The following is a 121,896-nucleotide window of genomic DNA, read 5'->3' as shown; positions in this document are numbered from 1 at the left end:
TAAAATTTGCATGGCTTAACTAAAGTTTTACCTCAAGTTTGGTTTGATTAAATTTTCTTTGTGTTGAAAGCAGCTGGAAAACTCTGTTTTGCATTTAAAATCTATTGCATTTGTTCATGCCCGATGCCAGATTTCTGTCAATCCGTTGTCAAGTCTGGACGACCGACCAACTTACAATATAAAGAAACAATTTTCTTTTGCCACTCTGTGGCAAAGTGCAATGAAAATAAAATTAAATCTGCAATTTTGAGGTAACCATAAAAAGTGTCTGTGTCTGAGACGTTTGTGCTTACCTTTTTCGTTTCGTTTTTCGTCGTCGTCGTCGTCAGCCATGCAAAAAACTTCATCATCAACTTGAACTTGATTAAAAATGAAACAACTTTTCGTGCATGTCCTGGCTAAGGACAAGGCATTGTCATTGTCATTTTCATTGCTATTGACTATGGCCATTGTCTGGAGACAGCGTCAATAGACGCATAATAATCTTACTTTCACTTCCTATTCAAGTTGTTGTCCATAAAATTATGTTTAATGTGCAACAAAAAAGCATAAAAGATAAGCGCGCAAAAGTAAATTACTTGGTAATTGAAAGTGTGGCCAAAATGTGGCGAATCAATGGCATAAAGCGCCATGGCAGGGGGATGGTAACTCTGAGCTAAGCCTTTTGGCTACGCATACTCGCATAATTTGGCATGGAAATTTTTCGAAATTTCAAATTTGTTTACGCCGATAAGGCAAAGAAGAAGAAGCTAACCCGCACCCCATGTTGGCTGACTTTGGCATCACCTTCTTATCTCAGCTGAAGAAGACAAAGGCTTAGGCCATGATGAGTGATGGTTGCTCTAGCGCCCCCAGCGCCAGCTATGAAATTTCTACGCCAAACCCGAAAAGAAAGAGATAAGATTACCTGGGCCATTCTCCAGAAACCTAACCATTACCTGGCTGGCTGGCTGGCTGGCAGTTTCAATGAAAAATGAGTTAATTAAAGCCACGTTCTTTGAATGCCAAGGCGATCAAATTCATTTGGCAAAGTTTTTCCCCACCGTTCTCTTTGTGTGTGTGAGATAAAACTGTAAAATGCTAAACATTTGAAATTACCTCTCCCTCTGCCTCTCTCCACCTCCCGTACCCGTCTGATGTCGATGTTGCTGTCCAAGTCGCTTATTAAATCAAGTTAATAACTTTTAGAGCCGCAATAAAAGTGTCAAAGATTATAGCATAGTTATAAGGGCATGAGCCTATGGATGGTTGGCCTGAAAGCAATTAAATTCGGTTTAATTACGACGCATTTTTGTTTTTGGCCCGGATCTGCCAGGATATGCCAGGATGCCAGAATGTTTGTTAATTTCAACGCCTCATGCGGCTGAGATAAAATTGCCAGCCAGAAATGCGAAGAGATGGGAAAAAAATTTTATTTTTTTTTTCGTTTTGTGACCAACGTCTGTCTATCTCTCTCTCTCTCTCTCGCTGCTCTCTTCTACACTACCCTTTTCACTATTCTGATCCCCCTATTCCACTCCACCATCACCATTCTCATACTCGTTTTCTGTTCTCCTTCTCATTCTCGGTCTCGTTCTTTTGCCATCGTTTTGCATGTACAGCAAATTGCTAGAAGAGATTGGGTGTGGAGAGCAGCTTTGGCCCTGCCCGCCCCTGGCATGTTTATCTGCACGCAGACAGATACCGCCGCATGTCGAGGAGCCCGGGTAGTGTGTGCAAATGTTGTGCGAGCCATTAATCACACGATTTCATGAATACATCAGCCAGTGAGGCACAGACGACAACGACGACGGCAACGATGGCCAGGACGACTCACACAGGATGGCCCCCTTCCCCCACCCCCCCCTTTCAAAACAACATAAACGCAACAAAACGAAATGACTCAAAAATCTTATTTTCAGCTCATGTTGTGCTCGTTTGTTATTTTAGGGTTAGCCTTTGGTTTCATCTACGTACGTACGTATCACATGCGGTTCGGTTTGGTCCACAGGTCTAGAGGCGAGAATGGGAGCAGGGAGGCAAAACCAAACGGAAAATGCAAAGCATTTTGGTTTGTCAAGGCGGAGGCCAAGCTTCGAGTTGCATTAATGACATCAGCCAGGACCCGGAGACCAAGTCGAAGTCAGAGCCAGTCAGTCAAACTGCTGCTGCTCCTGTGGCTATGCCTGTGCCTGTCACTGGATATGTCCTATATGTATGTCTGTTTGTTGGTTTCTCTTTTTGGGGGGCATGGAGTTTTTCAGTTTAGTTTAGCTATTTCTATTCTTCTTTTTTTTTTGATCTGTGCACTCATTCCTTTTTCTCTCTCTCTCTCTCTCTCTCTCTTGCTCTATCTTTTTATCTTACTTTCTCATTCTAGCTAGTTGGGTGTTCTGGCTCTAGTTTTTCCTTTTTTCTTTCCTTTTTTTTTTGGTTGTCAGAAGCAAACCATTAAGCTCTTGACTTGTCGCTGGCGGCTGTTTTGTTTTGCCCTGCTTTAGCTTCTATACCATCTAACCATCTATGTGTTTGTTTATGTATGTGTGTGTGTGTGTGTGTGTGATGGAGGCGTGTCTAAGTGGGCAGCTGCCCTGGGCATGTGTGCGTTTATAATGAGGGTTAGTTAAGGAAATGCATTACATTGAAATCCAAGTTTTCAGGCACTTAAATAGTTCTTTAAATCACAAACTTGTATAATAAATCCAAAAATTATAGCAAGATAATGAATCTTATAGGAAGATTGCTAATTGTAAGGATAGTTTTAGCTCGCTCTCCATCTCTTGATATCTCTCTTGGTCCTGCAGGCTCTCTCTTTTGCTCATTGCAGAGAATTATGAACCGAATTCTTAGTTAGGATCTTTAGCATTCAGTTTTTGTACCTTTCTAAAGAAGATGTGAATAGAGAAATGTTGTCAAATGTTGTCAGTTTTTCTACCTTTCTAAAGAAGATTTGAATAGAGAAATGTTAGTATACTACGATTTCCATTAAGCCTCAGACCAATATACATTTAGAATGCTTATCCAGAGAAAAAAAACTTTGCTTGTGAAACTAATTAAATATACAAAGTTACCCTTATTACATCCTTCTGATCCAACACTTTACCCTCTTGCTGTCTCCCTCTTTTTCTCTATCTCTTTTCCCAACTTACTTTTACTCTTGCAACTGCCTCTTGCTTTTTGTACAACAGTCTCGCATAAAAGTTATGCCAATTTGGCAGCTCATTTGCAAAAATCCCCTTTTTACACATTCTCATAGCTGATAAACATGCCAGGGAACTTTTATAAATGTATTCCAACAGCATGCAGAGAGAGAGCAACAATCCTTTCGCTTTATTGCCTTGCAACATAAACAAACACAAAACTCACACACACACACACACACTCACACTCGCATACATAGGAGTCATTTCCGCAGGAGACAAAGTTTTCTTTGGCGGCTTTAAAATAAAGTTTTTTATATTTTTAATTAGATGCACATGAGGTTTTACTTAACAGAAAGTTTTTGACAACTCACACAAACTCATTCACACTGGGCTGGGGGTTATGGCATCTTTAAGGCCCTAGTTTGAGTGTGTATGTGTGTGTGTGTGTGTGTGTGAAACCCTCCTACAGCCACCTACTTTGCATTGCTGCAACTTCCGTAGCCGTTGCGCCAAAAACTTTTACCAACATACACACACACACAACATTTTTCCATACAGCACACATCCTGGCACATTTTGTTGTAAGTTTGGTTTTTATTTTTTCATAATTTTTCGTTGCATACTCTAAGGCGCTGCTCTGATTGGCCAAATCATCATCAAAAGTTGGCCAGCAAAGCGGCTTAATGGCAAACTTTCTCTCAGCCCACACTGCAGGTAAATGTCAAAATTGATGCCGCTCATAACAAAAAACAACAAACAAACAACAAACTAACAAAAAAAAATACAACAACAAAAAAAGAAAACAACATCGCAAAACTTTTCACTGGCCGCAATTTTCTGTATGTCCAAAACAAGAACCGAGAGCAGCTAGCAGGAGCCAAAAGTTTTGCATTGTTTCCAACCTGACCTGACCTGACCTGACCTGACCAGACCCTGCCAGAGCAGAGGAGACACACCATTTTGCCCACAATTAGCCGATCCAGCCATAGTTGGCCAACTCTTGGCTTTGGGCCTGGGCTTAGCCTAATTAAAAAACACGTCAGCGTCACATTTTGTGGCCAACTGAGAAATGCCAAATTGATTCAAGTTGAGGACTCATAAATTTTTCAACATCATTTTCCACTTTTTTCCCCTTTACTTTGGCTTTTTTTCTTTTTATTCAAGCTGACGTCACTTACAGAAGAAGAAGAGTTTTTGGCTGCTGTCAGTACCAAGATACGAGAAAGTTTTATGTAAACTCAATCAACAGGAGAAACAACACAGCACTTTCTGGCTGCAACATTTGGTCTAGAATCTATGCTCCTCTTTAACTATGTACCTATGTATGTATGGGTATGACCCCCCCCCCCAAAAAAAAGTGTTGGCGCTTGTTAATTGCACAGTTTTCTTGCTAAAGGTTTCCAAGAAAAGCCAATTAAGTTGTCAGTCAATCAGCTAGTGATGCTACTGCTGCTGCTGCTACTGCTGCTTAGACTACTGCTTTTTGTATCAAATTAATTACATTTACATACCTCTTCGGCCAAAAGATAATTTTCCAAAGATGCTTCTCTCTCTCTCTCTCTCTAACAGTGCAACAAATTTAAGGTAATAAAAACCAAAAACACCAAAATAAAAACTCTGAAAAGGCAACAGGAAGAAAACAAAGCAAATGTTGACAAGGAATACACCAACACAATATACACAAACGCTTATATATGTATGTATATGTATGTGTGTACGTACATAGCAGCGTGTCGCTGGGTAATTTAAATTTTAATTTTGATCTTAATCTCTTAATGCGAAATAAAATGCCGCACACTGGTGCCCCACCAAGACCAACAAGAACGATGAAACCGAAACCGAGACTGGCACTCGCAATCAGAGCCAGCCAGCCCACCACGCCCCCAACTCCCACAGCAAGTGACACAATCCAGTATTCTACATTTTCTTATACCAGAATATCAAATATTCTTATCTATATAGTCACAGTTGGGCTCCTAATTTACTGCCTGTATTACATAGCTTTATCAAATTAGTATAAATATATTAGGAATTCCCTAAAATCGAGTAGCAAATTTCTGTTGTATTGCTCTTCAAATCATCTATCAACTTATTTGTATGTCAAATTGTTTGCCCAGGAACCCAAGTTCAAAATTTTTAACACACTTTTTTCAACTACATAAATGATACATACATATATGTTCTTGAAAGATTTTGTGTATAGCCTTCAAAACGCAACGTTAAAAGGGATAAAGACTTCTGCCTGATCTTTCCTCTACCCTCCTTGCAAGGTAATATATTACAGATTTAACTCGTTCAAGTAAAAAAACAAGATCCAGATGATCAGGGCCAGATTTAGGGGCATATTTTGTGGGGAATCTTTGAACAGATTTCATTGCACCAGATCTTATAGACAAAATTTGGTTATGGGGAAAAGTCTTCCTTAGTTCTTCCCCTCTGGACTGGCTACAGCAAATGCCTTATAGTACTTATTAGGATACCGGCTTTAACTATAAACTGAATTATAGACTATCAAAACCACGACTTATTAATACTAAAGTCAAGTTTATTAATTGGCTATCCTCATAGTTTCACTTGAAAAGGTCTCTCAATTATCATATATACAAACTTAAAAGTACAAAAGAAAAAGCTTGGAAATTTTAAAACCTACCAACTAATTTTTCAAACAATTTTCGTTATATCGTTCATTATACCATACACCCATAGGGTAAAATGGTATATTAAAGTCGTTTTATATACCGAATCTATTGTCTAACATACAGAAGCTGAAATTGGTAATCATAGAAGCATATATTTTCCAAGTTACCAGCTGCCATTTTTCTTCAATGATTGCACAGGAAACCAAGTTAAGCCGAAGGACTTACTAAAACTGAAAATTAAACAGAAAATGTCATGGATTTTGCATTCGAATTGCGTTCAGCATTTTGGGCATGGCCAATGCCAATAACAACAACAACAACAACAACAATAACAACTGACCACTCACTTGGGCAATGGGAGTTTGGAATCGAAATTGAAGTTCGAGTCGGGTCTTGGCTATTATACAAATGGTCATATTTAATTCGTTCTGCTAGCAATCGAAAAAAATGAAAACCTCCACAACAAGAAGATGTGTTATCTATGTGTGTGTGTGTGTGTGTGCTCATGTGTGTGAGTGTTCATTCTACTAAATCCCGTGTCTAATCTGTGGCAATAATGCTGCATATAAAAAGATAAAGTTTCACAGTGGACAATGTAGGTAAGGTGACCATAAACTTGTATGATTTGTTTTATGGCCAACAAAGGACGTTATTATTGCTAAAAGGCACGCCCACATGCCCTCCATTCTCATTCCACAATTCCATCAAGGCACTTTTCCCCCTCACCCACATTCATTTCTAGCCAACATACAGGTACAGAGTCCTTGGGGTATTGGTTAAGGTTATATCTTGCCTCGACTCGACTCGACTCCACTCCGGTCGAGCATCGAGGGAGAAGTCAATAAAGCATAATGTGAGCACGTTTTTAATTGGCGCCTGGTGAAAGCTGGCAGCATACCCTAAGTCTGCTGACCAGAAACCAATTAGCGCCAGCGCCAGCGACAGAATGTGGCAACCAGAAGGTAGCCAATTTTCGTTGATATGTTGAGTGTGTGTGTGCCGATGTGTGTGAGTGTGGCAAAGGCAAAAGTCTAATTACGCTTCAATTGCGCCACTTGCATATATATAGCTAAATTATGGAAATTCTTTTCTGTTTTTTTTTTTCTTTGCAAGGCGCATTTCTTCCGTGGTGTGTGCTTATGTGTGGGTGTATATGGCTCTGTATATGTGTGTGTGTGTTTGAGCAATTTTAATTTCAAATTGACAAAGCGCAATTAGGCAATTCTGGAAATCCTTCTTTGTCCTTTTGCCTCTAACCATGGGCGTAACAAGGGGTGGTGAGCATGTCATTTTCCATTTCAGGTCCTTGTTTCGAAAATTAACTATTTTGGAATGTTATCAGAAATACATATGTATATCTTTAATATCTTTTACATAAATATCTACAAAAGGTGCCCTTGATTAATTCCAATTTCTTGTAATTTCTTTAAGAACTCCTTTAAGAATACTCAGATTTTTTCCTATCTCATAATACTCTACAACATAATATTTAAACCGCTTTTAGACTCTATGATTCTGTTCCATCTGTTTTCCCTATCATTTTCTTATTCTTTAACAGAGTAAGATATAACATTTTGGCTGTTTCAACTTTAAAGCTATTTTTTTAAAAGTTTTTTAAGCAATGAAAATTGTTCACACTTCAAAAAAAGATAGGCCTCAGAAGAAATTTTCAATATCTTATATAGGTCTTCAATTTTGATAGACATAAGTCAATAAAATTTCATTATACCCTTGCAGAGGGTATTATAAAATTGGTCAGATGTTTGTAACGCACAGAAGGAGACGTTTCCGACCCCATAAAGTATATATATTCTTGATCAGCATGAGAAGCTGAGTCGATATAGCCATGTCCGTCTGTTTGTCTGTCCGTCCGTCTGTGCTGTTTTTTATTACCCGGGAAAAATAAAGTATGAAAACCATAAGGATCGGGCCACTATATCATATAGCTCTAGAAGAACTAGAAGAAACATTTTCATAAAAATCGGAGTATGCTATGAAATTTACATATGTGATAATATTGCATATAAAACCCCTGATCCCAAAATATGAATGTGATCGGATAAATATAACACACACAGACGCAACGCTACATGAACTGTATGTGTATGCGTGCGTTGCTTTGCTTTGGGAATAAGGGAAGAAGAAGAACAAATTGTAAAATAGAGAGTAAAATTGTTTTGTTTGTATATTGATGAATTGAGTTGCAGAAAACCAATTTTGAACATGTAAAATTATTATTACCAAGGACTGCAAGGGTATATAAACTTCGGCATAGCCGATGTTAGCTTCTTTGATATTTTTTACTTATTCTTAAGACGACGATGACAGAGTTAAGTAAGTTTTTATAAAATCGCTTTACTTAATCTTAGTCCTAGAGAATGATTTGCTAGTTTTTATAATTAAAAGAACATTTTTGAGTATGTAAACAATTCAGTTACATTTCTTTAAATAAATTAAATTATCATGTTGAACATCCTTTTGTTGATAAGATGTTTGACTTGGCTACGCCCTTGATCTCTTCAGTCCATTCGCAATCTGACACTGCTCTGGCCCTAATGTATTTTATTGACACTGTCGAGGTTATTGCATTGGGCATAAATTAATTTCACGACGCGTAAATTGAGCAGTTTTTGACACTGCACCATTCCACACCATCCCCCACCAGTTACCCCCCACCCACCCACACCTCACAGAACTCGCCCTTCTTGTTGGCATTCACACACACAGAAAGCCAATTACATGGCTCTATGTTTTACTCTCTGAGCCGCCTGGTGACAATTTTTGCTGCTTACCTAAGATTTTCGTTTTCGTAATTGTGTGCCACACTGCAAACCATTAATTCTCGTTAGCGTCCAAAAAAAAAAAAAGAAGCAGAAAGTATATAGAAGTAGAAGAACAACAACAAAATATAGCAACAGCAATAACATCGAGGGTTGACCTGAAAAGACGTTTGTATGGGGGGTTTGTGGGAGGGAGGAGAGGGAGGGCTACTGAAGGCTGGTCAGCAAGTTGGCAGCTTCTTTGACTTGCTTTTTTCATATTAATTTAGTTGATTTTTGTGTGAATTAATTAGGCAAAAGGTGAAAATGAAGATGAATGTTTTAATTAGGCTTGGCAGGCAGTCAGGCAAGTAGAGAACTGAGTGGGCGACACAGGGTGACAGAGGTGAGTGAAACAGCGCGGATTTCATTGTGACACAGGGTCCCCCAAAAGACAAGGCAGAGACCTTAAAGCCTTTTAAAGAAAAAAAAAAAAAAGGAAAAGGCAGTCTTCATATTCTCTACTCAGTCAGTTTTCGTTCTCTCACTCTCTCTCTCTCTCTCTCTGTCTAACTGAAATTCCCGGCCAAAGGCTTAACCCAATGTCTGACAAAACACCTGAGACATTCAATTATAAGACCAAACGCAGCAAGAAGCCAAAGACTCGCACCGCAATGGCTTATAACATTGTCAACTGAACTGCAGGAGGACAAAAAAAAAAAGAAAAATATGAAAAAAGAATTTAAAAAGTATAAAAATTATACAAGCAAATATGCACAGAGAGAAATTATAATAATCATTCTAAATTGTTTTAAATTCTGATGAGGATAGAAACTTAAATTGTTAACTGTTTATTAAATTTTATCCTACTTGCCTTTAAACATCCTTATATGTATTATTGCAAACAATTAAATAAATTTTCATCATCTTACTAAATCCTTTGTTCAGCCTTTTGCAATTTTATGAAAATGAGTGTAAGAGAAAAAAAAAAGAGAGAATAGCAATTTTGCCTTCATCTTTATATAGTTCTTACGTTTCGAGGCAAACATTTTGAGGCTGTGGGATTTCAATTTAATAAGCAGCAGAAGCACACAAACAGATGCGACTACTTCTTTCTTCTTCTTTGTCTAAGGAACTCGTTCTTGGGGTTTGTTGTCCTTGCTTGCTTCTTGTTGTTGCTTGCTCATGGTTTCAATTTGAAGTATTAGTCTATACCAGGATGTTGGCAAAACATTCACTTTTTAAATATATTTTTTGCTAATTACAAAAGCCTTAGCTAAACAATTATCAAATATAATGTTAAATAGTAGTCAAACATTTAAATTCCTTTAAAGCTTAGGAGGGTTTGGTAAACTTTTGTAGAGTATTTTTGTTTAGAATTCGTGAAATCTGACAAGCCAGCATATTTGATTAATTTAAACTCATTATACCCTTGCAGAAGGTATTATAAAATTGGTCAGATGTTTGTAACGCACAGAAGGAGACGTTTCCGACCCCATAAAGTATATATATTTTTGATCAGCATGAGAAGCTGAGTTGATATACCCATGTCCGTCTGTCCGTCCGTCCGTCCGTCTGTGCGAATGCGTTTTACTCAGCCGTCTTAAGAGCTATCGGGCTGAAATTTTTTGTCGGGGTTTTTATTTCCCGGGTAAAATAAAGTATAAAAACCATCAGGATCGGACCACTATATCACATAGCTCACGAAGAACTAGAAGAAACATTTTCATAAAAATCGGAGTATGCTATGAAATTTACATATGTGATTGTAAAATAATTGTAAAATAGGGAGTAAAATTGTTTTGTTTGTATATTGATGAATTGAGTTGCAGAAAACAAATTTTGAACATGTAAAATTATTATTACCAAGGACTGCAAGGGTATATAAACTTCGGCATAGCCGATGTTAGCTTCTTTGATATTTTTCTGATATATTTCTCTTACTAAACATGAGTAAAACCCATTAAAATCACATTTTTATTTCACTCTTTAATGTGTAATGCTTTTCATTCGTTGAGTAATGTAAATTATAAATTAATCAATAATAAAATGCATCTAATCTTATTAACTGAACTTAATGTTATATCTAATGCTTTTTTTTACTCTTTTTACAACGACAACTAAAATTATTTTCTTCTTTCTACACTTGCCAGGAAATCTAATGAATTTAGATCAAAAGTATCCTCTGCTTAGAGAAAAAACTAGCTGCTACACATCTATATACAAAATATATTCTTGTTAAGCAGGGCAAGATCATTTGTACATATGTAGGTCTGTCTCGATGAAAGCAATCTTCTCGTATAATAGTTACAAAATTCACCTGGAACATAAGAAATAAACACATCATAAAACTTTTATTATCATTATTAAAGTGTAGGATATAGTTGTAAACTATCAACCTAACTATTTTTTACAAGCACTGGCAACTAAGGCCTTCGGCTTGGACGACAACCACATCCATACACTAGCCTGGGATTCGAACCCGGATCCTCGTTGTTCAGTTGACTAAATGACTGGGCCACTTAGACAACTCATCTACCGAGGACTGCAAAGCTTTTATAGATATAAGGAGTGAACACATCATAAAACTTCTAGAGATATCATCGACGATTATTAAACTTCATTGATGTTCTCCCTAAGTAATTGTTATACTTAATATTTAGAAGTTTTTCATGGATAAGAAGCGCTTAAACCTAAATACTTCTTACTATAATAACCCCCATCATTATTGGCTGTGTGTATTGACACCTTCCAAATGAATTGATTATTTTGTCAGTCAACATTCCAACAAATTATTAAGTTTATAGTCCTTTAAAATTTAATCGTCCTCAACACAGTTTGAGTGTCCTCGTTTTTTTTTGGAGGGTAAATTAATAGAGCAACTTTGCGGTATAACTAAACCAAGTTTATGTTTAACACTTGAAAAACAAGCAACTTAAAGCACTTCAGAACAAACATGAAAGAACCCGCCCCGGCATAACTCTAATTTACCCCACCCCCCGCTTACACACACACACACACACATAGAACATCCCACCAGCAGTTTGTTTAAAAACAAAAGTGTCCCCAAAAAGCTCATTCATACAACATTTAAACTGTAACGGTAGCCGCACACACACACACATACACCCATACAGACGCATGTCAACCTTTGGCAGTCAGCGTAATCGCTTTCAACCACTTCAACGGCCATTTTGGGTAACTATACATGTGTGTGTGTTGTGTGTGTGTGAGTGTGTGTGTGTGTGTATGCTTGTGTGGCCCAATATAAAGCTCATGTTGTCATGGCTGAGTGGGATGAATGGTTGGAGGTTGGGGAGGGAGGAGGGACGAGGGATTGAGGTGGAGGCATCCCAAAGATCCCATCACACACACACACTGACACACACATACAAACACCCAGACACACATACCTTTATCGCTTCAAAGCACAGAAGCCGTGCTGAAGAGTGGAAGATTTATGGCGGATGTTGGAATTTAATGAAATTGCAAAACGAAAATGTAACAAACACACAGACACAAACACACACACACACAGAGAGAGAGAGAGAGTGGGAGTGGGTGAGTGGAGAGAGGCTTGAGGGGGCAGCACGCACAAAATGGCGGCAAAGGACAAACAACAGCTGCTGCCAGAAAGAGCTCCCCTTCGCCCTTCGTTACCCCACTCTCTCTGTCCCATCAAGCAACCTCATCTGCCTGAAGGCATCAAGAGCAACCCTTTTACTTTGCATTCTTTTTTGCTTTTTTTTTGTTGTTTCTTTTTTTTTTTGCTCCACTCTCTTTCTCTGTTTGTTTCTCTAATTTGAATTGCTTCTGCTGATGCCAAAGTGCATTGTTGGCATGGATGTGGGTTGCCTCAGCTTAAAGTCCATTGTGTCCCCGTCTCTCTCTCTCTCTCACACTCACACAAACACACGCAGTGCATTAACACGCACTTGAAAAGTGCAATCTGGCCGCAATTGGTATGAATGCCCGGCCGCGAAATGGCGGCGCGTGATAAAACACGTTTTAATATCCAGCCAGGCCTCACAACCAGAGTTGCCACACCACACACACACACACACACACACACCGATTGACAATAGCAGGGACCAGCAGCACACACTCTCGCTTCCTTTGGCAAAAATGTTGCACATAACGTTTTACAAAACTTTCGGTTAGCATGTAGGCGCCGTTAAAATTCAATGAATTGAAATTGTAAAGCGCGACAGGATATGGGCTCACACAAACACAGGCACACACAAGAGTCCTAGCCCGAGGCTGCATCTGCTGGAAGAGCGCGTGTATGTGTGCGTCTGGCAACACCGGTAATTACCACCACGTGACAATGAAAATTACCAGCAAAAACACCACAGGCAGTCCCAACCCGTACACCTTTAAAGCCAGTTCAGTTCGGTTCAGTTGAGTTCTGTTCTCCTTTGAGGTTGAGGTCCTTGATTTGGCCTGCATAAATATTTAAACATTTTGGGGGGGGGGGGGAAATGGCATCAGCATCAGCATCGCCATCATTCCCCATATTGAGTGTCAAAAGCCATTGCTCTAAAAAGATCTATCGCCGTGCGCCTAAAATGACTCCACGAGCAAAAGTCGAGGACACTTTATGTGTAAGTCACAGTCCATAACAGGCAGAAAGCCAAGAAGGATGAGCATTCGAGAATGCCAAGCAACAACAACAACAAAAAAAGGAGGCGAAAACAAAGACAAGCAAAACATGGAAAAGGGGCCATGTCCAGTGCAATGGACATCTGAGAAAAGCGAAATTGTTGGCTGCAAATTTTGTCTAAGCGGCCCAAGAACCAGGGATGCAATCTAATGCCAAATTCTCGGACACTTTTGACATGGATATCATAGAAGAATAGTTCTAACCCATCTAAAATTTGTACACTTAAACTATATTCTTTTGAATTCATTTGATTTGTCAGAAAAATAATTTAAAAGACTCTTTCGAAAACAAACTTAATTCTACAAAAATGTAGCAACAAGCTGTATTAATGCACTAATTAGGTCATGCATTCAATTTGGGGACAGATCTAGGGAGGTACCCAAGGAATTCAGGATGCAAAGGTTAGTATCAGTTCCTAGAAGAACTTCCTACATAATCCCTGACAATCGATTATACTTACATAGCTCTTCTTTCTGATTTTATTAGAAGCTATAATCATCATCAGAAAAACAAAAGTGAAGATACATATCTTCTACGTAGATTCATAGAGAAAAGAACAAAAGAAACCTTATTAATACACCTAGACCTCGCTTTGCGTTGGGGATACGTTCCAAAAAAACACGACGCAAACTGAAATGACGCAAAGTGAATTAAGATTTTCTATAGGCAACCATGGAAAGATCAAAGATAGGTTCCCGGGCCATGAAAATACTAATTTTTAGAAAGAAAAATTGAACAAAGTAAACATTTAAAAACAAAAATGTTATTGCATTCATTCATTAAAAAAAAAAACTGCTTCCATTAAATCAAAATAACCTATTCAATTATTTATCTTTATGAGTTTTTAGTGGCTTCGTTCACCAAAAATTTGTCCACAGTTTAGGGAATAGCTTTTTTTTGTAAATTTAAATAAATTTCTTGGTGGCAGTTGACGTTTGCAGCTACCGCCTGGGATACCTTAAAACTTCTGTCATTGTCAGGATCGTTTTTTATATAAATTCTCCATTGCTTCGTCAATCAAGCCCACCGCTTTTGAAATTTGTTTGGAGGATAAACACTGTTCTACGAACATTTCTACTAAACCTTCTCCGAGTTTTGATAGCATATATATTAATGCCACATAGTTTGATTCGTTTCAATGATTAAAACAAATCAACAAAATCTCCAGAACTCTTTTCCTTCCAGTCATTATAAGTGCACCCCTGGCATGGGATATTGGAGTTCCATTTCTGGTCTGCCCATTTCTGTAGCAAATACTCGAAAAAAGAGGTTTGAGACAAGAATTCACATCACTTTGCCTCGTAAATAAATCAATGAGCAGTTTTGTATTATATCCTGCGCCTCAGGAACAGTCGAGCAGCTACAATATGGAGAGAATGACAGTATTTTTTTTTTGTTTTGCTTTTAGCCTCCATGGCCAGGACATAAATTTATGCAACTTGCTTTAGAACTTGGACCCGTTTGGACTCTCGGACTGAAAGTCGAACTGGCATCAAGTTGAGGTTCTTCTACATCTCGTCACTGCTGATGTATGCTTGAGCTTGAGTGGATTTTATTGTGACAGCATCAGGATTTACTCGAGACAGCATCTGGAACTGGCAGCCTGTAATGAGAACCATTGCCTCTATGTCGGCCCCTTCTCCAGCACCTTGAATTACACCATGTTCCATGCAATACTTTTTGCATAGTTTCTTTTTTTCGATGTTTGGTATTTAGGCTTTTGTTTTCTGTTTTATGCATTCCGCCTGTAAATTAATTTGAGCAAGTTTCGTGCGAGTTTAGCTAAATTTATTGACTGCATTGCCCAAACATTGCGTATACGACGCATATCCCAAAGGAACTGACATCTAGTTGATGGGAGACAGCCGAATGGAATGAGAGAGAGAGAGAGAGAAAGAGAGATCGACTTGGGGGGCGAAATCAATGCTAAAATATGCAAATTTTTATTTCCGCGACAATTTCAATTTAACGACAATGACAACAACAACAACAAGAACGACGACGACGAGGACAACAACAGTGAACCATTTTCTATTAACGTTGCTTTACTTGTTTGCTTTTTTTCACTTTTTTTTTTTGTTTCTTCGCAGCGAATTACTCTCAGTAGTGCCGTTAACACCGCCTCAACGCCACGCCCCCAACTCCTCCTCCGCCTGGGCAACGATGCGCGAGAATGTGAAGAAAAGCAGGGGAGGAGAAAGAAGGCGAATGGTTTTTCGAAAAATGGAAATCTGTAAGCAAAAAGTTTAGCCAGAACAAGGTTATGGGATGGCGGGAGGGTGAGGGAATAGACTGGTGGGGGCCACAAAAAGGACCACTTTTAGTGGGGCTACGAAAACGTCACGCATTGAGCCATTCAAAGCTCATTATGGTGCCTAAAAGTGTCGTTGGGTGGTTTTTGGCTCCGGGGGATTTCACTTTCCCTGCCTACCACCCCCCTCCCCCGCGACTGATGGCGTAAAAGTTTTGCCGCGCGTATATGCAAAGGGAATTAGTCCAGCCGAAATGGCTAAGCGAAAATAAAAGTTCTGTTCTGAAATCTTTGATTCGCAACGGTGGGAATAATATTAATAATAAATATGTGTATTCAACTAAGTGAAATTCTTTCATAATCCTGGCCCTCTAAAGCTTTCTATACATAGTCGAAGAGTTTACTCTTTGAAAATGATTGAAAAGTTTTGAAATGTTAAGTAGTTCAAAAATTATTTGTAGATTAAGTGGAAAATTTATTCGATTTCATATCTGAAGGGCAACCTCTTTGTTGTGTCTCAAAATAAAACAAATCTGAGCAGATTTAAGTAAAATAAAGTATTCAGAAAGCTTTCAGTCTAATTTGTATATACAATAAAAAAATATTTAAATGTCTTGAAGGTTAAAGCAAATTACTATTCATATAAATCTATTCTATATATCTATATCTATTCTATTCATATAAATCTATTCTATATACTTTAAAACCAAGCCAACACCATAAGATTATTGAAACAATATGAATTCCTTAAAGTTTTCGAAAAGTTACTTTCCTTTTTTCAAAAGAAATATCATTAGGAAGCACTTCCAATCATAAACTTTTCTGACAGGATCTCTGTTTCTCCAATGCGTGCTCTAGAACAAAAATGTCGGATTAATTACTTCAACTAAGTTAATAACGCATTCGCATTGATACAATCGTATTGTGTATTATTTATTGATAAGATTTTTAAAATTTATATCCAAGCATTGGCATTGGCGTATAGAAACTTAAGCTCCTTGGCATATGCGCCAAGTCAAGCCAAACAGAGAGCTCCAACTGGGGAACTCGACATCCACGAGAATGCCTTCTTACTCCATCCTCACGCCTCCCACCCACTTGACCAAAACGCAAAGATTTATAGCAGCTGCTGACTACTGGTAGAAGGAGAACTCATGCGAAAAATAACTTTAGCGGAAAAGTGCCGACAAAATACAAGAAAATGCTTAACCAACGAGAGAGCACAAGAAGAGGATACAACTTGGTTTGGGCCAGGGGAGGAGGCAGGGGACAGGGGGCATGAGAGTGGGTCTTGTTCCTTGTTTCTGGCACCGAAAATGGGAGAAAGCTTCGCTGAGCCGTGCCAAAAACTTCATGAATTTAATTACCGAATTTTTTCGCTGTAATTACGAAATTCTTTTGGCCGAAAGTGGAATTTTCATTTCATTTTCATTAAAATATTTTTCGCTTGTAAGTGTTTACAAATACATACATATGTATGCTAGGCCACGCCCCCACGACCACACATCCTTACAGACTTACACACATGCATATACATATGTATATATAATCATATAAGGATCTAGAAACTCGACTGTATTTATTACTTCCATTTCGGTCGACGCAATTATTCAGTTATTGACCCACAAAACCACAAAATGTCAGCAAAGGATTCCATGCAGGAGCAGCAGCAAGTTAACCAGTCGACCAGTCAGCCAGTCAGCGGGCCATACATTTGCCCAGTCCTCGACAATCTTCACCTGTGCATTATTAACTTGACCACGATAAGCTCATAATGAGGCCGAGCTAATTTCTTACTCCTGAGTCGAGTTCGTCCTCAAATGTGCGGTCGGCCGTGCATTTGGTCCTGTTTATCTATAAAGGAACCAGACAATTGCATTTGCCCCGAAATCATAATAAATTTTGTTAAATGAATTGAAGGACCTTCTACATAGGCCCACTGAAGAGTTGTGCCACGCTCGAATGTACATTGAATTTGATTTTCGTTTGGTAAAGTGGTCTTTATTGCATCTTAATTAGTTAGTTAAATTATATCTTACACATTGTTCTCATGTATCTAACTAATAAAACTAACATTTATTTATTAACATCGGAAAAGAATTTTATTAAATCCACCTTTGTCTATCAAATCAATTTAGAACACAGTAAGGAGTATATCCTGCTAAAACAAAACAAAATAGTTCTAATAATAAAATATATATAAATATATAAAAAATAATGTAATAATAATAAAATATTCGAAGCAGAAATCTCGAATATGTAAACTACAGAATGATACCTAAAATTTTAAAGTTAACTTAACTAAAACAATAGTCCAACAGTCATAACTTCCAAAATGACTGTTATCATTTCCTGTGGCGCCCTTTTTTAAAACACTAGCGCCCTCTTTGAACTGATTTTCAAAATAACACCCAAAAAGATTCATGTCCTGGATAAATAAAACGAGACTCTGGTTTCAACCACATGTTCGCTCTCAATCGCAATCCACCCTATCGTAAAACTTACAAACGTAATTTCAAACTTTCCGCCGATAACGATAAATTGCTTTTACAGAGTTCGACTCATTTATAAGAGCGCAGCAGCTGAGCAATTTTTAGCTATTTTTGTTTGTTTTGGCTTGTATTGTTTATCTAGCTTTGTTCTCAAAAAGTGACATCTCTAATAACGACATGCTTGCATAATTTAAATTCGTTTAAAAAAACTAAAATGAAACGCCGTTGGCAGTTGGTCAGCTGTCTGAGACAACATTGGCGAAGTCAAAGCCATGCTGCCGGCTCATCAGCATCTCAGCCAACACCAGCAACTTCTTCAACTCCACGTGAGACCTTCTTGAAACGAGTTAACTCGGGGCCCGGCTTGCAGGATTTCTTCACAGCAAAACCAACTTCCAGGCTAAAGGAGAACGAGGAATTGGACGTGGACAATAGTGTGCCCTATCTAAATAGCATTGATTTCAATGGACAGGGCCGAAAAGTACACTTTGAGGTTTATGGCTGCCAAATGAACACCAACGATACGGAGGTGGTTTGGAGCATACTCCAGGAAAATGGCTATCAACGATGCCACGACCAAAACGAAGCAGATGTGATCATGTTGGTTACCTGTGCGGTGCGTGATGGAGCCGAACAAAAGATTTGGAATCGTCTGCGCCATTTGCGAGCACTCAAGGAAAAGCGCTCCAGTAGACGAGGACCATTGCAGCTAACTCTGTTGGGATGCATGGCAGAGCGGCTGAAAGAACGTTTGCTGGAACAGGAGAAAAGTGTCGACGTTATAGCTGGACCCGATAGCTACAAGGACCTACCCAGATTACTGGCCGTATCACGACATTATGGCAATTCGGCTATCAATGTGCTCCTCTCACTGGACGAGACCTATGCGGATGTGATGCCAGTGCGTTTAAATTCCGAATCCCCTACCGCTTTTGTGTCCATTATGCGAGGATGCGACAACATGTGTTCCTATTGCATAGTGCCTTTTACACGAGGTCGCGAACGATCCCGTCCTCTGGAGTCCATTGTGAGAGAAGTGCTCACCCTGCAGGAGCAGGGCGTTAAAGAGGTGACACTCCTTGGACAGAATGTCAACTCGTACAGAGATCGCAGTGGACAAGATGAGGATAATACTAAGGATGCACCGGTGCCTGGTTTTAAGACTGTCTACAAACCAAAAAGCGGTGGTTTACCCTTCTCAAAGCTGCTCGAAAGCGTAGCCGAGGCAGTACCAGAAATGCGAATACGTTTCACTTCGCCTCATCCGAAGGACTTCTCCGACGATGTGCTGAGGATTATACGCGACTATCCGAATGTGTGCAAGCAATTGCACCTGCCCGCCCAGTCGGGCAACTCACAAGTTTTGGCCAGAATGCGACGAGGCTACACTCGGGAAGCCTATTTGGAGCTGGTCGAGCACATACGCAAGATTCTGCCCCATGTGGGTTTGTCCAGTGACTTTATTTGCGGCTTTTGTGGCGAAACGGATGAGGAATTCGAGGATACTATCTCCCTAATCCAAAAGGTTCGTTACAATGTGGCCTATCTCTTTGCCTATAGCATGAGAGAGAAAACCACAGCACATCGACGCTTTGTGGATGATGTGCCGCTGGCGGTGAAGACACAACGACTACAGCGAATGGTTCAAGCCTTTCGCACTGGAGCCACTCAACTCCATCAAGAATTTGTGGGTCAACAACAACTAATTCTCATCGAAGGTAGAAGCAAGCGTTCCGCTTTGCATTGGTTTGGACGCAATGACGCAAACATTAAGGTTATTGTACCTTCTATGGAGGTGCCTGTAGCCGGACAAGATTCTAGCAAAATGAAATCCTTTGGAGTCGGTGATTTTGTGGTGGCTCGCATTGAGGAATCCAATTCTCAGGTGCTTAAGGGCACACCCCTGCAACTGAGCAGCATTTCCAGATTTCACAGCAAAGCGTAGCAATTTTAATAAACAAGATTTATGCTTTATTTCTTAACTCCTACGTTTCCGTTTCCATTTCTTTCACATCGCTCGTTGGGCTAGACTTTCTACCATGGTATTTGGCTATATTATCACGATAGAATTGAAAGATATTCGCACTAGCAGAGCGGCATAGGCACTCTATATCGTTGAATTGGGCAATTTTAAAAGATCCTTTTGTCTGCACCAGCAGCAAATCTCCCTCCAGGGAGTCGAAGGCAAATGTGAAACTGGCACGCTGATGCAGTGTTTCCCTCTGATCCGGATCCAGTATATATTCGCCATCTTCATTGATAATGCATTGCACTGCAGCGAAACTGTATTTCATGGGCAGGCCTCCGATAATCATGGCCAGGCAGGCGGCATTCACCGCACACGCGTCTATCTGCATGGTGGAATATATTAGCCTTTTCTCGTTTTTCTTCCATTGAATTACTTACACTTCCACGATCCTCCAGCTCCTGTATTTGAACTGACATCTTGGAACGTGGATAGGATTCGCCCAGCACAGCCAACTCCAGGACATCTTGTATTACCGATTCTCGTATGCGTTCCTTCACCTGCGGCAATCCCGCCTTTGGTCGATAATTGCACTCCAAGTAACTGCCATCTATGCTAAGGCTTTGGGTCTTGACCTCAACTGGTCCCAAAACGGCGGCAATGACAACTGTTGATCCTGTTAAGGGGTAAACAAGTTGCAAATTTCAACAATTGAACCGGCTTTGTTTAATTCGACCAACCTTGGCTATACATCACTGAACCATCGCATCGCGAGAGCGGATTGAACTCGCATCGCATCTCCCTCAGCTTATCATTGGGAACTTTTCCTTTGTCAGTGGCAATTTCATTCATTTTTATTTAAATTAAAGCGAAATGGTAAAATAAACAACGTGCGCTTTAGTAGAGATGGAAAGTTATCGACGGTGTTATCGATAGCCCTCATTCCCAGTATTTTTAAAGTTAAAACAAGTGCCGGCTTTTAGAATTTTAAATAAAGCCATTGTTAAAGCATAATAAATAATAGAGATAAATTATTATCTAATATTAATATAAATTTGTAAAAATTTTAACAATGATGGCAGTGGCGCTCGATGGCTCCAAAAGGAGCATTATTTATTGCAACATCGTACACACCATGGACGAATATGTAAGCGCCGAGACAATCATAGAGTTAATCAAAAAATTGTTAAAATTTATAAAAGATGCACACATATCAACTAATTTGGTTTGCTTTGTGTTGACGGCAATCCGATTAATGTGAGAGTGCGAAATTATTTCCTAACTACTAACGGAAAAGTCCCATTTGTTTGGGATTACTTTCATTTCAATGAAGTAATGCTCAAACATGACGGGCACATGGATGACACATTGTGTCAGGTATACTTCAGGCCGCTGGACATCGAAAACCTCGCAGCAATAGAGGTTTGCGATTTCGGTGTTCCAGCGGACCTGCAGCAGTACTACCGTGTGGAGAAAGGATTCATGAAGCAAACAGGAAATTTGGATCCTTGGGCGAGAGCAGACACATCTCTTTGTCGCATGTTTCCAATATAAGATTAGAAGGGTTTGGGAAAATAGTTTTAAGCGCTTTTAGGGAATATTTTAATTTAGGAATAATTAGAAATGTAAGTGATAATAATTTAGTGTTAGATGGGGTTTTAGAATTAGTATTTTTGTTAGCATTTAAGAGTACTTGTTGTTGTCCAAAAAAATGAAAAAAATAAAATGAAAATGAAATATACAAACAAATTGAATTTCAATTCAAATTCCAATATTCCAATTTCGTTGGAAAGTTGAAGTTGAAATTGCAACTTGCGGCGTTACCGAAAATTGTAACGGTTAACGGTTAATTTTTTGCGCACAAATTTAAAGGCAAGTTATTTTATAAATTCTTCTTGTATTTATATCTTTTTTTTTATTTCTACACTCCTATCTTTTTTTCCAGATGGCCGAGGAATCGAATCGTGTTATGACACTGGCACTGGAGGCTAACCGCAATGTAAGTATTTCGATAGTTCACATTGTAAGCTGTTTCATTTTTGGTGCTTTTTCCAGGCTGCAAATGTGATAGAATTGCTCCGTGGAGTTTCGGAGGGCGCCGTTGCGACTCTGAGGGAGCAGATTAGTTTCAACAGAGAAGCACTTCTTCAATTTTCGGAGGTACGTAAATTTCCAACCCCATAAAGTATATATTCTTGAGAAGCTGAGTCGATAATGTCCGTCTGTCCGTTCGTTGCAGTGAACGTAATTCCAAAATTACTGCAAGGGTATGAAAACTTCGGCATAGTCGAAGTTTCCATTTAAGTTTCCCATTCTAATTTTTCAAATTTTTCTTTCTCCCAACAGGAGCGGAAGGCAAAGGCAGAAACCGTGCAGTCGGTGCAGGTTCCAATGCCACAGGATCCAGTGTCAGGGGATCCAGCGATCATGGAATCCGTGATCCTGGAGCCTATTATACTGGGACCGGTGATATCGGAACCACGGAAAGTGGAACCTGTCCCAAAGGTTCCTGTGGTACAGGAACCACAGGCAGTGGAACCTCTGCAACAGGATCCGGTGGTACAGGAACCACTGCCTGTGGAACCTCTGCCACAGGACCCGGTGGTAGAGGAACCACTGCCTGTGGTTCCTGTACCACAGGAACCTTTGGGACAGTTTCCAGCACCACCGATATACAAGGTGCCTGCGGATACATATCGGATATTCATAAGCCAGAGGCACATCTGTGCCTTGTGCGGACGTAAATTCAGATGCGTGAGGGACTTCGTGGACCACGGCCCGAATTGCCTCGACCGGGGCAACAACACTTGCCACAAGTGTAATGTTGTCCGGCCGAAGGGAAGGAAGGGATTGCTGTTGCACACTAGGCAGTGCGGGAGGAATGACCAGTGCCTTGCTGAAATCCGGGAGATGCGGGCGAGGTTGGTCGGGTCACAGGAGGTGGCCGACGCAACCGATTGGGTGCTGTACGCGGAAAATGCGTACAGTGCCCAGTCTGCAGCTGGAAGTGTTCGACCCGCCAGGACGATGGCTGTCGAAAATGCGCAGAGGGCCCAGTCTGGAGCTGCAAGTGTTCGACCCGCCAGGACGATGGCTGTCGAAAATGGTAAAATAAACAACGTGCGCTTTAGTAGAGGTGGAAAGCTATCGACGGTGTTATCGATAACCCTCATTCCCAGTATTTTTAAAGTTAAAACAAGTGCCGGTTTTTAGAATTTTAAATAGATTCTCCATTGTTAAAGCATAATAAATAATAGAGATAAATTATTATCTGTACCTAATATTCATTATACAAATGAGTAAAAACAAATTAAAAGCAAATGTGGGAGGACAAAAAAAAGGAGAAAAACTGGTTGATAAGAGCGGCCAAGCAGTGATGTCGCTCACGCCTTTTTTTGCTGCCAAATTTGGCTTGCGCAAGAAACTCGATTAAACTGTGAATTTTCTTATTTTTGCTTTACTCTTTTGTGCTTAAATAGTGTTTGCCCATGAATTTTGTTAAATAACCTTCAGTTGCACATTTAATGTAATCCAAGTTCCATAATTGCTGCTGGAAATCGTTTATGAAAATAAACAAATGGAGAAATCAAAGCTAAACTGTCATCACTGGTCCAAGCACTGGGTTTGAAAAGTTTATAACTTAAACGGTATCATCAAGGGGGGAATCAGTTTTTAGCTTTCGCTCGTTCGCAGCAGGTTCAGTGAAATAAATTTTGCTCGTGTTAAACCTCTGAAAGATGTCAGGCAAGTATCCACCACCAACATACAATTGGAATCCTTAAGCTTATATAATTCACTATTTAATTACAGGTCCCAATCCGTTTGCCCAATTCGAGAAGTCTTTCACCCAGGCGGGTGAAGTGTACAAATACTTTGATTTGGCCTCCATTGATGGCAAATATGGTAAGTCGAGTACTGGGGGAGGGGGATAAATAGGAGCGGGGTATCTGGCTGGCTGGCTACGTGGTCAAAAACCCAATAGAACCCAATATCTGAAGCACTTGACGGTGTCCTAAAAAACCCAATTAAAAAAAAGAAAAACAAAAAAAACTACCTGTTGAAATGCGGCTCGGTGACTTGAAGTTTGACCTTTCCCTCTCTGTCACTCTATCTCTCTCTCTCTCTCCGTCTCACACTCGTATAATGTTGAGACTTGAGGAACGCATTCATTTGCAAGTCTAAGTAGTGTCAATTGGAGAGGTGGTGCCGCTTGGACTTAGCGGCAAGCGAAAGTTATCAATAGACAGATTTTGCTCATAATAATTTTAGGGCTCGTCATGTTTAGTTTCGCGTCGAACAATCCAGACACACACAAAACGAAAGATAAGCGAAGTCTAATCGTACTCACTTATCAAGTAGCACCACCCAAAACACAGAGGGAAACATTTGTCAATCTGATGATTGTGTGGTCCGATGGATGTAGGGGGAAATATGTATGTACATATGGAATATTTTATATTCTTTTGGCGCGTGTCCGGTTGCTCAAGTTAATTGCTCAATGAAATCTTTATCAATTTGTCAATCTCTAATGTCATAATATGCACATATTTCAGATCAATTGCCTTACTCAATACGTGTGCTGCTGGAATCGGCGGTGCGCAACTGTGATAACTTTCAAGTTTTGGAGAAGGATGTCCAGAGCATCTTGGGTTGGACACCGGCTTTAAAGCAGGGCTCAAATGATGTGGAGGTCTCCTTCAAGCCGGCTCGTGTCATTCTCCAGGTTAGTAGAACTCAATTCATAGTCATTAACTTTTCTAATTACATTCTTTGCCCTCTTAGGATTTCACTGGAGTGCCAGCTGTTGTGGATTTCGCTGCCATGCGTGATGCTGTCCTTGATTTGGGCGGTAATCCTGAAAAAATCAATCCCATCTGCCCCGCTGACTTGGTCATTGATCACTCTGTACAAGTGGATTATGCAAGAGCTCCAGATGCTTTAACCAAGAATCAGACACTTGAGTTTGAACGCAACAAGGAGCGATTCACTTTCTTGAAGGTAGATTATGCAACCCACTGGAGATTGATTACCTAATCATCATCATTATCTTTTAGTGGGGAGCCAAGGCCTTCAATAACATGCTGATTGTTCCTCCCGGCTCTGGTATTGTCCATCAAGTGAATTTGGAATACCTGGCTCGTGTTGTTTTCGAGAAAGAGAATGCTGATGGCTCAAAGATCCTTTATCCTGACAGTGTTGTCGGCACCGATTCGCATACCACTATGATCAATGGCTTGGGTGTTCTCGGTTGGGGTGTAGGTGGCATTGAGGCTGAGGCTGTTATGTTGGGACAATCAATTTCCATGTTGTTGCCCGAAGTAATTGGCTACAAATTGGTTGGTAAACTAAGCCCCTTGGTCACCTCCACGGATTTGGTATTGACCATTACCAAAAATTTGCGTCAATTGGGTGTAGTGGGCAAGTTTGTGGAGTTCTATGGTCCTGGAGTGGCTGAGTTAAGCATTGCCGATCGTGCTACCATTAGTAATATGGGCCCGGAATATGGAGCCACAGTTGGCTACTTCCCCATCGACGAGAACACCCTCAACTACATGAAACAGACAAGTGGGTAGACAGAGGGAAACTTGTTCTGGGGAATCTTATTTATAAACCATTTCATTGTAATTTTATAGATCGTTCAGAGAAGAAGATCGAAGTGATCCGTCAATATCTGAAGGCCACACAGCAATTGCGCAATTATTCCGATGAATCCCAAGATCCCAAGTTCACTCAGACACTTACTCTGGATCTGTCGACAGTAGTGAGTTCCGTTTCTGGACCAAAACGCCCACACGATCGTGTCTCTGTCTCTGACATGCACACCGATTTTAAATCCTGTCTTTCAAACCCGGTAAGTGCATCTGTTAATCCTCGGGAAGTTCTTTTGATAATATTTCATATTTCTACTAGGTTGGCTTCAAAGGATTCGCCATTAAGCCAGAGGCACAGGCTGACTTTGGTGAATTCCAATGGGATGATGGCAAGACTTACAAATTGCAACATGGCTCAGTTGTCTTGGCATCTATTACATCTTGCACAAACACTTCCAATCCCTCTGTGATGCTGGGTGCTGGTCTTCTGGCCAAGAAGGCTGTAGAAAAGGGTTTGAGTATTCTACCCTACATTAAGACTTCTCTATCGCCTGGTTCTGGTGTGGTAACCTATTATCTCAAGGAATCCGGCGTCATACCCTTCCTGGAGAAACTGGGTTTCGATATTGTTGGCTATGGCTGCATGACTTGCATTGGCAACTCGGGTCCCTTGGATGAGAATGTGGTGAACACCATTGAGAAAAACAATCTTGTCTGTGCTGGTGTCTTGTCTGGTAATCGTAACTTTGAAGGACGTATTCATCCCAATACCCGGGCCAATTACTTGGCCAGTCCACCGCTGGTGATTGCCTATGCCATAGCTGGACGTGTGGACATTGACTTTGAAAAGGAACCATTGGGAGTGGATGTTAAAGGCAAGCCTGTGTTCCTTCGTGATATCTGGCCCACTCGTTCAGAGATTCAGGAGGTGGAGAACAAACATGTCATTCCCGCCATGTTCCAAGAAGTTTACAGTGAGTAGTCGAGAAAATAGCAAAATTTGCTTATGCTCATTTGGTTTTTTCTAACGATTTTTAGGCAAAATCGAATTGGGTTCTCCGGACTGGCAGACTCTGCAGGTGTCCGATGGCAAACTCTTCTCATGGAGCGGCGATTCAACCTACATCAAACGTCCGCCTTTCTTCGAGGGAATGACCCGCGAACTGCCCAAACTGCAGAGCATTCAGAAGGCGCGTTGTTTGCTCTTCTTGGGTGACTCTGTGACCACAGATCACATCTCCCCTGCCGGCTCAATTGCCAGAAATTCACCAGCTGCACGTTTCCTGGCCGAACGTAATATTACAGCACGCGATTTCAACTCGTATGGATCCCGCAGAGGCAACGATGACATCATGTCTCGTGGTACCTTTGCCAATATTCGTTTGGTCAACAAGCTGGCCTCAAAGACGGGTCCACGCACCCTGCACATTCCCAGTCAGGAGGAACTTGACATCTTCGATGCAGCTCAACGCTATCGGGAAGACGGCACACCTTTGGTCCTGGTTGTGGGCAAGGAATATGGCAGTGGCAGCTCTCGCGATTGGGCGGCAAAGGGTCCCTTCCTGCTGGGCGTCAAGGCGGTCGTTGCTGAATCTTATGAGCGCATTCATCGCTCCAATTTGGTTGGCATGGGTATTATCCCATTGCAATTCTTGCCTGGCCAAAATGCTGAGACTCTCAAGCTAAATGGTCGTGAGGTCTATAATATTTCTCTACCCGAAAGTGGCTTGAAGCCTGGCCAAAAGATTCAAGTGGAGGTAAGTGGAAAGCAAATCTCCTATAAATTTTCTTGATTGGCATTACAACGATTACTTGCAGGCCGATGGAACTGTCTTCGAGACCATCTTGCGCTTCGACACCGAAGTGGACATCACATACTATAAGAATGGAGGCATTCTCAATTACATGATACGCAAAATGCTCAACTAAGCTAATAATTTGTTTATGTTTCTTTTTGTTTGTTATACTTTTATTCCACTTGCATTTTTTATACCGCTCATTTGCATAGTTTTAAAGAAAACCCTTTCGCGTGGTGGTGCTTTTATTCAAAGAATCAAATATAACCAATGGCCTACCCTTTAAAATATACAAAAATCAATTCTATAGCTGACTTTTGTTTGAATCTTTATCTGTAAATAATTTATTAAATGTCTCCAGTGAATGAATGTCCATGCTTACGCTATATCAGAATATCAGATACCATGTAGCTGATTGCTCGATTCGCATGGGGCCAGCGAGTGCCACTAAAGACAACTAAGACTATAACTAACTGAACGTTAGAATAAAACAATCAGTTTCTAGCTTTGTTCGTTCGCAGCAAGTTCACCAGAGCGGAAAAAAAACCAAAAAACCAAACAATGTCTGGTGTGTGTTGTAATTAAGAGTGATTTGTGTGTTTAAATTAAGCATTAGATTAATTTCAACTTTACACTTTGCAGGCAACAGCAATCCATTTAACAAATATCAAAAGTCTTTTACTCTTGATGGAATTGTCTACCATTATTTTGATGTATCATCCATTGATAGTAAATTTGGTAAGTTCATTTAAGTACATTAATCTAACTTAATCTAACATTCAAAAACAGAATTATACTATAAAATGCTAACATTATGTAATAAGTAAATATTTTTCTTATCAAACAAAACAGGTTTTTGTTCTTACACTACACAAACAATACAATTTTCCTCTGTTATCTAAAATTATGAACTATTAGTAATGCATCGATTAATTCTCTATGATTTATTTAATTAATTTGTATACTGTAAACACATGTTCATAAGTATTTGCATATATACGCAGCTTATTTCCTCCCCATTAAGGGGTATTAGATGTACTACATATACATATATAGTGTTTGTATTAAGAGGGGCACGATTTCGAAATCGGAAAACATTCGGCATATAGTCACTTTTGTATGCCCTACGAAAGCTTAGAAAAGCAAATTGTACAAAGTTTTATGGGCAATTAGAACCGATTTTAAGTGACAATTTCCTAAAGCATTTGAAAACTACAAGTATAAACAATTTTAATTGTTCTCTTCTGGAAACCAGTAAATTATATATATATTACAGATAAATTATCTGTGTTAAGGATATGTATGTCCAATCACTTCTTCTTTAAGTTTGAAATGTCCTATTTATCCTATGGCTAGTTAATGTGTTCTTGAGAGAATATTTGGAGAATATTTAGTTTAAAATCAACTAATTTGCGTTCTCAGTTCTAAAAATAATTGGAATTCAAGTAATTTAAATTCTTTTCTAAGAGCTTAAACTATTAATTTTTGATCAAGTTGTTACTTTTCATTGTCATTTAGTTGCAACTAATTTAATCCAAGTAGTTGCAATTCCATTGAAATCTTATTTTCATTCATTACATAAGAGACTTTCCAACTTTTCAAATATATAAAATTAAATACCAAATAATACTTTTCAACTGTTCAAATTTAAAATATACGGTTATTCTATTTAAAATAACATTATATTTTAAAATTCTACATTCTATTTAAAGTGTGCTTACTTTTTTAACAACTATTTGTGTTTTAATGCCAATTCCTGAATTTGATTTAACTCAAGTAATAAAATTGTAAACTTTTCCTTAAGACGCAAGTTTTAAAGTCTGCTTTATTTTTTTAACTTGATATAAAAGTTTTAAATTTTAATTGTTTAACAAATATTTCCTTTTAATTTTTCATTTCAATTTCACATTCTTTCTTTAATAAATTCATTAAAAACTTCAAATCTAAAGCTGTAAATATATTCTAAAATAGATAAAGTATTTTTAGACTTAAATTAAGATAAAAATTCGTATATATAAATCATAAAAACCCTTTAAAACATTCCACATGATGATGATGTTCCATATCGGGGCCTGTCTTTTCTGTCTGGTTTATTCAATTGCCAGTCTAAAAATATGTAAAAAGTAAAGTCAAAGTTTAAGTAGTTTGTTTGCTTGGGTATCGTAATCTGATGCAACCGGGGTAAATACAGTGAAACCTCGATATAACGAATCTGAGGGGGATCGCAAAATTATTCGTTATATCTATTGATTCGCTATAGGTACTGAAATGTAAAACCTTAGTCCTTTCAAGGGACTTAACAAAAAATTCGTTATATTGGGTTTTTCGTTATAACGAAGTTCGTTATATCGAGGTTTCACTGTATATTTATGTAGTTACTACAAGTATAAAGTAATGGAATATTTTTCGGTTTCAATGGGGCATGTGACGGCAAGGCGAACACAAGTCACAAGCCGAAACTAAGGGTATTCTGGAGTGATCTTTGCCGCACTTCAATCACAATCACTGATAACAACAAGACAAGCTAGTTGTAGCTATCTATCTGTGCCTCCCCAGGCAAGCGCCTCTAATCTCTATGACGACACGGGTGTCTATTTTTAATTACAGATCGTTTACCTTACTCCATTCGAGTATTGGTCGAGTCGGCGGTGCGTAATTGTGATAATTTCAACATCACAGAGAAGGATGTCAAAAGTCTTCTAGAGTGGACACCCGAGCTGAAGCAAGGAGTCAGCGATGTGGAAGTACCTTTCAAGCCGGCCCGTGTCATTCAACATGTGAGTTTAGCAAAAAGAAATTTCAATAAACTCAAAATTACTCCTTGTCTTAGGACTACAATGGAATACCGGCTATAGTGGATTTGGCATCTATGCGAAATGCTGTCCTTAAATTGGGTGGAGATCCATCCAAAGTGAATCCTGTGTCGCCAACAGTTTTATCCATTTGCCACTCGGTTGGCGTAGACTTTTGGCGTCAATCCGATGCCTTGGCCAAGAACCAAGCGGCTGAGTTTAGACGCAACAAGGAACGTTATGCCTTCCTTAAGGTGAGTGAATAATATTAGAAAATTAAATAATATGAATTAAAAAAGAAATGTCAACTTCCAGTGGGCAGCAAAGGCCTTTGACAATTTCTCCATTGTTCCGCCAGGCGGTGGAATTTTACATCAAGTGAATTTGGAATACTTTGCCACCGTTGTCTTTGACCAGGACAATGAGGATGGCTCAAAGACCCTGTATCCCGATAGTTTGGTAGGAACCGATTCGCATACCACGATGATCAATGGCTTGGGCGTTGTTGGTTGGGGTGTGGGTGGCATTGAGGCTGAGGCTGTTATGTTGGGCCAATCGATCTCCATGTTGTTGCCCGAAGTAATTGGCTATAAATTGGTGGGCAAGCCAGGACCTTTGGTCACCTCTACGGATTTGGTATTGACCATTACCAAAAACTTGCGTCAATTGGGTGTGGTGGGCAAGTTTGTGGAATTCTATGGCCCTGGAGTGGCCGAGCTGAGCATTACGGATCGGGCAACAATCGCTAATATGGGCCCGGAATATGGAGCCACAGTTGGCTATTTCCCCGCCGACGAGAAGACTCTCAATTATATGAAACTAACAAGTGGGTAGAGCAAAATTAGTGTCATTAAATGTTATCTCTAATATCATTTTATTTCAACAGATCGTTCAGAGAAGAAGATAGAAGTGGTGCGTCAATACTTGAAGGTAACTGGGCAAATGCGCAACTACAACGACGAGACTCAAGATCCAGAATATACACAGGTTAGAATACAGTTTGGATTAGTTGAAACTTTCGATAATTGTTGGCTAATATCTAACTCACCATTTTGCAGTCTCTGTACTTGGATCTGGCCACGGTTGTTAGCAGCATTTCGGGACCAAAGCGACCACATGATCACATGGCGGTGGTCGATTTACCCAAGGATTTCAAATCCTGCCTGTCCAGCCCAGTAAGTTGTATTCATTTCTCCTCTATGAGATAAACAAAGCCCAGTGATGCTCGTGGAATGCGACAAAACTGAACTTGGTGTATCCCATAAATTGAAACCGTCTGGCACAATTGATTCAAAATTCACTCAGGCACTCGGGCACTCAGTCACTTTAGGCTGCTTACAAAAGAGCTATCTAAAAGAAACAGCAACTGTGATATGTCAAAGATTTGAATAATTAAAATCACGGCTACTATTTCCTTAGATAACTCGATATAAATTCATGTCGGCGAAGATGATGATGTGGCTCAGTTGAATCACTCGCGTTGCATTCGTTCACTTAAGGTTTAGAACTGAAACCTGGCAATTGGATTGTCCAGCTCTTATAAGCTGGATCCAATCACTGACAACGTTCATTGGCCGCTGCCAGCGCATCAAATTTCCAGAATGCCGGCTGATCGTCGTATTGGTTATTTGGCTTTAAAATTCGCCGAGCAATGCATTTTCTTCTTTTCTGTTTTTTTGGCACGCTCAACATATTTATGCCGAATTACCAAAAAGTCTCTAGCAACGTTTTTGCCCAAAATCCAATGCAAGCATTGGGTTCAGTGTACTGGATCACAGTGGGGCCTCGAGTGGCTTCCGCCACACAAACTGACCTATAAAAATGCTGCCAAGGGTCATTGAACGCGACCCTCTACGTTGATTGACACTAAGTTTCCTGTTGTTGTTACAGATTGGCTTCAAGGGTTTCGGTCTCACAGCGGAGGCCCTGCAAACAGTTGGCGAATTCCAATGGGCCGATGGCAAGACTTATAAACTGCAACATGGCTCTGTAGTACTGGCGGCCATAACAGCCTGTACGAATACCTCGAATCCTTCTGTGATGCTGGGTGCCGGCCTCCTGGCCAAAAAGGCCGTGGAGAAAGGCCTCACGATTCTACCTTACATTAAGACTTCTATGTCACCCGGTTCGGGTGTGGTTGCCTACTATCTGAGGGAGTCCGGTGTGCTAACCTTTATGGAGCAACTGGGTTTCGATATTGTCGGATTTGGATGCATGACCTGCATTGGCAACTCGGGTCCGCTGGATGAGAATGTCGCAAATACCATTGAGGAAAACAATTTGGTCTGTGCTGGCGTTTTGTCCGGTAATCGTAACTTTGAAGGACGCATTCATCCCAATACCCGGGCCAATTACTTGGCCAGTCCACCGCTGGTGATTGTTTATGCCATAGCTGGACGTGTGGACATTGACTTTGAAAAGGAACCATTGGGAGTGGATGCCAGCGGCAAGCCTGTGTTCCTTCGTGATATCTGGCCCACTCGTTCAGAGATTCAGGAGGTGGAGGCTAAAAGTGTTTTACCCAGCATGTTCCACGATGTGTACAGTAAGTAACCCAAACCAAGAAGTTATATTTTTTAAAATTCAATGATTTTTCCGACTTTTAGGCAAGTTTAGACTTGGCTCTATGGAGTGGCAAGGCTTGGAAGTGCAGCATGATCTTTCTATTTACAACTGGGACTCGGCTTCCACTTATATTAAACGTCCTCCCTATTTTGATGGCATGACCCGGGAAGTACCAAAGTTAAAGAGCATAGAGAAGGCACGTTGTTTGCTCTTCTTGGGTGACTCTGTGACCACAGACCACATGTCTCCGGCAGGAGCAATTGCTAGAAACTCGCCAGCCGCTCGTTTTCTAGCGGATCGGAATGTTACACCTCGAGATTTCAATACCTATGGCACTCGACGGGGCAATGATGCTGTCATGGCACGCGGATGTTATGCAAATATACGTCTCGTCAACAAGTTGTCATCGAAGATTGGTCCCTATACCGAGCATATACCCAGTGGAGAGGAACTGGAGGTTTTTGGATCTGCAGAACGCTATCGCATGGATGCTACTCCATTGATTGTGATAGCTGGCAAAGAATACGGTACGGGCAGCTCCCTGGATTGGGCTGCGAAGGGACCTTATATGTTGGGCATTAAGGCTATTATTGCCGAATCTTATGAGCGCATCCATCGCTCCAATTTGGTGGGAATGGGTATTATGCCTTTGGAATTCCTGCCTGGCCAAAATGCTGACACTCTGCAGTTAAATGGTCGTGAAGTGTTTAATATATATCTTCCAGAGAGTGGTTTAAAACCGGGTCAAAAGATCCAGGTGGAGGTGAGTTGTCAAAAATTCTCAACTCAGATGATTCTTTAATAATATGAACTTTGATTTCAGGCCAATGGAACTATATTTGAGACAATACTACGCTGCGATACGGAAGTGGACATCACATACTATCAGAATGGAGGTATCCTGCAGTATATGGCCCGCAAAATCTTATCCGCAAAATAATCCCGCCAAGCATTTAAAAAAGAACTTAGTTTATAATAGAACTAATTAAACTATTCAAAGATTTTGTAAATAATTCAATTTGAAAGCAGTAAATTATTTCTTTAAATATTACAATTCAAAGGGAAAACCGTTATTTTTTTAAATTAACAGAGCCTGTGAATGGGTCTTAAATAAATAATTTGCCGTATACGAATACCCCTAATCTGTTATTTAACAGACTCACAGTCAGACAACAGAGCATTAACAGTTGTTATCGATAAAAATTGAACAAAAACAACTTTCGATAACAAGTTAAACGGTAACAGGCTGTCAACATTTTTCTGTTAGTGTTTGTTTTTGTTTTTCGCAATTGTCGAAAATTTGGGTTTTTCTGAATACAAAACTTTGAACCTAAGAAAATTGCTATAGTTATTGAGACAAAGGATAATAAAGTGTGCATCAGAGCCTGTCTATGTATAATAGAGGCGAAGCGGTAGCTTCCCGGTCCGGGTGAAGAAGACCAGGCCGAGTAAGCAAAGGATAACGTCGAAAAGAAGAAGGAGGAGGGTAGCGAGAAGGCGTGAAGGAGAGAAGAGAAAGAAGAAGCAGGGGAAAATTTTTAAGTCTGATTTAGTTAAGACAGTGGAATAGATGCAATGGAGACTGACTACCAAAATTACGTCGAGTCATTGTCCGGAGTTTCGTCCGATGATGACGATATCTCAACGGTGGACAGTTCCGATGAGGCAGCCACAGAGGATGCAATGCCGGCGGCGCCCACACACCAGCCCACACAACAACACACTCGAAACCTTGTGCAAATGCTCTACGACAGAGAGGTGAATTGGTTTATGGCTCTAATTGGGTTATGGCCATCGTGACCTTGTATCATTCTATATTTACAGCGCACTGGATACTTTACGGGTCTATCTCGTGCGGGCCAAAAACCAAAGCTTCCATATGAAAGGGTGCCAAATAGATTAAAGTTACATCTCAAGGACGTGCTGGCCAACAATGCCATGGACGGGTATGGCTGTAATCAACAATTGATCTATATCTACTAACTGCTTTCCTTTCAGACACATTTTCATGGGATTGACATCCTGTGGTCAATATATGCTTAGTCACCGTGTTGTTTGCAATGATAACTCCTCCCTTAATCATTATTCCTTCAACATGGGCTACAAATACACGTAAGTCGTGTCAAATGATTCCTACTTTTCTCTCAGATACTTAATTATCCCATCTGCCGGGAATAGTCTTTATTTCTGGTTCTTCCAGCCGTATAAGAAATTGAAACAATTCTTTACGCGTCGTTTATTTGATGATCATGTAGTGGATAACATTAAAACGGTCAGCATGACGCAATGGAAGAATGCCAGCCATCAAATTCTGGTGGTACACGGTGCTGCCCAAGAGGAGGGCGAGGAGAGCTATATAACATATGTAAAAGTTCCTAAACTTGGTTGTTTGGAGTGCAAGAAGCTTATCGATGACGGTCCATGTAAGTCCTTTGAATAAAATACTCTCAAAAATGAATAGAGACAGGTCAAGCCATTTCCTTCTCTTTAGAAGTCATGCCTTTTCATTAATTTAACAAGCATTTTTCCCTCTTATTATTTTTAACGTCCTTCTTTTTTCCCCCTTCCCATAGATTCCTTCTACAATGCTCACTGCCTGAATTGTCATTTGACTGTGCACACAAAGTATTCCTCAACAGAGGCGGATCCCTCATTCGAACCAAAAATCAATTTACTTTGCCCAGAACGAATTCTAATCATCTCGAATGGTTTTATGCACATGCTGCGCATCGATATTGACACGCCGGCCGTGTCGAACGGTAGCAGCTACTTATCCCAGCAAGCTCTAATGCAATCGCGTTCCATGTTGGTGTCCAATGCAAGTGAGGATGATCGGAGCTCACAAGCGTTCACAGCTTCTGGCTCGGAAGCCGAATCCAATGGCGAACAGAGTGTTGTGGCTCGCATTATAGCCGATTTTAGTGATATTGAAACGGAACAGCGTGCCATAAATAACAACAATAATAACAACAACAACTATGACACTCTAAATAATACATGTTGCTCACCAAAATCATATGAGAAGCTCATATTCTCGCCCAACTACAGTACCATGGGCTCCAGTCTCACATTACCAGAGACAACTTTGCCAGTTGCAAAGCAAAGTCCCATTGGTGGCAGCAGCGAGACAAGCCAAGCTCGAAGACGCAATCAACGAATTGTCACCAAATCCTATCGCAATGGAATCACCACCATAGATGTTCAGGTAAGTTCTCATTCCCCTTTGCTTTGCCATAATGATGACTAATTCCCTTTTTCAGAGTCCACCAAGCTCTAGTTCAATGACTGACAAGTCCAATGCCTATGAATTCTCCGAGGATAATGAGAAATGCGAGAAAATTTCATTATTTCGCAAGCGAAGACTTGCCGAGAAGAAATATGAATTCTCCGAGGATAACTCTGAGAATATTATACCATTTACCAAGGTGCGATCGGCTGGTCGAGCCTCGGCGGGTACATCGGCGACACGCGGTTTGCATCGCTTTTCGCCTACAGCTCACTTCTTTCATAACTCACCGTGCGCTTCGCCCTCCTCATCGCCCCATCCGGCTCAATCGGCTCAAATGCAGACACAGACACCGCCCCACTTGGGTTTCCGTTCGCCGCCCTCCAGTTCGAATATGATGCGTTCGCCTAGTCGTAACGCCGCTTCGGTGGCCGCACAAATCTACAATCAGAAGTCACCACCGCTTTCGCAGGCCACACAGCAAATGCTTAGCTATAAGCCCGTTGGCCCACTGGGCGCCCTCTCGCCGCTGCAGGTGTCGATGGCCAAGCGTTTTGGCGAAATTGGCGGCTCTATGTCACCAAATGCTGGGCTATCGTTCTTATCGCCACGCCGTGAAGAACCACGCATTGTAGAAATGCCCGTCCAAGGAGGCGTAATGCCAGAGAAACCAGTGTGTACTAAGAAATTCAGGCGTCGCTATGTGGAGGAAGACGACGCCACTTCGGTCATAACTAGCGAAGAGGGTAAGCTCCTCGTTTGATAATTTTAATCTTCATTATATTGTACGTTTCGCTTCATTTAGATGATTGCATATCGCCCGGATATCACACCTCTTTGCCCATGGAGGTGCATGGCTCTTGCTATTCTGAAATGCAAATGATTTCGCAGGCCTCTTATCATCGTCTGCGCTGCAGCAGTGTCATTATAACCCAGCACTCATTCGATCTGGAGACCTTCACATACTATGTAATTAGTATGCTCTGCCAAAAGCATCAGAAGATCTACAACGTTTTCTACGACTGGGCCTATGAGGTCATCAATGTGTGCCCACTTAGCCAGACTGTTAATTGCTTGCTAATGGCACAATTTTCTGCTCGAGATCAGGTGAATTGCGCCCACTGTGCGGGACGCTTGGATTGTGTATTTCATAGTCGTCAATACGAGTGTCGTATATTGTTCAACTGGAATATGGAAACTGGACAATGGCAGGTCCTAGACTATGGCGAACTGAAGGAAATGCTTGAGCTGTTTAGTCCACTGAAGCGTTTGGGCAAGTCGCGTCTAACACTGGGCCAAATGACCCAAAAGATGGCCCTAGAATTGGTCGGCAGTTTGAATCGATTGCCCGATTATACAAGCAATTTGCGTATCTTAAACGCAGATATGAAAAAATCCAAGACATTCATTTCGGATCTGGATAATATGGTGGAGTTTCATCTAAAGCGTATCACACAAAATGAGACGTCTTAGGGGGGGGAAAGGCACTGTATCCTAAACTTGGCCGTGCATCTAGTTCAGTTCTAAACACAAATGAAAAAGTGTGCTGTTTTTTTAGTTTTTAGTTAATCTTTACCTTACTTAGTGCAACGAAACGCTTATGCAAAAAGAAAAACTGGTTGGAATACGCGTCCTAATTTCGACTGAAGTCATTTAAGTAATACCATAATATTCAACTACGATATCTAGTTATAGAAATGCGAGCATTATCTATGCAGATAATTGACCACTTCTATCTCTTTGTATAATTTTTGATATTCGACATTTCAATTCAACTAATAATCTTTAGTCTTAGTTAGTGGGTATAATTAATTACAAATTTACTTACATCTAGTTAGCGGTTCTCCGAAATATACAAGTCTATTCACAGTACACATTACGATGAGTGAGTTAATCAAGTAATACATGAATAGCCATAATAAAAATGATATTATACTTAAGCAGTTCAAATCATGACAATTTCAAATAAAAAAAAAAAATAATTTTCACAACATCGAAAAGAACAAACTATATATTATTGACAACGTTTAATCAATTTTTTTTCCAGAAAACAGATTAAAAGGATTGTATATTACTTAATGACTGTGTAAAGAGATGGAATTCGGGTATAATTTAAAAAAATACAAAAGTAATTAACATATAATAATATTATGCAAATCCTTTTAAAAAAAAACTTCCCATTATTTTTTAATGTTGCCCTAAACTTTTCATTTTGATGAACTAATTCACTGACTTGTTAATGTGTTAGCAAGTTCAATTACTCTGTCATTTAGTTGGCCGTTCACTTATTCAGTTACTCATTAGTTCAATCTATACGGATTTTTTTTATTCTCTAAGGTCCCTGCTCAGTTTCTTCTTGTGAAAAGGATGTAGTAATGGCAGTCAAAAGTTGGCTACGATTAAAAAATCTTAGACTATAGATAGACCTTACGAATCTATATTATTATTGTAAATTTAAGAAATCAGAATCCTCCACATAAGGGTTTTAACTTGCTTTAATTATGATACTGAGTCACTGAGTTGACAATTAAGGGATTCAAAAAGGAACATATTAAGTGAACTTTGTAACTTGTCATAAAGGGATTCGTTAAATTTTTTCACTAAAAAGCAACCCAGAAATGATTTCTCTGTTTAGGCAATTCTAATGCTATATCTGAAATTTGTTTCATTACTTAGTCAGCTGTGTCGTATGAGTCTCTCTACCTCTCTATATATATTTTAAGGAAACTATATATTTACAAATCATGGACAGCGTGCTCGTCTACTTAAGTCTTATGTCCACCGTTTGGATAATATTATTGCGGCCCAAGATGACATTGGATAATGAATCGAGTATAACATATTTGGGCATGGAGGTCAAGAATCCTGTGATGATGTTTCTGCAGGCCAATTTATATATTTTGCCCACAATGTTGGCTTATTGGGTGCCAGCCAAGTTTTATCCCAGGACACGGTTACACTATGAATGGCGTTTCATGTTGATCTATCTGATTGAGTGTCTTTATGAGTTTTACTTAAGCACTGGTCATTTTATACAAAACTTTAAACCTTCCCTTGATGCCAAGGGTGTTACATATGCTGGCATACATGATGTACATATCAAGATCTTGATATTTTTATTCATTCAAGGATTTCTCCTTGTTAAATCTATATCGCTAATGTTTTATATTCTCAAGATCAAGTATTCTTCTTATTATTCTACAAATGTGGCCTGAATACGAAGAAATTCCTGATAAAATGATGGAAATCAGCACATCTCCTGATTTTTGTCCATATGGATGTTTCTACTACATAATTTATACGCCCTCCATCTCCAATTTCTGATGTTAATTAAAGACTTTTCACATCGTATGGTTTGTTTTTATGTTTTTCAAATTTATTACATCTGTATACATATAGAAAATACATACATACATATGCATAAATAGGCAAAATATATACCTTCATATATTAAACAATTACATAATATGTAGTTCATTTAACAGTACCGCCAGTAAATATAATCGTAATCATCGTCATTGTACATACATTTGAATATTAAGGAGGGGTCCATAAAACACATTGATAATTTTTTTGTGCCACAAACTTTCAGTTTAAACGCAACAATTTGTTTTTCTTTCTTTTGTTTAATATAATATTAGAAAATGATAAAGATTCTAAACGAATTTATATTCAAATAGTTTCATTTATACACAGACAACACACAACTTTTGATAAATTTTTATATAGGATAAGTGTTTATTTTTTACTTTGCTTTGCGTGAATAACAAAAATTTCAAATAACAACTTAACTTAAATGTTAGATAATTCATAAACGACCGCATTTCGAAAATGAAAATTGGATTAATCAGTGTGTATTTGTTTTGTTTTGTTTTTAAGAAAAGTGTTTTGTTAATTTTTTTTGGGGTTTTATTTTTTTGTTTTTTGTTTTGGCCGGAATCGCAAGATGTCCAACAAGTTATGAAACTTAAAAAACTTAATTTGTCACTAAAATATATATATAAAACTTAAACAGGTAACACATACATTAATACATATAATATATGTAATTTAATTTTGATTTAATTTTTTCTTTTATTTATTTATTATATTTGTTTGTTTGTTTTATTTGTTGCTAATAATATGTACACATAAATTTATAATTTGTTGGTTTTTTTCATTTCTTTTTTAGGGATATTTGTATACATATATATATATATATATCCTCGCCTTACAAGTTCTTTGACTAGTGGTTTAATATATCGTTTATATATATATATATGATTTAGAATCACACTATATAGAGTAGCGGACTCGTTTAGTTTATAAACTACCTGATTTGAAACCACAACACTTAATTTTTAATTGCAAAAAAACATTACAATTCTAAAAATACATTTAATTCACAATTAGTTGGTTTTGTTTTCCGTCCGTTGTCCGCATTATCCTCATCTCGACATTGTTTTTTGAATGCGTGACCCACCGACTCGATACTTGGCATCATTTTTCTGTAGACATTTATGCTGACTTTTCATTCCATTTAAGTTTTGTTCAAAATAGTTTTTAACTAACTAACTAGTAAAGGTATTTAGCATTTGATTAATGTTTTCCAATTTCTTGTTTTTGATTTGATTTGAATGTGAAAATATAAGTGTGATAGGTTTAGTTTTTAGTTGCAAACGCCAAGCGTTGCGTTTTCTAAATTACCCTGGCACTTAATTTTTTTTTGTTTTTGTTATAAAAAAATATGTTTTTCATTTTATTTTTCCTATTTGTTGCAGCGGACTCCAATTTAGCATAGTATTTGTTTTTGTTTTTGTTTTTTGTTTTGTTTTGTTGAGATTAATCATTTGATGATTATTCACAGAAGTACTGAGGTAGTGTGGTTCCTCCAGAGAGCGAGAGAGCTCTACCAGCGATTACCGATGACCTGCTCCAGCTTGGCCTGGTTGACCACATTGACGACACTGGTCAAGGGATCAGTAACTCCGGGCCCAGGAGGCACTGCGACGACCGTGGATGAGGATGCACCACCGGCAACCACCGCCTGTTGCTGCTTCCTTAGGATATTGGCGGCTGCTGCTGCCAACAATGTGGCCGATGTGGTGCTGGGCATGAAATTAACATTGATATTGATGGGATGCACCACGGGCATGCTGGTGTAAGATTTCTCCAACAGATCCATGCCATTCAGGAAGGGCACCAGCACATTGTAGTCCACATTGAGGGGCACATAGTAATTGCCCTGGCCGTGCAGGGCGAAAATGGGCACCGTGAAGGATGAGTGACGTGGCGGCGGCGGCAGAGGAGCTGTGGTGCTGCTCGGTGTGCTCAACTGGGCGGCACTCAGTTTGGCCAACAGTGGACTGGAATTGGAGTTGCTGTTGTGCAGCTCCGATTTAATATCCTTGATGTCGCTGAAATTGAACGTCGACGGCGAGGGCTTATCCTCGTTGCGTACCAGGACCAGAGGACGTGACGGATTCGTAACCTGACTGGTGTCGCCGTTGTGGCAATCTATGGACAACTCACCATTGGCCGCCGCTTCAGCCAACTTACGCTTCTTGGCCATAATTGGGGCTATTTCTGGCTCAGTGCCATCCTTGGAATGCTCGGACAGGGCTTGCATGTGCGAGTGATCGCTCTGGAGGTGAGCCGTCACTGGACACAGCTCGCTGCTGGTCTCCTCGTCATGGAGCTCGTGCACAAAGCGCTCCTTAATGTGATTTTTGTACTTGTAATTGTTGTTGTGCTCAATCTCGTGCGAGGATTCTGAGTAGTTGCGCATCCGCACCGACAGCAGGCTATCTTGAGTATGATTGTGGGCCAAATGTGGATGCTGCTGCAACAGGGAGTCCCGTGGCGGCGGCGAATGCATGTTCGAGGTGTCCGTATGCAGGATCGGCTCGCGCGATGACTCAAAATCATGCTGACTGCTGTCCGTGTGATGATGCGTGGCCGTCGACGTTATCACCGGCGCTTGATGTGGCTGTTGATGGGCCACCTTGGCGGGTGCGGCAGCGGCCGTGGCGTGGCAGGTGTTGTTGTTGTTGTTGGTGGTGGTGGTGATGGAACTGGCCGTAATGCTACTGCCGGCAGCAGCATTTGGGCCCGTGGAATTTGTGGGTACATTATCAGAAGCGGCGGCGGCAGCGGCGGCTGCAGCATTAGCAACAATTGCCGCACTCCCATTGCCATTGGTCAGACCAGTTGGCTTCTGGCTGCCATCGTGGCTGCCATTTGAGGAGCTACCATTGGCCGCAGCGGCCACAGCAGCAACAGCAGCTGCTTGTTGATTTCTCTGCAGCTGATTGAGATGATTGCGAAAACTCAGATCCTTCACATCGTTATGATCGTTGCTGTGCTCCACATCCGAGGCGGTGCCCAACATATCACGCAAATGGCACAGCGGCGGATGATAGGCCTGGTGTGGACTACCACTGGAGGCGCTCACATTGTCCGGCATATGACAACTGCGTGTTGACTTGTAGCAATCGGCTGGAAAGGACAAAATTTTGAATTAGTAAGGTGTTTTAGGGGTCGGCAAACTGCACAGGCAACTCACTTTTGAAGACCTCATCGATGTGCTCCTGCAGACGGGCCAGCAAACGATAGCAAAAGTCCTGCATGTGACTGTCGCAGAGAAATTTGGCAGCCTCCTTCATGCAGTCCATGTAACCGCTGCGATATTCGCTCTCCTTTTGCAGGCACTCGCTCTGCAGGTGCTTCAGATGTCTGATGGCCATTTCGATGATTTCCGTTTTCTCAATCCGTCCGCGTCCTTTGCGCTGATATTGCGGTGGTATTAAACGTGAAAGATCCGCCAGACAGGAATTCATGCGATCACGGCGACGCTTCTCAATTATGCGATGCGACAGAGGATCTTGCTAAAGTTAAGTAAATATTCGATTAAAGGAAAGTTAATAGGTTAATATTGAGTTTAAAAAATCATGGCAAAAAATTAATTAGGCATTGAAGAAAATACAAAATTTTCTAGTAATTTGTTTTTTGTTATCTTTTTTTTTTTTGTTTTTTATTTGGTTTCCAAATTTATTTTTAATGCTTGTTTTTTTTTTCATTACAATAAAAAAGGGTCAAAAGGCGGTGGCCTTGTATGCGTCTCTGGGGGCGTGAAGTGGGCATGGCATCGACATCAACATCGATCGAACTTCTTCATCATCATTATCATCATCATCATCTTTTGATCCTTTAATCTTGCTTGTGTGGTTGTTGTTGTTCTTGTTTGTTGTGAGTTGTGTGATTGATTGTTCAATTCAATGATTCATTTTGCATTTTGCATTTTGTTTTTGCTCTCTAAAATTGTAATATTTACCCTCGATGTTTTATTACGTCTTCCTGTGGCATATTCAGCATCGTCCTCGCTGTATGCCGTTGCCGATGTTGAAAAATTTAAACTAGATTCTGTGCAATAAGGAAAACTGGAGACAGCTGCTTCGCTATATATTTTTGTTGTTCGTATGCGTGTGTATTGATTCAGATATGCAAAAAGAAGTGGGAAGGAAGGATAAAAAATACACAAATAAGTCCAAATCTTGTTCAAAATAATTTTTACTATAATGTTGTTGTTTTTGGCGGTTGTTTGTTTTTAATTTTTTTTTTTTTTGCCTGTATTGATATTTGATTTCGTTTTTTTTGTTTCGATTTAGTAAATAATGCATTTATTAGGCGCATAACTTAAACTGACTTAAGTGTAATAACTTAGACTAAATTAATCTAGGTGGGTTAGAATTAAGTGTGTAAATATTTTGGTTTTTCGTGTAATTTATTTTTATTTATCGAATTCAAATAATATCAAATGATATAATTAACTTAGAGCTGGAATAGAGTTAGAATAAATAAAGAGAAAAAAAGAGAAGAGTTTGGATTAAACAAAAAAAGTGAAAGAAAGCAGAAAAATCAATCAAATCAATCAATTTGTCGGTGTAGCACAGTGAAACTCTCAGTCTGTTATCTCTTCTGTCTTATTTCTCTCTGTCTCTGTCTCTGAGGGACTCTCTCTTTCTCTCTGATGTTCATCTAATTGTAAGAGGATCGTTGTTTTGTAGTTGATAGTATTAAGATTAATACAAGTATCTTAGTTTATACAGCATATTTATAGATAGTTACACCAGGAATATCGGCTAGCAGTTTCCAGATCAAACACTGAGACACTCGCGGAGAATAAAGTAGGCACGAGACGTCAATCGAAATGTATTTCTTACTGTTAAGTGTTGATCAAAAGGACTTTTGGGTGGGAGTATCGAGGGCTAAAACCTAAATGCTACCAAAAAAAAAAGGATTCCTAGGGACAAAATTTCTAAAACCAAAAACTATTCAAAGGAATGAATATGTTAAATATAGTATCCTAGTAGATTACAGATAATCATCTTTGATATCAAATAATGGCCTCTATAACCCATCAATTTAAGCCATTTATTTATGTATATATAAACTGTTACCAGGCGTCCACAAATTGAACGTGAAAACCAAAAAACAACAACAAAGTTGTATCTACCAATTCAATTCAAGCAAAACAAACGCTTTAGGCCATAATAATAAAATATAATACTAACACTAATACCAAAATACGCGAAACACAGAAAACGCTAGAAGAGATGGAAGAAGGCCACGCCACTTTCTGGCAGCGATTTGGACCTGGGCCTGGTACCTACTACTGGGGGCGTGATAAGCGACAAATGAAGACGACAACAACGACAACGACGACGACGACATGCAAACATTGGGCAAATATTTATTCATCCATATAGTATACAATCTATATATATATATATATGTACGTATATAGTATACATATATGAGATACTAGTGCGCACCAGACCATGGCGCTTGGAACTTGTTTATCACCCCAGGGGACAACGTCAGCCCCAGCAGCCTCCCTCATTCTGGCTCTTTTTAAGCTGGTTTTCATCTAAATACGAAAAATGTGATCAAAGTGGCTGGAATTTCTAACGAAAATTATCCGAATATATGTAAACTAACATAGAAAGTATTTGGAAACATTTTTTAGGAGGCATTTTCGATGCCCCTAGAATTCTCATTTGGCCTTATTTTTTGTTTTTTTACCCGTGGCCAGGGCGTGTTATCTATCAATTTACATCATTAAGATGTTTAATCTTTGTACTGAGCGTCAGCCAAAAGAATCACTCACTTGATTCATGCTATATGAAAGTGGGCACGTTGACGCCACGCCCCAAAATCTGGCAAGCATTCTGAAAGTAATTGGCATTGCATTTGGCTTGGCGCCTTGTAAAAAAAGAAAAAAAAACAAACATGCACTTTGTTTACGATACCCAATTGTGGGTTGTCGCACTATTAAGTAATTGCTCTATATAAAATTCTATATATACGAATCTGAGAAAGATGCATCAGGTAGTGTGGTTCAGGTAACTAGCCAACCGACGACGACAATGACGACAATTTCGACGCCAATTTCTTGCACGTTTGTTTCTTTGTTGTTCTTGCCTTTTTTTTTTTTGAAGTGAAGGTTATCAAGAATTGATAGTAATCTCTTTATAGTATCGTAGTAGAGTAGTTTAATCTATAATTTGCACACGCTACGCCTTTAGTTTTTTTGTTGTTATCGTTGATGATGATATCGTACATTAACCTAAAAATAACATACATATTCATTGATGCATACATATGTATATATATTTGTTATTCAATTTATCATAGCTAACATTTCCTGTTTTTAATTGGTCATAGATAAGATACTATTATAAATATTGATGTTCTAAAATACACGTGATTCTTTATGTACTTTAGATGTTTAATCAATATACCACTTACAGCCAGTTGTGGTCAGTTTTAATCTAATCTATTTCTATAGATCTGGGAATTTCCCAAATAAAATGAAACCTCATGCGATTGCAAACAATTTATGACCACTCGACAGATGTCATTTGAATTAGTTTGAATGTTTCCTCAAGGTATACATATGTATATCGACTATTTCAACAAAAATTTCAACAATTTGCGTCAAAAGAAATTGTTTAAATTTTAATTAATAATATATTTTTCTGCTATTCATATGACAAACACTTGAGGAAGACTTTTAAATACTTTTATTTACACTTATAATAATGAAATTCTAGTCAAATAGATAAACAAGGAAGAGTCTTAGTTGTTTGCTTTTCAAATTAGTTTAAATCATTTTTAAGTAATTCTATTTTGACTTTATATTTTCCTCTTATATTAAAGTTCATATTTGTCTCTTCTAGCAGACAGTTTTTTTTGGTTTTGACTCATTTTAAGTAAATAATTCAAATGATTCATTGAAAAATCTGACACACAGACACAAACACGCACACCTATGCAAATACCTTGTCTATATAGTAAATATATACAAATACGCTTAGATTTTAATGCGGACACGATTTCCTTCTATAAATTTTTGTATTATTTCTGTTTACACCCAAAAAAAAATATAAACGACAAACAAATCATTTACATTAGTCAAGCTTTATTCAATGCCAAGCAACATTTCCGTTCGTTACACAAAATCTGTGTCAAATCTATGGGTATTTGAGTGTTCGGTTCGTTTGTGGTGTGTGGAGGGGGAAATAGGCATTTGAAAAATTTCCATATTTCCACACTTGATATGACATTAAGCAATAGAGTATATAGTATTTTTTGTGTCACCAAAAAAGAAAAAAAAAAACACATTGTGAAATAAACAAAATGGATAAATAAACAAAAACAAGCTTGAAACGATGACGCAGTTAAAGTGCGGGATAAATAATATCATAAATTAACAAATGTGGGCAGGTTCTCTAGAACCAGTCAGCTGATAATGATCAGCCGATGGGACCCGCCTCCCCTCTTTCACCCTCAAATGACCTTGATGTAGGCAGATATATGCAATTCAAGTCGATAAGATAAATGTCATATAACAAACACACACAACGACCTAATTAACTAGCCATTTACACTAGAATTTGCAACAAGTTGCAGGCGGGTAACCTTACGAGTTGATCACGTGAGAAACTGAAAAACCCAAAAAACCGGTTCATTGTCTTAAATAGAAACTACTGGTTGAATGGGCACGTGATATAAAAGTCCAAAATGTCACTAGATGAACGCTGACTTTGCTAATACCCTCTAAAATGCTTCCAATTGCCAGTTATATCTCTTCCTCTTTATGCGAATACCAAACAATGGCGAACAAAGTGCAAAGATCGAGCTGGAATTGTGCTGCATGGGCGAATATAAACACTGCAAATACATACATACATAGGTTCCTATGAATTTTTGCCAATGAAACGTGTGCACGTGTCGTACGAAACGCTTGGCAACCAATTCCAAAGCAAAAAGCCCCCCAGCAAAATCAGACGAAGTCAACTCAATATGTATACATACGTAAAACCATTTTGGCTGTGTGAGCAAAAATAATTCAATATCCAACAACTCACACAGATACACACACACACACAGAGAGAGAGAAACCCACAAAACATCAGCAAAGAAAGAGGCAATTGAAAATTTTTTCCTTAGTGCTCATACACCATGAAATAGTCAATGTATAAATAAAAATAAAATAGCAAAAATGCATTATTTTATTTTTGATGACAGAGTAATACGATACAATTTGTGGGACATTAGTCTATAAATTAAATAAATGAATCAAATTCTACATAAAAGACAACTAAGAGTATATATGAAGCGCTATCTGAAACTATTTGAACTACTAACTACTTGAACTATCTAATTCAAATCATTTCTACTTGCAAATGTTTAGCATAAAACCAAAAATATTCATCATACGCCACGTTGTTCCACAGGTTTTCTTTTTATTTTCGGCTTATGTCTTCTTGAGATCATTCCAATCTCTGGGTGATTGATTTTCTAGACATTCTTTGGCAATTAGAAAAATGAAACCCAAATATATAATAACTGGGTCAAAAGATATAAAAAATCCATCTATTTAAATCATTTAGCAGCAGCAGCAGCAGCAATCAAATGCAATAAGCACTAAAATACTATGAATGCGACTGCTGACTCACATTGCCTGTGTAGTATGAGAGAGAGTGAGAGAGAAAGATAGACCCGGGAGACCAAAAAACGCACATTGAATGCATTAATCATGGCAAAGCAACAAAAAACAACAGAAATACTAGCACACACACTCGTACACACACACACACAAGTATCCACTTAAATGTATAGAAAATTGTGTAAATTTCTCAATATTTGCGGCACGTTTATCCCCTTTACAAGGGGGAGGAGTGGGAAGAGGAGGACCTGGGGTCAAAAGCTGCATGGAAATGCTTTGGACGCGGATCTGTCTACGTGCCCGCCACGGAAATGCCAATGGACGACCGTTGGCGATGGCGATGGCGATAAGATGACGACAACACGACCAAATGAAACGAAATGAAATGAAATGTTTTGGTTTGATTTAGCTATAGATTGAATATGAATTTCCAAACCAGATCACACACTTTATATCTACTATATGGTTATATTTATAGAGAGAAAGAGAGAGAGAGATATGTTTTGTTTTTTGTATCTTGTTGTTTACTCTGACGTGTTGTCTTGCTGAACATTTGTGAATTAATTAAGCCTACACGATGCCAATAGAAAACATTGAATCATGTAACACAAACGTAGACCAGCAAACAAACACACTTTCTTAGAGTTCTCTTAGAGTTCACTTGCACACACTTTAATTAATCGGAATAGTTCACTGGGTCGTAAATAAGATCCCGAAATCGAAAACAACGAGAGACAGCGGCATAAATAATAACAATTTCGAAAGGGAGGTATTTACCATTGCAAAGAGGGTGTGGCAAGGGGGGGTTTAGCGGCTGTCTCATCGTGCAACAAACCCGAGATCTTATAGGACGCTTGGCAACACACAAAGAATAATCAAATATATATGCATTTACATCCACATTTATAATAGGGGCTGGCTGGCTGTGCGTCACGCCCGTTTTTGTTTTTATCGCGTGTTTATGCTTATCTCTTCACTTTTATGGTTGATTTGTTTGTAGTTGACTTTCTGCTGGAAATTTATAAACATTTCAAATTGTAGACGCGGCAACAGACGCGTGTGTTTACTTCTCGAGTACCAATTCTCTCACAAGGTGCGATAGCGACCCGGGTCAGTCGGGAAAGGAAAAAAACCTTTTTCATATCTAACTATAACCTCAACCTTATGACTAACATAAGGAAAATCCATAAAATTGTAACCAACATGTCGTATGAATCAGTTGAAATGAGGGAATGTTGTTAATCATATGGTTTATGTAGGTCGTTTTTTGTTTTTTATGATATTTTTTCAAGTCAATTGAACTCAATTACATATGGCTAGACACGATAAACATGTGACTTGTTGATGAGAAAATGGAATTTTTCGTTCAAAATTCCTTTTAATGTGAAATATTTGTTGATTTGATGGAAAATTCATTCCTAGGAGTTCCAACAGGCCCCCAAAAGTAGTCCCCCCAGTCAATCCCCAGGCAGTTTAGCAGTGGACAAAAATAGATGAATAATATTTAATCAACAACAAAAACTTGTTGACCTTCAAAAGGACACACCAAGCGCAAACACACACACACACACACACACACACACTACTATACACAGACACGTGTGCACCAGCCAATCACCAAAAAGAGTCGAGTAGGGTGAAAGGGTAGACAACTATTTATAGCCCACACTTTTTGGCCGTTGACATTTGAGCAAAAGCAAAAAAAAAAAAGAAAACAAGGAATCAAGCTTTCCATGAGCTTCAACTATAAATTATTTATAAACCAAAAAAAAAAGAAATATAAAGAATTCGTTTTATTTCACGTTCAAAATGAAATTCAAGTTCAAAAATACAAACTGAAAGAACGTCACGTTTAATGCGAGTCGTGTGTTTTTCGTTCTTTCTGTTTTCTTTTTTTCTTCCCATCAGTATTTTGTTTGTATAAATAAATACAGAAAAAACAAGAAGAAGGCAAACACTTACTCGACTGGGAGATACCTTTGAATTCCTGTTAAATCCTATTACCTAAGATGCCAGATCAAAATACCTAAAACTCCTTAATTAACTCGTTGTCAATGCCAACAAAGAGTCTTAGGCAAATTCCAACTAAAACTATGTAAAAATAAACAATATACCTTTTTGATTTTCGTGTGCTGAGTATAACAAACTTAAAACAACAATTTTTTGATTCTAAAAATAAGGTCAAAAACCAGTGAGAAAAAAAAAAAAGATTGAATCTGCCCACGTTTTGAATATATTTTGCACACTTTTTTCTAGCTCAAAAGCTAAATATAAATCAGACGACGACGACGACGACGATCCATCCACACCCAAATCCTTCTGCACACACACTTACGGCAAAAATATCATAAATAAAAAGAAAAAAATACACACACACACACCACAAATAAAACTTAAGATAACAACTTAAAAAAAAATTAATAACTTACACTTAACTTAAAAACGCGCACAGGTGAAAGTGAGTGTGTAGTATTTTCTTTTGGTTTAATTTTGTTGGTTTTTCTTGTTTTTGTAGTTGTTGTTTTTTTATACCTACCTCTCATACTTAACCGGATGTGCGGCATGTCCATTTGCCTCGCTCCAATAAGGCTCCATAATTGGATGTCGGCGGCTGCTGCTATTGCTGCTAGGTAAAATTTTTCCTGCTAACCTAGACTGAGTTATGGAATAATCCTCCTTCTCCTGCTGCTGCTGCTCCAGCTGCTCCGGCTCCTGCTGCTGCTGCTGGTGCTGCGGCTGCTGCGTCAACGTGGCTTGCAGTTGTGGTGGAATGGTGGAAGTGTTTTGTTTTTTCCTTGTTTGGCCAAGTTAAATGCCGGCGCACGAACGAACAAACGAGTGGGCACGTGGGGAAGCGGTGGGGGGACGAAATTTATGACAGAGCAAACAGGTTGTTCGGCAATTGACGGCGAAAAAATTCGGCGAATTGGTTGGTTGGTTGGTGGGTTGTGTTACACAAGCTAACTAAAAGGTGGGTTTTTTTTGTTGTTTTTTGGTTGTTTTTTTTTACACTTTATCACACACACACACTTGTTTACACTTTGTGGTGGGGCAATATCCAATATTCTTTAAACTGCACTCTATGTTGATTTTTTACAAGTAGCATAACATTTTTCGTCGTATTTTTAGCATGAGAACACAATGGAAAGTGTGGAATTATCTAGACTGAGACACACACACACAACTGAAGTGCCTTATCAGTAGGGCTTTCGTTTCTCTTACTTTTCGTGTGTGTGTGCGTGTGCGGGTGAGATAACGATAAGTAAAGAGACGACAACGACGACGACGACAACAGGCTAAACTGATAAGGTCTTTCTTTTATTTCTTATTTTCTTTTTGTTTTAATAATTTATAAGTATGTTTATTTATACATATGAATGTGTGTATATTTTTTCAGTTGTTGTAACTCGTTTAGCCAAGCCCCGCCCGTTTCTGTGTTGTCCCACGCTATTTTATTTATTTTTTTTTGTTTTCTTGAAAACCTTGAAATTTCTTTGCACTCACGCACGAATGTCGTTACTGTGTGCGTGCACTCCTCCCTCACTCTCTCGCTCACGACCGACGAAACGAGTGTCAAAAAAACGTGATTGGAACTTTTGTTTTAGTCACTCGGCTCTTTGGGTTTTTTTTGTTTCTTTACACGTTTAACACGTTTTGCACTTTTTTTCTACATATAAATATATATTTGTTTTATTAATAACATTCACACACACACAAAACAGCTTCCTTTCGTTTCAGTGGAATTTTACCAGCATTTACCAGCAACAGCGCCGCCCATGCGTGCATATATACATATACATATATATAAAATGGTATATGTGTGTGTGTGGGTGCGTGTTTCACTACAAAAGCACTTTTTTCTATATGTATGCGTGTGTATACAAAATATTTTGTTGTAGTTGCTAGCTGCTGCTGCTACTGTTGCTTTTTATTTTTCTTTTTTTTATTTTTCTTGTTAAACAAAAGCACTTTTTTTTTGCACTGTCACCGCACTCTCGCTTGCCGTCCGTGTCGTCTCAGAGACAGAATTGAAATGAATGAAAAATAACACGGCGAATGACACGAGACCCCAAAACATGGTGGAGCTAGCTTCACAGTGGCATAAAATGCTATAATATCGCCACAAAATTCAACAGTGCAGTAAATCAAAAATGATTTTATTGAATTTCATAAAAAATTTCACATTTTTTAAGTATGATTTTTAATTAATTATAGAAATAACCTTGTAAATCTATTTCGAATTCTTGCTATAACCTGACATATAATACAGAATTTAATAACTTAACATTTTTACTAGTTAAAATATTGACGCCTCAGTGTGCTGATAAAGAGAGCGAGAGAGAGCATGCCGCTATGTATGCCCAAGAGCGGGGTAGAGAGAGACTTTTCTACGTATGCGAGAGTTCAAATTGGCTTCCCATTCATATCTGTGTGTGTGTGTATATATGTGCGAACTTCGTGCGCAGCGAACGTGATTGCCACAGTGAAGCAAAACATCAATTTTATTAAAGTGTATAAATAAAAACATCTTTATAATAAAAACACTTAAAAAGTTATTGGAACATAAAATAAATAATAAAAAACTATTGAAAGAAACATAAAAATTAGTTGAATCGTATTTTTAACATCTAATACTAGAGTTTGTTTAACAATGACATTACTTGGAGACCAGGGTGCATAGTTGATTATGTACTTACATACATACTAAGTCATGTATGTATGTTTGTATGTCTATCTATTTAACATAGACTTACACAACAACAAATCACAATAACATTTTGTTATTATTATTTTGAAGCAATGATCTATCCAAAGAAAATAAAACCATTTTCTACAATTTAGAGTTGTAGATATGCGGCTCGTGTGACTTTATGTATGTATGTATGAGTGTGTATATCTAACTTTCCATATGTTCTGCAGACATAAATACAACAAAAAGTGTCTCCCGCACACAAACACACCCACACGAACGCACAGGCACACTCGTGATAGAGATTACCGTTACAGCTCAAGGCAAAGAGAAACAAAAGCACGAAAAACGAGAGCATCACTCAGTCATAAAAAAGCAAACCAACAACACGTGAACGTGACAAATTCCACAACGACAACTTATGGTCCCCACATTCCTTGCGCCGAGTCTTAAACATTTAAACAATTTATGAAACACAAAAAAGGTTTGGCAGGTGATCGTGGCAGAAAAATAAAAACATTGCATTACATTTGATTGGGCGGCGGCCATTGCGTCGCAGAGGCTCAGACTCACCCACCAGGCGGCTGCTTGGCAACAACAATCAGCTCAATATACATAGACACACACACACACACACACATATACAGGGGCACAGAAGCAAAACACACACATGCTTATACAATAGCAGACATTTTGTTTTTATTACAGCTCACAGCTCGGCGTTGTCTCTCGTTTAATAATCGAAATAATAATCATACGCTGTGTTGTCCCCGTCATAGACACGAGCAGTTTTTTTTTTGTGGTTTTGCTATCTCTTTTTCACATTTTGAAAGTGGCAAACAAAACAAAAATATATATACATATGTATAAAAAAAAAACCAAATTCATGGCGCATGACGTAATTTCTCACGCGAGGCGAGCATGTCAGCCGCACAGTCACACACACAGACACAATTTGCACTCATACAAGCAAACCTTTTGAGTTTGTTGTTGGTCACGTGTTGTACAAATGTTTCTCTTTGTTTATTTTAAAGTTGCTTTTCAGTTGAATGATGCAGTTGTTGTTGCTGTTTCCAGCATTTTAATTAAATTGAAATGCCAGCAAGCTATTTTTAGATACTTTGCCCCACAAAAGGTCACCGTCATATTGCATAAGTCACGGCGACGTGTTAAATTTTGTTGGTTTGAGGGGATGAGAGAGGAGGGGATGGGGGACAGTGGGCAACTTGCATAAGTTTTGAGCTGATCTCACTGTGTGAACTGGTTAATTGAGCGTCACGTGCAGCCTCTGTGGAATATCACATGTCGTATGCAAAGCAATTTCCGTCGTTACACATACGCCCTGTATGCGGCACGTGCAAAGTCATAAAAAAAATAATATTTACTTCAAAAGGTTTCATGTTACTCATTCTTATCTTACGTGGCATTCTAACACACACACACACACACATACGCTAACATTTGTTTTATTTATTTATTTTGTTGTTTTTTTTTTGTTGTTTTTTTTTTTGTTATACCATTTTTTTTGTTATACCATTTTTTATTTATTTTTTTTCGTTTTTGTGCTTTGCTTATTACGGTCACGTGTTACTAATCGGAATGCATTACGTGGGCTTGTGAATTTCCATGGAAATGCAAGTGCACTTCAAACACACACACACACATAGAGCGAGAGGCAACAAGTTTCCATATGTGAAAACAGGCCCCAAAATGGAATGACAATCAACACATCTATACATATACATACATATGTATATATGTACATATGTAGCTAAAGCTAAATATGCATAGGTGTACCTACAAACATATCGAAGGAGGGCAACACTGAACATTGGAGCTGAGGCTTATCAATCAGCCCACAGCTTTGGCTTTGTGCATGACGCCTGATTTTAGAAATTGCGTAGATCTCTTAGCACAATTTAGAGATATTCATAGACATGAGTAGGTACTTACTTGGTTGAAGAGTATTTAATATTAGACAATTGTCAATAGCAATTTAAAATTAATCAAAGTGCTGGGCAGGCAAATTCCATTAGATTTTCCAGTATTAACAACGAAAATTTCTAAATAACACGCATGAGTTGAATTTATCACGCAAAAGCCAGTTTCTACCAATTATTTAACTTTCTTTATACTTAATATTAATAGATCATTAATATTCAAGTACGTATTGAGTTAAAATCCTATAAACTTATAGACTAGAACCCACTGTTCTATGAAAACGCAGCAGACGTTTATGATAATGGCAAATAATCGTGCTGCTAAGTGAATATAAGATAAATAAGTATATGTATATATAGAATTGACACCTTTAATTAGAATACGCAAATGACATTGATCGAAATACTAAAAAAAAAAACCCAGAAACTTGCAAGCCAGAAGAGGGCGGGACTTCCAAAAGTCAAGAAGTAAACCTAGACAAAGGAAAAATAAAATGGGTGTGCACTAGATCAACTAGATCTCCATATATTTATTTAGCAACTCATTAAAAATTCATGTCATAGTCAACTTAAGTGACGATCTAGACATACTCTGTAGAATAATGGAAAATCCTACAACTTCAAACATAATTTATCAAGTTAGATCTTTGTTGAATCTATAATATGTAAATTCAGTTATATAAATGTTTCTTAAATTAATTCATTTGCTTATTATACCCTTTTGTTTAATGATTATAGGGTATTTACTATAGTAAAATGACAAAAGCATAAGTTGGGCATTACAAAGCGATATATACTACATATACTAAAATGTATACATACATTTGTATATATGTATGTATGTATGAATTCCTCAGGCTTTTTCATCATAAAAACCTGAACAACAAAAAAAAAATGTCATGAAATTGCAAATTATTCTTATCACTGAATACAATTTCAATTTCAAAGTCGAGGTAAGGCCCAAAAAAAAAAAAAAAAGAAGCAGAAGCAAATAATCGTTGATAAAGCACAAAATAGAATTAGCTCATAGAAAACAAACTTCAATAAAGACAAAACACAAGTGGAACGAGTCAGATTCTAAGTACATAGTATAATAAATTTTAAACAAAAATTGCCCATGTTGGTTGTAGTTGTTGTTGCTATTGTTATGTAGATTAGAAATCTCACGAAATGTTTATAAAAAAAAAAAAAAAAACAACAGAAAAATACTTACCAATAAATCCTCATGCCATATAATACCAGTTCGTTTAAGGGATGGGGGATACCGACACGTGCGGCCTCAGCTGGACAAATAAATATTAAGAGTGAAATAAAATCTCGTTGAAGTTTCTACACTCTTTCACAAAAAGTTTTATATTCACAATAAGGAACTTTCAAGTAGAGATTCATTGAAGTAGATAATGAAGACAGAAAAGACAATAAGCAGCAATTTATCAACTCTATGACTTATCAGAAAAGTTATTCTACATATAATTCTATAATATAATATTATCCATTTATTGCATATGCTTTAAAAAACTTTTTGAAAAGTTTAATTGGAATTTAAAACGTAAACTAATCAAATTTGTAAAGCATCTCCAAGAACTAAAATGAGTAGAGGTAATAATATAATTATAGGCAATTTATAAATTGATATATTTTTTGTTTAAGAGTATTAGAATAGGAGAATTATAGGTATTGGTAAAACTAGATTTTGTGCATTAATTTAGATATATATATTTAAAAGTACATACATCTATATATAATTGTGTATCTGGCAAATGAAATGATATATGTATTTACAAAGTGAATTGCAATTTAAATAGTTAAAAGCTTAATAATAATAATTATACTTAAACTACGCAAAACTATTGTTGCAGTTCGTATACTCTAGATAAATCTGTTAAAAATGTTGACAATTGTTAACACAAACCTAACGAATTGTATAACATAGTTCAATCTGAACGTTGTCATAACCAAATTGGCTTATAAATATATCTTTCACATTGAATATTCATTGTAACTACAAGGTAAAATGTATTGTAAGTGAAAATTTTATATAAGGGTTATGTCCTTGTGGTTATCCTTCTCCATTCCTTGATTGTCTGCAAGGGTAAACTAAATTTTGAAATATGGAATTATTGTGGGTATTAACTAGGCATGATTAATTTACTTTACCCATTAGCCTTCAATTGAATTGGTTTATAGGGGTTTTTTTCAGTTTGTTTGGCTGGTTTCAAGTTCTATTTTTGTTTTTTTTTCTCCCCACTCATTGTTAGTTATGTAAAAGTTACAAGTTGGTTACACGTTTTGCATTTAAATTCTAGTCTTGCTGCTGCTGCTGGCTGTTGATAAATCAGACGAACTGGGTTTTGAATTTCCTATTCAGACCCTCGGGGCTTGAGATTCCGGCGACAAGGTGACGCCGACAACTAGCACCCTGGACTTTGCAATTCATTTTGTTGTACGAGATTTGTATTTTTTTTTGTTTTTTTTTGTGTGTGTGGAGGAAGTTGTGTTAATTGTATGCACACACAATTTTGCGGCTTATAATAGTATGCAAATGTATAATAATGGCATTTACATGTGACTTTGGTTGATAGATTAAGTATGTATGAAATGTAACTAGGTTTAGCTGATGCCAACAATGTAGGTGGGGCCACAAATTCTGGATGGAAGGAAATTGTATTCAATCCCAATGTCGCCAGGCAGTCTGGCTGATGTAAACGATGGCGATGGCGATGGCACTAAGTCTGTTACACATACGCCCTGTTGCACATTGCCAACGTTAAGCCAAGAACAAAGAAACGATGCCTCGTAATGGTGGTAAACGCTGTGTTACGTGCAACCTCACACCGATACATACATACATGTGTATTGTGTCTCTTACATACAGTATAAATGTCAAGTGCCAAATGCAAGATATTGGTTGACGCATTTCCTTCTTCTTCTAATGCTACGTAATTGAAAAGAAAAAACAAAAACGAATAATCAACAGACAATAAAAACAGGTATAACCGACTAGTCATGGCCTAGTAATGAAAGTATACTAACATTTATAATATTTTCAATTAAGAACCATTTAAAGTCACATATTTTGAGATATCTATGAATCGAAAGAATTTTTTAGGGATTGCAGCATTTTAGCAAAAGTTACGAAGGTTTATTATCATTAGAATTGTAATTTTGAAACAAATTCAAAGGGTTCATATATAGTACTATATATTCTAACTAACATAATATCTTAAGAAGCAAGTAAGGGCTTGGCTAATTGTAAGATTTAGATTGGACTTCATTTTATTAATGCCTTTTGTTAGAAATTGTTGTTATAAATTCATAGAAAAAAAGCTAAATAGAGCTTCTACTTTAAATAAATTACTAAAAACAAACTTAGCAAAATTTCATTTTAAGTCGAATTAATTCCTAAGCAAAAAATTAAAATTCAACGCTCAAGTGGGGACATTTGCCCTCCCCTGCCCATACCTGGCTAAGTTCTTAATATCCTTATCTTAATTGAGTGGCAATCTAATGTATTCTTAAGGTGATGTATTCAAAAGTTTCTATGGAAATGTTGATCCTTATTTCCTCTATTATCATTTTATCACTTTTCATACTTTTTAATTGCAAAACATAAGTTTAATAAACGAGAATTATACATTTTTAAAATAATTTAACGAGTGTATGTATTAGAACTTTTGCTATGTTCCACGTTATTTAGTTGTGTCTAATTATTTATCTAGTCACTTTTGAAACCATTGATCCATTGTAGGATCTAGGTGTAGGGGTCAAAAATCTGTCATTTTAGGGAAAGAAATTGATCTTAAATGTCGAAATTTCAGAAGTTTAGAAGATAAATATAGTTTTTGGAGAGGAAATTTTCATAATTTTGAGAATCCAACATTGTTAAACTTAAAAAAATGTTCTTTTCTTTCAACTCACGAGTTTATAGTTTTGTTGTGCATTTAAAATTGATGTTTTCTTTTTAGAACTCTAATAGCTTTACAGAATTTCAAGGGCAACGACTAGCAACTATAAAATTATTAGAATTACTTTCGTCACTAGTCCGCTGACATCCATTGAGATAAATTGTGTTAAACGTGCTTGGGTCACCCAGCGTTTTGTGTCTGTGTTGGTAAGCGTGTCTATCCATGGAACCTGCAGATGACAGCAACAACAGCAATAAATGTCAGAAAAATGCAACAAAAAAAAATTACAATTTTTACACAAGCAAAATAAGAAAAAATAGTATATATAAAAATGGGAAAAAAACAACAAAACAAAAACATGCTCACCTCTGCGGCTGACCGCTGTCAACAAACATATGTGATGGGAAAGTTAATAACGAGCGGCGTAGTTAGACAAATATAATAGATACATAGATATAAAAAGTTACATTCCAGGAGCAGGCTAATGTGCAACACGTGTGCCCACCTGTGTGGTTAATTAAGAAACAAAAACAAAAACAAAACTAAACCAAACAGCAAAAACAACGAAACACATTAGAGCTTACCACTTTTATTGCTTCATTCGTGTAGTTGTTGTTGTTGTTGTTGGTGTTGTAATATTTGTTGTAGTTTTTGCAACTATTACCGGTCAAGTGTGAAAATTACAATTCGCAACAAATTAATTAGTAAGCAATGCACAACTGATTGATCACGTTTTTATGAGTGCCTTTTTTTTCACGGAAATTGCATTATATTAATACAGGAGGGGGCTATTGACTATGAGTGATCGTCATAGAAACGTGCATTCTAGAAATATTTGCTTCATTAGTAAATGCCATTGGAAATTCTAATTATTTAAGGAATGGTGTTAGCAGTAAATATTTTATATATATTACGCATTTTGAGTTGTTTTGAAATTCAAAATGCGCGCCAATTGGGTGTCAGTGTTGATCAGTTTACCTTGTTAAATATAACAGTTATACAGTTATAACAGTTATAGCTAAGTAACATCCTAAAATTATGAAATTGTTTTGATTGAAAATTTCCACGTTAATAGAGTTTAATATTTTTTAATAATCTGATTATTTTTTAATCATTTCTGCATCTAATTGGTACACTTATTCTTAAATATTATTTTTCTGAATATATTTATTTAAAATTCAAAACTAACGGCGCGTTTGGCTGTTAGTTAACAGTATCAAATTGAGACACTCTGTTAGAAAATTTATCAGTGTATGTTAACTCATTTCGAGCCTGGTAACTCATTTGCGATAAAAACAATGTTAACCAACACTAGTAATATCGTGCAAAAACAATAACAATAATTCCTATAGACCGTGTAACAACTTGCAGGCGGCTACATTACAATAAATTGCCCCAGCATGATTAAACTGATTGTCCAGTTGAATAGAAAGAGCCACAAACCAATATGAAGAGGTACCCACTGGCGACACCTGCACCCACATCCACACATCTGTGCTTTGTTTTTGTTTTGCTTGTTGGTTGTCAAGACAACCTTTTGTTTGGACCTTCCGGTCCAATTTTTGCACCGTTATACAGTTTTTCCTACGCCCTCACATATCCCGGAGCCTAAATCAGGAAACGTTTCCAGATTTCTCATATTTCACAACCTAAAGCAAAAACGTACAAGTTTGATTTATGAACATAATCAACATCATCAATGTGGATCTGGCTAAAGGAATCATCGGGCCAAGGGAGAGCTTGCATCATAGACCTGTCTAAAACTACGCATTTGATATGGTAAGTTCTGGAAGGAGAAGCGAAGAGCCCAATCTGCGTGTCCCTCTAAGCAAGAACTTTTCAAGTTTCGCCATGAAGTGCAATCGCAGAACTCAATCCTTGTCCGAATAAGTCGTACCCTACACTAGGACACTAGTTCGCATCAAGATTCAGGTGCTTAATGTCTAATTAGAAGGCAATACGACAAATTTAATGTCTTTGCACTTGCTTGACTCAAGCTGAATAAGACTATATATGTATGTATATATACAAATTTGATACTTTTAATGTAACTTTTTATCTCATTTCGGATTAGGGCAGGTACTCAAATTTAAAAGATCAAAAGCAGGATAACTTTTCTCATTTTATAAGCTTCTCAACTTGAACTTGGAAACGTAATCAACGAATTTTCACTGAACGGGAAAATGAGAAAATTAGACACCCGCTCGCGGTTTTGCCTCATTTTCATTTCGACTTTCTCGCAAGTCTCTCTCTCGCTCTCTGGCAGACATTTAGAGGCAATTAAGTCGAGTCCTTGTCGCGGTCGCAGCAAACCAACCCCCAACCTCCTACCTCAAATTCCACTTCCTAACCCCTCTCTACAGTCAGGTGGCATAGGCAGGTACGATGGCAGTGGCAGCAGCAGCAGCAGGACGCACATGTGCCACCCGGCCTGGTCCTTTTTGCTGGCAGAGCACGGCCGGTTGCACATTACCGTCGAGTTGTCTGTCGATTCGATGTGTCCGCCAGGTGTAAAACAAGCATCTTTCCGAACGTATACATTTCCGCTTTGCTGCCTCCTTCTCGCATTGCGTTTTGCTTCACTGATTCCTGCTCCTGCGTCCTCGAGAAAAAGGCAGGGACACTGAAAGGGACATGTAGCGCATGCCAAAGGGCGAACGGCGCTCGCCATCATCTTCACCGATGACTGATTGTTATGAATGTCAATATCAATATATGTAAAATATTTCAAATAATTTCTCAAAGCGTCAGCTGGATTACATACCATAAGTTCACTACTCCTACCCAGAAACTTGAACTAAAAACTAACCATCTAACCATATTAAGCCCCAGCCTTAAGGGTAATCGGTAGGAGTTATATCCAATCAATATTCATTATAGCTTTCCCACTTTCAAGGAGAACATAAACAAGTGTCAGAGCTTAAGCTAAATTCTTGTAGAAAATCAACTAATGTCCGACGGTCAAACGGTCGTAAAATCTTTCTTTATAATTTTTTTATTTGATTCTAAAAAAGCTTTCCTCATTCCCGAAATTTTGATGTCTAAGCATCATAAAATTAAAATGCACCATTAGTTTTTCTTCATAGATTTTTACCAAAATCATCCGCTAAAAGTTCTTCAAGAGCTCAAAATGCGTTTTAATTAACTCTTTGACCATTTTTTTTTAATATAAACAAACACAAAAACTGACAAAAGTAAAATGTATTCTAGAAAATACGATGATTAAATATATTTTAAAAACATTTGTATGTATTTTAATGACATATTTTCCTTAGAATTCGTAAAAGTTTAATTATTTGTTCAATCAATCACCAGGAACGTGATTATCTGGATTATCCATCCAGATCTAGTTATTTTTATTGATTTTCTATTCAAGAGCAAATCATTTTTCATTCTTCTTATACTATGGAAAGTTATTCTTAATTAATAATCTATATGGTTAAGTACTTTTAATTACCCAGAATCTTTTAGTTTTGGGTATTTTTATCCTACATGAAATTATTTCACAATTTGGAAAAAAATCAATTTAAAAAGATTATTTCTTAAAACTTTTTTAAAAAATCACTATAAAAAAGATGGTTATCCCATAATTTTCAGACATTTAATTCTTTTGAGATAGATTATTAATGTATCCATGAGATAGTTTATTACCTATTCTTTTGCTTCTTTTAACAGATATAAATTCATTCAATTCGTTAGACTTTTCAAGAATTAAAAACTTTCTTTTACCTTATTTACATGGATATAAACTAATGCCAATCAATTATTGATAGAAACCGTTAAAAAGGGCCAAGTATAGTTTTCTTCGGAGGGTGACACAGCTGCCACAGAGAGGAGATGTACATGTTTGTTTAAAGGGATCGATGATGGTGGGGAATTTTACTTGAAAAAAGGTGTCACTGCCATATGGAATGCAAGCCAGAGACGGACTACCCTACACCCACTCCCATTCTAAGTGACCATTAAGTCCACACACACACACACACATTGTAAACAAATATACTTATATATAATGTGTATGGAAAAAGTAGATACTCTCAAATTCAAATTTGAATGCATATCCATCTCGTTCTGGCCAGGTGAATGCAATTCAACCACAACTGACGAATTGTATGTGTGTGTGTGTGTGTGTATGCGCATTCTGGGCAATTCCCTATTACCAAAAACCTAAAATAACCAACCCCCTATATAGACTCCGCCAGTTTGCCCCTTTAGCCTAAAATATTGTTGAACAACATTTCCTTTGCTGTAGTTGCATATTTACGCTCGAAGTAGGCAAAAGGCAAAACGGCTAAAGAAAAACCAAAAAGAAGAAAATAAATGGAAATTAAAACGCGTAGGTAAAATTGTAGAAAAAAAACCCAACAGATATAATCAAAATCGGGAGTGAACTGCAAATAAAAACATAGAAAAAAAACTACAATAAAATGTTGTAAACGACAAAAAAAAAACCAAATACAAACAAACATGGAAATGCTAAAAAACCTTATTTGATCAATAAATTTTCCATTGCGCGTCCTTAGTTACTTAACTACCCGTATATATATGTATGTGTTTGTGTGGGTGTGCAGGTGTAAAAAGTCTTACGTGTGTTTGTGTGTGGGGAAGTACACCCACTCACCTGTCAACTAACCCTAAAAGCTGCACTTTTCACGCGTCAAATTTATGAGCTTCGCCGCCTCGCGCGCATTTTTGTTTGATTTGTGCACTTCCAAACACTTTGCATTTCCGTTTGGGACAACGCACAACCCATTCAATCATTCAATCCTCCACCTTCAGCAACTCCCGGATTCGTCACACTCCCCCTCCAACGAAGACGGAGACGGAGACAGAGGTAACGACCCTTTTTCCCCCGAGCAATCCATATGCTTGAAATGCAACTGGACTGAGTTCGTTTATTGTTTATAAACAACAACTATGACTTCGACTCAACTTACATGACGTATGCCGGGTCGGTGGTGTCCTATCGGCGCCCCACAACCAACACCATCAACCATCATCATCATTTTGTTTGGATACCCTTTTCGAGATGGACGTTGGAGTTGGCGTTGCCAGCGGCATTTCCGTAAAACATTATTTACTTTGAGCCGGTTGCCCAGTGAACAAGTGCATCGCTCAAAGCGTCCTGTGTGTGTATTTGTGTGTGCGTGTGTGTGTGACAAGAGAGAAGCAAATTATAAAAACTTTCAATTAAAAACAAAATACTAATTAAATCGTAACAAAAAATAATATACAAACTTTTTTAAAAATACTTGAAAAAAGCTAAAATTAAAGAACTTTTAATTAGGTATATCAACAAAATTTCATACAACAAGAGCTATTTTAATTAATTAATTAAGATAGAAATTGCTGGTCCCTTAACTAGAAATAATGAGTTTAGCATTAAGTGAACAAAAAGTGCCCACACAATGATTTCCTAGAATCAATTAATGAAAGTATTCCCATGAGGAGTAGAAACTTCTTCAAATTGTTAGAGAATTTTAATATATACATACATAAATTATATATTCTAGGTGTTTGCAATTAGGTGTTTGCAATTTATATATTCTGAGTAATTGGCATAACAAAAAATCAACTTGAAACTTTGTAAACTCAAGTGCCATGAGATTGAGGCCATAAACAAAATGGCTGCCGAAAAAGAAATAAATAAATAAATGAATGAATGTCGTCTTCGTCGTCTTCATCGTTTATATGTAGACATATTCTTGTTGTTCTGCTACTTTAGATGATGTTGCTGCTGCTGCTGCGCAGAGAACAAAGGAAACGGAGGAAAATCAAAGTAATAAGAAATACCTGCGAAAAAGTTTAATTTCATAGCAACGCCCTAGCGGAAACGCACAAACCCCCCTCCCACCACAAAAAAGAGGAAAAAAAAGAAACAGGCAACAAAAGACACCAACAATATAAATAGAAAAAAGGAAGGAGACAAGAGAGTAGAGTAGGGTGGGACAGAATCAGGAAATAGGGAAGGAGAGATGCTAAAATATATATTTGTCACATTATTATTACTTTTACTTTCACTTTCCTTTTGCTTGCAGCTAAACTAAAGATACATAAATGGAAACTAAACTGAACCTAAGCACCGACATTGCCTTAAACCTCAAGAGGATTAGAGAGAGAGAGAACGAAAGAGAGCTAACTAGTAGAGCATAACTAACTAAGTAACTTAACTAACTTAACTAGTCAACGAATTTTGCAACAAACAAAAAACGAAGAGGAACAAACCAAACGAAACTTAACGCCTTTAAAACCAACAAAACAAACAGAAAAAAAAAAGACAAATTGCTAAGAAATATATATTTATATATATCAAAGAAATTAATCTACCATCATATAGTCATAGTCTATATAGATCAAACGAAAGGATATACAAAAAATTAGGCAAATGAGCACACGCCTGGCGCCCCAACGTCAGTTTATCATCTCGACACGCTCTGCTGTGGCCGCCAATGCCACAATTGACACAGTTGTTGTGGATGCCACTTCAAGGGACGAGGAGGAGCATCATCAGAGCTCCGATATCCTTACTGTGGAAGTGGAAAATGCCCCCACATCGCCACCCAGCAGCACCACCAACGCTGCCACCACCACCAACACAACACATGCCGAGGAGTTTGAGTTCTGCACCGAAGATGGTGTCGTTGTGGCAGCCACACTGGAGGATGTTATGACACAGGTATGCACAAACGATTGACTCGCAATCAAGCAAACCAAGCCAAGTTTGATCTCCCATAATAATTGCAGAATTCCCAGCTTTTGCAGAAGAAACTAAACAGCGCCGGGATAATCGATGATGATAGCAGAACGGCCACAACAAGTGTAGTTGTCGCTGGAACCGGAGCTGGAGCAGAAGCAGTAGCAGCAGCCACACCAACAGCAAACACAACCGAACAGCAACTGGAGGTAATACGTGTCGTCCTGCCCATGGATGCCGGTGATTCCAGCAATGAGGCGGCACACATCCATGGCCATGTTGTCAACAGTAACAACAGCAATGGTGCTGGCACCATAACAACCACTGAATCAGCCGGCACTGCCACCATTCACACCATGTCCAATCTAAGTGCAATCAAAGATGGCGTCGATCTGGCTCAACAAGTGGCCAATGGCCAGGTGACTGTGGTCCAGACAGCGGAGGATGAGGATGGGACACCCTTTATAACCGTAACGGGTAAGTTATCACAATTATGCAACACCAACGAGACAATTTATTTATTACACAACTTTTCATTAGAAATATCTAGCAATTTGATATTCCATTGAAATTTTTATCAACTGTATGAAAAGTTCTACCATATAACACCTTCTTCGGGGATAATTAGAATATAAATTGAGTCAAATAAACCATAATCGCAAGATAACTGACATCATTTAGTTAGAATTTGGTTAATTTGTGTTAAGACTTTATTTTTACATTTCAAAAGATATTACTTCAAGATATGAGATATGAAAAAAGAAGGATTTGGTAGCTATAGTTTTAGCAGTTACATTTTAGTTTTTGTTTTTTATCAAAATCAGCAGATTAATCTATAATTACCTTATTAAGTTTGGTAAACAGGTTTAAAGAGTAGTAAGTTTTTAAAGGCACTGTCTATTTACCTTTTCATTTACTCAGTGGGAGATCCTCAGGAGCAAATAAGTATATTTCCTCCACCCAAAAGCGAGATTTATGCCAAACTAGTAAGACTTTGATATACCAGAACGATTATCCTAAACATAATTATCCAAAAAAGTTAATTTTCCCCCTTCATATTTCATTTAGCTTATTATAAACTATTTTGAAAAGATTAGATCTAGTTAAAAGTTACAAACTGAAATGGATTTTCTTTTAGAAGACACCCTTTTATATCGTGTGTTCTTTAAAAATATGAATGTTTAGAGTATTTTCCCTAATTGTTTTATATAGATTTACATAAAAATTGAGCAAAATTTAATAAAGTTATTATTATTTACATTGAAAATAGTTCAGGTTAAACCTTCTAGACATTTCCAAACATAATTAATAGTGATCTAATAAGCAGATACAATTCCCCATAGCTTTATGAACTTTTCTTTTTTAAACACTTTTTTAATCATTGTCAATTCATTGATATTAATTTACTTAAAAATACTTATAAATTTGATCTTCTATAAAAACGCTTAAGAATGTGGTATCTCAAGATCTTATCTTACATATTATAAAGTTTAAAGTTTTTGACTTTTTCGTATATCATTTCTGATTCCATTTATTTAATATAATTGGGCTTTATTAAGAATATTAAAGTAACGAAAAACGAAGCTTATCTAATATGTTTAGAGTTAAAAACGTTTCCTTAACTTTTAGATTATTTATCGATTCATTTTATTGTTACAAATCCAACTTGTAATTCTTCAAAAACTGCGATCTTTACGTTTCTACTCCGTTTTTATGCGCCCAAAATTAACCTTTCTGTGCATTTTAATCTCTTTTATAACTGAGAATCCCAAAAAAAATCATCGTTTAATTGCAAACAGTTTAAAAAGATTGAAAATTGTGACATAAAAAACATATTTTCTGGTAGCTGATTGTTTGACAACTTTTTTAATTAAAACAAATCTGAATGGAAAAGCCAAAAAAAAAGATTGGCATCGTATTATTCTTTTTCTATAACTCCATATGCGCGGAAATGCCACCAAACAAAAAAAAAATGAAAAGAAAATGGGAGATGAAACAGACACAAAAAGCGGAAACAGAAATTTCGCGTCATCCGTATCAGGACCTGCCCCTGCACCTTGCAGCGTGTGAAATCAAAGCGGAAACCAAGAGCAAACAAACAATAAAACGGCAAAAGTCGCGGCATAGTAAACAAGCATTAATGACAGTATCAACAACCAGGTTGGTCCTCCCCCGGGGTTTTCAGACAGAGTGTGAGGAGGGTTAGGGAACCAGAACCAGCTTAAAATCCGGGCAAGTTTTAAACGTTTGCCTTGATATCACAATTAAAAGGACTTAATTTGAAAAACGAAGCGCACGCTCTACCCAAAGAGATACAGCAAAAGAGGAAGAGAGAGAGGGGGTAGAGGCACACCCCGTTGTGGGATAATGCTAGTAGACAAGCTTACCTGTGCATCAGGAGATGGGAGGGGAGAAACACGGCCAATGTGCCACACCAGTTTGTGGCACGTGCAAAAGCAAAAGTAACAAAAAGTGTAGCAAAGTGCAGCTGGGAGATGACAGAGAATAAGTCTGGATGATGGTGATGATGAGGAGGAGGAGGGGGATGGGGGAAGGACAGTGATATCTCGTACACACATAATTATTATATTCCACTCCAGTGCCAAACAATGAACTAATCGAGATTACACTTGGTGAGCACTATCTATTATTATTATATCTCTCTCCTGGAGATCAGAGACATTGATGCCGCCGTCATCAGCGGAAGGGTCGAATGTTTGCCCATGATACTTGATTTTATTAGCGCACAAATTACCACCACCAGTCGAGGGTAAATAGCAAAATTTCTACTATGTAGCTACATATGTATAGGTAGACAGACAGACATCGGGGTAATCACAACAAATTGAGAGGTTTGAACTAGGGACAGGACCATAACAGGACAGGGCAGGGGGATGACAATATGAAGACTCTTTTGGACAGAAGCATTTTGTTGACTAGACGCAACAGCTCTCTAATAACCGCCCGCTGCGTATTAATACACTTGGAGAAAAAAATACAGAATTTTCAACATTTTATTAGTCAAATTAGACAGGAAATCCTTTTATAAAATACTTCACAGGAATTCCTTAAAATTTTTAGGAATTTCTTAACTGTTTGCAAAAGCCTTTTTCGATTTGAGAACTAAAATTGCAATTTTTGTGTCTAAAAAAAATTTTTTATCACATCAAGGGGACAAATTTATTTCGAAACAGAAGCAAGGAAGAGAAATTTATTTGAAAATGAAACCAGGACTGAATATTTTCAATACAAATTCAATTTTTGGTTTAAAAAACAAACTTACTTGTTTTAAGATTTTGATTTATTTATTTATAATGTGGTAGGGCAGTGATTGTAAATTAAAGCCAATCTTCTTACTAGCTATAGCTACTAGGCCTTAAGCTATGATTTATTTAAGTTTATATATAAATTAAGGGCCTTTTTGGATCAATTTGAAAAACCTCAAGAACAACTGAACGAAAGATTTAGAACTTTCATTTTCATGGAAAGTCAAAAAAAAGTTTTTTATCTTATTCTTTAACTCAGACGAAATTAGCTTTTAAATCTCTTTAAATGTCGAACTTTATGAAATCTCTTTAATCTTAGCATCTTAACTAAACATTCTGATCAAAGTATGTAGTTCAAAAATATTATTATAATATCCAAAAACGTATCAGAGATCTTAAACATGGTTACCAATCGAAAAAAGTCTCTCTTATGTCTTCTTATTGAGGTAGAATTAAATGATTTACATCATATTCTAGTCTATTTTTTTTCAAGTGTACTGCTTTAAATGCTTAGCCATCTGATACAGAGCATATTGATTTGATTAAACGCTTTGTCCTTAAAAAATGTTCATGAAAGAACTCAATTTTATTTCTCTATATCAATTTTTAGATTTAAGAACGAGAAGCTTTTCCAGTCAAGTCCTTTGTAGTGGCTTTTAACGAAGGATTATTTTTAAAAGGGTATACCAATATCGTTGTGATTTACATTTTGCCCTTGCCAAAAAGTACACTCCATGCCGTGTCCACCCTCGCTCTCTCTTAGAATATGTGTATAGAATATTTCAATTGATACGGATTTGTTAGGTCCTCATCAAATTGACGAGGCAGAAAAGCTTAAAAATTTAATAACGACGACAGCAACTAAAAAAAAAAAAAGTACAAAAATAGAAATAAGTGGAATACGAAAAGGAATCCATACCAGTTTCCAGTTCCAATTAACTAGTTTTTGAGGTGGATGGAAACTTTTTCGATTTGATTGCGCAGTACAGGGGAAAATGAGCATATGTTGGGCTTCTATTAATTGTGCAAATAGACCAAAAAGAAATGAAAAACATTTTAGTGTAAATCAAGATTTGATGTAAACGATAGAAAGACGTTTATCGTTAAACAAAATCAACACCACAAAACATTATGAGGGGGTGAGCTGAAGTGGAGGAAGGTTAACTTTGTTTACAATGCACTCGAGACTTTAGCCCAGATAAGCTGATGTCATTCTCTGCTCACCCATCTCCCTCTCTGTATCTCGTCCCTCTCTATCTCTTAGATCTGACCAATTGACAATACAAACAACAACAAAGGTTGTCCCTTATTTTGCTGCACTTGTCGGTTATCCTGACAATTTATTTTCGTCTAAGGTTGAAAACTTTCACCCATTTTCCATGGCATGCATCAAATTTGGTTAGCATTTTACGTTGATTTATTCCAAGAGGTGGACCCTCTCCTTGTGGGGTGAAGTGGGGATGGAGTCTTCTGTGTGGTTGCTCGGTTATTTGAGCATTCTATCCCTGAGAATCTGCACAAATGTTTGAGATTAGGCCAACTAAAGAAAACTTGATAATACTTAATATACAATACATTTTACAACTCTATTCATAACTAAAGATGAAAGATACAAATTTATTTTTCTTATTTAATGTTAATATAAAGGTAGAAAGAGTAATCTTTTTGAATGATCTACATCTTAATTAGTATCCAAAGGTTGTTAAACCAATCGAAAAGCACTTTAAGTTCAAATAGTTAACAACTAAAAAAAAGCTAAAAAAAAACTTTAAAGTAAAAAGAGATTCATAGAGAAACTATTTGACTGTATTACCTTAGAGGTAACATAAAGCAGATTTGGATATTTTTTAGTAACTTGAACAAATAAATTTTATATTTTCCAAAAGAATTGTCTCGCTTTCATTATCTTATAAAGATTCTGAATCTATTAGGGATTAAAAATGACATTTAATTCGACTTAATGATGTTTCTTATATGTTGTTTGCTTTAATTTTTAGGATAAATTTGATTATAATCGTATCGATGTATTATACATGCTTTTCTATCTACTTTATGAGTATTTGGTATATTTATCTCAGTTCTGTAGCTATCTATATTTATATATATTTGATTTTGGGTTTAGCTGAAGCCATATTTAGTCTATAAAACATCCAAAATCTTTAGCATAGAACATTCTTTTGTTCTTAAAGGTCCTTATGCTCTTTATATTTATATGAAATTGAATTATTCTATGGCAATAAATTCATTTAAGAAGAACCTTGGATTACTCCTATTAAATTCATCGGCCGATGGTTATGAATTTACAGAAACGTTGCCCCTTAAAGCATGCAATAATCTATAAAAGTGTTCATTGCTTTCAACAGACTTAAAACTTTTCGTGTGCCTTGTAAATTCAAAATTTTCTAGAAACAGTTTTTGCTTTGAGGATTATTTTTTCAATTAAAAGTTTCTTCATATGGTTTAAAAAGCGTAATTTGTAACTGTTTATTGCATACTTTAGGGGTACAGCTATCAAAGTTAACTCTTTCATTTCCAATTCTCTTTTAAATAAATAAGAAAAAGTTATTGAAATTTCATTTATCTGCTAATAGGTTTAAATCATCCCATTATATTGTTGATCCACGTAGAGCCACTTCGAAATGAAGTTTTTTTATTGGTTATAATCTTCAGTAAAAAAATCTTTATATAGTGTTGCAACTTGAGGGTATCGAGCTTAGTTATTCCATTTAAAATTTCAACATTTCAATTTACCATCATGTAATCAAGTAATACTTGTTGCTGAGTCTTTTGTTGGACTCTTTAAGAGAACATGTTGGGAATAAATCTTTATTAAATTGAATTAATGTTAAAATATTGTTGAAACCTGCTCGTTGGCTAAGTACATAACCTGCGGCGGTCTTCTTAGGAACTTGAGAGAAATATGTTTTACTTTTTGCAAGTTGGAAACTATAAAGTCAGTTGCTGTGCTGCGGTTTCAACTAAAGCCCTTGGATACCTTTGCTGCCCTGCGGGAACTGGCTCTTGCCTGATTATAGTTACATGTGAGCGCGCCTGACCACATAAAAACCCCACACCACATGGCACTGAAGAGTCACAGAGATGCAGCCACACAGCTTGACCTTACCACAGATGTGCACAACTGCATTCCCCAGGAGGAGGAAGGAGCCCCACAGAATGGGCAAAATTAATATGACAAATATTTCCGAGTCCAATCTAGGATATGATGAATAAATGTGGAGACGTAAATGTAATGGCCACGTGAAAAAATATGTAAAAAATTCCATAGACTTGTTCATACGCAAAAATTTGAAGCAGGTGGATGGCCCTCCCCCCCCAAACCCCAAATCGGAATAAAACTCCAACGGGAGATACACACACACACACACACACATACACACTCACACAATTATCCGAGGGAACGATGGCGCGTGCCGGCAGCAAACGATTTGGTTGGCCAGGACCAAAGTACAGCATCCGGGATATTTTGGGGTGGTTAGCTGTGGAGAGCAGGAGAGTGCCAAGTGCCAGAGAACCAAAAACGTTGCCGACTATAGCCGAGAGAGAGAGAGAGAGAGAGAGAGCGAGAGAAAAAAACAGCCTAGCAACCACCATTGACTGGGAGTGTGGCTGGGTCGAAGGGTGGCGCCTGATTGGCTGCGTTGCCTTGACGTCCCGGTTCTGGTGCTGTTGCCATCTCGCTCGCATCTCATGCCGGACTGCCACTTGTACAGATCCGAGAAAATGCGACTTTGAGCCCGGAATTAGCTGGCATCGTTTGAAAAATAAAACGACGGGGGATGCCAGTTACTACTACTGCCTGTGCCTCGTCCTTTAGTTGCGTTGCGTTACCTTTTATTTTCGTTTGTTTTTTTTAGAGGGGTTTGGGTTAGATTACTTGCTACGGCGACGCGACAACATGGCTACCCCGCGTCGCGTCGTTGGCAGGCAGTTGATGGGTAAGCAGCATCCAGAGCACATCCACCTCCACTCCCACTCCCACCCACTCATCCACCGCAGGCCGCCGCCGTTGCCGCCGTTGTTGTAATTTAATTCGTTGCTGCGTCGCTGCTGCCGCCGCCGCTGTCGTCGTCCTCATTATTTTCGGAGGCATATTGCTAGGATAACATTTGATTTTGGATTCAGTTGTAATTCTACCGTTCGTACGTACTGGTTGCTCCGTTTCCACGACGCTATCATCCGACATTCGAAACACCACCCCACCACCGCCCGCCCCATTGCCATTGCCACCTGCTGCCGCCCAGCAAAACGCGCACAGGGCAAACTTTCGCTTTCGCTTTCAATCTCAGCAGCGTCAAGTTCGTTTTGGTCCCTCACTACCGTGTTTCCTCTCGACTAGACTGGGCAGTAGTTGGGCAGTTGCCCAAAGCAACCAGCAGCCAGCAGCCAGGTAGCAATCAGGTCGCGTCTCGGTTTACATACCCCGCCATCCGCATGTGGTTACAACGGCCGTTCCTTCTGCCACTGATACGACAAACACTGGTGGCTCCATTGGGGCACAATCTGCAAGATATCTGAGATATAGTCCGGTGGAGCAAGACCCGTACAAACTTTCACTGGCACTGGTGGTTGCCACCTCCCCGCGCAACATTTCAAAGTCAAACGAATGCATTCGCGATACGGCTTTGACTGCCAGACGCGTCACCATCAGCATCAACAACATCAGCAGCAACTTCAACCTTACCAACAACAGCAACAGTATCACCTGCATCACAATCATCATCAGCTTGAACTAGAGTCCAAACCACCAACCCCACCACCGCCACCGCATCCAACGCCGCCGCCGCCGCCTCCGCCAGCAACAATAAGTGCCGCAGCCACCGTCTATACAAATCTTCTCGAGAAGTGTCGCTGTAAACTGTCGCAGCATCGCCAGCAACAGTTCCCACTAACAGTGGCCACTACTGGACTGCCACCGGAAGCCATTCCCAGCCAGGCAACCACGCAACCTCCTCCGGCGCCCGCCCAATTGCAACTGCAACTACATCACCATCATCATCATCACCACCATCAGACATTTGTGGCAAACGCAAGTGCTGCTGCCGCCGCTGCTGCTGCTGCTGCCAACTACAGCAACTACTCCTCCCTGTCGGTGTCCTCCACATCGTCCTCTGGTGGCGCCACCAGCTGTCTAACTGCATCGGCTACTTCAGCTGCAGCAGCAGCAGCAGCTTCCTCGACCTCAACAATGTATCACCATCACCATCGACGACACAACAATTTGTCCTATTGCGGTGGTAAATATTGTGCATCTACTTCGAATTTTAATTGTTCCAAACTCGTCCATGTGTGTGTGTGTGTGTGTGTGTCAAGTGCCCCATTTTCAATGTCAAACAAAATCAAATGAAAAGCAAATGTTTTCCCATCTACAACCCACAACAAGTGCCATTGAAAACCAAGTCCAATCAATAAAAGACAAATTGATTATGGTGAAAAGGCTTTCTAAAGGAAATGCCAAACTCTTTTACAGTTCACAAGTTTTTACAAACAAAGGACATCAACTACTAGCAAATTGACTTCTCTCGAGTATCTAAAGAAAATTGGTCACAAGATTATTAAGTAGATTTTTAAAAAACTTTTACATTCTGCACTTGAAAATAATATAGAAAAAAAGTTTCTAGGCAACTCATCTAAATATTTGTATATTTTCCTGTGTAGATACTTATAACTTATAGTGTGTTAATATCAACCAAGTCTTGAGGATTTAAATGAGAATAATTACAGTGTCCCGAGCAAGTTTCTTACCTCAAAATAGTAACCTCAAACGAGATTTTATCTCAAAATAGAAACCTCAAAAGAGATTGGACTTAGACTTTAGAAATCCAGAAGCACTGGCCTGAAATGATTCAAAAGCATCGCTATAAATTAAAACAAACTGGTTTTTTATCAAACAGTCTCGAAAAACTATATAAACTTGAAAAAGTATGTTGAGAATCGGCAAATACTTAACGTTTCTGTTGTCAAGAGTTTCAAAAACTCTTTTAACTATTTGAAAAAAATATATAAATTTATGTCAAATGGACATAATTAATAGCTCATGATTTTGTTAAAAAAACCGACCATTGGAGGGAATAATTTGAAGGAAAAATCGTTCTTGGATTGAAAATGGTTGAATTGTTTGAATAATTGATCACGATTCCCTATGAGAATCCGTCACTTGTATCCATCTCTAGATTCATCATAGTAAATTCAAAGCAAATCCTTAAATAATGTAATGCATGGAAGTACCTAGACGTTTCTGACCCCACAGATAAGTAATTTTCCGTATTTTTAGCGGCCAAATTACTTAGTTTTTTATTTTCTTGCTTATCAAATTTAAAATTTTGCATAAACTATGGTACTTATAAAAAGCTATAAGTTGTGCCCTTTTCCCAATAAAAAGGTGGCCTGATAAAGGGGTTTTTACTTTTATATCGTACAAATATGTCGTTAGACACTGGAGAATTGTCCATATACATACATATATAATCTTCATCAGCCTAAGAAGTTAGGTTGATTGACAGGGATATATCAATTGATACACGCCATCAATTTAAAAACTTTTAAGACGCAACTTAATACTGCAGTTTCAAGTAGTTTCGAATGGTCAGCTTTGTGTGTTCAGTTGACCTTATATCCATTTTCAACAAATCATAATATAGTTGTTTTGAAATCTATAGTTCTAAAATTTAAGACTTAGAAATAAACTATTAAGTGTAAGTCATTGATAGATTGCTTCAAGGAATGACAACTTTTTAGCAATTAACAAAACTGTAGATCAAAGAATGAGTTGACGTTTTCGAAAGCAAAACAAATTTATTTTCTAAAACCCATTCCAAAATCTACGAAGGAATCATGAGGAAGTATATGAGTCATAGAATAAGCACCCAGATCCAAATGCATTCCCTTCTTTAAGGATTCGCTCTCATATCGTAGAAAATTTTCATTGTCTTGGGTTTAAATTATGCCATTTAATTAATGTACTTTATTAAAAATAATTCGTTTATTGTTCCCTTCTTGCAGTGTCCGGTCAGGAGCAGAACTATCAAGTGCAATATGTGGACTCTGATTTGTATCACAGCAATTCCAGTCAGACGCAAATGTAAGTTTAATGTGATAAGAGGAGAGGAAATATGAGATTTTTGGAAACCAGTTGACCAAATGATTTTAACCCACATTGTGTGTGTGTGTTTGTTTGTTTTTTTTGTAGGACGTATCCATTTTGTCCGGTGGGAGATTACCAGAGCAATGGCCAGACTTACTATTCGACAACAGCGACTGGCAACTATGGGCCAACAACGACGACGACGACGGGCAATACGCCGAATGCCCACTCCACAACGCTGCCCTACCTGGTGCCCGTGGAGGAGGGCCTGCTGCTGAATGGCTCCTCGCAGTCTCATAGCCGAGACTCGCCGCACAGCCTGACGGTGAGTAGGGAGCGGGAGTGGGAGCCATCTGACATGCCAGTGACATTGACTAACCCTTGGGAAACGCTGCAGCATGAGGTTGCCTACATACAGGAGGCACAGAGCACGCCCCAGACGCCCACCTCAACGACGACAACGAACTCGGCCAGCGGTGGCAGCCTGGGCACAGGCGGTGGAGGCGCTTCACCCGACTCTGAGCAGAGCGCCCTGGGCAGTAGCAACAAGATTGCCTCGGCAACGGTAAGTTACCCCCAAATGTGGATGGGGGTTAACATTTCAACAAGGGGGATGATGGTGTTTACGCCCCTCTGCAGGATACAGCATACAGCATACTGACATCTCGCTTTCTCTTGTTTAAGATCAAATGGTTGTCACGCAACTACGAGACGGCAGACGGTGTGAGCTTGCCACGTTCCACTCTGTATAATCATTATATGCAGCATTGCAACGAACAGAAACTGGAGCCAGTGAATGCAGCCAGCTTCGGGAAGCTGATACGCTCTGTGTTCTCCGGCCTGCGCACACGTCGCCTGGGCACGCGCGGAAATTCCAAATACCATTATTATGGCATCCGCATAAAGCCCGGCTCGCTGTTGAATCAACAATCATCCATGGAGGATAAATCGTTGCATGGCCATAACAGTTACGGCCCCTCCTCGGGCAGCTCGGGAACGATTATGAGTGTTAGCAGCAGCACTGCAGCATCCAGCCAGCTGGGTGGCTCCTCCAATGGCAGCAATGGCATGGTCTGTACCCCGAATTCTCATCGCAGCAGCAACAGCAGCAGCAGCACGACCGCCAAGAAGCACAGCTTTAAGCCAGAGACCTATGAGGCATGCATTCAGGTTGGATTCAAGCTTATCTTGATCTCATTGTTAACTTTTAATTAATTTTGCTTTTTCTCTCTCTTTTTTGGTGTAGTACATTGGCGATGGAACCAGCGCCTTGCCCTCATTTCCGCCCATCGAGCTTAGTCACAATTTCAATAGCGAACTAACTTTGGAGGATGTGGACACATTTCGTGCTTTATATCGTGAACATTGTGAATCATTTTTGGATGCTGTACTCAATTTGGAATTTGGCACTGTGGAATTTCTATTACGTGACTTTTGGCGTACCACGGATAATAATAATCTGGATGAGTGCGAGGAGGAGAAATACCTGAGCAAGGCGAAACTGTATCTATTGTGCCATTGCGCAGAAGTGCAAAAATTTGTGCGAGAGGTGGGTGAAACGAAAAACTATTCACTTTCAATAGAGTACAAATGAATGACCAATCGGTATCTCTTCTAACCAGGTGGACTATCAATTCTATCAAAATACTGTCGATGTCATAATACCCGATGTGCTGCGCTCTATACCAAATGCTCTCACCCAGGCCATACGCAACTTTGCCAAGAATCTGGAATTGTGGCTATGCGAAAGTATGCTGGGTGTACCCGAGCAATTGGCACAAATCAAGACAAGTGCTGTATCGGCCTTCTGTCAGACATTGCGACGTTATACCTCTCTCAATCATTTGGCCCAAGCGGCACGGGCTGTACTTCAGAATGGTGCACAAATATCACAAATGCTAAGCGATCTAAATCGTGTGGACTTTCACAATGTTCAAGTGGGTTATAGAGAATCATTAATGAGAATTTGTAAGCTAATTTTGCATTCCTTTTAACAGGAACAAGCTGCCTGGGTAAGCCAATGTGCTCCGGCTGTGGTTCAGCGTCTAGAGAATGACTTTAAGGCAGCCCTGCAACAGCAAAGCTCACTGGAACAATGGGCCAGCTGGCTGCAATTGGTTGTTGAATCGGCCATGGAGGAGTATACTGGAAAACCAAGCTATTCCCGAGCTGCCCGCCAATTTCTATTGAAATGGAGTTTCTACAGTTCCATGATCATCAGGGACTTAACATTACGCTCTGCTTCTAGTTTTGGTAGCTTTCATCTGATACGTCTGCTATTTGATGAGTATATGTTCTATCTGGTGGAGCATAAAATAGCCGAGGCACAGCAAAAGACAGCCATTGCAGTTATCTGTGAGCGTATGGTAAGATCTCTTAATAAATTCCACTTAAAAGTCTCCAAACTGATCTGGAATCTCTTTGTCTCCTAGAAGAAAGAAATGGACTTTGAGTTCGAGTGCCAGTTCGCCTACATTACGAATGAAACAGAGCAGCAGACTGGCCGAAGTTCGAATCCCGTCGATGGCAGCAGTGGAAACGAGGCCAAACGTTTGAAACAAGAATGATGAGAAACAAGAATGATGAGCATGAGAATGGGAAGGGCGAGGATGGTGAAAGGATCCTACCGATCCTACAGCTGCGCAGCTATATTATTGAGTATTCGTAGTATTTTATGTAGTCTGTAATCTGTTTTTTCCGCAAACATTTTTTGATTTTTTGAACTTGCATTTACTAGTCGAAGAAGAAATATCCCTGTGTTTATATGTATGTTTGTATGTGTACGTGTCTAATGTGTGCGTGTGTGTGTGTGTTAGTTTATTAGACGTTTAAGTTAGGTTTTAGGCAGACTCATAATTTTGTGTATGATTGCCCGCATTCAAGTGAACAACCGTCCAAACAGCAAGTGTAACACCATTAATGGCCAGCCTTGTCTGTTCCGATTGTGTATGCATAATATATATATAATTATATACAAACATACATACATACAACATACATTTATTTAGTTTAAGTATATGGATGTGCATTAGTAATTGTAATCTTATCTGAATATAAATGCTTTGTGTTTTTGTTTATTTTTTATAATCCTTAAGAGAGAGAGGACAGATGTTCAGTCCATCAGTTTTGTCTGGTTTCAAATCGAGAATCGAAAACAAATGACTATAGTAGTAGATATATAAAGCACAGGGCGTACCGCGCACCCCTCACTGCATAATAAACACGCTCACCTACAGCCAAAAGAGGCAAACGAATGTTATAAAGAGACAAAATTCTAAGCTCACATATATCGAAAACACTTTGCTCAATGATGGAACCACTTAACTAAGCTAAGCTAAAACAAACAGGCCTTAAATGTGCAAAATAATTACAAAATAAAACCAAAAAACTAAAATGAAACACCGAATTACACCCAAAAAAAACAAAAAACACACGCACACACCCTCAATTTACCACAGATAAATATAAAAATCTATATAATATATAGTTATATATTTTAACTACAAGTGGCTAATTTTTTATTATAATTCCCGAACCATATTTATATAAATATATATGTATACAAGAGATATTTGTATTTTAAACACAGAGAGGCGCTTATCAAAAGTATTTTATGCCATTTTTTAGATAATTTACTCAAAGCAGCAAGCAAATACATTTGAGAATATATATATATATATATATATTATATAAGAAACTATCTAGTCGTAAATCCCCTCACATTTCATTTAGTATATTATCACAACAAACAATTAATTAAGCATTCGGCTGTCGACGAATTCATCATCATCCGAAAATTGAAACGCAGAGCTTGATAATTGAAAACGTTTTGGAAACAACCTGTGTACGATATGTACATATATATATATATATATAAGAGAACTACGAGTTATATATGTAATAGTAATAATAGCCCCACGCACAACTGGCTTCAACTCAATTAAGCTAAGAAAAAAAGTCAAACAAAAAATACAGAAATGATCCAACAAAAGTAAATCTTTAGAAATTACCTAACAATGATTTGTTTTTGGCCATGCATAAGAAAAATCTATGAAATATTCGACAATTTATCGGAAATATTTATGTATGTGAAAATAAAACAAAAAAAATGTCCTGAAATTTAAACGCAAACTTTGTTCAATAATTGGGTTTTAATGGAAAATTATTATCTTAATTATAATCCATCCTTTTAACAAGCTAGTCGAAGTTGGAATCTTCACAGTGTCGGATTAAGCCACTGCGGGGCCTTTAGCAATCGAAAAACTAACTATCGATCATAATTCATGCTAAATTTAGCGAAATTTAGTTTTCAAAATTTTAATCCAGATTAAAAGACTGTATTCTAGCTTGAATATAAAAACAAGACTTAAAAAAAATTTAAAAAAAAAGACTAAATTAAAGCTTTATGATATTGAGGATTATTGGATACTTTGCTATTTATTGACATTTTTCTCGTCTTGTTTGAAAAGCAAAATTAATAATTAACGAGAATAACATTGCTATTTAAAATTTAAACTCAAAATCATTTAAATGAGTTATCTCTTTTCAAATTTGACAAAGTTACAGATTAGCAGTTTCGAGTTTTTAAGAACTTTCAGAATATTTGAAATTAAATTTTTCTCAATTTATATATCTTGGTCGGTATTATATTTTGGGAACTGAATGAACCGTTTCAGTGATCAAAAATCTTTGAACAACGCTCTGATAGCGCGGACGGTCTTAAGTTGCGGAACCCGTAGCATGTGTAAGTCCTGCACTTAATTTTCCACGGCTTTACCTTAGCATAGCACATTCCATAATGGAACTTCTTTATAATAATACAATATCAAAATGAAAACGGATTTTCGGTAATCTTAATATGAGAAAACTTTCCACAAATATAAATCCAAATGCAACTGCTGAAGTAAGTGAATGCCTTTGATGGTTTTAGTTAGCCTTGCCTTTTCATTTTCCAAGTTTCACTTTCAGATCTACATATATTTCTCTGCTTACCCTATACATATTTACCAATTTATTGCAAATTTTAGCCAAATAAGTAGAATATAACTTTATTTGCAGATCATCGTTTTCCCTTCTTAAAAACTTTGTTTTGGAGAGGGTAAGTAATAGCATGGAGAACTCCAACTATACCAATACTTTTTTGCCTTACTGTATGTCGTCTGACAAGACCATCGACAAAAGTCAACGGGTTTTATATCTGAAAGCTGCGATTCTTAAAGGATGAAGGGGCCAAAATGCAACTTCTTCATTTCTTTTGCATTTAATTGAGTTTTAAAATTCGAAATTCTCAAAAGAATTATGTATATGTATCAAGTGTAAAAAGGTATAAATTGATGTTGACTTTCAAGCATTCAATTGAAAACTGTCTTCTAATTTGAAACAAGAGGCATATTTCGATTTCTGTAAAGCTTTTTCTTATAACGCTTTGTTTTCTAAATAGTTTTTACTGGATTCCTCTTGATTACCATTTCAAAAAATAATTAAAATTCATAATACAAATTTTTTTTTGTTGCCTTTCTGTTTATTAATTTTTATGTTTTTTTTTAAATTGTTTTTGTTTTTTTGGTTTTAATTTCGCAATAATAAATTGATTTTCTTTCAACAATTCTCTGTACAAAAAATTGTATCGTTTGTAATTTGTTTTTGTGAATTTACAAAGAACTTGACTTAAAATCTAAAATTTGTTAAATGCTACTTACAACTGTACATACACAAGTGCATATATATATGTATTTATATATATGTACATATATAAATGTTGTTTTTGTATTACATTAATCAAGTATTACAACAATCAATGTATATCGAAATGGATGCAAACTATTACTGAATATATAGGAGACACAATATAGAAGAGTCAGAAGTTTGTAATGAAACAATATTGTATTTTTTTGGATTGAGCATACAAATAGATAGAAAAGGAAGAAAATAAACCTTAAACTGTATTCAAAAAAAAAAAGTAAAACATTTCTGTTGTCACACTTTAATTCTTAAGCTAAATATATGCTCTTTTGTACTATTTAAAATTTGAGGATTGATCCGTTTTACTGTCGTTTTGTTTTTTTCAAGTCTTATTGGTTTCATGTTTCTTTTTGTTGTTTTCTATGATGTTTTTTTTTTTTTGTCCTGTTATTTCCTGGTTCTGTTTTATAGCAAATGTTACATTCTTATAACTAAATTATAGTATACAAAAGAGTTTATTTGTAAATTTATATACAAAGCATCGTATAGAAGTTAGTTGTAGTTTAATTGACTGAACTTTTCACTTTCTCACACATTTATATAATTGAATTGTTTCGGTTTAGTAAATTTTCATCATTTTCTTTGTTTTATAGTACAATATACATATACAAAAAAGTTCTATAAAAATCCGATGTGGCATACGAATACTGGACCGGCAAGTTATCTGTTTGTTTCTCGTGTGTGTATGTGTGTGTGTCTTTGCGTGCGTGTGTGGGTGTTTATTTGTTTTCAACATTAACTTAATTAATATTTCATTCGCTGAAAATATTTCTCAATTATATAGAAATAACAAAAAATTTTAATGGTCATAATTCGTTGCTCATAGAAAATCGTCAAATGTTTGGTTTATAGTTTGTTTGATTTTGTTTCGTCAAGTTTTTCTCAATTAATGCAAATTGATTGTAGAGATCAAAAAATTAGGAATAAAATTCAAAATATAATATATATAAACAAAAAAAAAAGAGAAGAATTTCGAGAAAAATTGGAATTAACATAAAAATGGTTTTCTTTCTTTTTATGTTTCGTCACACAAAAATTGTTGATTCTTTCGTTGAGCGTCAATTAAAGGAATTACATGGACATTAATGGTTGTATGAATGTGTGTGTATAAGTGTGTGTGTGTGTGTGTGTGTGTAACAAAAATATATTTGAGGCAAATTCGATTTTGATTTGAAATCAGTTGAAACAAACCGAGAGTGAGCAATTTGAACTAACTCTCCACACGAAAATTAACTTAGAAAATAAATTGTTTTTGTTTCTTGTGTTTTTTTTTCGTTTTTTGTTTTTTTTTTAAGCGTAGCAAGACTTCAAATACACTAAACACTAAGTGAATAACCTACGGATACATATATATGGTATGTATATATAGAGAGACAGAGATATATATATATGTATGGAATATTTTTTTCTTATATGATGCGATTGACCAGCGGCATCTTGCGACGATTGTAAGTGGGTGTCGATGTGGGCTGCATTTGCACCTGGACGACCGGTTGCACTTTCACCTTTTGACCATATTGCTGCTCCAATTCGCCGGCTGGACCAATGGCATAGTTGATATCAAGACGCGCCCGCTTGGCGGCCAATTGATAGCCATCGTTGGCATTCAAATCGCAGGGATTTAGCTCAATAATATGTGTGCCACCATTGACAATGGATCGACGCACTGCCTCCTTGTCATCCTCAATATCGATGGCGTCGTACAGTTCATCAACCTGGTAAAAAGAAAAACAAGAATTAGTTTTTGTGGTTTTTTTGTTGTTTCCTCTGCCCCAAACTCACCTCAATGTCAAAGTCGCCATTCTTTTGGACAAGTAACTCATGCTCGATGGCCGCATTGGAGGCAGCATTATGGGTGACGTCATCCTCCGTTTCGAATTCATCGAGTAGTTCTTCCTCCTCATCGACATCATCGTCTGGATGATATTGCAGCGTATCGACAATTGTATCTTCGAAATCATGTTCCTCCAGATCGGAGGATTCCTCAATTTCGGATTGCGAATCGAGTTCCACATCGGAATCGGCCGAGCCATGCTTCATTTCGCCGCGTTCCAGAGATTCCAAATGCTCTGGATAGACCATGGCTCCACGTATGGCCGATGGATCTTTGCGTGACCATTTCTGGACCTCCTCATCCATTTTGGTGATACGTTCGGGATTCATGGCCCAGCGACAACCCTTGCGTTGATTGCCATTCGTTACAGGTCGTTCGATTTTCTCAAAGCATTTGTTTAGCGATAGATTGTGTCGCACACTATTCTTCCAGCCGCTGGGAGCATTCTCAAAGTAGGGAAAATGTTGACACAGAAAACTATAGATTTCCGATACGGGCAAAGAACCGGCACGCGAATTCTTCAGAGCCAATGCAATGAGGCAGGAATAGGAATAGGCTGGCTTTGGAAATGCATTGCCCACCGGTGGCAATTTGATTTTCTGTTGCAGCGGCTTCACTCCACTGTTTGCCTGTCCGGCTGTAATGCTGCTGCTGCTGGTGGAATTGTTGGCTATGTTCACCAGATTGCTGCCATTGCTGAGGGGTGAGGAAGAGGCCAGCGATGAGGAGGAGCAGGACGGTGACGGGGAGCCAAGACTATAGCTTGTCTGCATCTGATGATGCGGTGAATTGGCCGCTGAGGCAATGCTCTTTGGTGTACTACAACTGACATTCATGCTGTTGTTGTTGCTGTTGCCCATCTGAAGTCCTCGCTTGCCAAGTTCCTCGCGCTTCAGGACAATCTGTTGGCCCGTTGAGCCAATTGTTTGATTGCCACCAGGCGACTGCTTGACCAGAGATTGCTGTTTCAGGTTGTTGTAGGTGAGGCTATTGGCAAATGTCAGACCACCAATGCCGCGGGCCAGTTTAATCGTGTTGGTTGAGAGATTTCCGCTGGTCAAGAGACTGTTGCTTTTGACCTTGGTAACGTTGCCGTTGCCATTGCCATTGCCGCTGCCATTGGAGGATGTGACTGATGAGCATGAGGTGGACTCCTCCACAATTGGAATCGGTGAGCAGCGGGCTTTACGCAATTCGCTGCTCAGATCCTTGCGCACTGAATCCACGGAAGATGTCGAACGACGCTGTTGCTGCTGCTGTTGCAATACCGAATTGGTGGCCATTGTCCCTGGCACTGTGGTGCCATTGTCTGCAATCACCGACGAGGACAAGGGCACCGATATCTGTTTGGGTATGTGTGCCATTACCTGCTCGCGGCGCATTGATCCAGCTGTGACCTTCATTTGGGCCGGCGAGAAAGTCAAATGGGATTTGTGATGACCTGGTGAGGAAGGCACGGCTCCAGACGATCCACTTCCCCCTCCTCCTCCTGATTGAGCACCTGTGTTTCGGGACTGGGTTGCCGTGGACGAACTCTTAGATCGCCTCGGTGATCCCAGCATCGATGAGACTGTCGATGAATTGGAATTTATCAAAGGCATCACCGATATCGGATTCACACAGGCTCCCACATCGGCATAGTAATCTGGTGTGGACCAGAAATTTGAACAAGATCCCATCCATTTGGCTGTGGGTGAAGCATGCAAAGCACTGCTGGCCAATAGATTGTGGTTGCTGCTGTGATTGATGTTGCTTGTGTTGTTGTTGTTGTTATTATTAATGGCCGATATAGCCTCGAGAGCATTATCCAGAGAGGAAGTATAATCACTTGAACCGCCCACAACATTGGCGATCTCGGCACGTATATCTACATCCAGCATATCCTGCATGGAGTCGGATACATAAAAATCCAAAGATGGACCAGCAGCATCCTAAAAATATCAGATAATAACACAAAAAATCGATTAGAAACGAAAATATTATTAATGTCCCATGGACAGATCCGATGGGAGAGACCACTAATAGACCACATCGTTTGGATATATCCCCCTACTGACAAAATATCTCCAGATCTCAAAAATCTGACTTATCTGATCGAACACCCCTCCTAAATCCTTCTTTTAAGGTTCGTCCATGTCTTAATTAGCAACATTTTTGTGCAATTTTGTGAGGTTCAACCTTCCTCCTTGAAGCGCTTAGTGACCAATCTAAAGAAGAGTTTATTTTTTCATAAAGAAGAATCTTATTTCATCCCAAACCCATCATCTCATTCTTATCACAATTTGCAACTTGTTGACATAAGCAAATTGTTTCCCGCGCTTTCTCGTTCTCATTCTTTCTAGGTTTTAGTGTGTTTTACTCTAATGAAAGTCGCCTTTGTTATCACATCGACCAGGCGCAGGGATAACATTCCAGAGCACACACACACACACATACAGAGGAAAATATGTAACTCAATCTGTTATGTCGGTATACTATACATGTCTGTATGTACATATAGGTTTTCATTTTCTATATGAGGCAGCAACATGATGACGAGGGATCAGGAGCAAAAGACCAAAAACCAGTTTCACGCGCCAAGGGCAGCAGCAGGAGTAGACGAGTCGATTGTGATGCATGGAGAGGGGAAGGAGGAGGGGGAAGGAGAACAAGGCACACACATACATATGCAACGACAAAAATAACTCATGTTGCAACACCAGAACCACAAGGCGGCACAACAACAACAACAACTGCCTCAACATGTAAACACATATAGAGTTACATTCACGCAGGATGATGATGATGATGATGATGATGACCATGATGATGATGATAATGTTGGGCGGGAGTGAGTGAAGGAGAGGAGGTAAGGGGAGATGGGTGTGGCAACAGACAGAGATCTCCCATCGTCTGAGAAGGCCACAACAAAACCGGATATCAGCAAAATTGAAAGTTTTATGCCCAAAGAGGAGTACAAAATCAACCAGAAGAAGAAGAAGAAGGAGTCTGACAATAAGATCTGACCAGAATTTTAAGTGGCGCCTCCTCCAACTCTTTTTCAACCCGTAATTTACATACACATGTACATACATATGTGGGTGTATGACTCAAAAATTAGATTTCAAATGCAAAAAAAAAAAAGTTACTGCTGAATTCACAGAAACAAGAAAAAAAAAGATATATCCCATCAACGAAAACCAACCACCAGTAGATACATTTGTTGCTAGCAACATGTTGCCAACAACCACCAAATGGTAACAACAAAGCAAAGGGGGAGACAAAAACTTATATACATACATATGTATGTATATGCATGCATACATACATTTGTAAGTCTGTATATATGTACATACATTTTTTTTATGTGTCTGGCAGCAAACAACAACAACAAAAAAGGCAAAAGAGAATTAAAGCCGTACAAAAACAACAGCAACAACGTTCACATACAGAATGAGAGAGGGAGAGCGAGAGCTAGAGCAGTAGAGTGAGAGAACACAACTCTGTTAACAGAGTTGCGGCGAAGCCCGAAACGAACAGAACCTTGTACAGTTGGCAACAAAACACGAAAAAGCAAAAACAAAACCAAAAACAAGCAAGAGTATTACAAAGAGAGATAGAGAGGACAGAGCAAGAGAGTAGATTTGCAGGCAAATTATTTCTCTTAAATAAAAACCAGAAAAACAAAAGCAGGAAGGACAGCAGCAGGAAGACCTTTTATTTTAATAATTGAATTTTAAAATTTTACAAATAGAAAATAACATTAAAAATTGGAAAATGCATTAAAAAAAGAGGCAAACCTTAATGCAAATAAAGTAAATTTTGTGTAAAATATATTGCCAAGCAAATTTCTAAGTCCTTTAGGTAAATAAATTAGGACAATTCTATGAAGAGTTAGTTAAATTAAATTTTAATTTATTTAGTTAAGAAAAAGATTCTCTTCACTAACGGCACTGTAGATTAAACTACCAATTGACTGAGGGCCAACTGCATTCAATAAACAAAGATTAAAGGCAAGGAATTTAAGTCAACATTAAGGATGAAACAAACTGAACAATCAACAATTTGACAGCATGCGAAATGTCTCTACTTTAATTAATCTGGAATCCTGTTAATTCTGTTAAAGTCGCAGAGCGGGAGCTCTTACAGAGTTCTTTACTGTGACTCTGTTAAAGAAAGGAAACAGCGTAACTGTTATTTGAAGGTTATTTGGGGGAGTGGGACCGAACCTATGCCAATGTCAAGATGTCCTTGAGGCGCAGAGCAAGCACTGACCTGACCCCAACGGTGTGGAAATGGAATGAGGAGTTTCTTTCTCTCTCTCTCTCTCTCTGCTGGATGTTCCAAAAAATCAATATTTAAGCACATACACATAAACAGCATAAACTGGGAATACAGGATAAGAAGGGACCCCGCTCACTTACTCTCTCTCACATGAATATAAAGGAAAACGCAAAAAGAGTCCAGTTTCAACTTATCAAAAGTGCCCACTTTAAGTATGACCATTAGATAAGAATCCTAGCAATAGAGTGTGGGCGATAAGGTAACTGAAAGTAAATAATTTTCGTGTCCTTTTTTCCCTATCACGTGTATTTCCCACCTTGACCTAACTTCAATTCGACGAGGCTCCTGAAAAGGTTTTCACAGGTTTTTCCCGCACAAGCAATCAACGATCCTAAATCTTGGATAATCGCGCCTCTTTATCGACCACCCCTCGCAAGGTTCCAAAAATAAAACAATATTGAAGAAGAAGAAATACAGATGGAAAAGGGATACCAGGAATTCCCGCCATTCAATCACACACACACATGTTCACTTTATATGGACGCAACACAACAGTCGCCGCGCAATGATAAGTTGCATAATTTAGCAGGATATCATAAATTTGTGCACAGGCAAATGAATGCTGTTTTTTTTATCAGCAAAAGTTCTGTTTTACATATAGCTCTGTGTGTATCCCCTGCATCCTACCATCCACCCAACCACCTGCTTCTCCTTCTGCACGAGGAATCTCGTTGGGGACACACCTTTTCCAGCCTGTCATCAAGCCACTGTGCTCCTTCTACTCCCATAACCCATTACATCATGCCTTTCTTCCCTATGCATGCTGCAGCCACAAAGTAGGCGTGACCGGCGGTCTGCCGGTCATGTCCGGTTTATAATAAAAATCCAAGTGGCAATTCGAAAGTGCTTACTCTACCCCATTGGCAATTTACATTGTCTATCCAGATTAGCCAAAGTCATTTGACCGTTCCACACTTTGTTAACCAAGTAGTCAGCCCAAAAGGACTGTAAAGGGTATATGAATGTCGGAGAACTACCAAGGCCAATTTCGTTTTCATTTTACTCCACATCCACATTGAGAAGGGCGGCAGGTGTCGTCGTTGCCGTTGCCGTTGTAATTGTTGCACTACCCAAAGCAGACCAGGCGCAAAGACAACGCCTGCCAGCTGGTAATAATCAAAAGCAGGCGAACAGCAGCTCATTCAGCCGCAGAGAAGGCAGCAGCTGTCATTTATAAAAGAAGAAAAACAAAATAAAATAAAAGGGAACAACAACAGCGACAGCAGTTGCGACTCCTTTATGGACTCCCTTCTTTTGTAGGGCTAAAGTCAATGTTTATGATTTCTCTTAATTGAAATTCGAAAATCATAGAGAAGAAGGGCCATGATAATAGGCCAACTTCCTTGGATAATAGGTATAGGAATAAACCATTGGAACACTTTACTACGTGTATCCTAAGAGCCAGGGCAAAATAATACTAAAGACTTCTAAATATGCTGATCTAATAAGCAATTTTAAGTACATGGTTTTAAAACGAAATGGTATTGCCAATTAATTGGTCAAAGAAAACCATATGCAGTCGAGGCTTATTATTTTGTAAAAAACGGTTGGTCCCTTGAAAAAACTTCGTTGGAATGGAAAACCCGGTATATCGAAAACCTTTGTAATTCGTAAAAAATTCTGTTCCCTTGCCATCGAGACTCGATAATTCATTGTTTAAAATTTTGGAATTCACTTAATTTTAAAAATATTTGCTCCTAAAGTCGTGTTTCGAAGGGTTCCCTCGCAAAATCTTCAAACTAAATCCGCCCCTGATATATCCATGTGAATGTCGTACATTTAAAAGTGCCCTAAATATTCCATTATTATTATTATTATTATATCCTGTAATCCATATCGAATCACTTGAAAATGTTCTCGTATTTCGAGGGTTTTACAGTGTCTCGTTTTCCAGAATTTTCCATTTTTCAACAATTACATGCAAATCCAAATAATTTATCAATAGTCTGTCTCTGTCTCGGTCGCTTCCTTTTCCTCTTCTCCCCCTTTTTTTCCACTGCTAAATGGGAAAACGGCAAAGTAAATTCCCCTTTTGCATTAATTGAGAGAGAGCATTACATTAAAAATAGAGTTTCGAACCATGATGAAATTATTAAGGGTTACGGTCTGCTATTTCTCTCTCTGCATGTATGTGTGTGTGTGTTCGTCTGTGTGATAACCTTTTGGTCTGTGTGTGTGGCAGCTGCAACTCGGGGGTAGCTGCTGCGCTGCGACGCATTCACTGTAAGTGGGAAACAGCAAACCTCTATGTAGTTGTTGTTGTTGTTGTAAGTTCTAGAACGGAAAGCAAACTTCCTGAATCTAATTAGTTTTGTTGCTCCTTTGGCAGTGCTTGTTTTTGTTGTTTTCCTTGGCTCTTATCAAGATAAAGTTTTGCACCCAATATATCACCGGATTTATAAATAAGTCTAAGCAAATTTTACAACAACAAAAAATTGTCTTACATGAAGAAAGAAAGATGGAAAATGAGAGAGAGAGAGATGGGGGAACTTCTGACTAAACTTCAATGAGAATAGCTTCTTCTTCTTCTTTATGCAGCTGCACTGCGGCCCCGATGGCCTGCCGCGCTCATTCCTTTTCTCCCCTTCTCTCTCTCTTTCTCGTGCGCACACCTTTTGCAGTTGACCTTTTTAAGTTGTGCAACGAAGCAGCAGAGGACCAAGGAGCTAAACTGTATTTTTGAGACATGCATCAGCATGTCGCTGACTGCACACACACACCCCAGAAGACCATTTCTTAGGTATCTTCTTTCGATCTGCCTAGGGTGAAATTTTCATTTGTTATTTCTTTTGTCCTTTTTGGTTGAAGTGTATGGTTTTTGGCTGATTTGCTTTCACCTTAAAATTGTTTTTTTTCGTATGTCTTTCTTCTGACACACAAAACGGTTCGTTGCAGCATCGTTTGTGTGTGTGTGTCCTCAGGTAGAAATTGTTTCTTGAACCTTTTTAGCCTTCTTTGCGTTCGAATTGTAATGTCGCCCATTTGTAAATTACTTTATGGTGCAATAAAAACTCTGCATTTGCCTGATGACTGGGACGACAAGACACAATCCTTAGGCACACATACACACATACATACATACATATGTATGTGTATATATAAATCTGTTTTAAATCTGCCTTAGTGAGAAATTTTTGCAGCTTCCCTTGGGTTATTTTCATTCATTAAAACAAATGTGCATGATATTTATCCCAAAAACAAAAAAATAACATTTCAAAAAATACATATGCATGTATGTATGTGTGTATGTATGTATGTATGTACATCAAAGATAAATATTTCAAAAATGTTAAAAATGACTTGGTTTTTTAATTAGGCCTGTTCTCGTTTCATTTCCAAATAAATTTGTCTGCTTAATTGGCTTTCAAAACGTTTCAAAATTATTCAAAAAGTGAAACCGCAATTTGTGCACTAAATATTGGAATGAATTGGCTGTAACTGTAAATCCAAGTCTGTTAACCTACAGAGGGCCACAAATTTATTTTCTAAGATGAATCCGATTATTTGTATGAGAAAAAAGGACTGAAGTGAGGTCTAAAGGTCTCATAATCCTCTGGAATCTGCAATTATACGAGGCCGTGAGAAAATCTATGCGGCATACAGCTGGGCGCTCATAAAATACGACAAGTGGCCAAAGTTCTCGCCCCCTCCCCGCAACCCGTTTCATCATTTCCAACGTTCCCATCCATCCATCCCCATATTCTTGTGTTGGCACGTTGAACTTCGTCTTGGTTTGTTTCAGCAACAAAGGTTGCCGAAACATCGTAATTTCAATGGAAGTGGGGAATAGAGACAGAGACAGAGAAAGAGAGCTTTTTGCCTTTGCTTTGCTCTGCTCTGTTCTGCTGCTGCTCCCCTCACAAATAAAAACAAATAAAAAAGAAAGAAAAAAAAGATACAAAAAAAAAAAGTTCATTTCGCTTCGCTTCGTTTTGCGATTTGTTTGTTTTTCTTTGTTCTTCTGTGTTGGAGTTTTCGCATGTTGCATTTAACAGGCGCACATGCTTTTGGGGGGTCTTCGTGGTCTTTTGGATCTCATTGTCTCAGTTGCTAGTCAAAACTTTGCAGGAGGTCAGGTCAGGGTTGAGAAGATGATGATTAAGAAGATGATGGTGGTTATTCATGCTCCTTAAATCATTAGGGTAAAAAATATAATAAAAAATAATAATAATAATAATAATACAAGAAGAAACTGAACCGAAAACGCCACAAGGCGGAACACAAAGTTGGCCTTCAAAATGAGCAGAAAAAAGCAGAAGAAAAAATTTAAAATTTCACACAAAGCGCCTAATACCCTTACGCATTCAATAATCGGTATTTTGTGGGTAAACTTTAATATTCAACAATGCAGACGTTCGATTTATGTGTTGAGCATTAAAATAAGTCAATACCAAAAAATATGCAAGAATATTTCAAATTTTGTGCCAAATTGTTATTGAAATTGAATATACAGGAGAAAAAAGAGTATAAGAAGTAAAAAAAAACACGAAAAGCAATGAAAAGAAGAGGAGAGCGGAATTAAAACAAAAAATTCAACAAGAGCAACAACAACGAAAGTAGTTAAATAATTGCCAAAGACATTTAACAAATAAATATGTGCGGAAAAACTTAAGCTGAACAAATGTCATCGACTCGCAAAAATTGAAAGAAGAGTAATGGGAGGGATTGAGGGGGGGAGAGGAGCATGTGAAGAAGAGCAAGGAGGAAGTGTCGATAAGTTGGATCCCATTGTGGACTAACAGAGCTCTGTTATAATGGGGGTCGGTCTCCATTCTAGCCAAGTTAATAACCAGGCGGCAATGGCCAGACACAGACGCAGTATAACAACAAATTGTAATAATTTTTCCCTTTGTTCTTCCTTTGCCATCCCATCTCCTTCCCCCTCTTTCCATTCTTCTTCCGTTTGCTGCTCTAATCAACAGAGTTAGAGCTTAACGATCAAAAGTAAACAGACCGACATACATACAAATACACACTTACACTCACACTCATACTCGCACTCGAACACACGTACACTCGCAGTTTTATGCGCAAAACATATTCGCTGTGCAGCAAATTGAAATTCAAAAAAATAATACGTTACGGCGAGAAACTGCTTGTGAGAGCAAGCGAGGTGGCATACCCAATCGTGCTAGGGGAAAGCATATGTGCAAGCAGGACAAAAAAGTTCGCCATAAAAGAGGGAGATAGAGCCAACTCACCAGTGGTGGGTTTTCGCAAAGTGTGGTCAAGCCACCAGGGAGGGGGAGTGTGATGAGTATCAAGTGCGGAAATACTAGGAAAAAAACCCCAGCACACACACATACGCGCGCACACAGACACATCGTTTCGCAGCGAAACGAACGTTAAATTTGAAAATAAACGATACGAGACAAGGCGGCAAGCTTTTTCGCCTAATATGCGTGCACATGTATGTGTGTGTGCGGCAAATTTCAACCGGCCGGCAAATGAAATGTGTGCAAAAACAAAGTCAACTTATTAGCTGTTGCCTTCAATGTGTGTGTGTGTGTGTCTCTTTTTATACCCTTGTTTCTTTTTTTTGTTATTCTTTGTTATTAAACAAATACTTACCGCATATTTGTTGAAGAAACCCTCGTGTATGCCAGAATATTCCTCTATTTCAAACATTTTGCCGATTTGCGATTCTTTTCCAAATTTTGTTTTGATCAAATTTTTCACTCACTGCTTTTCCCCATAAACCGTTTCAAAACTAACCGCCGTTACTTTTTCCTTCTGGATTTTGTTCTTCGCTTTCTATCTCCTTTTTCTCGCAACAATTTGAATAAACTAGATTACCAATTTATTTTGAACTTCATATCATATTTTTTTTCCCATTGCACAGGACATTATTCTGCTTTATCACTATCACACACATGCAACGCGCACAAATCCAAATCCAGTCGTTTAAAATTTCGTTCAAAACTTAAATATCTTCCGACAACCGACCGCACGTCTGCCCACGAAGAAAACAAAAACAACAATAACAGCGAACGGCGAATAGTGATGGGACGATTAATCATATAACGACTGTTAATCGATTTTTTTCTTCAATCAGTCGATTAATCGATTAGTTTTTCAAAAAATCGCATCACTAAGAAGTTACATTTGCGCGCAAATCGTTGGAACAGAGAAAAATATGTGAAAATATTTATGCAGAATTGCTAAATAAATAATAAACATAATTTCTACATTCTTATAGAAATAGAAAACATTGGATTGATCGACTATTTCCACTTTTGTTTGATGAATTTCGATTTATAACCGCCCAGCTAACTTTAAGCATATGATTCAAAAATCGATTAATGACTAGTTTTTTCCATCACTAACGGCGAATCAAAGCAGCGGCGAAACGATGGCACCAAATTTAGTGTGACTGTCGAATACTTTAACATAGCCCAGCAAACATTTGCCAGGGTGTTAGAAATACTTATCCCAATAAGCATTTTTATGGTGGGGCTTAAAATGTATGTGAACACTAGGATTGGATTTGGTATTTTATGGTAATTTGGTCCAAAATGTTTAATGTTCTATGTCTATTGCTTTATATGCTTCAGTAAATCGATCGAATAACTGTTTTTAATTGATTTACCTTTGGTAAATGTGTAGTTTTCAAGTTAAATAATTCTGCAAGTTCCATTCTACATAAATTTCATTTCGATACTAACAACATATTTTAGATTTTTAATAACCATTGTTATATTTTATGGTCAAGTTTCAATACTCTTTATAGGACATTCGAAAAATAACATATATCCAAAGTTATTAAATTAAATCAAAGCAAATTAAAATTAAATACTGTGAACAAAAAAAAAAATTGATTTATTCATGCATATAATACGTTTTTCAATGCAAGTGAGTTTTTGAATTCACATTTCGAAAATAGATATCAACATAGTTTTAAAACGACCTCAATCACTCAGATTGAATCTAGTGAAATCACTGAGTTGTTTTTACAATAAACAAATAATCAAGGATCAATCCTTGTCATAATCTGTACTTAACTATTAAACTGGCATGTTTGCATTATTTAACATATAAAAGAAAATTACAAAAAAAAAATCTGTAAACGATTTGGAAAATAAACAAATAATTTCATATTCAATTATAATAAAATATTAAAAGTATTAGAAGAAAAAAAAAATGATGGTGAATGATGGCAAAGCTCTACACCTTGCGGCTTAGAACTCGATTCTTAAAGCGGATTGCCGAATCTGTCGATGAATTAGGCTTTCTGCCTCCTGCTACTCCTCCACTTGATCGTGGTGCTTCTGGCGCTTTTGGCTTCTTGGCAGGCCGATCCTTCGGTGTTAGGGCTACCTCTTGGAAGCAACGTTTCCGATTCTTTGGAGTTGGTGGCATCTCTTGGAAGTATTTGGACGTTGGTGTGCATGGCTCCACTCGCATAATGCCCGATCGGGTCTTGATTAGCTCCAAACCAGCCCTTGGTGGCGAATCATCCCTGTAGACATTCACATAGCCGGCATTGTTTTTAAAGCGTTCGATGGGCTTCTGATACGAATGATTCTCTTCGTCGGAACTCTTAATGGGCGACGCAACATGCTTTTTATTCTTTTGGGTTTGTTTTGCCGACTGTTTGTTGTTGGCCTTTTCGGCCTTGGCTTTAACATTTGCAAACGTGGGCTGTGGTGATAGCTTTCGTGCCAAGGATTGTGGCTAAAAACAAGTTGAAAACCAGTTAAAAAACTATACACAACATAATAATATCTGGCTCTTACCTCCTTTTGAACCAAATCTGGCGCCAAGAGTTCTATGGCCCGATTCACTGCCTTTTGAATAGCCTGCTTTTCGCCTGGCGCGAGACGTTTGACCTTCTTTTTGGCCACAGCAATGGGATTGGGTTCCACAGTCTGACTAGTTGTTGGTGAATCCTGGCGTTGTGGTTTCTTCTTTGGCTTTTTAACACCATTTGCTCGAGCTGCTACTGCCTGTTGTATGCAAAATGTTGGATTAACTACAGTTCAAGAAATGTAATGCAATGCAATTAACTAACCAATTTTTTTTGTTCCAACTTGGCCTGACTGGCAGCTTGTAGCAACTCATCGCAATATTTCATGTAATGATCTACACTCTTCTTCTCGGCTGGAGCTTTAACTGAGGTAGTTGCGGCAATCGTTTCCTTCTCTTTTTTGGGCAAGGATTCTATTTCCGTTTCCGTTTGCTCCGATTTGAGTTCAACTGGTTGCAACTCCTCCTTAAGGACTTCGTCCTCGGCAGTGCCACAAAAACTTTTGGACAAACGTTGACGTTTGGGTTGTTGACGCTGTTTTTCTGCTAGAACTTCCATAAAGGATTGCGAGGGATTGAAGTCATGCAAGAAGCGTTCACTGCGTCGCTTTAGCTTAGGCTCCTTGTTGGCCAACTGTTCTGGACTTGGCATATAGAGCGATTGGCGTCGTGATTTCTGCAGGGGATTGAACATTTTTTGCAAGTGGCTTAAGTCACTAGATGCCAATTCTGCCAAAAGAGCTTCTTCTTCGTAATCGCCCTTGGGAGCTGAGGTAGATGGTTTAGGCTCCTCTGTCACAGTCTCCGCCACTGCCTCCGCCTCTGGTTCCGACTCAGCGTCTGAGACTTCCTCCACAGTGGTATTCACTTCAATGGTGCTTATTTCCAAACGCGATGATGTCTTATTAAAGCATTCCGATTTGCTAATTTCATTAAGATGGATTTTACGTGAAGATTCCAATTCAGGGTCATCGTGTTCGTCGTCCTCCATGCTAGCATTCAGCAACTTGGCCGCCTCGCTTAATTTGCTGGCATTCGAAGAGCAGCTCTGACTGCTGGAGGCCAATTTCTCGGGCTCCGGCTCTTGAGCATCCTCATCCTCTTCACTAGAGGAGTTGACGACCATTATGCGGCGACGTTGCTTCTTGTCTTTTGAGGTTCTAGAGTCGACTTCCTCGTCCTCTTCAAGCTCATCAATCTCCCAGCAAAGTGGTTCAATATCCTCCACATCTGCCGCTTCATCCTCTTCTCCCACATCATTATCCGAAACTATAAACGATTCGTCCGACTCGTCTTCATCTCGATCCGATTCTATTGTATCTTGGCTACCCACAGATTCACCATCGCATGGAACTTCATGTTCTTGAATTTCGCGACGCTCGGAGCTGTCCATGGAATCACCCGATTGATAATTATCATCTGCAACTTCCACTTCGTTATCAACAAATAAGGACATATTGGCCGCCTCAGCATCTGAATCATCTCCGTCGTGCTGCTGCTCTTCATCATCATCTTCGTCATCATCATCATCATCGCTGACTAGACGCCGGGGGACAACTTTCGATGAAGGCGATGGCGCGGCTACAACTTGTATTGGCTCAACCAAAGGTTTAATGGCATCAATTTGAGCTGGCGGCTGAGGAGTCGACTTGGACAAGGAGATTTCTTCCCCTTTTTGTATGGGAGTCGAACTGTGACGAGCTTTAAGAATTTCCGGCTTTATGGGGGTATCCCGCTCCTTCTCCATGAAACTCTTAATCATTACTGTTGACAATGGGGGCTTTTCACGAGATGGAGTTCTTGGAAACTCTTTTGATAAACCCGTTCGCAAAGCCCTTTTTTTCGTTTTTTTCTCATCCTCATCCTCATCAAAATCGGTACTGAAAACAACCGTTTTTTTAGGCTCAGTCCTTTTATCAACCAAAAGATCTGGCAAACGAACATTGCTGGAATCAGGCTCTTCATTATTCGTAGGATCTTCGTTTTCATTGGCTTCATTGGTTGGTTCCATTTTCTCTTCATTTTGTTGTTCAGCAGCTGGAGCTAACTCCATTGAAATATCAGCATCGATAATCTCCTCGATATCATCATCTTCCTCCTCAATATATAATTCTATTTCGGATTTCGGTGGTTCTTCATCCACAGATTTAAAGGAGCAGTCAGAATCGGCTACTACAGTCTCCTTCTCAGTGGAATCGACCTCAACAGAAACAGTGTCCTGCTCGGTGTCTGCAGTTTCCTTAACGGGTTCAATTTGCTCGACTGGTTTATCATCAAAAACGGAATCCGGAAGTTTGCCAATGGAAACATTTTTATCCTTTTCGTGCTCGTTTGGAACATTTTCATATGATAGTTTGCTTTCTTGCAAAACGATTTCCTCAACCAATTCTGATTTCTGCTCGTCTGGAGCGATGCCATTATCAGTTATTGATACATCTAATAAAATATTCGAGCTTGTTGCTTCTACAATAGATTTTTCTAAATTTGCTTTTTCCACATGTTCGTTTGTTTCCTGGGAAGAAGCTTCCAATGGATTGATTTCATCTACATCCATGGGGACAACCTCAGCTGATTCGTTCTTTCTTTCATTCTCCACCAACTTCGGGGATGTTGTTAAAGGACTTGGAAGAACTTCTGCGACTTTTACAGCTTCAGTTGATTCTTTCTTCTCTTCACTCTCCACCGACTTCTGGGATATTGTTAAAGGACTTGTGAGAAGTGTGCGGGAAACTTCTGCGACTTTTACAGCTTCAGTTGATTCTTTCTTTTCTTCACTCTCCACCGACTTCTGGGATATTGTTAAAGGACTTGTTAGAAGTGTGCGGGAAACTTTGCTGACTTTCACAATGAGCTTGGAAGTTCCTTGATTTGGAGTGTTTTGAGATACCGGTTCAGTGGTTGTTTTTGATAGCAGCTGCTGCTGCTTTACTACAGCTGGCGAGACAGTTGCCTCTCTCTTGTCAGAGGGAGGAACTGGTGGAGTCTTTGACATGGAACGTGTTACACGCTTCTCTCCTGTAGGTGTAGGCGTCCGGGAAATTATCTCTTCTTTTATGTTGTTCGAGTCCTCTTCTTCCTCGTGTAGTGGCAGCTGCTTGCGAACCGATTTGGCTGGAGTACGTGCAGGACGCTTGGTGGCCGATGCACTTGGCGTCGTCGGTTCTGGAGTCTCTCCACGTGCCACCGATCGACGCGTAGTGCGTGTCGGCGTCCTTAAATCAATTGTGGCGGAATTGAGTCGAGTTCTGCGCAATGGGCGGGGTGAGGCCGTGCCTGAAAAGATCAATATTTGGTCAGAACTAGCCCAGTTGATTGACTAATCTGTGCCAAGTACTTACCGCGATCAGGCTCCAATTCAAGTTGCGGCGTTACCGGTCGGCTATCAGTATCCAGCACCGATAGACGCCGGGCGCGGGCTCGGGTAACTACATTTATAATTATAACAAAATTCTTTATTAATCTTTGAAAAATAACATGTGCTCCACTTTTACAGTTAAATCAAATTACAAAGAAAAACATGGAGAACGAAAATGCCGTTGGATTCAATTTCAAACGGGACGCACTAATTCCGTTTAATGTGTGCGTAACAGTGTGTGTGTGTGTGGAACTAATGTGAATGCATTTGTAAAAACCATTGCGGCAAACATCTATATTTCTGTTGCCTTTATTTTTTCGACTTACCTCGCAGGCCATCTTTATTTTCCATGTTTTCTTCCATCTTCTTAATTGATTAAACACAAAATCTAATTATGTGAGACAAATTTTTGACGATTAAGATTAGGACGAAATCACTGACGCGCCGAATTTCACATAGAGCTGGAAAAAACATCGATGGTACTATCGATGCATCGATGGTTTTGTATTTTTATAAAACATCGATGTTTGGCCAGCACTATCGATGTTTTCTTTCTTTTTCAATTCTTCGAGGGAAAAGCATATAAATAAGAGTTTTCTGTTTTGTATTTTGCAATTTAATTTGGAAAGTAGATTTTACTTCTTTACAGTTAATATTATCTTATTTACAAAAGTTTTAAAAAAATGGCCAACAAATTTCTATGTGTGCCTGCATCGTCCTGCGAGTCGGAACAACTATCTAGCACGGCAGACCAAATAATATCGGATAGACGTTGCTCTTTGAAATCTTGTGTCGTAAAGAAACTTTTGTTTTTAAACAAAAATCTCAAAAATGATCCCTTACCCTTGTTTTTTTTTTTTTTTTTTGAATGGTAATAATTTAAAACAAAAGTAAATCTTTAAAAGAACGTATTTCTTTTAATTTTAGTTAGTTATAAAAAAAGTTACCAAATGAATGAATTGTTATTTACTAAATTTTAGCTTATAATTAAAATATAACCCCAAATCTTAATAAGTCACTTCGTTTTTATTTAGTATCGCTTTAACTATTGTTGCTATATCTTTTTATTCCATTGAGATCCGCGAAATAAATGAATGATTTTAAAAATACCGCGCAAACATCGAAACATCGATGTTTCATCGATGTTTGACGTTGAAAACATCGAAAACATCGATGGTCCCAAACATCGATGTTTTTCCAGCTCTAATTTCACATGGAATAATGATAGTTATCGATAATTGGATAGTCGATATATGGGGTACTCTTGCACTACCCCAAAAAATGCATTCAAACCAAACGGCCATATATTATAATTGCATAACAATTGAGAATGAAACAGTTGAGAATGGATTATAATTAGATAATATTTTATTAATATAGAATGGTGTACCACTGAAAGCGTATTGACCCAAAAACATTTCTCAACACTAGACATTACGGTTATCGGCTAATCGATAAGCGATATGTATAACTAACAGCTAGGGATGAGTGTGTGATTGTGGCGCCAGAATTAAACACGAACCCATCTCTAATAGAAGGGCATGGCCAAACACAGCGGCTTTTTGATATATTTGCAGGTAAGAAGTAATTTTTAAACAACTCAACTATAATTAACTATCTGATTCGTCTAAATTAAAGGGCCTTGGCGATGTGGCACCTGATGCAGCAGCTCAACAAGTGGCCCATGCTATCAACAAGGAGGTCCGGCAAACGGATACAGACGAAGGCGGTTCTGGCACGTGCATCAACCAATCCACCTTGAATATGAATTTTCGTGTCTACTATCACATAGTCTACAAATATGGACTGGAGGATAAGCATTTCCAAGATTTGCCCGATAGGCTAAACTATACGGAGACCAATCTGTTCCTAATGCTACAATCTATCCTTCTCACCGAACATTGGTCGCGCTTAGATTGCCAGCTTTTAGAGAGGAAATGCCTCGATTCGATCAAGGAAGCTCTAAAATTCAATAGTTCCAGTTTGATGGCCATACTAAAGGCCACCAATTTGCTTGTGAAAAAGTTTCCCAAACTTGAATTGTTGCCCATGAAATTGGATCATTTCTATCATTGTCTGCAACGTCAGAGTCAAGCAGTGGGCTCCCGGGAGGAGACCCTAACACTTTTCAATCATTGTTGCCGCCAAAAGAAGAGAGCCTATTTCTATTTCCATTTGATTATGGAATTTTGGCCATGGACTAATCGAAATAAGTATTATTTACTTAGTGGCATACTCAATTCTCATCCGTTGAACGAACTTTTAGATGCAAGTGGTCACAGTGAAGTGGAATTCTTTCAAGGATTACGTTTGAGTTTGAGCTATAAGGGTCTGCGGGCGGCTAGTCAATATCCTGTGAAAAGCCTAAGCAATCAGCGTTCTGCAGCACTTCTCGGTCTGGCAGTGGATCTTTTAGTCAATGGAAGCGTAGCTGAGTTGCAAAATTTCTATAGCCAATGGTTCTTGCGGATACAAGAGCGAGATGTGCTCTTTCAATTGCTACAATCGAAGCCGGAGATTGTGGAATTCCTGGCCAGTTCGGAGGCGGCACGCACACCGAGCGAACAACTGCGTCTGGTCTTGATCTTTAGCATGTTCGCCAAAGAGATCTATGCGGCATCTAAGCTACATTTCTTTAAAATAAGCACCGAATTGCTAACCAATTGCCATTGCCTCGAGATGGCCACACAGTTGATGGTATTCAAGTTTCTGGTGGATAATCTAACTAATTTTGCTGTTGAAGATTGCCTGGAATTCTTTAACGTGTTCATTGAACGCCATCGGAATGTGGATAATGCTGAATTTCGGAATACTTTACTTGGTAAAATGCCAATAATTATCAATCACACGGCCAAGCATTACAATCGGGCATTGAAAGTGGACCATTTATCTGGCTATGATGCCCTGGCTGAGAATATTAAACGTTTCTTTAGTCAATTGCAAGAGCTCATCCAACGAGATGTGAAAAGTGATATATATCAGCCGAAAATATTTGCCCTAAAGCTCTTAGAAATTCTCAATAAGTCTCTCTATGCCGAGCAGGTGATAAAAAATACAAAAATGTGTAGTACCCAACAGAATCAGCAATTGGGTGCTTATCTCTTGGAGTCGAAAGTATTTCAACCAAAACTAGTATCCGATCAATTGTTTGGCTGTCTCAATGATCCCCAGGGATTCGATGATGCCCTTGAATTGATAGTCTCTTTGCTGCTCCAGCTCAATCATATCGATCCGCAGTTGTCTGTGGAACAGTGTCTAAAACTCTGTCAAAGTTCGGAAGTAGATGAGTGCTCCTTGGTCTCGCTCTATGCCCAATTGGCAGGCGATCAATCCTCGCATTTGTATGAACAATGTGTGATTGCATTAAATCGGCAAAAGAACTTATATCTAGATGATCCCTTGCAGGCATCAAAATCAAATGGAGGACATCTCTTTGGCTATCTCGCGGTCTTGAATGAAATGGTCAAAGCGAATATTAAGATAAAAGGTTCATTTTTGGAACTATTGCCCCATCTTGAGGACATTCTCAATGGCATTTTGCGGTTTCTCAATTTGGCCAATATTCGGAATCGGGCGGACAATCAAGAAGCTGGCGCAGCAAGCTTCCAGGATATGGATGAGAGCCTACAACTTTTAGTTAGCGAAAGTTCTTACAATATTGGCGAGGAAACGCCGGAGAATTGTCGAAAATATTTACTCATGAGTTTCTGGCTGACTTTGAAGGTTTGTTCCTATAGAAACCTTGAAGAAACTTGAAAAATCTAATCTAATTTTCCTTCTTATTATCAGGGCTGCTGCGATTTGTCCACCAGCATTGGATGCTCATTGCTCAATCCCCAGGCAGAGGTCAATTTTGAAGCTCTTCAGCGTTGCCTGGATATTAATGTGGCGGTTCTCATTCGCTGTCGTCATAAGGGAGCCATTGAAGCTGCCGGTTTGAGCATAGGTCGTCTGACACGGAACATTACACAGTCTCTAGACAGTCATAGTCAAGGATTCGTGATGTTGCACGAGTGCTTAGACAGGGAATTACTCTCAGATAGCCGGCAGGTTAGCACTACTCGCCGTGGTGCTGGTTTTGCCATAATGTTCCTGCATGTACTCAAGAATGATAATCCTCGCCAGCGTTTGCTATTGCATAGGGCGGTGCAGCGGATTCTACAACGCTTAAGCAAGGCAACCACCGCTGGTGGGGATTGTGCGGGCAATCTCGATCGCTGGGAAGCTTTAGCTCTGCATTATCTATGTGTTTTGGTGCGGGACACCGAGTTAAGGCCAGCCATGTCCAAATATTACAACGAAATCATGCTGGTGGCCATGGAGCATATTGACCATGCTGAATGGACTATATCCAATGCTGCCCTGCAGCTATACGGAGCCAGTTTGGGTAAACTTGCCGGCCAACGTCAAGCCACCGAATTCGAGATGCCTCTAGCATGGGAGCCCTGTGATCTAAACTATGATGAACTCTCCCACTTGCTACCCAAAGCCAGTGAGCAAATGCTTCAATCATGCCAAAGTCAACAAGTTACTACCTCCTCCATTATTCTGTTTCTGGGATTCCTTTCGAAAATCGAGCATTTACGGACATCTGGCGACAGGAAACTCTCACCGATGCTGCACAGCTTTCGTCGTCTCAGTTGGCAACTGTTGCGACACAAGTGTGAGCAAGTTCGCCAATTGGCCGCCACTTGTTTTGTCCGCTCTCATGAATTCCGTTGCGATCTACCAGCCGCCTTGTTGGCCAGTGCCAAAGTGGCTGCCCATCTGAATGAGGACAATTTCTATGAAGGATTGCTATATACACTCCATGCTGGGGTGCTTAAGTTGCAGCATGAGGCTCGTCATGTGTGGACGGCTGAATCTTTGGATAAGTTTCTCAGACGATTGCTCGCCACACTGGAGGTCACGGAGCAAGTACGTCGTTTCAAGCCATACACACTGAATGTGTTATTGGAATTGTCGAGGCTTTTAAATGCTAAAAAAGAAATCGACTTGGTTCAACAACTACTTAAAGAGGCTAGTCAATTGGAAGCGGCTTAAGTTTAGTTCTTAGTTTTACATTTTATTAAATCTAACCAAAGGGGTCAAACTAATTACTTAGTAGCTTGGATTCAAATTTGTATTGAATCTGTAAACATAAATTTAGTTTTAAGCAAAAACTTTGGCAATATAAGTATGACATCTTAGGAGATAAAAACTTCGTACATTAATTTATTTTCATAGTAATATTTAAATACATCAAGCAATTTAAAACAATTTTAATATAACATAAAACAGTTTTGTATCCAAACTAAAAGGAGGAGAAGGCATTTATAAAGCTTCTGATGGGCGAAAAATCTATGTTGCGTGAGTTGGTTTTTCTATGTGAAACAAGCAAAGGAGTTAGTCAATTCAGCATTGTATCTTGGCCCTATGAATTAAAGTATATAAGGATATATTCCACCATGAAAAAGAGATCTCATCTAAGGCCTTTGAGTCAATTTTTAAATTACCTTTAAGACAAATATGAAAAGTTTCAGCTTAAAGTTCAACTTATTATCATGTAAAAATAGATTCAAGAAAGTTTTGTGTGAATATCTCATATCATTTTTTTGTGACACTTATCCTTTCTCTCTAAGGACAAACACACAGCTTGGTAGTCATCGATTTGCCGGGCATAAATCAAGCGAAGCTGGCGAACCAACCACTCGGATATGTCACTAACACTTATATCAAAGCCAATTTAATTTGATTTTCGGCACTTGGGCACACATATTCCCAGTTCAGTTGAGAGTCCAGCTTGAGTCCAGTGTGTTAATCATATTGATGGCCCCTGATGTATCGTTGTCGATAAAACAAAACAAGAAGCAACGGTAAAAAAAAACCCACAACTCCCCAAAGGACCAAAAGAAGGGGCTGAGACACATCACACCCTGGACCACATCGTTTAACTAAGTGCGTCATAAAAAATCATGTCCTGGGGGTGGTTGAATCGCAGAATGCCCCCATTCCTTTATTTTTTATATGTAGCTATGTATATTTGTGTATGTCTAAATATGCCATGAGATGTCCTGACATAAAGTCAACTTGATGACGACTAAGGCAATTTAAGTCGCTGATTAGATTTTTGTTTTAATGCGTATCAAAGAAATATGTTAAAATTTACAAAGAAAAACTATTCTTATTCCCTTGTAGAGGGGATAAAAAGATGTTTCCGCTTTCATATTTTAATTATAATTAGTAAGCTACTGGAATAAATCTTAGTATTTGAACTTCTTAATTACCTTATTGAGATTAGGTTTAACGATTCGTCGGATCGAACCACTATAACAATATAGAAAAGACTTTTTAAATCGAAATCTTATAAAATATTAATCGAAAAATCTTATAAAATATTAATCGAAAAATCTTATAAAGTATTTCTTAAAATTTTTTTTTGAAGGAACTGACGTTTTTTTATAATGACCCTTACCATATACGCTTTTAGTAAGTAAGTATGAACTTATTTTTTTTTTTGTTAATAGTAAAACTACAAAGGAATCGGCTAATTATCGCTTTATCAGTTGATCCTTAGAATATTTCACTTCTCCAAAAGAGTTCTCAATGTTTAGTTTCAGTCTGACATTTCTAAGGATCTTGTCCAATCGTGACTAAAAAAATTGTATTTGGTCTTCTGTTATAGTAATGAATTAGTTTAAATTAAATTCGACAAGTTCTCATTATTTTAATGTAATGTAATTATTTTAATGTTGTAATATTCTAAATAATGAAAATTAGGACTTAATTAACTAATACAATACTTCTAATATATTAAAATATTAAATGTGCATAGGAGAAAATTAATTTCAGAGTAAAACCTCTCCATCCAATATTAGATGATCTAAAATTCTCGTACAATTTGTGTAAATTTGATATATTTTTTTCTATTCAATTCAATTTATTTTATAAACTTTATTAAACTACTTTTAATTTGTGTAAACTTGATAAACCATTTTATAACTTTGTAAATGGAATTATAACTTTATTATAATAACATATTAATTAATATTTAATATAATAATTATAATAAACTAAATATATTCCTGATCATCTTGATAAGCCAAGTCTATATAGATATCTCCTTTTATCCGACTATCCCTTTTGTTCTTATTAACATCTATTCAATTAATACAATCGTAAGAATTCAAATCAAAGTAAACCAAATTTAATTGTTCTTATCTCTTTCGTTTAATCGAGCTAAGAATATTATAAAGTTGATTGGCTTTTCAATATAAATGTTATCAGAGATTGATAATGATTATCATTCCATGCCTTATGGGGATTTGCCCAGAGGTGGTTCCTAACATTTTTCCCCCCAGTTTTAATGATTTACTATAGGGTTTCGAAAATGTCAAGAAAATTGGATTTAGTTGAGCATATAAAAAGCTTCTCTGGCCTAGCAGAAGTCAGTCAAACATTTTGCAAACAAACAACATGAAAGTGTTTCTAATTCTTGCTCTAGCCTTGGCATCGGCATCCGCCAATCCCTTGGACAACCCCTTGGTTAATCCCAATATTCAAGGACGCATTACCAATGGTCAGACTGCCACCGAGGGACAATTTCCCCATCAAGTGGGATTGAGTTTCTCGGCATCTGGCTCAAGTTGGTGGTGCGGTGGCTCGATTATTGATAGCCAATGGGTCCTGACGGCTGCCCATTGCACTAGTGGGTGAGTATTTCTAATCCAACTTAAAGGATTTGACTCTAATCGATCCATCTTTGGGTGCAGTGCCTCCTCTGTGACCATCTACTATGGAGCTACTGTGCGTACCAAGGCTCAATTTACCCAGACGGTGACCAGCTCGAACTTCATTCAGCATGCCAGCTACAATTCGGTCATATTGAGTAACGACATTTCCCTCATTAAGACTCCTTCCGTGACGTTCTCTTCGCTGGTCAGCAAGGTGCAATTGCCATCCATTGCCAGCAGTTATTCCACCTATGTTGGTTCTCAGGTGATTGCCTCCGGTTGGGGTCGTCTCTCGGATTCGGCAACTAGTGTGGCCACAAATCTGCAATATGCCTATTTTGAGGTCATTTCTGTGGCCACTTGCCAATCCACCTATGGCTCTCTATCGGTTACCAGCAAGGTCATTTGCATTGCTACACCCAACAAGACTTCCACCTGCCAGGGTGACTCTGGTGGCCCCTTGATCCTGGCCAGCAACGGCCTGTTGTTGGGCGTCACTTCATTTGTGCATCGCGATGGCTGCGAATCTGGCGCTCCAGCTGGTTTCACTCGTGTCACCAGCTACTTGGACTGGATTAAGGACAACTCTGGAGTTTCTTACTAAAATTCAAAATCAAAATGAAATCATTTTTTGAAAATAAATTAAAGCATTGCAAAAAGTAAACGAAATTTCTCTAATTAAGCTTTCTTATTATGTGGTAGTTTATCACAATTTCAGAGGATTATGTTTCCACATAATATTAGTTAAGTCTTTTACTTGTTAGCTAAAACTACCTTAAACTGTAAATTCTTAAAAAGATTTTATTTCAAGGAGTTCAAGTCAGGAATAGACATTTATGGTGAGCATGAAATGGAAACGAACTTAATACCCACAAAGTGAACAGCAACAGCAACAAGAAAGACAAGAAAAAAAGGAAAAAAAGGAGGAAGGAGAAGAACAGGAGACAGTTCAGCCCCCCCCGCCCCACCATGATGGGTGTGAGGTAAGGATTTCCTCTGCCAGCAGGCAACCCTACAAAATACTCTCACATCCATCCCATTCCATCATCCATTTGGCGAGGAGTACACAGACTTCTTCTTCGTTTACCTACAGCCCCACTGGTCCTCATCCTGCTCTCCTCTTTGGATATATGTACGTATACATTATCGCTGTCATGGCCGCAGTCATGGCTTCTGCTCCACCTTAGACTTTTCTATATGTATTTCAACATCGTTGTCGTCGTCCTATGGCAGCTTTGCTATCTACACTTTGACTCTCCTATACACACACACACACCGAGAGAGAAGGAGCGAGAGATAGAGAATGACAAGGATGGCATTATGTAGTTTAGTCGGTGCGAGAGTTCGTGTATCCTTCGACTGCCAGGGCCAGGAATGGGTCATGCGCCTGAAGCGTGTATCTAACATAAATACGTATCTGCTTCTTATATATATTATACATTTCCATCTTCCATATATATGTACATAAGTATGTATCCTAACGTCAAGTATATAAGCCTTATGTATCTGATTTATCCAGGGTATTGGTTAGGCAAATAAAATGGCAATAGCAACATTTTACTTCACTTTAAACTCAATCCTCATGGAGGATAACTCTCACATTTGAACAATGTCCTAGCAATTACTTAAAATAATCCGTTTTCTTACATGATAAAATCTTAAGGACATCCCTTCCCCATGATGAACCCTTTAAGTATTGACTTACTTGGCTTTTCACATTGATTGCTTGGCATAATGCAAAATGCCCTTTAGATTTTCATTTTAGATTGAGGGTTTAAGGATTTGTTTCTTGCAAATTGTAAGCAATTTTGTATGCATATTTCTTTTATATGGAAATTTTATGCTCGAAATGAAAACTCGACTTTTACTAACTATAGATTTATCTGTTTTAAGGGCAAAATTAGTAAGTTTAAGAGAAGATTTCAATGTCTAAAATTTTGCCTTTTCATTTTCTAAGTTTAATTGTTAAGCAATTAACTAAATTATTGTGGAGAATTCCACAAAGTTGATTGGAACTTTAATTTAGATTATCAGAGTGATTATTAATAAGACGATTGATTAGCACTTGATGTTTTATGGCGAGTTGTAAAACAATCTAAAGTGTTCTTTGGGTTTTTACCCAGAAGTAAGTCCAAGCATTTTCCCAGATTTTATAGTTTATATTTTCAAAAATGTTAAAATGTCAGCAAAACTGTTTTAACTAATCATATAAAAAGCTATGTCATCACCTGCCAGAATGCTTCGACTTAGACCCATTTAGGAGATGTTACTCCTCGATCCTTTTGATTATACCTTTCAGTACTACTTCATCCGGCTCAAACTCAAAAACAGCAGCATTATAGTATGGATTATAACTAGGTCAGGGGTATGACCCCTCCAACTAGGTCAGGGGTATGACCAGCTAATTGTTTTGGACTAAGGATAACTCTAAAGTTCACCACAATCCAGCGACTTTTTGATGTACTTCTCAGGCCCATTGAATTTATAAACATATTTTATAGCAAAATTTTATAATTTCAAAACCTATTCATTCAGCCTTGAAGTCATTTTGTATCGTTTCCGTGTGACATTTTTCTTAATATGCAAATAATTTGCTTGGCCAAATGGCAAGCCAACTGTGACCCATCCAAGCCAAGGATGACAAAAGCCAACGCCCCCCACACCCCACCCCAATGAACAAAAAGAATGTCACGAATAGAAAAGAAAACGAAATCAGATTCTGAATCAGAATCATCTGAATCCTATTCAAGAAGTCAAGTTGACAACAATATGGTCCAGGCCTATGTGGCACTTGGTCTATGAAAGAAAACAGAAAAAAAAGGGAAATGGCCACATTTGAATATGACATACAGATGACAGTTGTGGTCTCAGGATATGGGGGTGACTCTAACCCCTGTGTGTGTATGTGTGTGTGTGTGTCTCTCCTCCCTTCCTTTGCCCTTGATGAGGCGATCCCATTGTGCCCATTTGACGTTTTGGTTTATTAATCAGTTTACCCGAGGCCAAAGAATCAAAAACGACGCCAGAATATTTTCCACAAATGAATAATTTTTGTGAATACAAAAAACAAAAAACAAAGTAAAGGACGAGCAGCAAACCCACAAAGGACCTCGCATTTTAATTTCTGTGTGGAGAACACAACAAAAAAGAAAAAAACCTGTAAAAAAGTGGGAAAAAAAGTCAAACAAATGTCAGTTGCGTGTTAATCAAGTGTAAATAAATGGCGCAAAGATTAGAGAGAAAAAGTTGCATGAAAAGTCCCAGAAAAAAAACCAACCAAATTCCCTTTTAGGGTGTGATGCAGACTGAAACAAAAAAAAGGACAAAACATTAATGGTTTTTTAAATGTTTTTTAAATGTGCGTGAAAAATTTGTCAGAAGTTTGGCTTTAAAGTTTTGTCCATCATTTCCGTTCTACAATGCAAATTAGCCCAAAAGACTGAAAAAAAAACTCATCATTGTATATCTATGTCTGCAAATCCTTGAAGCCATTTTCGAAGGCACACCCAAATACAACGCCTACTTTAGACCTCTTGAGCTTGTGCATGTCCTTCACATTTTGCGTCCTGAGGGTGTTGATGATACTATTATCTTAAATCGCGGTTAGAGAGGATCAAGGACCCAAAAAATGCTGTCGTCACTTCAACCAACCGCCTTCTTGTGTCCTTCTTTTCCTTCTAAGCCTCACACAAATTTTCACAAATTTTACAAATTCATAGATAGAAAAAATCGTTTTATTGGCTTTGTGGAAAGGAACCTTTCTTCAATGCCCCCAACTCCCAACCCAACCGCCCCCTCAAAACAAAACAACTCAACAACAGAGCAACAACAATACGAAGCATCACCAAACCAGCCACAAGGACATAAACCGCAAATAAGTTTAACATTTTGTTTAACAGTTTACCAGGGTCCAAGCAATCGGATTCCCGCAGCCAGAGGGTTCGTCTTTTGTTATTGTATTTACTGTGATTTGTGTGTCCTTTTGGGCGGGGATGTTGGCGCTGTAAAGGGCTGGCATGGAGCAAAGGATTTTCAAATTTCGGTCCATCTTGGAGCACAGTGGAACAATGACAATGTAAAATTAAATGTCAGAAACTAAAGTGTAGTGGAAATTAAGTAATACTGTCTACGAAGCCAAATATAATCGGGCCCAGGTTCTTCATACGATCTCTTGAGGAGCTTGTATAGAAAATATCACTTGAAAAACATGAGGAAAACTGCATTCATAAATAGGTATACAAAACTTAATACGTTTCTCTCAAATTTTGAACAGAATAATACAATTCGACTTATATTTTAAGACTATATAATATGTAAGGCTATGAAATAATAATTTGATATGTATTTCGACGATTCTCAGTGGTAGCTTACATTCAGTAAAAGGGAGCCCTTCAGAAGGACTTAAAGATGATTAAATAAAGGGAGGTATTATAGGGACGAAGGACTTGAAAATCGAGAGTCTGATACAAAATATGTTATGGAAACAGAAATATATATTTATATATTTAGAGTAAGTATAGATTGCCAACAGCTCAAGGCAATTATAAGGACTATACATCCATTCTACATCCCAGGTTTTCAATCCACAATTTTCTTAATGGATTTGGGATTTTATTAACTTTTAGATTACTTGTCTGATTAATTTCTAAAAACATTTCTAATTCTAACAACTTTCTTGTTTAGTTATTTTGACTTTTTACCAAAATATGGAGTTTTTGTTCCACAGTTTCAGATCCAATCTCTCACCACTTGAGTTGATAAAGGGGTGCCAAATGGTTGCAATTTGTAACATTACTTGTTGTTTCTTATTTTTCAAAAATACACCCCCACACCACTCCCTCTCTCTCTCCCTCTGTTGAAGTCAGCATCAATGGCAGCAAATCACAGGACACAATGCTATCTAATCTTATTTGGTATTATTTTTGCGTTAAACTTGCATTTCAGCACTTTCGAGCGGCTTCTATTGTTCGGGCCAAACACAACAAATTTGTCTTTAACAAGGCAAGGCAGGACTTTAAGTCTCTCGATTGTCCTGTTTGCCCTCTTCGCTTAGTGGAAATTTTAATGATATTTACAGGAAATGGCAGCAGCAACGGCAACGGATCATCAATCATTTGTCAGCCATAAAAATTCGTCACACATGAGTATTAAATTATTAAAAAAAAAGGGAACCTTACAAAAAAAAAAAATGAAAAATTCTTAATGTTTGGTCCATGGTCCAATGTGAAATGACCTTGTAAGTTATGGAAAAAGCCGAGAAAGAAATGCTCAGAGCTCAGTTGGGCGCCCTTTTTGGGCCAGAAGGCAAGGTTCAATTCAATGGTCACTCCAGTGGATTGACTGGAGGATGTGCATACATCCATATATGAAAGTCTGGCCAGGAGCAGGAGCAGGACCAGGAGCAGGGGTAGAAATTGCTCTTGTGTGCTCACTCATATGTGAACATTTATTGGAAAACATTATTATTTATGGCTTTTTCAATGACATCGCTTGAACTTTTTTTTTCTTACATCCATAAAATAAAGCCACAATAACATTTCCTCCTGTACGACAATTATTCCAGGAATATATACTATATATGTATGTTCTTTTCTTTTTTTTGTAAATTTTGAAATTGTAAAGGGAATTGTTAAGTTTCATCCGGTTCTAATGATTTATGAAGACAAAATAATATTTCTATGTATGAGGTTTGCGTCAAGTAGTTTTAGTTTTTGGGCTTAACTCAATAAGCTTTAATAATTTTAAATTTATTTTAAACTTGGAATGTTAGTCATTCTAATTAACAAGTATTATATTCAAGCGAGAAACAAAAAAAAGTGGCAAGTATTAACAAAGTTTATCAATTTTTGAGAATTTGTAAAAGGTTATGTCCTTATTTTATAGTTCGAATAATGTCTTTCGACCTCCATTAGAATCTTCGGTACTTAAGATTTTGCTATCTTTTGCAAAAAGTTGTAATTTTTTCGAAAATTGATTCAATTTTAATTTTTTTTTAGTATTCAAGTTTTCTATGTCATTTTCAAAAATGCTAAATTGCGATTTTGTTGAGTTATAACTTATTAAAATCGGTTAGAAATTGGTGAAACTACAGTAAGAAAAAACTGCAGACGGACCAAAAATTTATGATTGAAAATTCTAAAAAACAAACAAACAATTTTTTTAAGAATCTGTAAGTATAGAAGTTTTAACTGATTTTCATTTATGTCCTGAGATTGACATTCGAAGTGGTGTTTTGCATTAAAACCCCGAAAGTTTTGCATTAAAACCCCGAAATTATATATTTTGCGCCAAGTAATTTGGGTTTGGGTTTTTGATTGACCAAATGGCAGATCCTCAGGCGAAAAATTGAGGGAAATATTCCCCTAAACCCAGGTGTTAGTTATAAAACTGGTACAATTTCGACATCTAATAATAAAAATGCCCGATTTCAAGCCAATGGTCGATTTCCACCCACAGAGTTAGGAGCTAGATCCGCCACAGCAACTCGCGCGGGTTTATCACGTTTTTTGACAAAATATTGGAAGAAAAAACCTTTTATACAGTTATAAAATTCTCAATATTCTGTTACTTATCTAATATATTTAAGAAACTTAAGCTGCTCTTTTGAAGACTCTTTACTAGTCAATGATTAATGACACCACTAAGTTACAGTGTTTTAGTTTGTATTTATGTTTTCACTCCCTCGTTACGCCCATCTACTTCATCGTCTAGTTCTCTTCTTTTTTATAGGTGCCCCTTGGGGGCAAGAGTAGGCAAAAAAATGCACCCAAAAAATCACATTTCTGATTTATAAACATTAAGATTTATATGATTGCCAATGCCAGTCACACTCACACACATACACACACACACAGTTGTCCACGCCCACATACTCAAGATACTCATAAAATTGATAACGAAATGCTTTAGGTTAGTTTTGTTCACATTAATGGGACATACAATCTAATGGTTTTTATTTATGGAGTGTTTAATGTTTGGACCATTTGAAACAATATAAACCAGTCGCAGATACTTCAGATTGAATATCCCGGAGGGGGAGGAGGAGGATAAAACGCAAATGCCATGGCAAATCAGAAACTTTTGTCTTGAGGCTTAAGCCATTAATCATTTTTATTCCAGAGTAGAAATATGTACTTACTATCCTTCAATTCTTATAACACAACCAATTTTATATTTACTTACTCAATTTTTTATTTTATATTTTTGCAGCAAATTCAATTTGTCAATCATAAATTTCATGCTATATTAAAATAAATTTTCGACAATTTTCAAGAACTTTTCAAAGTGTTAAGGCAACAGCAAGAAAAAAACAGCCACCCAAAATTTATGACAAGTCAAGCGGCGGCCTATGTCCTGACACATGACTTGCATGTCAAGTGGGCAAGGACATGCACACACACAGACACACACAAACACACACCCCAAAATGAACGAAGGATACAGCAACAACAATGCCTGACTAAATTTGTTGCCACAACTTTTGTCAGTGTGTAAAAGTTTTCTGTTCTGTTTTCATAAATAAGAACATTCTTGAATAAGAACAAAATATCAATATCCACTTTTCGGTACGGCAACTGCATGCGAATGAGTTGCAAATGGCACCGCCTGAGCAAACATCTTCTATCTATGGAATTGCAAATGAAACGAAATGAAATGAATTCTATTTCTATTTCTTACTTTTGTTTTGCATAATTCGCAATTCACAAGAACTGCAGAGGCAACATATTGTTCAAATTTTCAACGCGAAATGCAAAAAAAGTTTTACAAAAATCACACAAAAATATCTTTAAAAAAGTTGAAGATTTTATTTCTATGAGAAAGGGACTCTACGTGGAAATTCCTCTTTCTTAATAAATGCAAAAAATTCTTATCGGCATAATGTCGAGTTTAAAGGACATCATAAAATTCGTTGTCAAATTTCATTAAGAGAGAGAGTTACCTACGGGTAAAGGAAGCTTATACCATAATCGGAGGTTTGATGAGACCATAAAGCATCAAATCCCTGATTCAAATATCGCTTGAATTTGTTCACATATGACATTTTTAGGCTTATATTCAAATAATTTCGTTTGCCTTGCTTGGGTGGCTTTGATGTGGATGTCCTTTGGCTCAATTGCTTGCATCATGTGCTTAAGGGGGTTGACTTTGTTAAAGGTTTCGGTAGATTAATTTCGGGTCATGCATATAATATAATTTTTTATGTTCATGACTTTTTTTTCATCTCATTTTTTGTTCCTTTACATTCTGGGGCTGAGCTTTTTATGCCACGGCAATCAAGTGTATGTAGATGCCTTTTCTATGACCATGTGAGATGGCAACATTATTTATGACCCACAAAATGTCTCAAAGTTTGAGTTTTTAATCCTTTAATTTAATTTATTGCCATTTTGTGGGTAACATGTGTTTGAGAATCTGAACTAATTAAGGGTAATAGATCTTACACAAATGAAAACTATGATGTATGTAAATATAATGATATGTGGGAGGAAGGGAAGGGAATTATGGATACATCATTTGATGGGCTGGCTGTTCTTTGAATACATATAAAATCGTTGGCTTGACTTCCTTCTTATGAGCATTTTTGCTCTCCATATTGAGACCCAAAACTCGTCGTAGCTTGTCGAAAAGTTTTTCCATAGGATCCTTGATAGTTTGAATGTGTATAGTTCGCATTAGCCAGTTACTCGGTGGACCTATTGTAACAATCTCCGGTTTTTGGCAGGTTTGCCTATCCATATCCTTGATATTGTAATATGCATTGTGATGATCGTCCAACAACTCGCCATGCCTATAGGGTCCATCTGACAACCAAGCTGGACATGTATTCGAATTATCCATGGGATTTGTTAGTATATAACTTTGACTTAACAAAATAAAACTTAGGCCTATAAGAAAATGCTTTAACATCTTGCCGGTTGGTATAATCAAAAGAAACTGTTTCAGTTAATAAATTCGATCGAAATATTTATATATATTTTTATAGGCCTTGAACTTGTTGACATGAAAAGTCAATAAAAAATTGTGTATACCAGCTGTCCCATAAGCAAGTTAAGCAAATATTTGGTTGAAGTTTTTGTTTTTTTTTTTTTGTTAAATATATTTTTATTCAGAACCGAACTCAGACCCAAAAACACGTAACTGTCATTTGTGGCTAACATTGTCTGGCATCCTTTGGGATCCTTTAAGAAATCTGACTGTAAGTGACACACACTTGGCGGAATTTGTTACCTTATGAAAGTGACATGAATTCGAAAAGCATTTCGCCCCTCAGAACATTAAACACATTTCGTTTTGCTTTGCGTTTTTTTCGCCCCATACCTTCTACAAAAAAGGGCGACTCTGGGTATATTAAGTGTGTTGAAAGGCATAATCATTCCAAGGTTGTAGACTGAATTTAGGGTATCCAAAAGTCGTTGTCCATGGCCAAGTTGAATTACCTTTGGTTGGTTTTCCTTTTGTTTATTGGCTCTCACTGGGGGGAATTATAAGTGCCTTTTATTTGCATTTGAAAACTTGAACTGCAAGACAATTTTCTCGAGTGATTTTGAAAGTTAAGATTTATGTACACTCATTTCTATTTTTGTGTGTCACTGGCAGATATCTAAAAAAATTAACTATAATTTACTAACATATGTTTGGTCTGTCGGTCATTTGTTTATTAGATTTGTCCAATGCATCAGTTTTTTTTGGTTTTTGTCGATTTTCTTAGTTCCTTTGTCCATTGTGTCTGAGTGTGGCCATAAAAAATCATTGGAATTGCAAATAGATTTGCCATACATACAGAGAGCCGGCGACAAATGCTTCCAAACTTGTTGGTGTCACATGCAAGAGATGCGTATAAATTAGAGTGGATCGTTGGCCACTCAATGGCCATTGTGGTGGCATCTTAAATGTCAAAAGTGACACCCCTAACCGCCCTCATGCCGCCCTCGGCTGACCAGTCACTGCACCTGAAACAATAAATTTCCCTTTTTTTTCTCTCTCTCCAACATCCTTGGGCTGGGCAAGAAAAATGATGACCACATTGAACGCACGGTTGAACATCATCAGGGCATAAAAAATAGTACTGTTAGTTAAGGAACAACTTGCTGCTGGCTAATAAAATGTGAGTAGAGAGAGAAAGTCGAGAACCCATTTCGAATGCACTGAAAGTTGAGGGTGTTTAAGCGGCAAAAAGGTAAGTGCCCATTGTCGTTGAGCTTTTAGTCAATATCTCAGGCATTTTCGCAATTTTTCTTCATTCGGTTGTTTTTTTTTTTGTTTTGTGTGTTGCTATTCTCTAGTTTTCCTTTCTTTTTTTGGGGGGGGAACTTAGGTGAATATATACGGAAGTTAAGCTGTTGTTTATGTGTCATAATAAATCATGTTCCATGTACACGAAACAGAGGTTTACTTGGCTCTTTGAGTTGGGTAATGACATGGACTAGTTGCATAGTTTTTGTTTTAAGTTTCAAGAGATTTAAGATTGAAATGTAGATGGAAAATACTCCAAGAGTTTGCTATATAATGATAGAATAGAGCCATATTTGACACTTACGAGTGCTTAGCTCTTATTTATTGAAGAATTTAAAAAAGCAGACAAATTGAAACACTTTTAATACTCATACAAGAAGTTTTTCTTATTTACAATGTTTATCAAACTCAGTACAAATCAAGTACATATATTCCTTAAGTGTGGAAAAACTCAGCTGAAGATAAGGTACGATAAACTAAGTATCCTTAAGGTAAAATCGATATTATACCCATTTGGTATATGGGCCACAGCATTTAACGCAAAAGTTAGAAAGTCCTCGAACGATTTTGAAGAATAATTGTACAAATATTCTTACAAGATTCCTGGTTCACAGGGAACTTGGTCTTATAGAGAAATAATATAAGACTTAGATTGGAAAACTACGAAAATTATCGCCTTCTAGAACTTCAAAAATCAACACATCGCAGGTCCCAAAAGAAATCACACTTGATCTCCCTTTTAAAAAGATTGATAAGTATAACAACTAAGTTTCCATTTGATTAAACCATCTTATATGTCCTATGAACCCTATAAAAATCTGTGTTGTGCTGTAACATTTTCTTTTGAAATAACCAAGGCAAAAAGGAAAGGTAAGTGAAACACCTAACCAGGCATTTTTATCCTTATATTGTTGGTTAATTGCTCTCCTCACATTGTTCAATTGTTTTATGGTTCATATGCATTTTACACCCAACACTCACTTTGTCTAATTGGGTCGTCTCATTATGCTCATGCTGGTGAATGGATGAAAGGAGCAAGGAGGAAAGGGATATAGAGACCCAACGACGTGTCGTGCAATGTTCCACTTTTGGCTGCAGGGCTTGCCTGGTGCCTGATGGTGGTGAGTGTGGGTTGTCAAGAAAAGACAATCGTTTGACAGCTTCCTTGGTGCTAGATGCCTGGTATACACTCTCCTACTCGTTCGTTCACTTATTCAACATTTAACTGCTTGAGGTTTTTTCGGTTAAATGCACTGACAATGTTGTCGACTTGGTTGGTTGCCTGCATAAGCCATTAGGGCTAAGTGATTTGTGTTTTTGTCTGCACTCTTTCTAGACAACTCGCACCTTACAAATAGCCCACTGAGTGCAAATGGAGAGAGCCAAGATGCCAAGAAGCAGGGAGCGAGAGAGGTGGAAGATGGAAATGGCTTAGGTAACTAATTGTGCGAAGAAAACTCTGCTCTAGTTTTCCTTTTGCTGCATATCTCTGACAATAACATTGTGTCAAAGTTTATGAAAATACTTACTCTCCACTTGCATTGTTCTCCCGTTTGCTGGACGACCAAAAACTTTGCCCCGAAGTAACTAAACTTTTGCATGCCATACAAAAAGATACAAAGTTTTCATTACAAAGTTTCCCTTGGTATATGTAGTCTTTAGGTTTTATATCTGGTTGAAAAGTGTCATCGGGGTGTCCTAGAGATATTAAACATGGTCAGTGGAAAGAGTCAGTTGTGTGATATCTGGTCATTGTTAGACAGGATGACATGCGTGACATTTGCCAGTGCGATGAGACAAGTCACAGAATGTCAAAGAAATATGTGATTTCTTTTCGTATAACAAAAGGGGTGGCAAATACTTACTGAGATTATGTCATAGTGGTGACTTTTTATAACAAATATTAAAACAAGCACTGGGATTGTAATAATATTCCATATTTTACGCATTCACATCTCAATCAGGACATCTCTATGGAAAGGTCTCTCACCTATCATATGTATAATTACCAGACATGACCGTAACTATCATTTAACAATAGAAGCAACCCCCAAGAGAGAGAGAGAGAGAGCAAATGCAAATTGAAATGGAAATCATCTTGGGCCAACAAGACCAACAATAACAACATTTTACAACCACAACACAAAACTTTCTCTAATCATATGCAAAAGTTAAAAATTAATCAATGATTTACAAGAACAATACGTGTGCACATGTCGCCAGCCGGAGGCAGAGGCGGAGAGAACAGACCAACCCAATCCAAACCAGGACCAATCTCAAAAATGAAACCCGCTTGTTAGAGTCCGTGGCCACCCACTGGCCCAAGGGCAGACAATGGCAAGAGTTAGTTTTGGGGGTGGGCGGAGAGGGTAACTGTAGTGTGTTTAAACCAGGCAGGGGCAGGTCCAGTGCAATGAACAAGAACACAAATAAGGCGTCGGCCCTGATCCTTGTCAACCACCAACAATAAACAGAACCAGGAGGTACAGAACCCAAACTTTGTCTGGCCTTTGCTAATAATTCAATTAGTTGGCCTCAAAAAGATGCTGATGTTGGTGGTGGTGGTGGTGCTTCGATGTGGTGTTAGTGATGCAGAAGAGGTTTCTCCCATTTGATTGTGGTGTCGTGGTGCAACGGGTTCAATAATCGAATTGCCGCCGGCGGCCAAAAATCGCACCAAGTGCATAAATTTGCTCAGTCTTCAAAAACAAAAAAACAAAAAATCGAAATGTGTAAACTGGTTGGCATTTCTTGGTTTGGGATTCAGCTGCCTGGTTCATTCTACTCTTAGTTGGTTGGTGGTTTATGGTTGATTCGTTTGGAATGAGGCAAATTGGCATGATAAGCAGCACAAGTTTATATTATTCGCCAATAAGACTTGAAGATGGTTATATTTTAAGCATTGAAAAGCATTTGGGGCTAGGAAGAAAATATCATTAATCTATAAAGGAAATTAAGACTTTTAATTATCTTGAAGTAGTCAAAAAATATAGTTAAATTCATTTGTAATGACATTACTAATTATACAGATTTTGAATAAATAATGTGGCTTACTTACCAGCATAAACATGATTACTTTTGACCATATTTTGAAATTAGTTTTTAATGAAATTTTTTGTTATTAAGTCGTATTTCCAAGATTTGACTGCTTATTACAATTTTTAAAGAATTTTTCTAGAGAATTTTCTGTAATTAAAAGTATTCGTCGAGTATTTTATATGGAAAAGTTATTTAAAGTGTTTGAATTTATTAAATATTTTGCATATAGACACATATTTATTAAATAATATGGCCAAATTAACAGCAACTAAAGCATTTAATTTGAATCTTTTAGAAATTAGTTTATATTAAATTTTTTGTAGTATTAAGTCGGGTTTCCAAAGTTTATCTACTTGTTATAATATTTAAAGAATGTTTTTGAGAATTTTCTGCAACTGAAATTATTTATCTAGTGTTTAGTATGGAAAACTTATTTAATGTGTTTCAATTTTTTTAAATATTTTATATATGAACAGATACTTATTAAATAATGTGGCTAAATTAACAGCATCATAGGCATTAAATTTAAATCTTTTTGAAGTTAGGTCATATTAAATTTTTTATAGTATTAATAAGAATTTCCAAAGTTTGTCTACTTATTATAATATTACAATTTTATGAACGCTTTTTGGGAATTTTCTGAATTTCAATTGAAAGTATTTGTTTAGTATTTTGTTGGAAAAAGTTTTTTAAAGTGTTTGAATTACTTAAATGCTTCCTCACTTTGTTAGCTAATATTGGTTAAGTATATTTTAGCAATTAGATAAGCTCTCTAATGTGGTTAAATACTTCTTAGCCATCTATTTCTCTCACAGCTTGGAGTTAAGCAGTTTCTCAACTTGAGCAAATCCTCTTGGATAAAGCCAGAGTTAATTGTGTGATAAATAAAAAATCAACATATCAAGATACAAGTTGCAGAAAAGATGTTCAATTCGTGAGGAGAGGAGAGGGCAGCAGCAGTGGGTGTTGTAGAAGGGGAGGAGGAACTGGAGGAGGTGTAACAAGACAGCAGACAAGTATGTAAGTAAGAGTACAAGTAACATAGATCCCGGGCACATGTAAATTTTAAATTGTAAATAATCGTAAATAACGCAAATATAGCCTTAAGCGATTCGGTTAAAGCGACAAAAGGCATGGCAAGTGTGAGTTATTTATCCCCCCTTACCATTTCTCCTCACTTCTCACACTTTTGAATAATCTTATAAGCCATTGCGGATAGAAACCAAGTGTAAAGCCAAATCAGTAGCCAACGTTTGTCTGCCTGGGAAATGACTGAACTGAGCTGAGCTAAGAGCTAAGTTGAGCAACTGCCGCGGGGTAACATTTCCCTCATCCCCCCACCCCCTCAATATCTCTATCGTTCCATCCACCTAGGCAGAAGCTGCTTGTAGTCGTTAGACTCTAACAGATTTATAGAGCAACACGATGGCTTCACTACCCACTTTTATTCCTTGTCCTTCTCGACTCGACTGCTATGCAAAGTGAATTTATTGAGTTAAAATGCAAATTTCATAAAAAATACAGAATACCAAAAAAAAATAAAAATTCAGTGAAGAGATTTCACAAATTTTCGCATAACACGATGCGTATTTCAGTTCCTTTTTCTTTTAGCTCTGATAGATTGCCAACTGAAACCAGGTTGGAATGGATGATATATACGTGTGTTGGAGGAGTGAGGCCCGCAGGGGGAATGGAAAGCGTGTAGGGTGGCCTGACAAAGGCGCTTACTATTTATTTAAGCTGTCTGTTCGAGTGTCTTGCAATTTGTTGAAGATTAAATGCCATCTTATGTGTTGACAATTTGTTATTCTAAAAGTGGAAACTTTTGCTTGGGTGAGGCCCATTGAAATTGAGCTTCGTTCTCAGTTTATTTCTCTCTTGGGTGGGAGTTATGTATGTGTAAATGGGAATAATTGGTATGAGTAAGTGCATACATATATACTTCCTGATTCTTAAACAATTGACAGACAAATTTATTAAGATAATATTTAAAATTTACTACATTTTTAGGAGAATTTCATGTTTTGGAAAAGAAACTAAAACCTTTAATGAAGTAAAAACTCTTTTAATACGATCCAATTTGTTGTTTATATATTTGTTCCATATATTTAACAGCCTTAAAGAGTTCTTAAAACAAAAACCAAATGATGGCCATTTTTACTGTTTGTTTTTTGGTTGTTTTTTTTTTGGTCTTGACTTAAACCACTTAATGCAAATATTGTTTCAGAACCGATTACGTTATCTGTAGGAAAACGAGCGACCATCCATGCCGAGCGACCTGACCAAATGTCGTAATTAACCTTTTGAGTCTGCTGTGGCAAAGGATGTGGAGACTGGAGGATGTGGCAAACAAGTTACGACTAATCCTGAATTATTATTTGCCATAGCCTTGAATAAGATGATGGCAAAAATGGTTTATTTTCAATTTTATGTCGGACGCACTCTGTGGCCCAATTAGAAA

At 38.0% G+C, this 121,896-nt stretch overlaps 11 protein-coding genes and 2 long non-coding RNA genes across 17 annotated transcripts; 8 read left to right on the top strand and 5 right to left on the bottom strand.

Annotated features, from left to right (window-relative positions):
* Positions 1 to 18,066: 18,066 nt before the first annotated feature.
* Positions 18,067 to 19,914, top strand: LOC6647026 (CDK5RAP1-like protein). Its single transcript, XM_002069449.4, has one exon. It carries the CDS (start codon positions 18,141 to 18,143, stop codon positions 19,869 to 19,871), a length of 1,731 nt encoding a protein of 576 aa, XP_002069485.2. The 5' UTR covers positions 18,067 to 18,140; the 3' UTR covers positions 19,872 to 19,914.
* LOC6647418 (exosome complex component RRP46) lies at positions 19,875 to 20,818 on the bottom strand. The gene is made up of 3 exons (XM_002069450.3): positions 20,633 to 20,818; positions 20,333 to 20,568; positions 19,875 to 20,277 (listed from the first exon to the last, which is right to left on the bottom strand). Exons 1-3 carry the CDS (start codon positions 20,742 to 20,744, stop codon positions 19,912 to 19,914), a joined length of 714 nt encoding a protein of 237 aa, XP_002069486.1. The 5' UTR covers positions 20,745 to 20,818; the 3' UTR covers positions 19,875 to 19,911.
* Positions 20,819 to 20,977: 159 nt separating this feature from the next.
* On the top strand, positions 20,978 to 21,986 carry LOC124459689. The gene is made up of 3 exons (XR_006953726.1): positions 20,978 to 21,039; positions 21,838 to 21,891; positions 21,948 to 21,986. It is a non-coding gene; the product is annotated as an uncharacterized LOC124459689 (long non-coding RNA).
* Positions 21,987 to 23,568: 1,582 nt separating this feature from the next.
* On the top strand, positions 23,569 to 27,588 carry LOC6646843 (cytoplasmic aconitate hydratase). Its single transcript, XM_002069451.4, has 9 exons — positions 23,569 to 23,636; positions 23,703 to 23,795; positions 24,446 to 24,615; positions 24,675 to 24,890; positions 24,947 to 25,457; positions 25,526 to 25,743; positions 25,803 to 26,457; positions 26,522 to 27,240; positions 27,302 to 27,588. Exons 1-9 carry the CDS (start codon positions 23,630 to 23,632, stop codon positions 27,410 to 27,412), a joined length of 2,700 nt encoding a protein of 899 aa, XP_002069487.2. The 5' UTR covers positions 23,569 to 23,629; the 3' UTR covers positions 27,413 to 27,588.
* A 172-nt stretch (positions 27,589 to 27,760) lies between these two features.
* Positions 27,761 to 33,690, top strand: LOC6646844 (cytoplasmic aconitate hydratase). Its single transcript, XM_002069452.4, has 10 exons — positions 27,761 to 27,847; positions 27,922 to 28,017; positions 29,887 to 30,056; positions 30,110 to 30,325; positions 30,387 to 30,897; positions 30,958 to 31,058; positions 31,130 to 31,246; positions 31,962 to 32,616; positions 32,678 to 33,399; positions 33,460 to 33,690. Exons 1-10 carry the CDS (start codon positions 27,841 to 27,843, stop codon positions 33,574 to 33,576), a joined length of 2,712 nt encoding a protein of 903 aa, XP_002069488.2. The 5' UTR covers positions 27,761 to 27,840; the 3' UTR covers positions 33,577 to 33,690.
* A 206-nt stretch (positions 33,691 to 33,896) lies between these two features.
* Positions 33,897 to 37,855, top strand: LOC6647330. Its single transcript, XM_002069453.4, has 7 exons — positions 33,897 to 34,394; positions 34,461 to 34,582; positions 34,635 to 34,748; positions 34,815 to 35,059; positions 35,210 to 35,841; positions 35,897 to 36,608; positions 36,668 to 37,855. The coding sequence occupies exons 1-7, from the start codon at positions 34,212 to 34,214 to the stop codon at positions 37,333 to 37,335; spliced, it is 2,676 nt and encodes an 891-aa protein (XP_002069489.1). The 5' UTR covers positions 33,897 to 34,211; the 3' UTR covers positions 37,336 to 37,855.
* Positions 37,856 to 39,580: 1,725 nt separating this feature from the next.
* On the bottom strand, positions 39,581 to 51,173 carry LOC6647331 (transcription factor cwo). Its single transcript, XM_002069454.4, has 4 exons — positions 50,391 to 51,173; positions 43,175 to 43,298; positions 42,407 to 42,728; positions 39,581 to 42,339 (listed from the first exon to the last, which is right to left on the bottom strand). The coding sequence occupies exons 1-4, from the start codon at positions 50,447 to 50,449 to the stop codon at positions 40,751 to 40,753; spliced, it is 2,094 nt and encodes a 697-aa protein (XP_002069490.2). The 5' UTR covers positions 50,450 to 51,173; the 3' UTR covers positions 39,581 to 40,750.
* A 5,175-nt stretch (positions 51,174 to 56,348) lies between these two features.
* On the bottom strand, positions 56,349 to 58,814 carry LOC124459788. Its single transcript, XR_006953801.1, has 4 exons — positions 58,756 to 58,814; positions 58,514 to 58,618; positions 56,642 to 57,419; positions 56,349 to 56,581 (listed from the first exon to the last, which is right to left on the bottom strand). It is a non-coding gene; the product is annotated as an uncharacterized LOC124459788 (long non-coding RNA).
* A 900-nt stretch (positions 58,815 to 59,714) lies between these two features.
* On the top strand, positions 59,715 to 78,538 carry LOC6647332 (DNA-binding protein RFX2). 4 transcript variants are annotated; one of them, XM_023178389.2, is made up of 11 exons: positions 59,715 to 60,168; positions 64,428 to 65,065; positions 65,134 to 65,560; positions 75,370 to 75,448; positions 75,557 to 75,776; positions 75,849 to 76,016; positions 76,136 to 76,621; positions 76,698 to 77,000; positions 77,074 to 77,388; positions 77,449 to 77,817; positions 77,884 to 78,538. In XM_023178389.2, exons 2-11 carry the CDS (start codon positions 64,775 to 64,777, stop codon positions 78,016 to 78,018), a joined length of 2,793 nt encoding a protein of 930 aa, XP_023034157.2. In that variant the 5' UTR covers positions 59,715 to 60,168; positions 64,428 to 64,774; the 3' UTR covers positions 78,019 to 78,538. The 4 variants fall into 4 exon arrangements, with proteins under 4 accessions (XP_023034157.2, XP_023034156.2, XP_023034155.2 ...); XM_023178388.2 differs by having other exon boundaries at positions 65,143 to 65,560; positions 75,557 to 76,016; XM_023178387.2 differs by having other exon boundaries at positions 75,557 to 76,016; positions 77,887 to 78,538.
* Positions 78,539 to 82,013: 3,475 nt separating this feature from the next.
* On the bottom strand, positions 82,014 to 93,326 carry LOC6647333 (GATA zinc finger domain-containing protein 7). Its single transcript, XM_023178390.2, has 3 exons — positions 92,922 to 93,326; positions 82,976 to 84,958; positions 82,014 to 82,908 (listed from the first exon to the last, which is right to left on the bottom strand). Exons 1-3 carry the CDS (start codon positions 92,976 to 92,978, stop codon positions 82,603 to 82,605), a joined length of 2,346 nt encoding a protein of 781 aa, XP_023034158.2. The 5' UTR covers positions 92,979 to 93,326; the 3' UTR covers positions 82,014 to 82,602.
* Positions 93,327 to 94,143: 817 nt separating this feature from the next.
* On the bottom strand, positions 94,144 to 98,922 carry LOC6647334 (protein slender lobes). 2 transcript variants are annotated; one of them, XM_047009195.1, is made up of 6 exons: positions 98,778 to 98,922; positions 98,435 to 98,521; positions 97,827 to 98,369; positions 95,362 to 97,727; positions 95,087 to 95,296; positions 94,144 to 95,024 (listed from the first exon to the last, which is right to left on the bottom strand). In XM_047009195.1, the coding sequence occupies exons 1-6, from the start codon at positions 98,812 to 98,814 to the stop codon at positions 94,515 to 94,517; spliced, it is 3,753 nt and encodes a 1,250-aa protein (XP_046865151.1). In that variant the 5' UTR covers positions 98,815 to 98,922; the 3' UTR covers positions 94,144 to 94,514. The 2 variants fall into 2 exon arrangements, with proteins under 2 accessions (XP_046865151.1, XP_002069493.2); XM_002069457.4 differs by having other exon boundaries at positions 95,362 to 98,369.
* Positions 98,923 to 99,959: 1,037 nt separating this feature from the next.
* On the top strand, positions 99,960 to 103,706 carry LOC6648110. Its single transcript, XM_002069458.4, has 3 exons — positions 99,960 to 100,028; positions 100,090 to 102,174; positions 102,241 to 103,706. The coding sequence occupies exons 1-3, from the start codon at positions 99,993 to 99,995 to the stop codon at positions 103,492 to 103,494; spliced, it is 3,375 nt and encodes a 1,124-aa protein (XP_002069494.3). The 5' UTR covers positions 99,960 to 99,992; the 3' UTR covers positions 103,495 to 103,706.
* Positions 103,707 to 105,903: 2,197 nt separating this feature from the next.
* Positions 105,904 to 106,767, top strand: LOC6648111 (serine protease 1). The gene is made up of 2 exons (XM_002069459.2): positions 105,904 to 106,142; positions 106,203 to 106,767. The coding sequence occupies exons 1-2, from the start codon at positions 105,907 to 105,909 to the stop codon at positions 106,765 to 106,767; spliced, it is 801 nt and encodes a 266-aa protein (XP_002069495.1). The 5' UTR covers positions 105,904 to 105,906.
* Positions 106,768 to 121,896: the final 15,129 nt, after the last annotated feature.

Source organism: Drosophila willistoni, chromosome 3R (assembly GCF_018902025.1).
Source record: "Drosophila willistoni isolate 14030-0811.24 chromosome 3R, UCI_dwil_1.1, whole genome shotgun sequence".
Taxonomy (NCBI): domain Eukaryota; kingdom Metazoa; phylum Arthropoda; class Insecta; order Diptera; family Drosophilidae; genus Drosophila; species Drosophila willistoni.
The sequence above is the reverse complement of the archived record's forward strand: the minus strand, read 5'-3'. Positions and strand labels throughout refer to the sequence as shown.

What these genes read in the sequence shown, in the direction of transcription:
- LOC6647026 (XM_002069449.4), top strand. Translation starts at nt 18,141, where the DNA reads ATGAAACGCCGTTGGCAGTTGGTCAGCTGTCTGAGACAACATTGGCGA.
- LOC6647418 (XM_002069450.3), bottom strand. Translation starts at nt 20,744, where the DNA reads ATGAATGAAATTGCCACTGACAAAGGAAAAGTTCCCAATGATAAGCTG. An exon ending in TTCAGTGATGTATAGCCAAG is followed by an intron (nt 20,569 to 20,632) that starts GTTGGTCGAATT and finishes ACCCCTTAACAG; the next exon opens with GATCAACAGTTGTCATTGCC. An exon ending in AGCTGGAGGATCGTGGAAGT is followed by an intron (nt 20,278 to 20,332) that starts GTAAGTAATTCA and finishes TCCACCATGCAG; the next exon opens with ATAGACGCGTGTGCGGTGAA.
- LOC6646843 (XM_002069451.4), top strand. An exon ending in AATCCTGTCTTTCAAACCCG is followed by an intron (nt 25,744 to 25,802) that starts GTAAGTGCATCT and finishes TATTTCTACTAG; the next exon opens with GTTGGCTTCAAAGGATTCGC. An exon ending in GCCAAAAGATTCAAGTGGAG is followed by an intron (nt 27,241 to 27,301) that starts GTAAGTGGAAAG and finishes GATTACTTGCAG; the next exon opens with GCCGATGGAACTGTCTTCGA.
- LOC6646844 (XM_002069452.4), top strand. An exon ending in CGGCCCGTGTCATTCAACAT is followed by an intron (nt 30,057 to 30,109) that starts GTGAGTTTAGCA and finishes TCCTTGTCTTAG; the next exon opens with GACTACAATGGAATACCGGC. An exon ending in AAGATCCAGAATATACACAG is followed by an intron (nt 31,059 to 31,129) that starts GTTAGAATACAG and finishes ACCATTTTGCAG; the next exon opens with TCTCTGTACTTGGATCTGGC.
- LOC6647330 (XM_002069453.4), top strand. Translation starts at nt 34,212, where the DNA reads ATGGAGACTGACTACCAAAATTACGTCGAGTCATTGTCCGGAGTTTCG. An exon ending in AACATGGGCTACAAATACAC is followed by an intron (nt 34,749 to 34,814) that starts GTAAGTCGTGTC and finishes TGCCGGGAATAG; the next exon opens with TCTTTATTTCTGGTTCTTCC. An exon ending in TCACCACCATAGATGTTCAG is followed by an intron (nt 35,842 to 35,896) that starts GTAAGTTCTCAT and finishes TCCCTTTTTCAG; the next exon opens with AGTCCACCAAGCTCTAGTTC.
- LOC6647331 (XM_002069454.4), bottom strand. Translation starts at nt 50,449, where the DNA reads ATGGAGCCTTATTGGAGCGAGGCAAATGGACATGCCGCACATCCGGTT. An exon ending in CATCCGGTTAAGTATGAGAG is followed by an intron (nt 43,299 to 50,390) that starts GTAGGTATAAAA and finishes AAAAATATATAG; the next exon opens with CGAAGCAGCTGTCTCCAGTT. An exon ending in GACGTAATAAAACATCGAGG is followed by an intron (nt 42,729 to 43,174) that starts GTAAATATTACA and finishes ACTTAACTTTAG; the next exon opens with CAAGATCCTCTGTCGCATCG.
- LOC6647332 (XM_023178386.2), top strand. Translation starts at nt 64,775, where the DNA reads ATGAGCACACGCCTGGCGCCCCAACGTCAGTTTATCATCTCGACACGC. An exon ending in AATTCCAGTCAGACGCAAAT is followed by an intron (nt 75,449 to 75,556) that starts GTAAGTTTAATG and finishes TTTTTTTTGTAG; the next exon opens with GACGTATCCATTTTGTCCGG. An exon ending in CAGTTATCTGTGAGCGTATG is followed by an intron (nt 77,818 to 77,883) that starts GTAAGATCTCTT and finishes TTTGTCTCCTAG; the next exon opens with AAGAAAGAAATGGACTTTGA.
- LOC6647333 (XM_023178390.2), bottom strand. Translation starts at nt 92,978, where the DNA reads ATGTTTGAAATAGAGGAATATTCTGGCATACACGAGGGTTTCTTCAAC. An exon ending in GTTTCTTCAACAAATATGCG is followed by an intron (nt 84,959 to 92,921) that starts GTAAGTATTTGT and finishes TGATATTTTTAG; the next exon opens with GATGCTGCTGGTCCATCTTT. An exon ending in ATGGCGACTTTGACATTGAG is followed by an intron (nt 82,909 to 82,975) that starts GTGAGTTTGGGG and finishes TCTTTTTACCAG; the next exon opens with GTTGATGAACTGTACGACGC.
- LOC6647334 (XM_002069457.4), bottom strand. Translation starts at nt 98,814, where the DNA reads ATGGAAGAAAACATGGAAAATAAAGATGGCCTGCGAG. An exon ending in TGAATTGGAGCCTGATCGCG is followed by an intron (nt 98,370 to 98,434) that starts GTAAGTACTTGG and finishes TGATCTTTTCAG; the next exon opens with GCACGGCCTCACCCCGCCCA. An exon ending in CAGATTTGGTTCAAAAGGAG is followed by an intron (nt 95,025 to 95,086) that starts GTAAGAGCCAGA and finishes ACTTGTTTTTAG; the next exon opens with CCACAATCCTTGGCACGAAA.
- LOC6648110 (XM_002069458.4), top strand. Translation starts at nt 99,993, where the DNA reads ATGGCCAAACACAGCGGCTTTTTGATATATTTGCAG. An exon ending in GCTTTTTGATATATTTGCAG is followed by an intron (nt 100,029 to 100,089) that starts GTAAGAAGTAAT and finishes TCTAAATTAAAG; the next exon opens with GGCCTTGGCGATGTGGCACC. An exon ending in GTTTCTGGCTGACTTTGAAG is followed by an intron (nt 102,175 to 102,240) that starts GTTTGTTCCTAT and finishes TCTTATTATCAG; the next exon opens with GGCTGCTGCGATTTGTCCAC.
- LOC6648111 (XM_002069459.2), top strand. Translation starts at nt 105,907, where the DNA reads ATGAAAGTGTTTCTAATTCTTGCTCTAGCCTTGGCATCGGCATCCGCC. An exon ending in GCTGCCCATTGCACTAGTGG is followed by an intron (nt 106,143 to 106,202) that starts GTGAGTATTTCT and finishes CTTTGGGTGCAG; the next exon opens with TGCCTCCTCTGTGACCATCT.